This window comes from Cricetulus griseus, chromosome 3 (assembly GCF_003668045.3).
Source record: "Cricetulus griseus strain 17A/GY chromosome 3, alternate assembly CriGri-PICRH-1.0, whole genome shotgun sequence".
NCBI lineage: Eukaryota > Metazoa > Chordata > Mammalia > Rodentia > Cricetidae > Cricetulus > Cricetulus griseus.
In genome coordinates, this window is record NC_048596.1 from 158,010,903 (window position 1) to 158,155,081 (window position 144,179).

General features: G+C 38.9%; 1 protein-coding gene and 2 pseudogenes across 14 annotated transcripts; 1 reads left to right on the plus strand and 2 right to left on the minus strand.

The window, feature by feature from the left end:
• Positions 1-32,464: 32,464 nt before the first annotated feature.
• On the minus strand, positions 32,465-33,915 carry LOC100771882 (annotated as a pseudogene).
• A 10,884-nt stretch (positions 33,916-44,799) lies between these two features.
• Positions 44,800-110,329, minus strand: Il15 (interleukin 15). Of its 14 annotated transcripts, none has more exons than XM_027406139.2 (8): positions 109,703-109,963; positions 59,530-59,684; positions 58,048-58,143; positions 56,837-56,934; positions 55,845-55,929; positions 50,265-50,309; positions 47,874-48,011; positions 44,800-45,172 (listed from the first exon to the last, which is right to left on the minus strand). In XM_027406139.2, exons 3-8 carry the CDS (start codon positions 58,057-58,059, stop codon positions 45,062-45,064), a joined length of 489 nt encoding a protein of 162 aa, XP_027261940.1. In that variant the 5' UTR covers positions 58,060-58,143; positions 59,530-59,684; positions 109,703-109,963; the 3' UTR covers positions 44,800-45,061. The 14 variants fall into 14 exon arrangements, with proteins under 14 accessions (XP_027261940.1, XP_027261938.1, XP_027261942.1 ...); XM_027406137.2 differs by having other exon boundaries at positions 109,693-109,963; XM_027406141.2 differs by lacking the exon at positions 109,703-109,963 and adding an exon at positions 88,762-88,884.
• Positions 99,052-101,266, plus strand: LOC118238633 (annotated as a pseudogene).
• Positions 110,330-144,179: the final 33,850 nt, after the last annotated feature.

Below are 144,179 nucleotides of genomic sequence, written 5' to 3' on the forward strand. Positions count from 1 at the left end.
AACTCCTATTTGCTCACATGTAATAAGAATGCACTCTGCATCAAACACATGGGTCTGTTAGCAGAGCAAGGAAGCTTCTAAAAGCTGAAGAGTGGAGAGTTTATTTGAATAGGCTTACAGAAGAAACCTGAAGCTTTGAAAAATGGAATAAATGCTGAAAAGACTCAAGACAGAAATGAAATGTTGGATACAGAATGCAAATAGGAAGGTGGGATGATTGAAAGTAAATGAGAAGCAGATAAAGAGAAAGAATTCATATAAATAATGTCAGTTTAAAAAGGAGATGGGAACTCTTCTTTGTGTAGGAACTTCTGTTTATATTTTTTTTTCTAAAACACTGACAGCTTAAATTTGTCATGTGGGACTGTATATGGACAGAACTTCTCAATTCTGTTTTCCAAGCTTGCTAGCCAAGGCAGATCTCTTAAATCTCCAACCTAGCGATTTTGCAGTGAAGCGAGCCCTCTGCTACCTCCTTGGCTCAAAGCCCTCTTTCCTACTTCTTACTGGCATGAGATCACAGAGGACACACTCATCCAGCTTTACTTGTTCTCTTCCTTTCACTTCTAGTCTTTTCCACACAGTATTCTCCCCAGTGTTTAGTACAAAATTCTGCAATGTCTCTTTAGTTTCAAAGGATAATATTTAATTTATGCATGATTTTAGTCTGACCTAAAGCTTGAAACCTGTATACTTTCATTAAATGTTTATTTTTAGAAGTTCTAATTGTGTGTGATTCTCAAATAAAGCTGGTAATGCCTGTTAAAATGTTACATTTTTATCACATTTTGTTGATGGGGAGTCTGAGAAAGACACAGGAAAAATTGAACAAGTACTCATGGGGGCAAAGAGACACATACCAAGATTTGGTTTTCATGTTTCCAGTTTTCCCATTAAAACTTGCCCTCTTGTTATCTCCTAGTCCACTAAAACAAATCCGGTATGTTGTCATCATAATGGAGACATGGTGTGCCATTAAAGACATCTGGGATTTCCCTACTGAATCTGTGGAGGAAGACAGAATTCTTTGCAGAAAAATTCTATTGAACATCTAGACCATTCAGGAATGGTATGTACATGATTGAATTCCAAGATATTCCCATCAAAACAGAGAATATAGTTGATGACATGATGAGAATGTGTGACAGTCAATGTTACTTGTCAACTTCACAAAATCTAGAATCACCTGGTGGGTGGGATTTTGGGTATGCCTATGAGGAATTATCTTGTTCGTGCTCATTTATGTGGGAAGAGCCACATTAATCATGGGTGGGATCACTTCCTGAGCAGGGGATCCTATGCTGTATAAGAGGGAGAAGCCAAGTTCAGCACTAGCACACATATGCTTAACACTTTCTGTTCCATGATTGTGTATATGATCTGTCAAGATGATTCAAACTTCTGCTGTCTTGACTTCCTTGCCACAACGGGCTGCACCTTGAACTCTGATCTAAAATGAACCTTTTCTTCCATAAGTTGCTTTCCTCAGTCTTTCCCCACAGCAATAAGAAACCAAGATAGGATTTTAATAGATGAAAAAATAAATGTAAACACAAATATCTATGTAGAACCAGGCTGGGCAATAATAGAGTTTAGGCTCTCTACATTTTAAATATAGGATTGGATTATCATGGCTCTTGCAACTGATGATGGCCATTGCATTTTTATATATGGATACTTTGGCATGCTAAAATAGCATATGCTAATGATGTTATTAGGGGCAGAGACCTTGGCTTCTATACTGTATAGGTTTGACTTCTAGAGGAGATGGGGACTGGGTCTCTATGGTTGGCAGCAAATGCACCCAACTTTGGATTCCAAGGCTCAGTGGACCATATGCTACCATCATAGGTCATACCTGGGATAACTAAGTGCCAGATGGACAAACCAACAGACAGAGCACACCCAGAAATGCATTCCTTGTCTCTTCCAGACCCAGCCTTATACTCCTAGCTTTGTTAACTTCAGTCATAACCTTTTGCAGCTGTGACTATAGCCAGAGCCACAGCAGACTTTCTGAGTTACATGAATCAACCTGACAAAGGACTGACAGGGGGTGGCCATAGGGACCCCCAACATAATATTCTCTATGGCATGTTTCATGTTATCTGGCAATCTGAAAGAGTATCTGTGGTGATACATTATTTATGATTCAATAAATCTTGACTGTGGATAAGAATACAAAGATAGGTATAGCCGTAGAAGGTGGAAACATACCTTTAATCCTAGGACTCAGGAGACAGAGGCAGATGGATCTCTGTGAGGTCAAGTTCACCCAAGCTACTTGGGAATGAATCAGTCTGAAAGAGAAACAGAGCTTACACCTTTAATCCCATAACTAGAGAGTATATAAAGAGTTCAGTGCAATCACCGAGAGCAGTCTAGCATTCTGAGATTGGGTGGAGACAGTGCAGTCTGGAGATGCAATCTGAGGTTCAGTGGATCACCCCGTTGGCCTGACCATTGTTGAAGGTGAAAACTCTCTAGAGACTGGCTGCTTTGCTTCTCTGATCTTCAGCTTGAACCCCAGTATCTGTCTCTGGGTTTTTATAATTAGTGTTACAAGTGTCCATGTTACCCAGCATGTGGTAGGTGTGTGTGTGTGTGTGTGTGTGTGTGTGTGTGTGTGTGTGTGTGTGTGTGTGTGTGTTTGTGTGTGTAATAGCTACAGTAATTGGGGATGGCATTGGCATGTTACAATTTTAACTTGCTCTCCTTTGTGTCTCTTAATACTTTGTGAAGACAAATTATCCTTATATTTAGATAATATATATTTACTAGTAAGTAAAAATTCCCTCAATATTTATTCAAGTAAATCTTAGACAGTTTCTGAATGTCAAGGTTCTCAGAGTTCTTAGCTGTGTTCCCCTTGCTCCTAGTCTCTCATAAGATGCTCTCATCTACATCTATCATATCACATGAATCTTTTGCTAGAATCTCAGACTCTGCCAATGAGATTATTTCCTCCATAGCTAGTGGGTCCCCTCAGTTCTCTGCCAGCTATTGTCTGGAAGCTGTTAAATCCTCACTGTAGGATAACTGAATGACCTCACCTAAATGCAGATGCCCTTTCTCAAAGTTAATAGTGAGAAGTCTAGAGAGGAATAAAAGGGTTAGTCCAGCAAGTCTGTCATCTCTCTGTAGTGCTCCCGTATTCCTTCTATATCCTCTTTCCTTGCTAAGTCTCTAAGATACTATCACCTATATAAGTCACAAATTGTAATTCTTTCCTTAGTTGCTTGGTGATGGGTAATGGTCTTCTGTGTATATGTTTGTCTTATTGGTTGATTGATAAAGCACTGTTGGCTAATAAGGAAGCAAGATAGGTGGGATTAGAAGTCCAGGAGTATTCTGGGAAATGTAGTAAAGAAAAGTCCCCATGTGATCCAGGCAGGAACTGACATAGCAGGTAGAATCAGAATATAAGCAGGGACAAGCAGGAAATAACTCTTTTCTCTGCAGAGACACTGGGCAGATGCGATATAGACCCCAATGGAGTAAGATGCCAGGACCTTTTCTCCGGTAAGATAAGAACACATGGAAATACTTAGATTATTAGAAAATGGGTTAATATTTAAAACAGAGCTATCCAGATAGAAACCATAGCCAAAGGCCAACAGCTTTATAATTAATATAGAGTCCTGTGTATTTCTTTGGGGCAGAGAAGGGCAGTGGGATCAGCTGGGCCAAGAGAATTTCATGTTACAGCTTGGAATTATTTTCTTCTTGATTGCTTGCTTTTCGTATTGTCAAAAACATAACTTGAGAGTTACTACTTCCGTCAGTGATGAATACTTGCCCTATAAGAAAATGAGCCTTGTTCCCAAGTTTCTGTGCCACTTGCTTACACTCAAGGGAGACTTAAGCAGCAGCAGGAAGGACATGTACATTAGTCTGTCAATGGAGAGGGTGACAAACAGGAAAAGCCCTGAGTGAGCTGCCTCACAATGCACACTGGAGTGACTGTAGAATGCTATTGGTTCTCTAGTCAGAATACTAATATTAAATGTGTTAAAATATGAAATTACCAATGTCTGGAAGTCGGTGAAATTTTAGTTTGTTTGAGCTTTACTACATGCATGAATGTCTGGTACATATACTAGTTAATTCCAAGACTCAAATCAGTTCACCTATATCCAAGTCAGTCTTCTTTTACCTTACCCATAATCCGCAAGCCATGTGTTCGTTAACTGTTTTAGGATTTCAGTTGCTGTGAAGAGACACCATAACCACAATAAATCTGATAAAAGAAAAACATTTAGTTGGGGTGGCTTACATTTTCATTTTCATCATAGTGGAACATGGTATACATGCAGAGATGGTGCTGGCTACATCTTAAATTGAAGGCAACAGAAAATGGTCTGAGACACTGAGCAGTATTTTGAGAATATATGAGACAGCAGAGCATGCTGCCATAATAACATACTTCCTCTAAAAAGACTACACCTACACCAACGATTCCCAGTGCCACCCTTTGTGGGGCATTTTCTTTCAAACCCCCACATTCCACTCCCTGGCCTAAAAAGCTTATAAATTCAGTCCAGCTTCAAAAGTCCCATACTCTATAACAACCTCAAACTTGTTTAAAAGTCTAAATTTCAGAGTCTCTTCTGAGATTCATGCAATCTTTTAACTGTACTACCCTATAAAATCAAAACCAAAAATATGATTACATACTTTCAACATATAATGGACACTAGAGTTACCATTAATAATTACAGTATATACTAGGCGCTTTTGAGATTACCTCTGCCAACAGAATTAATCCAAAGCAGTTCACTTTAGCCTCAAGAAGTCTCTTCAGACAAGGGCAAAATCCGGCCACATTTTTCAGCAAAATACTACAAGAATAATTTCTAGACAACATTATAACTTTCTTCTCCTATGAATCCTCCTGAGCCCTCCACACTACAGTTTAAATCATTCTCAGCATCATTGTCTTCCATGTTCCCACTAGTATGGTTTTCACTAAGCAGCACTTAAAGCATTAAACTGCTTTTCTAATGAACAGTTCCAAGGTCCATATTCCTTCAAACAAAAGCATGGTCTAGCCTTTCACAGCAATACCTAACTCCTGGTACCAACATCTATCTTAGTTAGGGTTTCTATTGCTGTGGAGGGACACTATGACCACAGTAACTCTTATAAAAAATTTAATTTGGGCGGCTTACATTTCCAGAGGTCTAGTCCTTTGTCACCATAAGGGCACATGGTGGGATACAGGCAGACACAGTGCATGCTACATTTTGACTTGCAGGCAACAGGACAATTGAAAGTATCTTGAGCATAAATGAAACCTTTAAGCCTGCCTCCACAGTGACACACTTCCTCCACCAAGGTCACACCTCCCAATCTTACCACTCCATTTGGGGGCCATTTTCATTGGAACCACTGCATGAACTTTAACAGAATTTTCCAAAAGCAACAGAGAAATCCTACTACAATTTTCAGCTTTAAGACAATAATGAAAGCAGTACACACACTTGATAGGAACCCCACTTTGAAGTTTGAATTTGGACCTGTTTTGGTGCTTGCAGTATGTATTTTAACACTCTGGTCATGCTGAACATCAGCAGCTAACCATAGCAATAACAAGAAGGGGGAAGTATAATCCACATAGCACTAGGTTGCAAAGCTATGTGGGAGTGGGTGGAGGACATTAAATCCTTTTTTTTGGTGATACTTTGAACTCACTATGGATCCACTAGAATGTAACCCATCGTTTGAGAAGCATCTTTACTAAACCTATTGACCAAAAAAGAATTAGTCATCAAAACCGCTTATATCTGCATGATATAGGCTTCCTCAGACAGGCTGATAAGTCTTATTTAGCAAAAGGGGTAAATAAAAATTTATCCTTGCAAAGTGAGGACCTACACATGCAATGTGCACCTGCAGATGTGATGGTGTGAGCAAGTGTGAGTGGATGTGGTGGTGTGAGCAAGTGTGAATGGATGTGGCGGTGTCAGCAAGTGTGAGTGGATGTGGTGGTGTGAGCAAGTGTGAGTGGATGTGGCGGTGTGAGCAAGTGTGAGTGGATGTGGCGGTGTCAGCAAGTGTGAATGGATGTGGTGGTGTCAGCAAGTGTGAGTGGATGTGGCGGTGTGAGCAAGTGTGGGTGGATGTGGCGGTGTGAGCAAGTGTGAGTGGATGTGGCGGTGTCAGCAAGTGTGAGTGGATGTGGTGGTGTGAGCAAGTGTGAGTGGATGTGATGGTGTGAGCAAGTATGAGTGGATGTGGTGGTGTGAGCAAGTGTGAGTGGATGTGGTGGTGTGAGCAAGTGTGAGTGTTCTCTAACTAGGGATCAGATGGTTTCTGAGACTATCAGATTCCAGTTGGATGTCAGATGAACACAAATGCCACGTGTGAAGACACCAACCCGATGGTCACAGTGTTTTGGAGACTTTTCTTTCATTCTATGAGTGGTCGTTTGCTGATCACTGCTAAACATTTTAGACATGCAGGTTTTAAGCTGTCTATTTTCTGCAGTGACTGCTTAAAAGCTAAGTGGATTAAAAAGTCGTTTATTAGTTTTACAATTCTTTTAACTATTTTGTTAACTATTTGTGTGTGTGTGTGTGTGTGTGTGTGTGTGTGTGTGTGTGTGTGTGTGTGTGTGTGTGTAGTCATACCTACCATGCAGAGGTCAGAGGACAACTTATGGGACTCAGTTTTGTCCCTTGACCATGTGAATCCCAGGGACTGAATTCAGGTTATCAGGCTTGGCAACAAGCATTTACCCACTAAGCAATCTCTCTGGCTCTATCTTACAAATCTTGAGGTCAGAGGTCTGATACAGATGTCAGGAGGGTAAAATCAAGGTGTCAACAGGACTATGTGTTCTGCTAGGAAGTCCTGGGGAGGATTGACACTCTTACCCTCCCAGTTAGTGAGATCCCTGGTATTCCTTGGCTTACTGTGTCCTTTCTCTGTTCTCACAGCCGGCCCTGTTGCATCCATCTGTGCCTTCTCTGCAGTCATTTACACTTCTCACCTTCCCCCTGCTGCCACCCTGCATTTTTAAGGAGCCTTGGATTATACTGGTCATGCACACATAATTCAGGACCTATTTTAAGGTTGGCTGATTTGCAAGCTTCTTTCCATCCTAAACCTTAATTAGCTTTTCTGTGTAAGCCAATCTATTCGAAGGTTCAGGAACTAAAATAGGGGCATATTTGGAGGAAGATTATTCTGCCTAATTACTTTTCATCTTAAGATAGTTTGATAATTTTATTTATAAAATGGCTATTAGTTTTTCAAATTTCTCTCAGAGTGGTAAATATTTTAAATTCACTTATCTCACAAAGTGTAGTAGTACTTACCACCACTTTGATGAAAGCCAGATATCAAAATGGAGTCCAAATGGTTTGGGGTAGGAAGCATGATCTCTCTGAATGAAACTGTCTACTCCAATGTATAGTGATCATACATTGCCTTCCCATGTCAGAGTTGCCCTGTACAGGTAATGAGATGCAATATTTATATTCCAATATATAGATATATGGCCTTTGCTATAGAACTGTAACACAATGTTTTTGTTGGTGATAATTTTGACTACTATGAAAAATGGCACACCTAAACTGCCGCCTGCATACATCAAAGATTCACGACGTCAGCTGTTAAAGTCTCTGAGGAAGCTGCTTTCTGCATTTTTGAATACTGTATTATAACACAAAACAGCATTTCCTGCATTAAAAGAAAAAACACTTTCTGAAGCTCTAAAAGTCTTGGAATCCCTAGGATACCTTGTCTTCAGGGCAGCTGGTTCTCAAATAGATGATCTGGATTACAGATGTCAGCTTGTGACAGGCATGATTGGCTCCATCTCTGGCTTTGGGCAGGTGAATCTTGTTTTCTCACCCTGCCTTCTATTGTAGCCAAGATGGAAACTGTTGCTTGTTTAAGTAAAAGGATGCATACAGTTGGGCCAGGGCTCCTGGTCCTCAATTTAAGGGCACACTTTCATTTTCAATGCAATTAGCTGTTTAATTGAGCATCCAAATTTAGCAGTGCATTTGCATGTGCAATTAATTATGATTTAAAAGCCCTCTGCGTTAATGGTTTCTTTTCCATTATCTACAAATGTAATTACTGAAGGATGGTTTGAATTTAGAAATCATGTGGGAATTTTTTTATCCCTGGAGCCCAAAGCTGTAAGTGTCAACAGTGCAATTAGAATTATAAGGCTGAAAGGCAGAAGGTTTGGAAGGAAGGGCTGTGGAGTGGGTCAGAATTGGTCATTTGAATAGATGGTAACATTTTCCTTGCTTACTAGAATTAATTCAAATTGCAGTCACCAAATTTCATTCAGGTAGAACAGAGATAAACCCTGCATGTACAAAATGCATTTTAAAGAAGAAAACTCACATTGGAATTTTTTGAAAATGAGGCAATGATCTTAGTAGTTTTTCATAAATCACAAAATTAATGTGTAGTTCAGCTTAGAAGCACTCACAATGTTTTCTTAATTAAAGAAAGTAAAACGATGACCTTAGGGTGTGATGTGACTCAAAGCAAGAGCCAGTTACAATCAACCAAGAACAGATCAAAGGCTTTGACATTGACAAGTTTGAAAAAAAATTCTGATCAAAAGTGGAGTCAGTTTCCTTTCATTTTCCGAGGAAAACGCAGAAAGCATTTTGCTAGGCTGGAATATTTGTAAGTTCAGTGGACACAGGTTTGCTTTGAAAGGAGGAAATTCAAGTGCTGTCCCAGGCCCTGGACTCTCTAACCCATGAGCACAAGGAACACAAAGACTGAGTTGCAGAGGGTTGCTTGCTTGAACAGCAAACCTGTTAAGGAGTGCTGGAGGAAGTGGTCAGTGAAACACTGAGGGCTGCTTCCAAACAGAAGTGAAACAAAGTTGTAAGTTGTAAATGCAGAGGGAAAGAAATAGCTTCCTTTTTGGCAAGTGTTGATTAGAGTTGTAATTGCTTAGGTTGTTATGTGGGTTCAGTCAGTAACATCCTTGTCACACAAGTATGAAAATCAGAGTTCAATTCTACTACCCATGTAAAATTCCAGGTGCTCATAATGCTAGCACTGGGATGGTGGATTCTAGGGCTCTCTGGTCAGCCAGCCTAGCCTAATCTGCAAGCCCTGGTCCCAGGGACAGAGCCTGACACCAGAGAAATGACAAATTGATCATGACCTCCACATGTTCAGATGCAAACACACAAAACCAAACACACACACACACACACACACACACACACACACACACACACACACAGAGACACCTGCACAGATAGGAACGCACACCTGTATATACACATACCCGTAATATATCCATAAATTGTTTTAAATAAACTACATTAATTAAAGATTTTGAAGTATATATTACATTATTATGATGATTATGCATTAAAAATTAAACAATAGCTGAGTGAGGTGGTATATGCCTGTTATCACAGCAGCTGGAGACTGAGGCTGAAGGATCATGAGTTTAAGGCTAGCCTGAACCTTTTGGTGATAACATGCCTCAAGAAAAACCAAAACCAAAACCAAACAAAAAATGAAATGAAAACAATTTGCTTAATAAATACTGTTTTACATCCCTCTTCTTCTCCCCTTCTCATTCTCCTAGCTCCCTCCCCCTCTTCCCTTGCTCCCAATTTGCTCAGCAGATCTTGAACCTCAACTCTTCTCCAGGGGACCATGTATGATTCTCTTAGGGTCCTCTTTGTTTATTAGCTTCTTTGGCAGTATGGATTGTAGACTGATAATACTTACTCTATGTCTAAAATCCGCATATGAGTACATACCATGTTTGTCTTTTTGCAACTGGGTTACCTCGCTCAGAATGGTTTCTTCTAGATCCATCCATTTTCCTGCAAATTTCAAGATTCCATTGCTTTTTTCCACTGAGTAGTACATGAGGAAGCAGAAAGTTTGAGTCAGGGGAAGAATAGATGATAAAGAGAATGGAGATATCATAATAGAGGGAGACATTTTTGGTTTACAGAGAAATCAGGCACTAGGGAAATGTCTGGAGATCTACAAAGATGACACCAGCTAACAATCTAAGCAATGGAGGAGAGGCTACCTTAAATGCCCTCCCCTGATTATGAGATTGATGACTGACTTATAAGCCATCCTATAGCCTTTATCCAGCAGCTTGTGGAAGTAGAAGCAGAGACCCACAACTAATCACCGAACTGAACTGGAACCCAGGTGCAGAGAAGGACAAGTGAAAAGCACAGAGGTCCAGACCAGGCTGGTGAAACCCACAGAAACAGCTGACCTGAACATCTGGGAACTCTTACTCCCCAGTCTGATAGCTGGGATACCAGCATGGGACTGATCCAGACCCCAGGAACATGGATTTCTGGGAGGAAACCTCAGAAATCTATGGGACCTCCTGTAGTAGAACAGTACTTATCCCTAGCATAGATGTGGCCTTTGGGAGCCCATTCCACATAGAGGAATACTCCCTGGGCCAAGACACATGGGTGTGGACCTAGGCCCTATTCCAAAGGATACGATGCACTCTGATGATACCCTATGGAAGGCCTCACCCTCCAGGGGGAGCAGAAAGGATATGTGATAGATAGGGTTTTAGTGGTGGTGGGGGGCAGTAGGGAAGGATGGGAGGGAGAAGGGAACTGGGATTGTCATGTAAAACAATCTTGTTTATAAATCAAATTAAAAAAAGTTGAAAAGAGTATATATATATACTGTTTTAATTCTTTAAAATAAAATGTTTTCCTAATAATTGAAAAGGTCAATCAGAAACAGTTCTCTCCCAGTCAGACTCCCATATATATATATATATATATATATATATATATATATATATATATATATATATATATATATTACACGTTTTGTATTCTAAGACATCCAGTCTCTGTCTCTCCTTCCTTCTGATTTACCCTTAAAAGTAGCTAAGATGGTTTAAATTGAGATGAATCTCCTCTTCTTAAACCCCAGATAATTTCTACAAATTAGTTTTTAAGTAAAATGAGCAGCACAGTTTCAGATTCCAGTTTCATATTTGCTGAATTTAAACTATTAAAAATTTAAAGCAGTTGAAGTAGTTTAAGTGGAAACTATTCACTTAAACACTAAAGCAGTTTAAGCTGTCTTGACTCAGGACACTAGAATGTGTCTCATGTCACACTCACAAAACAATTGCTATATATTTGACTATTCTCTTATGGTTAAAAGTCCAAATTGTTCTGTTTCCTTTTTAAACAAAATAATGTAATAACCATCTACATAATTACATGAGTGTACTTCGGTAGGTATATAAAGAAAGGAATTTTAGAAATGAAACTGCCGTCATGTGACTCATGCATACGTGGATTTTGAATTTTAGAAAGTATTAGCAATGACCACCAAAATATTAACAGTTGTCACCACCACTAAGGGGGACTGAGGAGTCTAACTTCCCAAATATCTTTAGTGATGTATTAAGATTTCACTTGTGTATGTACATGTATGTGTGTGTGCTCTTGTGTGTATATATGTATGCTTGTGTGTGCATTTATGTGTATGCATGTGTGTGTGTCCATGTTCTGATTATGTGTATATATGTATGCGTGTTATGTGTGTATGTATGTGTGTATGTCATGTGTGTGTGTGTTTTTGTGTGTATGTGCATGTGTTATGTATGTGTGTGTGTGTTCACAAAATTTATGTACGTGCCCACAGAGGCCAGAGCAGGGTGGTAGATGCCCTAGAATTTGAAACACCTCACATAGGTACTGGGACCTGAACTCAGGTACTCCAGAAGATTAGAAATCACTGTTCACTGCTGAGCAATCCATTCAGCCCCTATCGCCAGTATTTTACACACTTTTCTTAAACCAATAATAAAAATATTTTATTTCAATATCATTTTCAGTCTTTTCTACTCTCTTACTTATTTGGGGGGCTTGTATTCCAGCCCAGGCTGGAATTGCTTGGCCTCCTGGACCTGCCTCCTAGGAATGAGGTCATAGGCATGTATGTGTGTGCCCAGAAGCCTTTTCCTTGCTCTGGAAGCTGATCGTCTTTCGTAAGAAGACAAAGAACAGTAGCTTCTTTGTCACACAAGAGTTATTTATATTCTTGTTTTATTTTCTTATTAAACATTCCTTCTTGATCTTCTGTAAGTTCTGAGTTTGTGCACCTGCTCTGGCCCCCGTGCCTGATACTCCTGTTTTCCATTCTGTGCTGATCCCTCAGCTCCTGCTGGTGCCCTGCACTCTGTGTACTGACATTCTGTGACACTGTGATACTCACTGTGCCACAACACTAAACTTAAGATCTGAGGACAGGGGTTGTGTCTAGAGATGATCTGCCTGTGTGCTACAAGGTGTTTGATGACACTTAGAAGGGCAATCACTCAGCAAGTATAAGGATGAGTCTCCTCTCTCAGGTGGCCTTTGGCTCACTGTGGAATTCTGTTTGCTTTTACTTCCTAGCAATTTACCAGGAGACACACACACACAGTGCAGATTGCACCTTGAGGCTTGTGTGAGTCTGGGATTCAGGGTTTCTAACTTCTCCTGGTTTTGTTTATTTATTTTGTTTTGTGTATTTAATTTTTTTCACAAATCTGGAAATTAGATCCAACACCTCCAGGGCTGACAGATGTTTCTAGTGCAGAAGGTATCTGGGCTCTGTTCAATATTTTAGAATCTCTGCTTTTGTTTCATTTCCACTTTGCCTATGTAACTTCTTGCTTAGTTGTTTATTATCTGATATATACTAAGACAGTTCTTAAATATTGTATTCAGTAATTCTGACTGCAGGCAGTGTACATTTTCTTCTGATTGACTGGGTCTTCTATCATTTCATTGGAAGCACTCTATTTTTCTCTTTCCTAGCCCTGCTCTTTTTTCTAGTTAGGAAAAGGCAGTAATTTTCTTGTATTATCTTATAGAAAACTCCAAATTTTGTTGAGATTAAGATAAAGTTCATTTGTCATAGTTTTGTTTTGTTTTCCTCTAATTAATAAGACATTTTTTCTTTTATTTTACTGCACTAGCTACAGTAATGTTTTTGGTACATAGTTAATTATATGTTGAAACTAACTGCAGTAATTTATTATTTATTTAAGATATTTAGAGGGAATTTCTTAACATGTCATTGATGACATATTTTTAATTTTGTGTTAATAATTATGAGTAATATGGTTTGATATAGGAAGCATATTTTATTTTGTTCTGACACTTTAATGAGTTTCATACATATTACTTAAAAGGACTGTTCATGTTCAAAGTTTCCTCCCTCTGAAATGAACTGAAGATGGTGTTTGTCCACATTAATATAACATCCTAGTGAAATGGTCAACAAGCAAATAAGTAAAATTTAAGCAACACTGTCCATGAAGAAATTCAATAGCAAAAAGAGATGGTGAAAAAGATGCTAGTCAGAGTGGCCAGAGCAAGCTCACCTCAAGCCCAACACTGAGAACAGAACTGAGAATGATGGAAAGAAAAAAACCTGTAGAGCTCGCAGGGAAGGGTATCCCAGAAAGAAGAAACAGCGAGTTACTGCATAGAATTTCCAATAATTTATGTCATCACTTTTTGCTTATCATTATTATATGTTTATATTCCTATCAAGTTTTCAGGAAGGTATTTTAAAGGGTTTATTGTGGTCAATATTTATATTTGTTATATACATTTAAAAAAGTAAGACTTCAAAATTATAGATGTGAATGTACATATCTCATCAGAGTTTGGCAATATCAACTCAGAGAAAAAATGACATCTACTGCTAATGTGGTTCAGTCTGAATATTTTTAAATTATAGACAATCCTTCAAGTATTTAACATGAAATGCCAACTAGATGATAAGACTGGGTGTCCAAAGCAAGATGCATAAAGACCCTGAGAGCCACAAGAATATATGAGGATATACAAAGAAATGAATGGCCTTCACATAGTACATACATGTGAGAGAAGTGTTCTTACTACCATCAGACAATCTGTGAGGGTATTTCAAGACCACACAAGAGTTAAAAATGCAGCAGGAAAAGCTCAGATGTTAGTAGGACAAAAAGAAAATACTAGCTCAACACAAAGGCAACTTTAAAGACATTCAAGATAATTTAAATCCACAGTATATGAGAAATAATCTGGCAGAACCAACAGGACCAAAGAGTAAGCACTGTAAAAAGGAAAGCAAACCAAAGAGTAAATAAATTTGTTTAATAAAAACACATCGGAAAATTTTCTTAGATATACTCATTTGAATTACATTTTCTTAATGTTATTTTGTTTGAGGTTATAATAAAGTTACATCATTGTTCCCTTTCCTTTCTCTAATCCCTCCCATGTAACCCTCCTAACTCTCTTTAAAATCAATGGCCATAAATACATAAATAAAACATGCCCAGTTTATATAATGTTACTACTTGTACCTACATGGTTTCAGGTCTGACCATTTGACATTGGACAACTATTTCGTTTGTTCTTCTCTGAGGAAGACAGTATTTCACTAACTTAGCATTCTTTAGTTGATTGTATGAACTATATCTATAAATCTTTACAGGCTGAAATTTTTGAAATTAATTCTTCACCATAGTTGACTCTTGAGTCTATAGTCTATAGACCATACTACTGTATCTGTATTAACCTTTTTTTTACTATCTACCCATCCATTCATCTGTCTCTCTCTGTTATAAGAACCAATCAAAGTTTTCAAGCACAAGAGGAGTTTGATTAACATTGCTTTTTAGAAAACGATTTCCTATCAGCAATGTGGATTATGGGCTGGTAAGAAAAATAGTTGAGTGTTTTAGAATTTTACACTTACTAAATGTGATCATATATCTTCTTTCTACCACATTTATTTGAGATGTACTTATTATTTACATTTGACAGCTCCCATTCAAAGAAGGGATTAGCTGGCACATGACATATCCAAGAGTAGGATTCATTTGCCTGTTTTCTAAATTCATTTATCTTCTTTGCTGATATCCCATGTATATACTGCAGCACTTCGGCAACAACATTGATTCTGTAACTCATGAGAAACTTTTATAACTCTACAGGTAGCTGGGGGCAGCTTGTTTGCAAACCAACAAATCCATGATCTGTTTACTTTATTTTTAGCTTAGCATTTTTCAGATGTCCAACAGTTAATGTTGCTATGGACTAATTTTAGTCAATGGAGTTGGACAGAAAGCTGTATTCCCCTCTTCTAATCCTGGTGCTAAATTCTTTCACTTTCCTTCCCCCTCTGCCATCTTAGGCAGGTCTAAAGAGGTAGGGCAGAAGCTGGCTGTACAAGGTGGAGGAGCCCTTCCAGTCCAAAGGAACCTGACTGGTCCATTACTAGGAGAAAAGCCTGTGAAAACCAGAGCTCTTTCTGGATGTAATACACAGCATCACTCTCCACCACATACAGAAAAAAATATCACAAGGAACATGATAACTAGTTGATTTACAAGTCAGGAATCCTTATGCAAACCTATTTAAACTTTTCATTGCCAAGGAAAGCCCTTGGGTTAGCAAGATGTCTCAGCAAGTAAGGATGTTTGCCTTGCAAGACACAACACACGGAAGTTGGAAGGAGAGAACCAACTCCAAAAAGTTCTCATTTTGACCTTCACTAAAAGACCACATCACATATGTTCCCCAGCCCTGCCACACTTGATAATAGTAATAAATAAAAAATAAACTGTAAAGTCCTGAGGTTAAAAGGGTTAGCTTACAAGGCTTATTTTTACATCTTTCTTGTTTTCTATGGCATTTTTCCTTTTCTGAGCATTGTGTCTTCAGGAATATAATGTTGACAGCAGACATTGCTTCAAGCTCTGACATCAGAGCATAAAACTGAGAGTACAAAACTGGTCCTCAGTAAACGTTCTCTCCCTCCGGTGGCTCCGCACAGTACTGTTAAGCTACTAAGGCCCAGAGTATAAGAAAAAGACACAAAACTAATTCTTCATGCATAATTTCCCAGTGTGCTTTCTGTGTAATAATGCCATCAACAGTTTCCAAACCCATCATAAATAACAAATACCTCTCAGTTAGTTCACCTTAGCTCACCAATTGTTTTAAATTAGATTGAAACTTTAATTTTCTAAAACAAATGAAGTATACATCTACAAATTGAAAAAGATCCATACCTTAATAAAATATATTTTGTCTGTATGTTCTTGCATTTCCTCTTTATTCTCCCAGGACCTCTTAGGACACAGCTAGATGAGACTTCTTAATTGTAAGTAGGTATTTGGAATTGCTTAATCAATGCTGACTTTCAACTCAGCTCATAGACAAACTTTATTGTCACAGCTATTTTCTAGATGGATTCTTAAATATATATGGCTCAGTGTGTCATGCAATTTTCTTTCTTATTTCTCTAGATAATGCCAATTAAGTCAATTAGAAAAAGATTTAAGTGACTCACCTGTACAGATACATTTTCTTATGAGGAGTGGGAAATTTCTTCCTAGCCAATTATCTACCCTGGATGTGCCCAGGGGCCTCAGTCTCCCCAGTGCTTCACACAGCCCTAAAAATGGGGACTTGGAGATTACAAATGTGCAGTGCTAACAGCTAGGGTGCTAGATAATTGTGTGTCATGGATGGAAACTAACAGGCATTTCCAATGAAAGCATCTCATGTTCCCTGTGGTTTGTTAAGGGTCCCTTCTCCTTGCTGTGTGGCGCTGTTTCTGTCCAGAGTTATGGGTTAGGTGATCAGTGGTGCTGTCCTTCCTGGGTTACTTTTCCCTGTGCATGTTTACCTGAGTAAAAAATGAACCATAGGCCTCATCCACTCACCCATGTTTTCCTTTCTAAACATCTAACCTTACACAGCCACTAAGTAGACTGTTTCAGTTATGTCAAGTGTGAATGTTAACATGTGCAATAATGAGCAAGAAGTTTATTTCTTATTTATTTTTACTAGACTTCAGAAAAGCACATTCCTCAAGTCTTTGAGTTAATAAATTTTGTTTATCTGAGTTTTTATTTTATTTATTTATTTATTTATTTATTTATCGGGTTGGGGATAAACATATAGGTCAAAGGACAACTTGTGGGAGTCAGTTCTTTCTTTATATCATGTGGATTCTGGAGAGTGAATTCAGGTGGTCAGTTGGCAAAATATATTAGCAGACAGAATTTATAATTTCTATAAATTATATGCCTTAGGGGTAGAAAGGGTCAGCTGCTGAGGGGCTGTGTTCCTCTTACAGAGGACCCAAGTTAGGTTCCCTGCACCTTCATCAGTGGTTCCAGCCATCTGTCACTGCAGCTCCAGGGCACCCATTGCTTTCTCTTCTGGACTCCATGGGCATCAGCATTCACACAAGTACACACACACACACACACACACACACACACACACACACACACACACATGAATGCACACATAATTGAAAATAAAATCATCTTTGGATGTGTCTGTATACCTCTCATACTCTGATGCTTCAGAGCAATGGCAAAAATCACATTTCTTTTAGCTCCCTTGTGTGTTTTCATTGTACTTAACTACCAATGACTCAAATAACTATTCTACAGTTAAGAGGAAAAAGGATTGCATGGGGCTCACACTAGATCATTTGAATATGGATAACAAATCTCCTCTTCAAAGATTCATTTATAGGAAGTTTGGTTCAAAAGGCTCCAGGGAATTGGGTAGTGTGGGCCTTTTACAAGGATAAGGGGCTATCATTAGGTCATTGAAGGCTTGCCTTAAGAAGAAGGTGGGCTCCCATCCCTCAGCCTCATTCTTGACTGCGGATGGGGTTGCTTATTGGCTGTCCTTCTACCCCTGTGATCCTATGCCCTCATGGAACATTAGCGAAATGGCCAGCTGAATCTTGAATTTAAACCTCCATACTGTCAGCTTAATAAATATGTCTTTCTTGAAATGTCTCAGACATTTTGTTGTATTTTTGAAAATCTAGCTAAAGAAGAAGTTTTGAGGTTTTTGTGCAACACAAGTGGTTTACAGAGCAAAGCAGGTGAAGGGCTTAGATAATAAGGAGACTGTGTCAGTTTTCACCTTCGAGTGCTATGAAACTTCAGCTGGGATTTCTCTGGATCATGCTAGTGTCATTCTCTCCCATAGCTAAAATGGTGGTAATATTCAGGCGTGTTTTTTGTAAGCTTGTGGTTTGTAGGTCAAACAAAGTGTGAAGAGAGATGTGTAGAAGAAGAGAGAGAAAAGGGGGAAGAGAAGGGATGCGGTGGGGAGGGGAGGGAGGGAAAAGAGGACATCTGGAGACTTTCTGGCATATGTGTTTTGGTCCTTTTAGACAGTCTGGATTAGAATATTCCTCCTACCCCATATATTTTCTTTCCTTTCTTTCTTTCCCTCCCCCTTCCCCTCCCCCTCCCTTCCCTTTCCTTATCCTCCTTTCTCCCCTCCCTCCCTCCCTTCCTAACACTGGAACATGAAAAGGTTCCTTCCCATGAAACAGGTCTACACTTTTACATAGACAGCCTTTGGTTAACAGCACAGCTCCCTATTCTGTCCTTCTTGTAACCCTCTTTTAGTTCATTCCTGAGGTCTTTTCCTCTGTCTGCTTAAAGATGTTGGTCCAGTTTGTATGCAGTATGTTTCCATATACTCAGTTCTTTCCTTAACATTACTAGAACTTTCAAAATCTCCTCTGTGGCCATAATCAACAATACTTGACCAAGAGCTTTGCAGTTATAAATCCTTGATAACATTAAAACATGAATATACATATACATTAAAACAAAAATACTTTTAAACAAAAATATTGAATTTTCTATTCATAGTAATGACTATAATATCTATACTATAAGGTATTATAAGCATTAATATAAAGTTTAAATTCCTCGGTGTATATATGTATGTATGTATGTATGTATGAGAGAGAGTGCATTCACTCATCCCTTTGTTGTGTGGATGGCCAGAGGCTGACATTGGGAAGTCCTCCATCTTAATTTTTTGAGATATAAGTCTCTCACTAAACATAGAATTTTCAATGCTGCCGCTTTTGGCTACACTGGCTGCCCAGAGATCTGCTCAAGATCAAGCTGCCTCTGCCCCTCAGCACTGGAATTACTGAAGTACTCCACTATGTATGTATGGGTGCTGGGGATCCAAACACACATGCCCACCAAGCCATCTCCCAAGCACATGATATCACTCTTTCAAAGCCTTCAACAAATGATTGAACTATCTGCATTTGGAAGGTAAATTATTTTATAACTTATTATTATACAAATAAATAGCACTAACTTGAATGAGTTAAACTATATGGACACTGCCTTGGAACTATGTTTAACTTATTGGTCCCTTATCATTGTCCTCCCTGGAGAAAAATAAGTTTCCATACAAAAAGTAAAAATCAGTAGTTATATTATTATCCTTGAGATACATTTTTTATTGGACTTGCCACTTTTCTCAAAAGCAAAATTCTCTGAGAGTAGGTGCTTTGACATCTTTTCAGTTTCTTACAGAAACTGACACCCATGTTTACATAAAGAGTTCATTTGTAGAGGCTGAAGAGATGGCTCACCAGTTAAGAGTATGTACTACTTACTCTTCCAGAGGAGCAGAGTTCAGTTCCAAGCACCCACACAGTGACTCACAACCTCTGTAAATCTACTCACTGCTGATCTGATTCCTCTTCTGGCTTCAGTGCAAACAAGGCATGCATGTGGTGCACATACACACAGGCTAAGAATCTATAACATAAAATAGAATGTTAAAATTTAACTTAAAAGGGTTCATTTGTGTCTAATTAACAATGAAAAATATAAAGTTGGTTTATCATAATATTAATTTGCTATGTTCTACACTCCAGCATAGTTGGGTCAGACCATTAAGAAGTAAGCCTAGCACTTTGATGAGATCAAGTAATCGCAAAACAACTTGCCCTTCTTATTAACTAGACCTCCCCTCAAAAGCTGTAAAATATTCACTTTACTCTCTCCAATCTACTCATAAGAGAATAACCGTTAATCAATTGTCTGCTTCTAAAGGAGGCCTTGAAATTTGTCCACCTGAAAGAAAGAAAGGGTCTCTTTCTAGGCCACCGAGCATTAAGTCCTACAAGAATAAAAGGAAGCCATTGGTTAGATCAGGAATATGCCGTAGACCCAGGTCTTGGAGACCAGATCCAAATTATCTTGCCTGATATTTGTCCTCCACAATTGACTTTCATTGCTTGCCCCTTGTTTTAACTAACATCCTTGTAACTACTAGGTATATTAACTTACTAGGTCACTAACTTCCATCTTCCACAAACCCAAGAATGTCATCAGCTATAGTCTGAAAATAGAGTTCACTCCTGTGCTTATCACACCTCTGATGTTTCCACCAACAGACGAAAAATAAGCTTTCTGGTGCCATTAGGACCATAAATATAATAGACTTATGAAGTAATTTCCATATTAGAATGTGTTGTTTGGGGCATCATGAACCTTATTCTCAAGCCCTTGTCTCATATCTGTATCAAGAATAAACTGTTACACCTCTTGGGGTAAGGGTTGCATTTTGTATACTTTGGCACTTGAAAATGGGGCTTCAAGGCTGATACACTGTTACCAGGTAAGTAACTTTAATGGCCAATAGGTCTTAGAGGACTTTGTACCCAATCATTCATGTGTATCTCCCTTTGGTTTCATTTTGAGCTGATTATTCACTGCTCTCTTGTTTTGACTGACAGCATTCAATCTGGGGCATTTTCATGGCCATTTAACTAGCACATTTGTTTATTTCCCCATTTTCTACTGCCATCCTTCTAGTATCTAATGTTGTAGTTCTGTCTGTTCTTTCTTGCTTATAAACCTTTCCCCTTGAAATGTCCAGAGATCTACAAGTCTGACCACAACTAACAATCTAAGCAATAGAGGCTACCTTAAATGCCCTTCTCTGATGAGATTGATGACTACCTTATATGCCATGCTAGAGCCTTCATCCAGTAGCAGATGGAAGCAGAATCAGATACCCATAGCTAAACACTGAGCTGAACTCTGGAATCCAGTTACAGAGAGGGAGGAGTGGTGAGCAAAGGGGTCAGGACCAGGCTGGTGAAACCCACAGAAACAGCTGACCTGAACAAGGGGGAGCTCATGGACCCCAGACTGATAGCTGGGAAACCAGCATGGGACTGATCCAGACCTCCTGAACAAGGTCAGAGCAATTTATGGGGCCACTGGTAGTGGATCAGTATTTACCCCTAGAACACAAATGGACTTTGGCAGCCCACTTCACATAGAGGGATACTCTCTTGCAGCCTAGACACACTGGGGATGGTCTAGGTCTTGCTCCAAATGATATGGCAAACTTTGAAGATCCCCATGAAAGGCCTCACCCTCCTGGGGGAGCAGAAAGGGGTTGGAATAGGGTTCAGTAGGGGGCAGGGGAGGAGGAGAGGGAGAGGGAACTGGGATTGACATGTAAAAGAAGCTTGTTTCTAATTAAAATAAAAAATAAACCTTTAGGTTAGAAAATCTATAAACACCTGATCACAAAGATGCTGAAGGGAAATGGCCCTTGTCACCTGAGCCAAGCAGGGTCAGGGGACTTGGAGTAAGAGTGGGGACTCCAAAAAACACATTACAGCCTCATACAGAGACCTAAGCAATGTACTCCAATACTATGTTCTAAAGAGCCTTATTGAACTGTATGTAACCCATGATCTTGATCATATTCATGTTCCTATAAATGTCCAGGACAAACCTCAGACAATGGAAGGAACTAACTTCTGGATGGCATCCAAGAGGGCTACTCATGTAAGCAACACGCAAGTTTAATACAAAGCACAAGTCCCTCCAACTAACAGATGGTTGTAAAGGAAAAGGCACTAACATGGGAAACAGAAAGTTAAGGAAAGAGAAAGTTTTTGGAGAAAACAACCATGTGGTGTTTAGATAGTTAATGCTTGATAAATATGGCAATTCAATTGGTATGTGAAAAGGAAAGAGGGAGTGTTTGATATATCCTGAATATTTTTCTTGTACAATAATCAAGAGTTAAGAGATAGAGCTCAATTGGCAGCCTACTTTAATTAGAATTTTAAAACATCTAAGAAAATGGCAGGGAGTTGGGTTAATAGGTAAAGGTGCTCTCTGTCATGGCTTACAATATTAATTCCCCTGACCCACAGAGAAAGAGAGAACTCTAACCCCTCCTCCACCCCACCCTCACCCCCTGGCAACTTGTCCTCTGACATTCATATGGGTGATGTGGCACACACCCATATACATTCTCTCTCTCACACACACACGTAAGTAAATAAATAAATGTATTCTTTTAATCTAAGAAAAGAAATTATGAAATTCATTATTTTTTTCAGCTAGCCATATTGTTATGACTACTTCAACTTTATTATAATACATCCATTATATGTAATGTATAAATTTTATGTCAGATAAGGAAAGGCAAGTAAACAATAAAAGAAATTATATCCATCTCATAATGACTAATAGATTTATATGACCCAGGGATATCTTCCTCATGTTTTTTGTCATGTACTTCATTTGCCCTAATTCCAAAAGAAGACCAGTTCACTGCAAGGGTCCACATGATCTCACCCATGTTCATCAGCTGGAGCCTAGGATGAGGTGCTGAGATTAGGCATAGTCTGTATCAGAGTAAACCAAAGTGGTGTGTAGATGACTAAACTGTCTGTCAGACAACGAAAATGAAATATTCTCTCTAAGGACTCATCAGAGTTTGGAGGCCAGTGAAAAACCGAGTCTGTTGGAAATACTTGTGGACATATCTTCTCCTTCAAGATGCCTCTATATTTGAAAGTTAACAATCTAAAACTGTTGCACATTTCAAGCTGTTTTCTGAATGATGAAGCTCTGTGGTGCATATTAATCCCATGGTGACTGTCTCCACCCCATTGTTTTCTTTATTAGGAAGGAAAGATCCCCATATGTTTCCTTGTAAGACAGAATGACTCAGCCATTCTATATTTAATGCACCCTTGGATAGCTGCTTTAAAGTTTCTATGCTGGGACAAGAGCACAGAACACGACTGTGACACCTTCTGTTGATGACATAAAGATGATGGCCCTGGAGATAGAGTTTTATGTTCTGCTTGAAATATGCAGAAAATCAGAATCTGTTCAATGCTATTATTTGCCCACATTCTCAAATGAACAGTTGGCACCTGCATTAAATTTAATGAAATAATGTTTTAAGTGTTAAGATTGTTTTGGATCAATGTATAAGTCAGGTAGGAGATTCTATGCCATAATATCCATCAGCAACCAGTGACATATTTATAAGAGTTCATGGTGGGCACTGAGAAGGAGAATTATGTGAGGGGACTTCATTTATTTTTCCTGAAGATCCAGGGTGTCAAGATTATCTATTGTATATTATTTTTTGCTGACTTCCCCTTCAATGCCTGTAGGGATTGTATGAGGTATGTAGTATACAAGGATCATATATCAACTAGAAAACTAGCAAGAGAAAAATGTGCTTATCTTCATTTTGGATACTTTAATGTTTTACTGTTATAAAGAGCTATGAAAGGCCATTTTATTGAGCTATATAATATAATATGGGCATAATTTTTCTCCATTCCCTTGTATTTTGCCCATCCTCTCCCCTCCATTAACCCCCTTTGGTCCCCACACAGTTTCACTTCTACTTCCATGTTGTGAAGCAAAGTTCCTGACAGGAAAGCCACACCCAGTAAGGATGATTGACTGATTAGACGTGAAATAATGTCAGAATTTTGCAGATCCAGAAACACTAAATCTTGAGTTTCTTTAACTCTAATAGTCATTGTTATTTGCTGATTTTTGTAGTGGATTAAGTTTTCTCTTTGACAATCTCATACATGTATTTAGTTCATTGTTTACTCTCTCCACTTACCTTCTTCCATCTCCCTCCCACCAATCACCCTCCCCATTCTCTACACAAGCCCAGTTCCACATTTGTACCTTTCTGCTTTGTTTGTAACCTAAAGATTTTAGTTAACACTGTGTGCCCATGTGTTCCAGGAAGGCTTTCTATTCGGTACAAAGTTCAAGAAAAGGTTTTTCTCTCTTCCAGAATCTACCAGTTTCCAATAGTACATTGGGAAAAATTGGGTCCCATAAGCCCCTCCTTGATCCTTGATGACTGGTTGTTGACAAGACCAGTCTTATTCAGGCCCTTTCCTAGCAACCCAAGCTGCTGTGAGTTCATATTTGCAATGTATAGCATGCCCTAAATATAGCAGTTCCCATCCCTTATCCCTCTCTGCTGGTTCCTGCATGCATTTTTCTTCCTCTTCTGCAATATTTCCTGAGCTCTAGCTGGAATGCATAAATGTCTTATTTAGGGATAAGCACTCAACTGCCATTTATTCTAAGCATCTTGAGCAGCTGTAAGTTTGTGTAGGCATCACCATTCATTGCAAAGAGAACCTTCTTCAATTAAGCATCGGAGTAGCTCTTTTCTATGGGTACAAGCATTAATATTCAGCATTAATATTTGGTATAATGTTAATTTAGATAAACATCTGTAATGGGATTCCATTCTAGAATCTATGACTTTCTCCACCATGGGTTTTCAACTAGGTTACAGCACCAAGCACGTATTCCATCTATAGAGTGAGCCTAAAATATTATCTGAAAGGAGTTGGTTAACCCCATAATAGTTGTATCACCACTGCACTAGTGGACACTTCTTCCCTAGCAGATTGTCCCTGTAGTTTTCAGTGTTCACCGCTGAGTAACACCACTAATGCTTTATGTCCTACAGCAGCTTACATAGCACCTTCTAGCATTATGAAATCTCTCTAAAGGCTACTTTCAGTCCTCCTCTCCTTGTGACATAGCATCCTGTGACTCTTAAGTAAATCCTCTGGACTGTAAGAACAGACCTTTAGTTGCTACCAAAAGCTAAGGATGCTATCAGATAGCACCCAAGGCAGAAGTTTCACAGGTACAGATTTAACTTTTGCTAAAATCATAGAATCATTCTCTATTCTTATTAATAAAAATTAATGCTCGCTGAGTTGTGTACACTGCACCCTCTAAATGTTGTTTGCTCCTATCTTTCCCTATTTTAATTTCTTAATATACTAAAGTCTCCTCCTCTACCAGTTCTGCTATGCTAGAAAGTAAGCCTTTACCACGAGGATCTTTGGGCAACAGTCATGCCCAAATTATATCAGGGGGAAAATGTCCTAAAATACAGCCAAGCAAATTATGTCATCTTGTTACTATTAGCAGAGGGACTCTGTAAACTGCAAAGATTCCTTTTCAAAATAGAATAAAATAAAAATTTCTAATTTTTCCCATAAGAGTTTTTACTTTCTGATTCCATGACCACTTTGGAATGACACCTTAACTTCAGACAAGTTTGAGAATTTTCAAGCTTCTAAATTCAGCCCATGTTTTCATGGTTCTGCACCTCCATGACAACACACCTGGCACTGTGTTGATCAGAGGGAGTCTCTAGCCCTTCCTAACCTGCCAGACTCATATTCTTTCTTTATTGTCAAATCTATGTAGCATATTCCAGATGAAAATATTTACTGTTTCATTGACCACATTGTATCTTTCTTATTTATGTTTAATATTAACCTCTCAAAATATGTTTGTGCTGAGTATGCTTGGGTTTCTAAGTTTGGATAGAAACCTGTATGTCTTTCATATCAATTACTTTGAGAACATACTTTTATATTTTCCAACTAAGCGAAAGATTAAGAAAGCATTTAAAAGTGTCAGAAGGGAAGTTATAAAATCCAAGGAAACCATTAGAGTTGTGACTGCATAATCTAGGCCACTCTGTTCGAACAGCGAGTTTCTGCAGAATTAGACTTTGCAACCCCTTAAGACAGTCATAGCTCTAATACAGCTTGTCTTTTCACTGCTCCCACTTTGCTGCAGTGTACAGTGTAACACAGCAGCAGCCATACAAGCCATTATTCTTGACATTAGTGCAGCAACAGAGCTCTACCCTGTCACATGCTTTTTTCAATGAATAAATCTTGACACTTAGTTACCATGTCACAGAATGTATTCTATGTAACTAACATACAAGGTTCTTGGGTACACAATGCTTGGGTGGTCATTCTCATTGTGGCCACTATGAACTTTGTTGAGACATTCATCAGACATCGTTTCCTCAAGGTTGACAAGATACACTTAAAAAAAAAAAAAGCAGGATCCTATTAATGAAGCTTTTAAGTATTCTTAATGAGAATAAATTGCCATCCTTAGGAGGAAGATTTCAGAAATAATAATCAAGTGTAATTTGCAACTATTTTTGAATAAAGGAAATGATTAAGGCAATTTCTCAAAAATTATAAGAAGTATTTTGTCTTGTGATTTTCAAAATTAGCTCTTAAATTTTTAAACAACAAGAATGAGCTTTAAGTGAAGTCTTACTTCCAAGTACTTTCAAAGATAATAGTGAGTCAGACAAATGAGATTAATATGCTTTTTAACAAATAGTTAATTATTTATTGGTGTCCAGGGAGCACTCTGGTGCATCTCTGTCTTCTGTGAGGATATAATACATATATGTACATAAAATATTTTGGAATATTACAGTTTCTTAAAACATCATGACAAACAGGTGTTAAGTCTCACGGCTTAACCAGCTGGACACATGTTCAGCATGCTTAGACTGCTCTGTCTGACAGTGACTCGGTCCTGCAATGTCCACACACTTCCCAGCTAAACAACTGTTTTATTCTTCCTAGTACATGGACCTCATTCACTGTGTGTTAGTCCAATTCAAAGTCAGGCTCAAACCTGAAGATATAACCTATTTAAATGAACAAAGACTCTAACAGACAAAAGATATTCTTAATGATTTCTTTCAGAATTGACTAAAATCTGATTTTATAATGATAACTCCACAAAGAAGGGAAAAGTATTGGGTCATGTATATTTGATAAGAAACAAATTAAATTAAAAATTCAGAAATATATGTTTTGTTAAATGAAGTGTATATGCTGTGTCAGCCGAAACGTCACAAGGACATTTTGAAGGTCTTAGTAAACACAGAATTCAGTATAAGTGACAGTTCTGTTTGGTACAGAACATATCATCTCTATAGGAATTTCCAGCTCATGGGTAAACCCTGATCTGGAGAAAACATCCAAGATTTGTTTTCCATATTCATGATTCCTATGTAAATGGAATTCTATAGCAGGCATGTTGAGTTTCTTTGTTCACTCAACATGATGATATTGGTAATTTCCAGTTCATATCAAAACTTACCTGTGGTTGCATGATTTTTTACTGTGAGTATTTAATTCCAACTTTTTAAACTACATCTTTTTCCAGTCTGGGCTATAAGGAAAATTCCAACTATAAGCTAAAAAAAAAAAAAAAAAAAGAAATGAAAAAAGAAAAAGAAAAACCACTGTGGCTCTGAGTGCAGCTGCTGGATGGTGTAAGTATACCTGAACTGGCTGGGAGGTGGTGGTGCACGCCTTTAATCCCAGCACTCCAGAGGCAGAGGCATGCTGATATCTGTGATTTTGAAACCAGCTAGGTACAAGAGGTAGTTCTAGGGAATGCTCCAAAACTACATAGAGAAACCCTGTCTAAAAGATCCTTGAACTGGGTCACCATTTGTGTGACTTCTGTGGGGAAGTAGCTCTCTTATGCACACTGGCTTATTTGTCTTTTTAATTGAATTGTAAAACTTATGTTCTGGAGAAAACAACATTTGTCAAGTATTTGTGTTAAGACTATTTTTTTCAGAAGCTTGTCTACATCTTTTTTGTTCATTTGCTTTGTTTTGGTTTTTGGTTTTATGCTTGTTTGTTATTGTTTTGTTTTGTTTGTCTTGTTTTGTTTTGCTTTGAGATGGGTTCTCTGTACAAAGCTGTGACTATCCTGGAACTCACTCTCTATATAGCCAAGCTGGCCTTAAATTCACAGAGATCCCCCTGCCTCTGCATCCCCTGTGCTGGGATTAAAGGTGTAACTCATGACACCCAGCTTCTATTTATTTTTGTATTGGTGAACTTTCATAAGCACACATTTTAGTTTTGTTGAATTTTAGTTTCAAATTTTTTATTGTGCAATCAACACTTTTCTGCATTGCCACAGAAAGTTGTTCTCAAAAAAGGTAGTGGATATTTTACTATAAAATCTTTGGAAGTTTTTTAATTTTAGCTTTAGTTCCAAGATTATAACCTATGTCAATGTGCCTTTTATTTATAATATAAGATGCTCTTTTCTTTATAAATCATATTTTGAACACTATTAATGAAAAGATGTTGGTTTCTCCATTGGTTTGCCTTGGTATTCTAGGTCAAAGGCACTTGCTTCAGCAATTCAAGTCTGTTTCCATGTTCTTCAGAAAGTTTAAAGCTACTACCTCATCTCCAGTACAAGTATGGTTTCCTGAATTTTTCTTTTCTGTGACTCCTTTGGCTCTGATGACTGGTGGATGGCTGTCATCACTTCCTGTTTACCCTTCTTGTGAAGTGTCTTAGTTCTTCCTGATACCATTATATCTCAACAGGTTACATAGGTACATGCCACAGAAAAGCTTTGTTGGCTGCTCTGTCCTGTAGCAAATCCAGCCTACTGCTATCTCACCTTCGATGTCAAGCCTGGATTATGGGAGAGCACTTCTCAGCATTTTGGGGCTTATATCAGACTGCTTTAGGAAGGAGTCTCTTTGGAGAGTTCTCACAGTTCCTTGACTTGCCATTAGGCTTTCTGAGTAGAGCCAGTGAGGTCCTCTATTAACATGGTTAATAGCGTAGTTTCTCCCAATAGACAAAATGTTTGGGGATTCTAAATAATTTTCCCACCAGTTTACTTAAAAACAAACAAACAAAAACCAAAGAAACAAACAAACAAAAAAACTAGAAAGTCCAATTGCTTTCTGGTCATGTGTGGCAACTTTCTGCCCCTGCCATGGAAGATGAAAGTATGTGCTGGTTCCATCTGACAAACACACAAAAAGAATTATGTGCTATAAAAACAAATAGTCCAGAGTACCAGTATGACTGATGAGCTGTTTTAGCATCACTCTCTTATCTATATGACTAAAGATCATAGACACTAAAATGTAACAAGCGTAAGATCCTGCTCAAATGGCACTATGGAGTCTCCCATAACCCATATCCACAACAATCACATGTGGTATACTCCTTTAAACAGCAATGTAGTATAGATGCATTGATATGGCACAGTATATGGTGGCATCAAATAAAGGTGCAAAATTCTCGTCCATTGCTAAAAATCATCAATAAAGGAAGCCTAGAATTAAGAAATCAATAAAGCCAGGTGCATCAGGCATAGGTCAAGATATTGCATTTGTTATTTGGCTCATGAAAAGAAAATCATGCAAATGGAGAAATTTGGTTAAAATCAGAACACATATTTAACAGAGCAGCATAGTTGGATGTGTATGTGTGTGTGTGTGTGTGTGTGTGTGTGTGTGTGTGTGTGTCCCATCTGAGTCATTGCACAGTTATCCTTCTTCCTGGATGCATTTTGTACCAAAACATAATTTCTCAATTTTGAATAATGGTGAGATGTTAGCACTTTCATTTGAAGTAAGGGAGGGAGAGCCATCTGCAGGGAGAAAACAACCTTGTGAATAGGCTGAAATGTACTTCTTTTTGTAATACCAGCTCACAAGTTTAGATAATCACAAGCAACAGATTGTTCCAAATAAATGCGCTTTCTCTCTAATACACGGTGCAGGTAAAAATACAGCATGAGAGTAACATTTCAGAGAAAAATAAGCCATAATGTTAGAGAAAAATAAGCCATAATGTTAGAGAAAAATAAGCCATAATGTTAGAGGAAAGGCACACGGTGGGTGGGGCTGGGGGAGAGGCAGCACGGCCCTATGTGGTTTACTGGAAATGGGTACTAAATGGGCTATGACAAAAGAAAAACTAAGGAGAAGGGAGGTTAGTGTGTTATATAGACTTACTTGGGGTCCTCTGGTCTCTGGTATGGTCAAGCTTATATAAAGCATCATCTCTCCCTTAGCTCAAAGTAGAAGAACAGATTGTTATAGTCTTTCCTCCCCTTCTTCCATTGGGTTCCCCAATTTCTGAGAGCAGTGACCTGATGGAGACCTCCAGCTTAGTCTCTCTCTCTCTCTCTCTCTCTCTCTCTTTCTCTCTCTCTCTCTGCATAATGTCAAGCTGAGGGTCTCTGCAGCCACCACACCCATCTGCTGCTAGAGGAAGCTTTTCTGATGACGAGTAGACAAGGCACTGCTCTGTGAAACATCATTAGGAATCATTTCTTTTACCCCTTCCCCCAGTCATGTTTGGTTATTTCCTAGGTCTCTGGGTTATCCAACCTCTTGTTCCTGGCCATCCAAGCAGTGCATGGGCTTCCCCTCATGGAGTGGCCCACAAGTTAAACCAAACATCATTTTTACAAGTTCTGTGCCACCATTGCCCCAGCACATCTTGCCCACAGGACAGAATGCATATGGAGGGTTTTGTGGCTGGGTTGGTGTTCAGGTTTCTCCTTCAGTAACCTGTAGAGTACATGCCCACACCAAACAGACTACAATTTAGGGATGAAGGTTCCATGTGGGCACCAGCTCAACTCCTCTACCTTCAGAACTGTGTGGAAGTTGCCATCCTAAATGGGGCCTTGCTGTCAGTTTTCAGAGAGCAATCTCTGTCCTAGCATCAGCTTGGAGGACACCAGAAGAAAATGGAATCAACTAAGCAGGGCTCACATGGGCTCACAGAGACTAAAGTGGCAATCATGAGCATGTGTGGGTCTGCACCGGTCCTCTGAATACATTTTATGACTGTTAGCTTGATATTGAGGAGCTCCTATCAGAGGGAGCTGATATACCTCAGATTATCTTGCCTGCTCTTGAGATTTCCTATTGAGTTGTCTTGTCTAGCTAAATATGACAAATTTTCCTTTCATTATTGCATCTTGTTTTGTCATTTTTGGCTGTCATAACTTGGAGACCTGCCTGTTTCTGTTGAGGAAAAGGAAGAGGAGTGGATCTGGAGAGGGAACATGGGGGTGGAGCTAAGAATAGAGGGAGGGGGAAACCACGGTTGTGATGTATTGTATAAGAGAACCCATTTTCAACAAAAAAAGAACAAAAGATTGACACATTCTGTTCTCTTCATTTGTATGTGTGTGAGCATGTGTGTGTGTGTGCACAGGCATGTGCATATGCAGTATACAAGTGGAGACTAGGTGACAATCTCCAGTGTAGGAGGTCCTAATGTTGCACCTTATTTAAGACAAGGGCTCTTGCTTATTGCTATAACAAGTGACCTGCTCCACAAGTTTCTGGGAGTCTCCAGGCTGTGCCACCCATCTTGCCATAGGGGTGCTGGGATTAGAGGTGTGAATTGTCATGTCTAGATATCCTGGGCTTGGGAACCATGCTTTCAGAGTATGTGCATGCTTTACACACTGAACCATGTCATCAGCCCCACGTTATGTTTTACAACTTTAAAAAATAATCTCTCCATTTGCTGGACCACACACAAAAGTGCTTTAGAAAAAGCAAGTACTTTTAGCTGTCCTCTGAACTACATCCCTTCAGGCATAAATGGAATAGATCAGCCATTTAATTCCATTAGATCCTTCTCACCTCTTCATATTTAAGAGGAAATGGAGTAAGAAGTTAGACACCCTTATTTATTTTTTCAGGATTTTCCCACATACCGGTTGATACCTTTTCTTTCTACTCAGTATATAACTTTGCTTCCACACAGAGACCACTTGGGGCTGATACACAAGTCATGGGCGGAAGAACGGGAGTGTGAGCAAATATCTTTCTAAGGGGAGTTGGTACACTTTCCACTCAAATATGCTTTCTTGGAGGGTGACTTATATGCAAACACCATTCTTAATTTTTACTTAGAGTCATATGCCATTATTAAATGAGGTCCAAGGAACTGTGTCCTTGTTCCATTTAGAATATTAAAAAGTGAAAATAAACCCTAAACTTTGAATATAGCGAATGCGTTTGTAGGTATGTGGAGTATCTGGTGCTCTTGAGACAGAGTCTGAATATTGTCTACTGAATATCTTCTACTACATCTAAATATTGTTAACTCTGCTCAGAGGACAAGTGTGGGTCATCGTGTGGATGCTGAGAACCAAACCCAGGTCCTTAGTAAGAGCAGCAACAAGTGTTCCTATCCACTGAACCATCTCTCCAGCTAAGACCTCAGTTAACATCTGACTCAGTCACACTCAAAGCAAAGCCTACAGAGCATTCCTAGATGAGAAAAGGCTGGAAGGATGGAAAGCTTCAGACACAAACAGAGGGCATTGTAAGTGGAGCCGAAGAACACATGACCCACTTTAAGCAGACGCTGAGTACAAACATCTTTTTGTTTTTGTTTTTTTGTTTGTTTTTCAAATGATTTAGATTTAATCATTGGAAGAAAACTAAATAGAAAGCTTACAACAGAGAAGAGATATATGTCAGTGCTTTTTGCAAACTGAAATGGGACAGACTGGGGACTACCCCTCAACTTGATCCTTTGCAAACAAAGATGTCCATAATGTTCCTGGAACTCTGCCTCAGGAAATGGGGAGCAGTTCTGGCTCAGAACTGTTGGTTCTGCTTGTTGAAGTCACCTTGCTCACCACTCACTCCTGGCCAGCATCTGAAGCACTGCTTTGCTGGCTCATCACCCTTCTTCTTGTGGCCAGAGACAATGTCATCAATCCGCAGAAGCAGAACTTCAGTATTCACTGCTGTTTTGTCTTCACAACCAATGGCTCCCATATACCCAGCTCTTTTATGTCCACCAAGGTACCAGTTTCACCATTCATACCCCAGGTCTCACAGTTATCCTGTGTGTGCTTGGCCTGAAGGGAGGTAAGTAGATGAAAGGTACTGGCCTCACAGTTCTGGATCAAAGTACGAGAGATGAACTCTAAAGCTTGGGCCACAGCTCTATATAGCCATTGTCCCACAACAGTCATGGCCTTACATTTTTCTGTCAAGGCATTGGCCACAGCCATCTCCAAGGCTTCACCACCAGGCACCAATTGACGGTCCAGGAGAACATTTTGGCACACTTGCATGGCATCTTGGAGGTTGTGTTCTACTTCCTACAGAATCTCCTTGCTGGTTCCTCTAAGAAGAATGGTGCAGGCCTTTTGGTCTTTGCACTCAGTGATGAAAGTGAAGTACTCATCTCCAATCCTCTTGATTTCCAATAGGCCTGCACCTGTACCAACATCTTCTCTCAGCTCCTTTGGTTAGCTGACTATCCATACCCCACAGGCTCTAGCAATGCGATTATTGTCTGTCTTCCTGGACTTTGCGAATAGCTCTGACATTGGCCTGCATGAGGTAGTGGTGTGATGATCACGTCGGGCTTCAGCTGGATAATGTCCTCACACAACTGCTGGATGTATTCTTCCATTTGCAGGATTCGGGTAAATCCTCCTCTCATGTAATCTCAATGTCAGTCTGGCTTTCTCCTTTCTTGTACTCCAGAGAAGAATCCAGTAGCACAATTAGAGGGTTCTTGATAATAGCGGCACGTTTGTGGATGGGTCATACCCTTGTTAATCACGACTCCACTTTAAACACACAAGTCTTCATGGATGCCCCCATGAATCTTTTCCACACTTGCATACTTCTTGAAGTCAATTTCCTTTCAGCCAGGCTCTTCAAACTGTACCATCTTGATAGCATTCAGGGCAATATTGCAAGTCAAAGAGAACCACTGATTAATGACGTTTATAGTAATAGAGCTATCGATGATGTTCAGCATCATATCACAGTTATTGACATTAACAGGGGTACTGAATTTCTTCAGAGTGCTCATCATATCATCCAGTGCCATGTGGTAAAGCACTGATCACCACTGTTGGGTGGTGCATCTGCTGCTCTAGAAAATGCTCAGCCACAGACAGCATTTCTTTTGCAAGAATAATTACTGATGTGGTCTCATCTCCAAAATCTTCATCCTGGATCCTGCTAGTTTCAATCATGGACTTGGCTACTGGATGTTGGACTTGAATAATGGCAATGCCATCATTGATCCTACAATGTCTTCCATTGGATCCAAAAGCATCTTCATCATAGAGTTCCAGATTAAACTTTTCTTCCAGATTCATGCTTTGTATTCTGACTGAGCACGAGCATATCATGGCAGCACGATGAGAGCCCGGTACCCAGAGCTAGGGGAACTGGCAGCACCGTTTTAGTGCAAGATCTTAACCATTATCAGACAGAAGTGTGGATTGGGCTAGCCACTCTAGTGGAGAGTTGGGGCTGTCTAACTCTAGTGGCAAGCAAGGCAATCATCTGACATTTTCCAAATATAAAGCCAGGGGAATTACAGACCTTCAGAAGTATAAGAAGAAAGTTCCCTCTCAATACTCATGTGTCCGTAAGCACATACTTTTTCTTTTCTGGAAAGCCATGTATCTTTAGGAAGGGCTTATCTCAGGGTACTCACTCAGGCATACACTTCATAACTACAAGTGTAAAATAGGGTACAATGATATTAAAAACATTTTATTAATGAAGTATATTTTATTGATATGGTAAACCATAGTAGTTCTGTGGCTACTAAAATGAGGCTGACAGTAAAAGTTAAAATATCATGAAATATTTCATATTTGAAATTTAATGTACAAAATAGTGAAAACATATGCTAAAAGCTGATTATTGTTTATCTGTAGGAGATGACTCTATGAGTATAGTCCTGAAGTTTTCATTCATTATACATGGAATAATCTAATTTTTCATCACAAACATGTAAGGATCTTATTAGTTAAGAACAATTTTTAAAAAAGAAAATGGTTATGTCAGTGATGATGATGGGCCTAGCTGTGTCCAAAATCAGAGAACAAGGAAAATGCGGACTTTGTAGACTGCACTTCCCAGCACCCAAGTCTGAGATTTTGGGGAGTCTGAAGTACATTTCTTTTAAAGTAAATGTTTCCCACTTTAACTTTTCTCATTTTGACCCTGTGCTATTCATCACAGCCTTCAAATAAGTTAAGATTGAAGATTTATGGATTTGTTATCTACTCTTTAGTTACAAGAGCAACAGGATGCCAAAAAGGAAGATTTTTCCTTGGCCAAGTTCCTAACAACTCAATGTGTTTGGGGAAAACAAATTGTACCTGCTTTAAGTGACCTGATCATCCCCATGGTTTACATGGTAATATGGCACCAAGAGTCTAAATCATCCCCACAGTTTACATAATAATGTAGGACTAGGAGTCCTCATCATCACCTCTGTTTGCATAATAATACCGCACCAGGAGTCTCCATCATCACCACTGTGTATGTGGTAATGTGGCACCAAGGAGGTTTGAGCCATTGACTAGGGAGAATGGGTGACCAGTTCTTACTAGAGTAGAAGATTCTTGGAGAATATCAGAGCAGATATATGTCTTTTAGTTACTTTTCTTGAGTAAACAATATTTGATGTTGTAAAGGGGAAAGAATGGTTCAGCTAATGAGATTAGGAATGAGGAGAAACCTTAGAGAAATGGAGAAATGAGGTTAGCAAGCTAAAGTAGGACACCAACAGTTTTAGATCCAGACTCACTATATTGTCATTCTATTTCAAAGTCAGCTGTGAATTTTTAAATTCATTTCAATAATTTAAGTCCTTACAATTCTTCCCCATTTTTTCCTATAATGCCGTCCATTGTTTGCTACCTAGTGGAGCTTAAAGCTGATGCTGTTTTACCATTCTAGGTAATATAAGTCACCTTCTGGAACCACTAATTAAAATTGTGTGAACTATGATCATACTTCTTTTCCTAGATATACAGTAACATTCCAGAAACCCCAAGGTAAAATATGCCTTCATTCAAGGATATTGTATTAGACCTTTGTGCTAAAAGCTGGATAGATTTGTGTGATAAGCATCAAAATGGCGATCTGAGTGTATGTGTATGTGTATGAGTGAGTGTGTGTGTGTGTGATTGTGAGTGCGTGTGTATGTGTATAAGTGAGTGTGTGTGTGTTTGTGTGTGTGTGTGTGTGTGTGTGTGTGTGTGTGTGTGTGTGTGTGTGTACTCTGTTTTCTTTCCAGATCCTCCTCTTTTCTTTGGACTGGCAATATAAGCATCATGTAGACAGGCAGAGGATGCATGCACCTTTAGATATATTCTTTTCATACTCTGTGGCTTAATTAAATACTCTGCCATGTCTTTTATCTTAAGGAGGGTCCTCACTCCATTGGCTTTGGCACTGACTATGACTCAGAAAATAAGTTGAACTAAAACATTCAAGTCAAGAAGGACCAGAGAGCACAGCTCACTAGGACTCACCACAGCTCACAAAGTTTCACCCTGAGTCCCAGGGGAACCAGGTGTATCCTAGATTTGCTTATATGGTGTCACTGTCTGCTCTATTCCTTGGACACACAACTTTTTCAGAAATCTCTTTGGATGAGAGGACACTGACTGGAATTTCTGTGGTAAATCCAGACTTTCTGACAGGACCCTTTAAGAAAAATGTAGGTAACACAGACATTCAGTAGTTGTACAAGGAAATGGCTGCAAGAACTAGAGTGATACACAATTCTGTGGGTAATAAGACTTGTGATTATAGAGATTCTTTCACATTGACTTAAAAAGAAACTGGGTAATTTATAAAAGACCAATGTGGCCTCAAAATGTCATTTGAATCTTTCAGAAATGTGTGTGCAATGTCATAAAGAATCTAAGCTACACCTAGAGACTACCTGAAATGCCCATAGCAATGCCCCCTTGATGATTCCTCTCAGAACACAACAGCCTTCACTTTGAGTGAACTGAAAGAATTTCCCAGAAGATTGCTGGGGACCAATCCATATGGACACTGCCCTCCTTTTTAGACACCAGCTGTCACTTCTGATAGCTCTTCAGGATGTGACTTCTGGAGCCCTAAAGGAAAATCACCTGAAGTAACAATTTTGTTATTAAGTTACTTGGGGAAACACTACACAGAAAATGTCAAGTTAGTAATGTCAAGGAAAGTGGTGATGAGAAAAATAATACGTAAATTTGTCTGTTCTCTAGGAGAAAGCAGTATATGAGGTACTTGAGGTCACAGATTAAGATTTTTCTCTGCAGAGTAAAACTAACATGAGAACACAAGCACTGAGCAGGATCTAACATTATTCTTTCCTCTACAAGTATGGGTTGTGAGACCATCACAGTACAAAGACATGGTGCCCAGGAAGGCAAAACCAAGGCAGGGTGCAAGTGCTAAAAAGAAAATTCCAGAACTCAGCATAAAATACATTGAATAATGCTCGACACCCAATGTATTTATGCCACCTCCTTCAGGAGCCATGCCCTGTCTTCCATTGGCTCCTTACTGCCTCTCTAACATGTCCGTGAACATAGATCTACCAGTGTGATGTTTTCTACAGGTCTATAAAGCTAGATGTTAGTTTGCACTCCTCTTCTCTGTCATGTGACATGACACTGTCAAGAACAGTTACTACTGTCATGGAGTATAGATGTTCTGCTTCAGAAAGAAGGTCAGTATAAAATAGGGAAGGCCCTGTGATAAGAGCCCCAGAGAAAAATGGTCCAAATAAGTTTATGATAAACCAAGGGATCCATAGAGGGTAGTTAGAGATACGAACAATAGTCTGTCCCCTTCAGAGTCTCTGAAGCGCATATCTGAAGCTGGAGGACAGCCATTCAACTTTTTGCTGAATCTAGTTTTGAGCCACCACAATAAACAAAGTGACCTTATAAAGGAGAAAGCTGGAGTGTGGTATGAAGATGCATAAAGAAAATGAAAAGCATGGAGTAGAGCCTACTTATATGCTGTCTCCTATGACACCCTTCAGTCCTATTAGGCTCACCCTTCACATATGACTCTGCTGCTTCACTCCCACCCTGTCCTTGAGCTCTGGCATATTCATTGTGCATTGTGTGTCATATTCACAGGGGGGGGTGTTCTTCTAAATTTGCAAAGCATCACCCATGGTGAGTTACCACTAAGATGGTAAATTTATTGTCTGAATTTGTTGCAAATGCAATAAATTGTTAGTCACTTTAGCAATGGTTTCTATAGAGTTCAGTTATTTTGGAATCAAAGTTTACTCTGCTGCTCAAATATGTAGCTGATGAGCAATCGCTGACTTCATCATTGCCGTCTAATGGCACAGTCAATGCTTGTATCCTTGCGCCATTAATGACATATTTATTATAACAAAAAGAATGGTTGCTTGATATAGGAAGTGTTCTTCTGGATGTGTGTTCTTCAGATGGTTTGTAATCTGTTGCACTTTACTTTCAATGACCATCCACAAGTATTTGAAGGAAGTTGCATGTTTTGGGTGGTACCCATCAAGACATAGATGTGAATTCCAGGGAGAACTCAAGGCTGCATGAATCACTTCTTGATGCTCTTGCAAGCTCAGGAGTGTTCGGGGAAGAGTAGCCATTTTGTAACTAAATATAAATTACAATGCCAGTATGTGTAGCTCTGTGATTTGAAATGACATTCTATTAAAGGAGCTCCTGACATAAACAGAATTGAATAGTAATGGGAGAATTAAACAAGAATTATGCTTGGCTGGTAACCTTGAGCCTAACCATCTTGAAGAAAAGCACAGCTATCTCTTTCTTTCCATTTATTTTTACATCATGATCTATTCACTGTAGTAACAACTTTGGGAATTGCAATTTTATAAATCAGCACCACTTTTTGCTATCTAGTTTGTTTACTATCGTCAGCTAAGACTTTGTCAATGATGACCCCTTCAATCCTAGGCAGGGTCAATCTAGCCATGTGTTGCCTCCATGCTAACATGCTTCCTGAGAAATGATGAAGGTTACAGAGAACTCAAAACCAGCATGGAAAATATATTACATGTAAGCCCTTTTATAAATGGCAATCTGAGCACTTGATTAAAATTTAGGCAAATCATGTATGTGGGGATGGGGTAGGGAGGAAATCTTAGCACCAGGGTTGTTTCCACAAAATGATTGTTGGTATATAGCTACCAGAAAGATAGATGGACTCTTAGTCAATTTTATAACTGTTTCTAACCTCTTGACACCATACCTCCCTGAATCCTACACCTGAAGTTTATGTCACTGGTCCTTGTGGCCAATGCTTGCAAATATTAATTCAACAGAGTACATCCTATGTTCCTTTAGGAAGTAGAGTCAACATGACTAGGACACGAAGTGAATACACAGGGATCAGAGATACCTCTGGAATAGCAATTTCCTTCTAATGAGGAAGTCAAGATGCTGATCAGATGCCTTGGATGGCTAGGATGTCACAATCAGGAGAAATGAGCCTTTCCTGGATCCTCAGTTAGCAGTCTTTGCTAACAAGAAGTGTTCTGTTTGGCAAATACACTCTCTGACCAAAGCAAAGAATCTATGAGAAGTCAGTGAACTGAAGCATAGGTAAACAGTGCCATTGTAGCCATTTATGCAGAAGCCAGTGGCTGCTAGCACATTATGGGGGAGAGTTGTGTTCCTGGCTTGCTCTTCCAGGTAAAGCAATGAATAACCAGAGCAAGTGACTGACAAAGAGAATGACAGTCAAGCACATGCCTTGTGCTTGCTTTTCAGAACTGAGTGCTTCATAGAAGTTGTACTACTCCCTGGCTTTCATACCTTCACAACCCCAGGGACACCAACGGCTGGTGTTCTTGTGAAATATGAAGTGGAAATCTTTTCAGATGAAATGTTTGAAGCCGTGCTATTACTAATGCTGTGTCTAGCAGCTGCCTTTATTTATTCATAAATATAGTTCAAACACTTTCCTTGTCAAAGGAGAGAATTTTCTTTTACTATAAAAAGGTAATTAGTTCAAGCTGGATAAACTTAATGGTGCATTTTGCCATGTGGGAAGAGCAACAAAAACACTGGAATAGAATTCTATAAAGAAATAATATCAAAATATGAAGCAAAATATGTACTTAAATGTTATTTTGATCTCTTGAATAAGACACAATTTTCCACCCCCAAGTATTAAACTTGTTTATTTAAAAAGAAATACAAGTGGTAGTAGGGCATAAACACATGCACAGCCAGGTAGTTTTTTGCTGGATTATTTTTTTTACATATCACTGAAAAAAGTCAAATATTTCCAAGGCTGTTTCTCTTTAAAGCAGTGCCTAAGAGAGGCAAACACACTCACCAAATAAAATAATGTAGATGAAAGTGCTCTGTGAACTTTAAAGAGTCGTACATATATGAAAAGCTATTATTGGCATCTGCCTGGTGCATCCCGAGAGGAGGGCTTAGATACACATTGGGAGCTTGACTGTATTAATTCATCTCAGGAAATGAACTTGGCTGAAGACCAATGATCTTTGAGTCCTTTGAAAAGGATGGTGCCTGCCGTATAGAACCATCATGGCTCTGAAAACCTCATTTCTCCTGTAGGCTCTTTACTGTCACATACTGAGAGATTACTTTTATTCTTCCTTGGCCTCCCTTTAAGCTCATCACATTCTATTTACGCTAAGCCTTGCTGTAGCTGTCCTCAATGTTATGCACTGCTAATTCCACTTCAGACATTCGCTCTCTACCAGGCACACCTCACCTCTTCCTGCTTCTCATTTCAACAGTTCCTAGGTGCCACTCCATTGGACTTCCTCTGCTTGATTTATCTTGATGAGAATAATTAGCTTCCCTTATCCCAAACAATTTTCGGTGAAATGTAATTTAGAAAATCTTCCTTTCACAAAGCCTTCTTTGTCCCAAGATTTTTCCACAGACATTTTCTGACTCTGTAGAGACCAGTGCTCCACTTGTACAGATAGATGTCCCTGTGGCTTGGAAGACCCACATGCTGGGTATAGGACTGTCACATTATTGTTGTCCATTCAGTGTTTCAAGGAATCATCAAATGATAGAGATGTCACTCTCAGACCGCTATGAATTTTATGGATCTGATATTTATCATAAGGAGGCAGTGACTTTAATTTCATTTTTCAAAATAAGAATAGTACACCTAATTGTTTTATGTTAATATATGACTCTTCTTTCTCTAGGACAGAAGTCACTAGTGCAGCCTACAGAGCCAGTTAACTCTTCCATTGCCACACTTTCCTTTCCATCCTTCCCCATCCTGGACATTCTGGATTTTCTTTTGCCCTAAGAACATCCCTGTCCTCTGGCTGAAGTGTTGTCTGTCACTTTTTCAACTACTGTAACCCAATCCCTATTCACTGACAGCTCAGTTCACCTGTCCCTTTTCTCCAACAGGTTCTCTTTGAACAAACACCTTGAATGAAGCTGATCTTCCTTGATGTCTTTCATAGACTTGATGGAGGCTAAATAAGACCTCGGATGATGGGTTTGATAATGAGATGCTTCTGCCGGTTACAAACCTCCTGAAGGCTAACACTGTGTCTTTCTTACAGCTTCTGTCACAACGCTCACATGGAGTAGAGCTCCAATATCTAAGGTTCCCATATGACTGACATGGTGAATTCTTAATGAAAAGACGTGATCACGACGATGAAGGTAAATGATTTGGGAAGGGATCTGCATTCCATGATAGTAAAAAAAAAAAATAGTAAAAAAAAAAAAAAAAAACTGACATTATTCTCCAAAGGCTAAATGTAGCAGTTTTCAAATCTTTTTCTACGATATAACCATCTCCTCAGTTCCTTTAATTCCTGTTTCAAAACTCAGGGTTGAAGAAGTAAATTATAGGGCAAAAACATGTCTCTCTTTCATTCTATTTTCTTCTGTTTTGTCAGGTAGAGCACACAATTAGGACCAAGGGACTCTTCATACAGCTAAACACCTTAAATAACACATTCCTTAGGGAGAACACAATTCAGTCACTAGACACATTCAGATTCAACCAAATCTCCTTGGAAACATAATTTCCTCTGGGCAAAATATTTATCCATTGCAGGCATATGTTGAGCGTGATTTGCCTATGAGCTCAAATGGCTTCAGTCATGGTAGGAAGTCACAGAAGAAAAGGAAGAGGAATACACTCTCCAGGATTTCTTTTTGTTTAGGGACAGAAAGGAGGGAACAATTACATTACTTGATTTTCATTTTACGTATGTTGGTTTGATTTTACAAGTTATTGAATTTGATGGCCATAAACTACAACATCACAACATGTAATTCCCTCTTTACAACTACAGCAACAACAGTAGAAGCAGGTAATTCTATTGATTCACGCATCCCAGATAAAGAATGAGATTATAAAAAACTAGACTTGTAATTGGGTTATAAAATTCTCTTGGCTCACAAATTACTTATTAGTTCTGCTTGTGTTTCCATGTCCCCACCTCATAGTTCTTTTACTTTATTTCCAGAGAGAATGTGCAGATAATATTATCTCATACATCTTTTGTTTACTTGAAATAATAATAAAAAGCAAGAACATATCTGTCAATAGGATGTTGGTCTATCAATCTCATTTTTATTTGGCTTACCTTGTTTATTTGCTATTAAGTATATGATTTTGTACTTCTTTCACTATAGGTAATATATGGCAAATATTTTCAGCAATTAGGGCAGTAGGTGAGATGTAAACACATTATCCTACAGGAAAAGTAACGATGGCTGACCAATGGAAGAGTGTGGGAAGTGTGGACGGTGAGACAGAGGTAAAGGATGGCTTCAAGAGCAGGAACATGAGAAACTAAGTATAGATGGTGGTGCATGGTTAACTAGATAATGGATGTTGATGAGCATGTCATCTCTTGTGGCATCTTAAAGGACTGTAAGAAGTATAGACTTGAGTTTTCTAAAACCAGCTGTGTCCTGTGATGTTTCAGAGGCAGTGACTCTACCGAATGTTAAAGCCCATCTGTATTTTTTATACAGGGCAAGTGGGTTGCTAGTCTCTATAAAATACCATCAGTCATATGACTGGCGTTTTGATCTCCCTTTCCTCAGACAAATAAATACTGGAGAAGTACCAACTTCTCTTTACAATTAGACGGGAAAATTAAAGCTTAAAATGATACATTTTCCTACTTGTTAGCAATAGAAATTCTAGAAAGCTTAATAATTTTTAGACAGTATACTGAAAATACAGGTAACAATGATAGAGATTTATTATGAGTTATTTTTAAGTTGCATGTGAGTGTTGAATGCATGTTGGTGTACATGTGTGTGGACATTGAATGCATGGACATTCTTCTCTACCACCCCCTCCACATTCTCTCTTTATTTTCATTTTTTTAAATTTTCTTTTTATTTATTCTTTGTGTATTTCACATCATGAATCTTGATTCCAAGTATTTCCTGTCCTGTTATATACTCCTTCTGCCATTGTAACACCCCCAAAATAAAATAAAATTTAAGAGAAAAAAAGAAAAAACAAGAAAATAGGAAAAAGCTAGTCATGGAAGCCATACTGTGACACAGTACATTGCACAGTACACTCTTTTGTCCACATATAATTGGGTGCAAGTGTTCATTGCAAAGAGTCATTGGTCTGGTCAAGGCCTCTGGTTTCTGCTACACTAGTGATGCTGGACCCTCACTGGGACTCCTCTTGGCTATCCTATTGCCCTGTGTTGTGGAGATCCTGCAACTTTTGGGTCTACAGGACCAGCCCCTTCACATACTTCAGCAGGTCATAGATGGGGTGGATGTTGGGATGGACCAACCCATAGCCCTGGTCCTGGGACTGGGTAGTTGCAGGGCTGGTCAGCCTGCCAGCTTTCCACTTTTCTCATCACCAGAGTGGGCTCTCCAGCAATGCCCCAGCAAGTTAACCACTTGCTGCAATGAGCAAGGGGGTAGGCCAGTTCTGTTTTCATACCCTTAGAGTTTGCTCTCCTACAGCTGGACCATCAGGGCTCTATTGTGTTGCCCAGGCAAGGTACAGGGGTCACTCTCCCAAGTGCTGCATCTGGTGAGGGGCAGGGGCAGCTCTCTGTAACACTCTTAATACCTCAGAGCCAGCTATCCCACCCATCACAGGCAGAAAGGGTAGGGTGTAGGGCATTTCTCCCTGTCCATACTGCCATATGGCAGATGAGGGGCGGAGCCAGATTTCCAACATGCACATTCTCAGGGTCAGTTCATCCATACACCTGTCAATAGGGTCATCTCTACTATCCTTCCCAAGCCAGGCGCAGGGTCCACTTTCCCAAGTGCTACAGCTGGTAAGGGGAGGGTCAGCTCCCTCACCCACTGCCCACCCCAGTTGGTAGAGGCAAGGGGGCTCTAGATTCTCTTAAGAGTCTACTACACTGAGCCTGGAGCTCAGCTGGTGTTCAGCAAGCCCCAGTAATCCTGATCCTCCACACAGTGCAGGGTAGGCATGGTCAGAGCCAACTTCCCAAGGATGCCAGGGATGCAAACTTCTGTCCCCTTGCATGCTCAGGAAATATTCTTACCCCAAGCCATCTCCCCAGAACTCATGAACAGTTGCATTTTTGTCAAACCAAATGGAGTCCAAAAACCAGCCCTTTAAAAAATTCAACAAGTTTAGCTTTAAAATTTGCAAGAATAAAATAGCACTATTTGTGGAAAAGTGAAATACTAATGTAAACATCAGTTTTCCGTGTACCTTTGTGCTTTCCTTGACGGACAATCACCCTCAAACAAACAAATACCCTTGATTTTCTATCACAGATCAATTAAAGAGTGGGGAGATGCCTTAGTTGGGAAAGTGTTTGTCACATAAGCATGATAATTTGGGTTCACATCATCAGCACCTATGTAAAATGTTGGGGATAAGGCAAGTGCCTGTAACCCCACTTCTGTGGGGGTAAAGACAGGAGACCTCTGGGTTCACTGACCAGTTAGTCTGACTGAACTACTGAGTTCCTGGGCAAGGAAGAGACAAAGCCTTAAACACAAAACAAACATGGTAGAAAATAATGAGTAAGGCACCCACCCAAGGTCAACGTCTAGCCATCACACATCACATTCTTGCACATGCATGTACTGCCTTACACACACAGGCAAACACGTATACACACAAATGTCACATACAGCCAAACACAAACTAATAAAATAGAGATAAAGTAAGAGTTAAAGCTCAATTCGATAAAACATATAAACAACTTTATTCCACATCTTCTGTTATATTACAAATATGTACAAGTGCAGTAATAAATTAAAAACCAATCTGAGAAGAGCTCCTTTTATCCCGTCATCTCTGAGAGTTCATCTGATCCAAGAGGCTCATGGGCTTCCACTTAGGCAGCTTTGTTTTCCCAGCAGATCTCAAACACACAGAACTGTGCTGCCTCCGCACAGCAGAGGTGTGCGAATAACAGAAACCCAGAAGAGGATCAACCGCAGTCAAGAAGTGTTGATGAACATTTGTACAATCCGTATAAAACTCTGCAAAAATTCCTTGATGTCTTTCTCCTCCAGTTCCTCACACTCCTTGCAGCCATATTCTGTTATATTCTGCAATCAAGAAGGAAGAATGCATTTCTTTGTTGGAGTTATTATATTATTTGAAACACATGGTGGGGTCTTCAGACACGACAACATTGGCAAACCAATATCATGTTAAAAACAACTGTGAGAAAGAATCAAAGACTTGATAAGGATTGGTTTTACCTACATTGTGTTAAGATCTTTGCAAATGCACGGGTCATGCATGTTAGACTGTGTTCTTCCAGCTTAATGCCCATCAATGGATTCTTTATTTCTCTCTTGAAGCCCCTACTTCTCTAATGTTCCATGGCCTCTGTGACATGTCTTTACCTATTTCATCTTTCCATGGCCTGGAATGCCATATCCTTAAGACACCAAGAGAGTACTTGCCATATACGTATACATATACATATACATATACATACATATGCATATCATAGACTTTTAACATTTTTACACTATTGTTGTCTAACCATTCCTGGGAAGCATAACCATATACTTTTGTTTCCCAGCATTAAGCACAAGGCCTGGCACACATTAGCTACCTGAATGTTATTGGTTAATTTGAACCACTTAGGCAAATTTCATAAATATAGGTTCAGGGACAACTAGACTATTGTAAGTGCAGCAGTCATGAATAAACATTTTCTTTTCGAGATCTTCTGAACTATGAAGACTGTGCCAGCAAAAATTAAAATTAGGTTTCACATCCATTAGGTGTTTGGAATTCAGATTCTCCAGTATATATCAGATATACACTGTTTGCCAGACATTGTCATAATGCTTACACTGCTCTCTACTTGGTCCTGAAAACAATGTCAGAGAGGAAAGCAAAGCTCCTAAATGACCCATCCCCACTGACACAGTAAACTGAAATTCTACATGGATCTCCCAACCATGCAGTCCTGTTAATTTTTCTAGTACTTATGCCAAACTGTCACATTGGAGTGGCACCAGCAGGCAGCCTAAAGCTCTGCATTGACACTGTCATGAGTTATTTGTTGACCTTCTTACCATTAATAAATGGCAATAACATGTCACAGAAGTAATTTAACCATGAATAGATTCGCTTGCCAAGTATCCCGAATGATTACCTGTAAGAACTGTATGTTCTGGGAATCGTGATAAAACATTCAAAAAACCCTAGGGTGAATATGCTCTGAAGCTCACTTTCTAATGGTGACAAATAGACAATGATTGCTACTGAATCTAGGACATGATTTTCAGAGTGTGAGACATGTAGAGAAAAGAATGGGGAGAGATGATGTGGGGAAAGCAAGGCGAATGTAAATAGCCGACATCAATAAGAAGGTGGCATCTGAGCAGGCACAAAAGGCAGCCCAGCATGTGGGAGAAGCCAAAGCATCTCAAGGTCATTGGTCTCCCTGTTGTGTCCACCTAAAGACACTCCCTGAGTGTCACAGACACGCATTCCCTGACCTTTGTGTAAACATCCCAGTTTAATGGCTAACTGCTCCTTCCCTGGTTCCCCCATACACACATGCCCCCTCTGGTGCTACTGGGATTAATGACTAACTGGCTGGTTCACTCATTCACTGACTGGCTAATTCACTTCCCTCCTTCCTTTATAATAGGGACTACAGAGGCTTTAACACAGTATGCTGAAGTACTTATTACATGAAATTTTTACTGTGCCTCCTCTGGTGACATAATTCCTTTGTTTCTACATTGTTTTTCACCCCATGGTTGTGCTTTGAGGCAAACTTAATATGAGGCACAATTAATTCCATGCACTTCAGGGCATTTGCGAAGCTCATCCCTCGGTCGACCACAGGAGTCACTAGTATGTGCTTTCTTGTAACCCTCTCCTGCTCATGCTGTCTGTGATGTTCCAAACAATACTTGACTCTTTGACAGTTCTGGATATTATAATTTTCATTACTTACATTTTGGAAGGTGATAAGACAGAAGCTGGGGTAGAACCACTAGCTACCCAAGTTGGGAGGTGTGATTAGCACATCAGCATTCAAACAGAAACAAGGACAGCTAGTGGATCAGCATTATCCCTGGTGTAAGAAAGGACTTTGGGAACCCATTCCACATCCACTGAGAGAGAGATGCTCTCTCAGCCTGAACACATAGGGGTGGGGCTAGGCCCTGCCCAGGATGATATGACAGACTTTGGGGATCCCCCATGGAGGACCTTAGCCTCCCTGGGGAGCAGAGGGGGGATGGGATGGGAGGTTGGTGGGGGTAGGGGAAGAGGGGAGAGGGAGGGAGAAGGAATTGACATGTGAAGCAGGCTTGTTTCTAATTTGAACTAATAAAAATATAATTTCTTGGAGGAATAAAAAAGAAAAGAGATTCGTCTTGGTTTTTGAGGACTCAGTTCCTTATCAATCTAAAGCATAAAGAGCAGTGTGTGACAGCCACTAAGGACTAACCCAATAAATGCGAGCTATCATCTCTGATGTTCAACACTTGATTACATTAATGTCTATCCAGAGCACCTATGCACTTGCTTGCCTTTCCAATATGCTTCTCGTGCTGAAGCACACTGGCTATTCAGAAATGCCTGTTTGCCAAGGGAATCAGTGAGCTTAGGATGCTGTGCATACAAGCTCTGGTACCACTTTTGAATGTCACTCCAATGGAATGGAATTCTTTCTTGTGGTCCCCATAGGAGAACCTGCTAATGTATGAATGCCTAACCCCAAGCAAGCACAAGCCGTCAGATGCAGCTCACTACAGCTATTGGATCACTCACCTTGTTAGAAGACAGACTGCTGTTTGCTAGGAAGATCACGTTTCTTACTGTTTCACTTAGACGCTCATTACTGTACTCGTGTAAAATAACTCGTAATTCCAGCAGAAAGCAATTCATTGCAGTAACTTTGCAACTGGGCTAAAAATAGGAGTTGCAAGGAGCCCATTTAAAACAAACAAACAAAACTTCTCATTCTTCATTTTCACATTGATGAGACTTTGATTTAAAAAAATCAGTCTCATCTAGTTATCTTACAAAGAAATGTAATATCCATCCTACTTAGTTTTAACTGTCAACTTGACACAACTTAGAAGATAGTCTTAATGAGGAATTTTCTCTCAGGTTAACCTGTAGGCATGTCCCTAAAGGCTTGTCTTTATTGTTAATTCATGGAGGAAGACCCAAACGACTGTGGGTGGCGCCATTCCCTAGGCAGCAAGGTCCGGAGGGGTATAACAGTGAAGAGAGCTAGCTTATAGGAAGCAAGCAAAAGAATTCCTGCAATTCTCCCGTCTCTGTTCTCGTATGGTAATTGGATGCTTTATGTTTCCTGACCTGACTTCCCATAGTTATGGACTCTAACTTGGAGTTGTAAGCCATATAAAGACTTGCTTCCCCAAATAGTTTTCTGTCTGTGTACTCCTAAGGGATTTTATTTATAAAGGAAGTGACTTTTTTCCCATTTGGTTTTGAAATCAAAACTAAAACCAATAACAATGAAGAAAGGTGGCACTATTGTACAGAAGGAAATGTGTGTTAAAGGCCACCATTCGTCACTGAGCATGCCTCTTCCATTCTGTGGGTGATACAGCAGTCTGGAAGTGACAGGGCATTTGTAAAAACAATTAGGGTCAGACTGTATGTTCACATTTGAAGGAGTGATAACTGCCAGTCATACTATCCCTACAATTCCAAGCAGAAAGAATTCCAAGAAACTCATGGTAAAAATCAAAGCAAAATAGTGCCTGCTTATGGGGTGGCCAAACCGGAAAGGGATGGTGAACAGCAGGAAAACATACTTCTTATAACAGTTACTAAACATCAAAAATACATAAATAAATAAAAAGAACAAAAGAAAGGAAAACATTTAATTAGATTCAACAGTGATTCAAATTAGGACCTGCCTCAATCTAATCTATATTCAAAATAGTGGAGTGTTTTCTGATTAGGAAAAAAAAAATAAAACAGAAAATACATTAAGATCAGGAGGGTGGTCTCTAGAGCTCACCCATGTGTTTGGTGAACATCTAGTTGTCTGAGTTTCAGACTCCAACATCTACTTAAGACTCTAAAAGTGGGGCACACAAACCTTCCATCTCAGAGAAGTTGCACTTGACAGTTTAGAGCCCACAGCAGGCAGTTTGGTTTTGGTTCTAGTTTCGTTTCTGTCATTGTCACTGTGATAAAATTCTCTGACAAAGAGCAACTTCAGGGAGAAAGGATGTCTTTTTTTGCTCACAATTCCAGGTTCCAGTCCATCATAGCATCAAAGGTAAGGCATGAGGGACTTTTAAGACAGCTGCTCAGATCCACAGTTCCGAGCAGCAGAGACACTGCAGAATGCCCAGCTAGCCTTCTCTTCTCACAGTCCAGGCTTCAGCTTGTGAAGTGGTGCTGCCTCCATTTGGAGTGTATCTTCCCACCACAGTCACCCAGATTAAGAAAAATACCCTGCAGACACAGCCTCAGGCAAAAACTCATTGACATGCTTACCAGTCTATTTTAAACTGTGACACTATTAACAATTTAAACTGAATTAATGTTCACATTTTCCAAGCAGTGGCATTGGAGATCTATCCTTCAACTTTAGCAACAATCTAGAGTGAAAGAAGTAACCACATGGCCAAATGCCTACAACCACCATTATAATTAAGCTAGTTTTTCATTCAGAAATTCAAGTACATTGTTTGGATTATGTTTTTATCACAGAGACTAGTAAAAGGACTTCTTACAAGTGTAGAGATTCATGCAAAATACAAAACATGCATGCCCTCACAAAAGTTGCAGAAGTCATTATTGAAGATGGTTTCACACTACAGCGCTAAGAATGATGGGTATGGTGGAGATGTTTAGATTGAATCATTTAATGTTACTCTAGTTTCTAATTCTATGATGATCTAACTGCATCACAGAAACAGATGAGGGATTTTGTTTGACATTGATGGAAACATATTTGATTTCTATTTTGATTTGGCACCATTACAAAAGTAGCATTTATGTATCACTTTTTCCTAAGTCCCACAAATCCAATGATCCCTTAGAAATGTCAGGGGTCAAACACTGTGAGAAGCCAAGGTAAATTAGATTTTAAAACTGTAACTATTTCAGTGAAGTTTTGGGAATATGGCTGAAAAACTGGAAAACAGCAATTAAAAAATTAACTATACTCACATGAAAGTCACTGTCAGTGTATAAAGTAGCATCAATATGAATAGACTGAAAAGAGAAAACAAGGTAATATGGAAAATTTAGGTATAATAACAACTTCCTGTAAACAATAAATTTAGGCCCTTGAATTAATTTTGAATTTTGCAAATGATTTTAAGTTCCAGCAGTTGTAAGAGCACATATAGTGATCTGCTCTGCTACCTTTTCTGTGTTACCTGGCTGGTCCTTGCTTAGCCACAACAAAATTTTCTAACAGGGAATTCATGTTGATGTAACTTTCTCCCTTCTCCAGATTTTACCAATTTCATCCCCTTTTCCAATCCTACACTTTGATTATTTCTAGAATGCATAAGAAATAGAACCATATAGAATGCAACCTTTTAAGATTGGCCTTTTGAAAAATAACATTTTGAGTGGTTGTGTTATAGGAAAAAAGAAACCCCAGCAGATAGTGAGTTCACTATCTCTCCTTTATCTGATTCCAGTTCTCTCCATTGTTAATGTACTGCATACATTATGTACATTTGTTATATCCAATGATCGGACATTTTTACATAGCTACAGTTTGGTTGTTTAACACCCCCGAACTCTTGGTTCCAGGGTGGAAATGGTAAAAGCTCTTGCATAGGGGTCTAGGAGAGGGCCACAGGTCACTGGGATGTGACTTTGAAGGGAACTCTAGAACTGTCACGCCTTCATTTATATATGAATATTCATTTATATGAATATCTATGTATTCATACGAGTGTGTGTGTGTGTGTGTGTGTGTGTGTGTGTGTGTGTGTGTGTGTAGAGTGGGCTTTGAACATGCAATGGCAAGTATCCACCATTCTAAAACCATACACTGTAGTTGTGTTATAGAGCACTAGTACTCTGCCTGTTCATCCTTCCCTCCCACCTAATCCCTGCCAACCAGCCATCTTTGTATTTGCCCTCTAATTTTGTCTTCCCCACAAAGACAGACCATTGAAATCACACAGCATGAAGCCTTTTCAGATGCAGTTCCTTTACTGCATGGTATGCTTTCAAGGTGTTTGTTTCCTGGGCGTGGCCACCTATTTCTTTTTGTCACTGAATAACACTCTATTGTATGGATGCACCAGAATGAAGACCAGGGTGAATAAAAGTGGTGAGAGTTTTGTTTTCAGTCCCAAGGACAAGCGGTTTTCCACTCACTAGCAAGAGGGGTAGTTTAAGGTGTTCTAGTAGACATTTTATATTTATTTGGACACTTTGCCCTCCGTGCCTCCTCTGCTGAGAATTTTTGACTTGAACTAGTTCTACAGCAGTTCACTGAAGCTGCTACAATTTCATATGAGCTTAAATAAAGACATATACTTCAAATTCTGAAGGCAATCAGTCTCGGAAGGATGTACCAGTAATAGTCTCCTAAGACTTCTCCCTTTGCCTCATCAATGCCCCTCTTGTCTTCTCTCAGTCTCCACAAAGTATCTTCCTCCTGTGGGTACTTGTAGCATGGTGTTCTGTCTTTCTAAGGGCATTGGCCATATTGGATTCAAATCATCCAATTGACCCTATTTTAACTTAAATGGGCCCTTTAAAGATCCTGTATCAAAGCTCAATCATATTAAGAGGTATGGACAGTGATTAAGAAAGGAAGATCCATCCTGTATAAGAGGTGCTCTATTTATCATGTCTTCTCTAATCAATTGATATGATTTTCTCCTTAGGCTCCTGATATGTCAGAGTGGGCTGATTGATTGATTGATTGATTGACTGATCTTCAAATAATGAAAATATTTGCATATTTAGAATAAACTCTATATGTTGATGTGTAATTCTGTTTATATAGTACACTGATAGATCTGATCCCTAATGTTGTAACTGATCATTTTTATACTAAGTACATGAGAGTCACTTGTCTTTGGTTTCATATTTCACATCAGGGTAAGATGAGTCTCCCAATCTGAGTGGAAGGAGCTTCCTTCCTCCCATACCCTGGAAGAGGCTACGTACATCCTTTGCAATTTTTGCAATAGATTTCAGGATGCTGGAACAAATCCAGCTGTTACTGATGGTTCTTCTAGGAGGTTCTGTATAGTGAATTATATGATGTATAATGGTTATAGTGGTACTTGAACCTTTGATTTCATGTTTTGGGGAGTTTGTGGTATTTGAAGAATTTGCCTTTTTCCTATAAGTTATTGGTGCAGAATCTGAAGTTACAAGATACTAAGGGAAATGATGGTGAATTTGATCCCCACAAATTCTGTGCTGATAGCCTCCAGTCACCCATGGTACTGATGCTGTATATCCACTATCTTATTATTAGATGTTTATTAATTTGTTTATGTTTCACCGACTTGCCTACCTCTTTCCAGATTTCAGCTTCATTCATTTCTGCACTGAAATCTATTCTTTTCCTCACTCTGCTTGTGCTGAATTTATTTTGTGATTCTTCTAATTTGGGGAGACATAATTTAGTTTGCTGGCTTGTCTTAGCACATTTCCTCTTTTCTAATACATTTATTTGATTTTTTAAAATTTCCTCATCTTAACAGTTCACATCTTAATGGATGAGATTTCATTTTATTTGGTTCTATGTGTTGTTTTTTTGTATATTTGAGAATCAGTCTTTAACCCATGAATTATTTAGAAATACATTTTTTAACTTGTAAATTTGGGGGACTTTGCTGGTTTTTTCTTTTTTCATCTCCAGTTTGATTCTATTGTGTTCTAAACATACTTTCTGCACAATCAAAATTTTCGTTAGTTTCATGAACCTCACTTTGTGTCTCAGGGTATATATTTAGTCTTGGAACTATTCTATGACAATTTTAAAAGTTTGTTCTGATGTTGTTGAGCAGAATACTTCATGCATAAAGTAAATCACATTAGTTGGTTTTGTCATGGTTTCTATCTTTCTGGAATTTATACTTAATAGTTTATTTTAGTTTAGTTATTGGACTGGAGACAGTAAAATCCACAACTGTAATCATAAATTTGGTCTGTTTCTCCTTTGGACTGTTAAATTTGTGTATCATGAATTTTGAGACTCTGTTGCTTAGTGCACATATATTAAGAATCAATGTTTTTTCTTCAGGAATTTTCTTTGTTCATTAATGTTGCTCTTGGAGTTAGCAGCTATATTTCCTATCTATTGACTTTACCTGATACTAATATAAGACTAATAATGGTCTTGATTGTGACTTCCCTTTTCTTGGTATGATTCATGATTTTTCCTTGTATCTGGGTATGATAGCTATTATGTTAGGAGAATCTAGTCCTACTTAAGTATTCTGTTTTAATATGCAGTAAATCACCTGTTGAGATGTTTTGCCTACAGTCTGACTTGTATTTTGTGTTGTGATTCTAATAGCATCTCATTTCAAGGACCTCTGTGGGCCTTCCATTGTAATCCTCACTCACTTTGTTAACAGTCACCTATTTAGACCAGGTTCTCTGTCCTCTTTGGTAGATGATGGAAGACACTGGCCCATAGGGACAAAACATACTTCTAGAACTGTCATTTGGAATGCATTCCTGGGCTTTCTTGACTATCTTCAATAGAACCTGCTCCTAGGACATCTGGTACCTCTAGGCAAGATGATGATCTACGATGCCCAGAAAAGATATTTCATTCTAGTGCTAATGTCACATTGGGTCCCCTTCATGGAATCTGTTTCCAGCTAAGGAAAATGAGTTTCTGATTTGTGAGGAATGGAGTTCCTTAGGCTACATTACTTGGATACTGCATTTATTTTTTTAATTCTTCAGTAGTTACTTGAAAATTTTGTAGACTTTTTTTGATATTTATTCTTCTTATAACTCACCATGTCCACACACCTTCCCTTCCCATCCATCTTTGTGTCATCTTCTTTTCATTTTAAGTCATAAAGTGCGGCCCATGTACCCTTCCTAGATGTATGGCCTCCACCTGAGCTAGATGATCTCACAGGGGCAACACCCCTAAAGAAAACTTGTTCTCCCTGTCTCAGCAATGATTAACTGCTAATATGTCCTCAGATAGGAGTGAACTTCATGTCAACTTCTGCAGTTCATAATGGCATTTTATTTGGCCCGAGCTTGTGCGCATCTTGAGTATGCTGTCATAACTGCTATCAGTTCATATGTACAACTGGCCTGTTGTGTTGAAAAAAAAAAAAAACAAAACAAAACACTGTTTCCTTGTAGTCATCTACTGACTCAGGATCTTACAGTTTTTCCAATACCTCTTCTACAAAGATCACCACATCTTTGGAAGAGGGTTGTGATATGGATTTCCCATTTAGGGCTGATCCCATTTAAGACTGAGCATTGTACAGTCTATCATTCTCTGCACATTGACCAGTTGTGAGTCTCCGTGTTATCACCATCTACTGCAAAAAGAAGCTTCTCTGACGAGGGCTGGGAGATGCACTAACATATGGGTATAATGATAAGCCATTAGAAGTTGATTTCAGGCTATACAGTTAGCAGAATAATAGTAATAAGTTCTCCACTAGAGCCTAGGACCTGTCTAGCCACAGGTAACTCTGATAAAGGTGCAAGTTTTAACAATAATTAAAACTTGAAAGCAATGCCTGATGAGGCTTTGCAAACTTCATATCTTTCTTCACAAACATCATTATTTCAAAAGGTATTTCATGAGAGCTTGTAGAAAGACACACAAGATGCATACTTCATAGTCATCATATGATCTTCTGGGAAAAAATGACATCAATTATCTTACCTAGCACTGGCTCCTACACAGCACAATAACGAGCCAGCCATGCAAGATGTGGCTAGTGGCATGACTGATTTGGATAACTGATTTTAAGAAACTTCATGCCTGGAACTATAATCTTCATCAAAAGCCCCTGGCTGGGAGGTCGTACACCCTAGGGTAGAACCTGCTACTACTATTTTCTTAATGACAGTTCTGTCAAATTACTTTCTACATATTTATTGTTGTGTCCACAGATCTGGTATCCTATTAGCCTTAGTCACAGAAACTTCTTTTGTCAGTGGGAAGCAATCAGTGTTGACCCATAATTAGTCAAAGTGCTGCCAAGAATCCATCAGCTGCTCTGTACTAAATGAGATATCAACCCACCCTCATCCCACCAAGGCTCAGGAAATGCCCATGAAAAGGAAGCAGAAAAATTTAAAAGCCAGAGGGTGAGGAGGACTGCAGTGAAATGCTGTCTTCTGGATGTGATGTGGCTACCATGTGCATGAACGCACAGTATTTTGTTACCTGAACAGGATTGAGTCTACCAAAATGGCAGTAGAGCAGAGATGTACTCTCCTGGCTCTGTCCCCATAAGGCTGGAGTCCTGGGGCAGGGAAAATTATTCTTTTTTGATGGTGTCCCCATTCTTACTTTCCCGTGTTCCTGTTGGAGGGCTACACATCCATGTACATACTGGCAACACTAATTGGACTTGGTGGGCTTCAAAAAAGCAAGAAAAAAGATACAAATTTGGGTGTGGACACAATGAGGAGATAGAAGGGGGGACTTAGGAGTGAAAAGGGAAGTATATATGATCATATGTTCATTATATTCATGTATGAAATTGAAATATATATATATATAAAATTTAACCAAAAAGAAAAGAGAAATGGAAGCCGAGTACTCACTTGGATAAGAGACTCAATGTATTTTAGATCACTTATCACATCTTTCCAGTTGGCTTCTGTTTTAGGGAGACCCACACTGACACAGCTGAAAGAAAACACAAAGACAAGCACTTTGAAAGAGGGTGCCTTGTCTGGCTGAGTACATAAACAGAAAAACAGCCAAGTTCATTATATTCTCAATAAGGGAAAAGCCCAGGCCTTTTCTGTCTCTGTGCAACCAACAGCCCAGTGGGTGAATAGAACCATCAAATATATGGTACAACTTTGATACTCTGAGCTAATTCGAGGATGGCAGTCCACTCTTGAGGATTAGAGAAAAGCTGACTAGATAATTTGTAGGTAATCACATGTAGTTTATCACAATGAAACTGGAATAGCATCTGATGTGTGGCATGCTCAATACATGTTCCTGAAATATTTGTTTCCTTGAAGTACAGTTTCCATGAGACTTTTAGGGCTAGTCTTTATCAGGTGACAACTGTGAGAGTAAATATCCCTTTCAGTATGTCAAATGCCTCTTCCATGATCCTCACATAGTCATGGAAGATTTAGCTAAATACAAGATGGATGGTCAGAAACTTATTCACTTTGCTTAAAACTGAAATGTAGCATCTAGAATTAAAGACACATCGATCAAGTGGCACTGGAGTGATTCTTAAAACCTCAGGAAAAACAGATATTCTCAGAAGGGTCATGGGCAAAACATGCCAGCCAATGGCAATCCGCCTAATGAGAACAGTGTGCATTCATGGTGTCAGTAAACGGGATACTTCTAGCAAGAAGCTCAGTTGCTGTGGGGGACAGAATACACATATGGAATACTGCCAAGGTGTAGAAATCTTCAGTTTGTCAAGTCCCTGAGCATCTCCACAGTCTCCTGCTTGTCATACACACAAGTAAATTGAACATAGTACAGTCTCAACAGGAAGAAATTCAAGAACAAATGATCATGGCCATTATCATATAACAGTTAAAATAAAAGATGAAATTACCCCAAAATGAAGACATGAATGCCAGCCTCAGTTAAAAAATGACTGTTCAGAAGAAAACACAAGTAGCACGAGATGGATTTATTCCTCATATATGGTTTCTGGAAAACATAATCATAAACAATATGGTAAAATATCTCTAGTTAAAAACATGTATGAGTGCATTTTGTTGTATTTTAGGTGTAAAATTTAAAGCTGTCATTTCACAATCAACATTCTTTATCAGAAACAGTGAAGTTTCAGTGAATCTTGTGTTTTGTTTTATTCTGATCTCCAACTGTGTCGATGAATAAAACTCACCAATAGACATTTTGGAGGACAATGATACACTGACATTCTTAGCAATTGACACACATACCCTTTGGACCAGTCAGCTCTTTTTGTCACCATTGACTTCCCTTCACCCTCCCTCCTTTGTAATAGACCACATATCACATACAGCACAGATTATTAATGTTAAACAATAGCAAGAGACCAATTGTATGTTAATTTCATGTGAGTATATGGAAATTAAAATACATTACTATCACATGAATAAAAACTGGATAAAAATGAAACTAGTAAAGGTATTTGTGCCAGATAGTGCATGCCATCAATCCTGGCACTAGAAAGGCAGAGGCAAGTGAAATTCTCTGAGGTTGAGCCTGCTATATGGTGAATTCCAGGCTACCCAGGAATAAGTAGTGACAAGACCCTGTCTCAAGAGATGCATCCTTTCCCATTCTTATCAGCTACGACATACAGCTTTTCCTGGTTATTTAGAACCTTATTTGTCTGAGACAGATCCAAATTTGATTCTTTAACCTGACTCTTTAGTGTTTTTAAAAACTTTTGTAATAACAGAGAACAATGTCAGACAATTCCTCAACCACTAGAAGTCGGTGTTCTATTTTGTCTCTGCAGAAAAGATGCATAACAGCAGACCTTGCCCTCAGAGGCATAATTTTTGTGGTACATAGACGTTTAGCGAACAAGGGAGACTGAACTAAGTAAATAATGCATTACCAATGGCACAGATAGAACGGGCAGACTATTAGTGTTGTTTACAAAAACCCACATCACTTATCTATAAAATAAAGACAAACCTTGGGAAAACAGATGTCGGTCACAGCCAGAGATATTTAGAGAATAATCATGCATCTTATAAAATATAGCTGAGATTAAGGTGACCTTATAAGAAAGCAATATGCTATTTTTATCTGCTTTTTCCTTACCAAAATTTTCATTACTTAATGCCCAGGTAAATGCTTAAGTGTTGAAGAGCTGGCTATGGCGATGGGCTTCCAGCAGCTATCCATACAGAACACCTCCTGGAACATAACCAGGGTAAAGGATGACAATCAAAAACACAAGTGGGCAAGTCAGGGGCAGACAGAGAAGGACCTGTGTTTATGGATCATCTTCTTCCCAAAGAGTGCCCTACGTGTTCCCTAAAACATGCATCCCATCAAACATTCCTGAGAGCATTTGGGAAACCAATCTGGCCTCATGACTGCCAACTGGAGACCATATTTGCTGAATGCAAAGAACAGAGCCTTTCTTTCTCACTATGTCCTAGATCTAACAGAGTCCAGCACCATATTAATTAGAGTTAGAGGCATCCAAATACATAGACTCAAATAACCACAAACTGATGATGTAATTTACAGTGAGAGTTACATCTACAGGCTTCAAATAGACATCTTAGGTCTGCTCTTCAAAATAATTCATGTGAACCCCATTTGTCAATTCCCTAAATAGCAAAATTATATTTTTTCAAACTCAAAGTAGAGGAACATGTGATGGTTACACACTCCCATTCAACTCCATTTCATTAAAATATTCAAACTCAAAATATGTAAAAATATGCAGTCTTCCTAGACTTAAAAATGATACATATTAGTTGCCCTTACCAACAAAAATATCAATTATCTTTTGCTTCACTAATATAATTTATCACAATTATCTTAATTTTTATACTTTTAAAATGCTTCCTAATGTGCAAATATTTGCTGTAAATTATGTGCAGAATATTACCCTTATTTCTATGGTGTGTGTGCTTGTGTGTGTGTCTGTGCATCTGTGTTTGTGTCTATGTGTGATTGTGTCTGTGTGTGTGACTATGTATATGACTGTGTGTATGTGTGCCTGTGTGTGTGCATGTGTGTGTGTGTGCACGTGTGCGCGTGTTTGTGTGAGTGTTCGTGTATGTGCTATGCACATGCCATTGTGCATGTGTGGAAGTCAGAGAAAAATTGTGGGGGTTCCCTTTCTCCTTCCAACACGTGCATTTCTGGGATCAAACTTTAAGTCATCAGGCTTGTCAGCAAGTACCACCACCTACTGAGTCATCTTGTCATTTTGTATAAGTATAATTAAAAGAGGGAAATAACCTAACATTTATCGGGGGTATAAAACAAGATACTCGAGTTGTGTGGGCAATGCTGAGCTTCTGCACAGTCTTGACCCTTTGTTCCATGTGGCTCTGGCATTAGACTTCCCCTTCCAGCAGGAGTTCATATATTAAGCTTACTTGTGCAAGGACCAGAAAGGCTGAGCCTTGTTTATGCCTATGGCTGATGTTTGCCCCCAAAGCCTAAGTCACTTGAACTCACGATGAATGGAAAGCATAAGCAGCAAAGATTCTAGAGGCAGCTAGGTCTTCCAATTCAGCCTCCATTGACCTTTGTGTGATTAGTCTTTATTTTCTGACTTACACCTCAGTAATACTTGATTATCTTTTCCTTGGGTCGCCTGTTGTTCTTTATCTGGGACAGTGTTCTGACTGTAGTCTTTTTTCCAAGGAGCATGACTTTCCAGTTCACCAGTAATAGGAGCTTGTTATGTCTGTGTATGCTCTAGGCATGGTAACCTGCAAGTGACAGACAACACACAACAGGCAGAGAACTGGATTTAAAACTGTGCATGACAAGTAAGTGGGTGTTGTAAGAAGGGACCAGAGAGGGAACTTGAACGTGGTAAGGGCTGTGGAATAATATGCATAGGGTGTTTTCTTTCTCTATTGCAAGTCTTCAAAGCAAAGTGTTATTCTGATCATATCTTAAAAAATGGGCAGATGTTAGCTATGAGTGAGGCCTGAAACAGTGTGACATTATGGAAAACATCTGAGCAAGGACATGCGCACCGAGCAGTGTGATTACAGAGTGGTGAGTCATGTTCTTAACAGCATGAAAGAGGGAGACACAGTAGGCATGCTGCCACTACTATACAAATCAGAGTCATTTTCTACTAAGGGCTATGTAACAAGTAGTTCCTACTTTCAAAGTCTTGTAGTATTGGTCATAATTACATTGATATCCACTGCAGCTTGAAAGTAGTTCCAGATAATTAATGGGGATTGGCTGCAACCCAACTCAGCTTCATTAACAAAATAGGTGTCTGGTGCCTCTGACTCCCCAACCATCTCTTGATAAACAAATAATTTGTTTTGCTGACAATGCCTGGCCCCTGTGGATCCCTTACTCCAGCCTCATTTAAACACAGCTTAGAAAGCCATAGCTTTTGATGTCTTATACCTTTTACTGGCAGTTTTTCAGTAATTGCTGTCAAGTTGCCTTTGCAAGGGGTTAGTGAGATTCTTTAGGAATCCCACCTAGTTTCCATTAGATTAAGTTGTTACGAAAAAGCCAGCCTGCCTTATCATTTCACCATGTGCTTTATCCTTCTTGTGTATACTTTCACCATGGTGAAGCCACATACAACCCAAGGGACGCTGTCACCAAGGCCAAACTGATGAGGCCACTTGGTTTTATACTTTCAGCACCAGACAGTGAGTTAAATACACCTCCTTTCTTTAGAGGTGGCCAGCCTCAGGGATGTTGTAAAAGCAACAGGAAATAGAATGGCACATGTTTCTAAACCTTACAGTCTACCATAAAACAAAATAAATAAATAAATAAATAAATAAATGACCAGTTAAGATATTTCTTGCTTTTAAAATATCACCTCACGTAAAGATATATAGGCATATACATTTGTATTAATGAAATAACTTAAAGTTCTTGGGAATGATGAAAATGAGATCAGTTGCTCGGTAAATGAAATTGTTCCTAGAATAAACATTACCTGTCTAATTATGACTGAATGGCTGGTTAGCAAGCATAAGGTCCAGGCTAACTAAGTTATAAGCCCTATCCAAGAAACATTAGACAAAATTAACTTAAAATTGATATAAAATAAATACAAAACATTTGTCATTATATGCTAGGTGGACTTTTCTAGGTTTTTTTTATATGTAGTAAAAATGTTTTCAAAAACTGTTTTCATAAGTGTTCTTGAAAAATTCCACCTAACCAACTCTGTGGGGCAGACATCCTGCATGGCTTCTTTGGAAAAACAACAACAAAACTTAGCCCACTGTTCAGTCATTAGGACATCTCATTCCAGAGATATCTTAAAAACACTTTGTTCAAACACTAATGAAGGGAGAAGAAATTCTGCCAAGGCATTCTGCATGGGATGAAAGCTGGAAATTATGGCAGAGAGCTAAAAATTACAATGTACCACCTAAAAGGAGTTCTAGAAGGAAACAAAAAAGAATGGAAAAGATTAGGTAACCAAAAAAAGAAAAGAAAGGACGTATTCTAAACATATATAACTGGTATAGTGGTTCTATCACAGAAATCAGAATTCAGGTGGCAGAGTAGAAAATAAAACCCATGAGAAGACAGAGCAAGTATGATGTGTACACAGGTAACAGAATAGCCCCAATTATATACTGAAAAAAAATAGGGGAAAAATACATTAGGAAAGTGGTCATGTCCTCCAAAAATTTAAATATAAAGGCCAGTAGAACAAGTGCTGTCATGTCAGTAAAATTTGGCAATTTCCATTCTACCACCACTTCATCCTACTGATTTCAAGTTACTAATGGTTTAACAACTAGATTATATGCTTTCTGACTGAGTGGCCATTGGCTCCCTCATTTCAGCGCCTAGGGTAAAGTTTCAAATACAACTTCTTTGTTCTGTTTGTGTGTGTGTGTGTGTGTGTGTGTGTGTGTGTGTGTGTGTGTGTGTGTATGTGGGAGAGAGAGAAACAGACAGAGACAGAGACACAGAGAGACAGGAGAGATAGGGAGATGGTGACTTCTGTTTTACAGAGATAACAAATTTCAAAGCATAGTAAACATAAATAACATTCATAAAGCTGGTATACGGCTCAGACCTAGAAGTCTTTATTCTTTATTTTAGGCACAAACTACAGTCTCAATTAGAAAAACTTCAAATTGAATCTGAGAAGCTATGATTGTAAGTCAATACAATTGAGTGAATTTGAATAGTATTAATTACACTGTTTTCAGCAATATCAGATTACAAAGCAATACTATATCAATAGCAAATAAAAAAGACATAAATACTGTTATAATTACCAAGTGATCATTTAATTATCTTGGTGTGAAAATAAGTTATTATAGACATTTTATTTAATGGAAATACCTGTAAAATATGGTGAAAGCATAATTATGAAAATTATTACATACTTTCATAGGATATACAGTAAATATATTTATTTTATTATATATTAATTACAAGGAGTTAAAATCCAAGGAACACATGAAAAATATGATAAAGTATTTATAAGACACCAGCAAGTCACTGACATAGGAAAAGGTGATTAATAAGACAAATGATTCTTTGAAAGCAAGATTGTTGAAAGCTAAAATGAAAACTCAAGTATATGCATATTTAGAATATGCATTAGAATAAAATGGCCAATATGAATATGGCTTGAATAAATTATACATTCTGAAAATCAATCTGAACACTGATATTCTAAGAAAATACAAAGCAGCATCCCTAGAGAGTGAAGTAAATCAAATTAGATTAACATCGTCAAAATACACTAAAATCTAGATAAAATTCATGAAATAGGAAATCTCTGAATCCTTGACACAACTTTTTCCAAAAAGTCAAGTAATCCATGTATTGTTGTAATATAAGATTACCCTAATTTGGGGCATTAAAATCTGATATCAAAATTATGATTTATCTCCCCCCCAAATTATTATGTATTATATGGAAATAGATCTGAATCCCCAAAATAAAGTATAATAAATTTCATCCAGGAATATGTCAAGAGAATAATGTAAATAGGATTTTATCCTTGAGGTAAAGATGACCGGTACCTGAGAACATCTCATGCCATCGGCATTATTTCACAGACTAAAGGAGAAAAGCCATTTATTTGGTTTTGTAGGTAAAGAAAATACTTAATAAGTTAGCATAAATTCCTAAAAACAACAGTCAAAATACGCTCTTGAAGAAGGCCACTAGGATACAAAAGAAAGCTTCTGGCAGACATGAATATTTATCGGAAGCTTAAGGGATGTCCTAAAACCATGAGTTCAAAAAAGACGAAGCCAGGAGACATGGAGAGGGGAAATGACAGAGAGCATGGGAAAGAACAACACCTGCCCCTTCTTACATGTGGGCTTCCATGAAGGGGTTCTGACTGATTTGGCTTGCTGGTCACAGCTGACTTCGACCATACAGTAGACAATTACATTTCCTGTGCATGCTGAAAACCTGCTCTCCTGAATGCAAACAGCATTTTGTAGTTTGGTTTGTATATTTCTGAAACAGGGTCACATATTCTAAATGACCTACATCTTCATTCCTAGGAAAGCTATTATTAAAAAGCCTTGTTTGTTCTTTTTACAAAAATGGATTGCATTTCAGGTCTCCAGAGCATATTTTTGCACATGCAGTACAATGGGGCTTGCCTTCAAGGTAAACGGGAGGGGGGAGGGGGGAGGTGCCTCAGGGAATACAGGACCTATAACTGCAGGACCTTTGTGGCGCTCTGAAGCTGAGACACTCTTGGTTCTTCCACTTTAGGAGACAAGACAGGGAACAAAAATTCTGCAAGTGTCCCTCACTACCCCTCAAGGTGCACTGGAAGAAAGTGAGCCCTGGGAAATGTGTATCTTCTTAGGGATTACCAAGTCTTAGGTCTAACAATTGGAATAAAATGTTCTTTATTCCTGGGGAAAAGCAGTCACACAGCTACATTCATGAATGGGGAAAATGGGCATTCTTACCTCAATACAATCTGAGCCTAGTGTAGTTATGAAGCATTCAATATGAACTTTCTTGGGTAAGACATTTTAAAACTCCCCTTTTGCAAAAGTTAGGGAAGAGGATTGAAGTAAAGTAGACACAGAATTACTCCTGGGTCAAAGTCCATGTGCTAAAAGAAGACATTTATAGTCTGTCAATGAAAGAGTAAAGGGAAAAGTATGCTTCAGACAGAGGCAGATTCACCACAGCATCCTTGAGTGTGCTATGCACTTCAGACAGAGGCAGATTCGCCACAGCATCCCGGAGTGCACAGTGCACTTCAGACAGAGGCAGATTCGCCACAGCATCCCGGAGTGCACAGTGCACTTCAGACAGAGGCAGATTTGGCACAGCATCCCGGAGTGTAGCTGCCCCTCTTTTCCTGAGAAAGCCCCATGCAGACCTGCTGCGGAGGTGTGCAGGTTGCCCAGAGTGGTGCTCTTATTTTGCCTAAAAAGCAAATAACCAACATTTCCTTTTATCTGTCCACTTCCCAGTGACAGCCTGACCCTACTATCATCTCAGGGACGATGCAGACTGGCTAATAACACTAAGGATGTAAACACGGGGATTCCAGGACCTGACTTCCGGGCCCTTTTTATTTCACACCCTCTCACCGTGTCTCGAAGTAAGACTGTTGAACAGGAGAGACAGAGGAGTATATGAGAGCAGGCTGCTATGGCTTCCTTAAGCCCTACCTCCACCAGAATGCCTGGGCTGGAAGAGAAACGTGGCATTTGTAATAACAGCTACTTACTAAAACCATCAGCTATTAGAAGAAAAATACCAATGAACTTTTCTGAAAAATATAACTTTTTCACACAGTAAAAAGGAGAAAAATCATTAACATACGAATTATGAAAACTGAGTGTATTTAAATTGATACAGAGGGCTAGAGAGATGGCTCAGCAATTGAAAGTATTTTCTGCTTTTGTAAAGGATCCAAGTTTGCTTGCTGGCACCTAGGCTGACAGCCATTTATGCCGCCAGCTCCAAAGGACCTGATGGCCTCTTCTGTCCACATAACCCAAGCAGACATATATTACATATTAACTCAGAAAACAATAGTAAGTATTTAAAGGAAAGGATGTATTATAAAGACCAATTAGGATGTTGGGTGTAATATAGTTCTGTGTTAATTGGTATTTTTCAGATTTTTACTATTTGGCATTTGTGATTATTTTTCCATTTCTAAAGAAGTGTATTAAAGTGTTCTAATTTCACTCGTAACTTGGGATTCACTTTCTTATATCATCTGTACAGTTTAATCTTGGTTGTCAACTTGCTGAGCCTACAGTTGGTTAAGAGAAATGTCTGTGGAAGAGTCTAGAATCCTTTAAGGCATGGTGGGGAGGATAGACCCTCCCCATGGTGGTCTGAGGTAAAGTTTCTTTTTGGCTGTTTGCCTTCTCTCTTTGCTGGTTAATACATCATCTGATGCTGCCATCAGATGTCATCCTTCAGTGACATTGGACCCAGCATCTTTGGTTTTCAGACAGGAACTTAAAAGGACCTTTCATGTTTTCATCCTCAGATTGGCACTTCTAATGAATGTAGACTGAGCAGTCATCTCTCCAATGTGCAGTCCATTAAGCTCCCTAGCCCTACTTGCATAAGCCAAGCTGATAACTACACCCCATAATAGTGAGTCAATCTATCAGTTATGTTCTGTAGAGAAAACAGATGAATACAGAGCCCAAACACTGCAGAAGTTTAGATCTGTGAATCAAATCCCCTGGACTAATACCTAGATGTGCTTTCAAGCAGCTCAGGCAATGAGCTGTCTCCCAACTCGCCAACTGATTTAGACTTACACTGTTTCCAGTTTCTTTTCAGGGGAAAGGAGATGATATAATCATTACCACGGTGGGTTCAATTTATTGTGAAGATAATAATAAAATGCACTATGTGTATAAATTAACTATGAATGCACATGCAATAAAATTTCATGATGGAAAGGAGAAACATATGTATTATGGGCACATAAGTAATAAGTAATATCAAATACATGTTTCCCCAAATAGAAATAGGCTTTGGAATCAAGTGGCAGAGGAGGTAGACGTCAAAAGTGGATAGACTTTGAACAGGAAGGTTAGTATATGAAACCACTGTATCAGCAGACTCCTGCACTATCTGAAGAGGCAGTGAGAGAAATTGAGGGATATATATGTGGACAGGGAACACGTTGACAGGCTGCCTGTGACCTGCACAATCAAACTGAAGAGTCAGACTGAATACTGTAGATGATGGCAAGCACTAAACTGAAGAATCTGAATATTCTTGATGATGGGAACACTAAACAGAAGAGTCAGACTGAACAGTCAAGATTATGGGAAGCACTAAATTGAGGAATCCGGATGGATATTCTAGATGATGGGAACCACTAAACTGAAGAAACTTATTGCATATTCTAGACAATGGGAACCACTCTGGTTCCTTAGACAGTGATGTTGAGCAAGAGTTTCATTTGATAGGAATTCAATGTGGTATTTTGAAAATTCAGCTACAATAATAACTCAGCCTAGGCATTTACTTCTCAGATAAACTGTGGCTCTAACATAATAAACAGTCCTTCTGCTTGAATGAGTTGTCTCTCAACTCCTGGTGATCTGTGCTCACTCTTTACAGGGAAGGACACGTTCTCAGTGCTGAAAATATGAGAACTGAGCTGACTGCATGTGGAGGGTACATGTTAACAGCTAACTCTGTAAGTACAGGGTTGGTTACTACCAATTAAGACCATCACATGAACTCTCTCCGATTTTCCGACACATAAGCTCAATAGAAGCTCCTAGCAGGATGGCTTGGGGTTGTTGCCCCATATCAGAATTTCAAATATCTGCCGCATCATGTTTTTCATCTCTCCACAAATCCATCCTCAGAATTTCTGGCTCATATCACCTTTAGAAATCTCAGTAGAGATAAAAGCAGAAAAGATTTGTCTGAAATGTCCTTTAAACCATTTCTTCGATCTACATTTACCTTCTCATGTTTATACAAGTGTTATTCTAAGAACCAAACAAGAAAAACCTGAAATGGGATCCTCTACTTTCCTTTTCTCAAGACTGATTTCAAGACCCCTCACTCTTGATGCCAAACTCTACTGATATTCAAGTTTCTTGTGTAAGATGGTAGAGCACTTGCTCATGTTTTAAAGCATCTCTACACTAATACTGAATGCAGAGTTGGTGCTATGCACATGAATATCCTAAAGTGCTCAAGAATACTGGCAAGGAGAAAAATCTGCACAGGGTCAGATGTTTTCCCCAAACCTATTCGATCTGTGGTTATTGGATTCTGGTTTTGAGCCTAGGAAAGGGTCAGCTTTCCATGGCAAGAGAGAAGTGAGCCAGGAGTTGTTAAAGTATTCACGCTAATTGAATAACTTGTTCCAGCTTCCTACCGTGACGAACAACCAAGAGGAAAGGCCATCTGCATTTCACTCTAACAACAATTTATCACAGCACATTGTCTACCACCCCCTAATGTCTTAGAACTTTCAGAGACTGGCTGTCTGCTCCATATGGGCTACTGTGCAGAAGAAAGGAACCACACTACTTAGCTTTCAGAGCCTATATAAGAAACTACACATCTTGCATCACTGACCCACTGATTCGAACAAAGTACTTCTGAAAAATATATCTAGTCAGAACTTTATGATAAAATATTTTGATCAAATGTTTGATGGAGAAAATGTGTAATTTTATCAAGAATTTTATATGGAGAATGCAATTAACAATATTTCTCACAGTTGTACTGCCTAATAAAACTAGAAAAAACTGTCAATATTAAATATTTCTGAGATTTTAAATTTTCTCTTAAAAGTCATATTATAATTTAAATTTTTTACTTTAGTGTTAACTATGCACATCTGTACATGAGCAATGTAGGTGGAGACACCAGAAGATGGCATCAGATCCCCTAAAATTTAAGTCACAGGCTGTTGCAAGGCACCTGACCTGGGTGTTGGGAACCAAACTTGGATGTTCTCCAAGAGTAGCAAGCACTCTTGGCTGCTAAACCATCTCTCTTCCCCTCTCCACCATAAAAAAATGTATCATAACTTCAGAAGCACATAAGGAGGCAGCAAATGTGAATGTTGGTTTATTAGTAACTTGTGCGTGATGGTAATAGTTAAGCTTACTGTTGTTGGTATCTAAACAAATGTTCAGAAAAAATCAGTTCAGCAAGATAGTTTTGAAGGGGGGAAAGCACACACAGGAGAGAAGTCCCACATTACTAATCTCTTCTACACAGATGAGCAGTTCAGTTGTTCCAATGTTCACTATTTAGAATTAGAAAAATTATCTACAAAACTCTTATCTCAGCTGATATTCATTCAACAAATTTGTATACTAAATTGTCTGTGGACAGCAGACAACCAGCAGAAAGCAATGGCACTTGGCCTCAGCATCCACAAAATGGATCATTGTCTACACAGCCTATGGAGAAAGCCCCCTGCAGGAACAGGCTCCTAGGCAAGACAACAAATGACTTGGCTGGGGCACCCACAGAAATATTGTACACTTCTCGCTGAAAAAGAGTCCCCTGGCACTTAGGAAACCAGTCAAGTGCTTCTCTTGGGGAGAAGGATTTTCTCAGATCCCAGTAGCAACAGAGGACACATCACTTATAAAGCAGTGGGAGCTGTGCTAAGAATCTGGTTGCCTCAGACAGCCACTCAGGACTAAGCGAGAATGAAATCTTTATCAAGCATGAGAAGAAAAGAAAATTTATTTCCTGATCACAGATAGCATTTTGGCCTCAGTTACTGCTCACAAATCACAAATAAACAGCTAGTTGGGATCACTAATTACTCTTTTATTTATTTTAAGCAAAAATGTAACGAGATGCCTTTGTTGTTCAGTTTCCTTTTGAACACTAAGTGTCCTGCTTAGTTTTATATCAACTTGATGCAAGCTAGAATAATCAGAGAGGAAGGAAGCTCAACTGAGAAAATGCCTCCATAAATTGGGAGGTAGGCAAACCTTTAGGGCATTTTCTTAATTAGTGATTGATGGGAAAGGACCCAGTCCATTGCGGGGGCAGGGAATGCTATCCCTGAATCAGCTCTTGCTTCCTCCAGCTTCCGGCCTGCTTTTGAGCTTCTCATTGACTTTCCTCAATGGACTGTGGTTATGTGGATATGTGAGCCAAATAAACTTTTACCTTTCCAAGTTGCCTTTGGTCATCATGTCACATCCCAGAATTAGTAACCATTACTAAGAAGCCAAGAAATCTTCTTCTAGACCAAATGAAAGATTACTAAGACTTTTGGTGCTATTTAAATAATTTCTGCTCCTTTCTGTGGATGTTAATCACACATGCCAACTACTGAGAAAAACTGAAATGAATAGAGTTTTCATGACTCATCTCACAGAATAATTCAAAGCAACATCCAAGAGTGTTTGATGGAAGGGAGAAAGGAAAGAGAGAAGGAAGGGAGGACAGAAAAGAGGGAGGAGGTAAGAAGGACATCATGTTATAATGGGATATAGTCATTTATACATCATTCAATTAAGACAGAACAGAACTACTATGTCACAGAACTAAGGGACACATTGGGTGTGAACCAGCTCCATCATATATCACAAATGTCAGCACATAAGAGCACAAAGCCATGACCATAAGATGTTAAGGGAGGACCTGTGAGATGAATCAGTGGGTAAGGGCATTTACAGCCAAGTCTGAGGACCCGAGTTTAATCCTCTGGACCCACATAGTGAAAGGAAAGGTAATGTATTTCTTTAAGAGAAAGAAAGGGTTGAAACAAAAATTTGTAACAAGGCAGAACTGAAATGAAAGTATATTTGCTTCAGTGAAACAACCTCTGAGCTGTTCCATAGATATTGAGTACTGTATCGTTTGATGTATGTCTCAGCAGCTATGTCTGGGGTACGAAAGGGGGAACTGTTAAATGATATTTGGCTCTCATTGTTTCAAACCAGCCTACAATCCACACTGCCAGAGAAGCTAGTAAACAAGGAAAACCCTAAGAGAGACATACATGGTCCCCTGGAGAAGCAGAAAGGGACAAGATCTCCTGAGCAAATTGGGAGCACAGGGTGGGGGGGGAGGTGAAAGGGAACTAGGAGAAGGGGAGAAGAGAAGGGGTGAGGAAGACATGATGGGGCAGGGAGATTGAGTTGAGGGAAGAACAAAAGAGAGCAAGTTAAGAGATAATATAATAGAGGGAGACATTATAGGTTTAAAGATAAATCAGGCACTTGGGAAATGTCTGGAAAGCTACAAAGATGACACCAACTAACAGTCTAAGCGAGGCTACCTTAAATGCCCTCTCCTGATAATGAGATTGATGACTAATTCATATGGCATTGTATAGCCTTCATCCAACAGTTGGTGGAAGACACCCACAGCTAAACTTTGAACTGAACTAGAATCCAGTTGCAGAGAAGGAGGACACCCACAGCTAAACCTTGAACTGAACTAGAATCTAGTTGCAGAGAAGGAGAACTGATGAGCAAAGGGATCCACACCAGGCTGGTGAAACCCACAGAAACAGCTGACCTGAAAAAGAGGGAGCTCCTGGTCCCAGACTGATACCTGGGAAACCAGCATGGGACTGATCCAGACCCTCTGAATGTGGGTGTCAGTGAGGACACCTTGGAAATCTATGGGACCTCTTGTAGTGGATCAGTACTTATCCCTAGCATAGGAATGGACAATATCCCACATGGAGGGATACTCCCTGAGCCTAGACACAAGGGGGTTGGCCTAGGCCCTATCCCAAAGAATAAGACAGATTTTGTAGACCCCTATGGAAGGGCTCATCTTCCCTTGGGAGCAGAAAAGGTATGGGATAGGTAGGGTGTTAGTTGGGGGGGGGGCAGGGAGGAGGGGAGGGAGGGGGACCTGGGATTGACATGTAGAATAATTTTCTTTCTAATTAAAAGAAAAAGAAAGATACCCCAAATGCTGGGCTTCCATGCATAGGGAGGTGAGTTGGGCAGACTGTGTAGCACTTCCCTACAGGACACTGGTGGGAAAGCTCTTCTGAAGTAGACAAGTCACCACTGAGATGAAGGTTATGTCCAAACACCCAAGACAGACAAACCCCAGAGTAAAACTAACACTTGGTGCTGCACTGTTAATAGCAAACAGGATGACAACACATAAAGACAGCTTCCGATCAAATTTTATGGAAGTTTACTTTATAGCCGAGACATCAAACCCTCTCCAGGAAGCAGCTTTACAACAATGCTTTCCATCAATGTCTGACAGAAGCCACCATCTGACAAGTCTCAGATATTTGAACAAAAGAAATGAAAACAGTGACATAACATCTACCCCATAGAAGGAAGCACATAGACTGAGAAGAGCTTGCTCCTGGACACAATGTTGGTGGCATATTCCTCCCTGTCTCTCACACACATAGTCATAATTCTCCCTCCAGCTACAATAAAAAAACACACTATCAAGCTATACAATCAGCACACTAGTTTCCAAAGCACATGGCCTCCGTAGTCTCCCCAACAGAAGCCTACAGCTTTATGAAGCCATGTGCTGACAGAATGGCAATGGCAATGGAAAACAAAACGAAATGAAAACAGATAAACAGCTGCTTCTCTTGCTCTATGGCAGCATTACAAATATATAGCCGTATAGGTACTTGCATGGTGAAGGCGTCTCTTGCTCTTTTTATGCCAAATGGCAATGCAAATAGATTCATTCTGTGTTGGTTGTTTTTGTCCTAATTTTATTACCAGGAAAAATCTTTCCCTATGTGCATGTTATCTATAATATCCTCCCTTTCAGGGGAGAAGTTATAGCTTAAGTCCCATTTATAATTTTACTGTTCATTTAATTTCCTTTAACACTTTAAAATGTCATGTGAAGGCTTTGACTTGTCAAAACTGAGCCATCCATTTCAGGCAGAACCCATCAAAATGACAGCATCAATGTTTCTCATAATATATTACAGAGAAAAAGGCAAACCCAACTCTTTAGAAGACAATGTGTGTCCACACTAATTGTATTCTGCAGCGTTATGTTTGCCATTCATTTAGTATTTTAGTAATCTATCATAGGCAGCAGTAATATCTATGTCTCATTTAAAATGCAATCAAGTATAGAGTTAAAAGAAAAATAGCATTCAAGAGAAATATATTTTCAGCCCCAAAGAATAAAGAGCCACGTGAGAATACAAGGTTCTTTCAAGAAACGCCTTCAAAAGAAAGAAACCAGCCCTGGATTCCCACAGCAAATCCCACACAACCTCCACTAGGCTTTGCTTGAACATGGACACTAGTAAACACACCTGGGATTTTCCTATCTTTACAAAGTCGAGGAAAATATTTCTCATTAGATAATCCCAGATTGCTTCCAACAACTGGGATATTGGCTCAATACATCATAAATTATATTTGTATCATTTATAGTAATTTTGGAATTGTAAGTGTGAACACTGTGGCCCAGATATGTCCAATGACTTCTCCCTAAAGGCTTAGCAAGGTTTAAGTCATTTAACCCATAATCCACACTATTCAAAATGCACTGGAGGAATTTATAGTCTGTGAGTTGACTGTGAGTTTAGCTCTGTGCTGGGGAATGCCAAGAGAAATGGTAATTTTCAGTTTTTTCAGCATGGAGACAAGCTGTCAAAAAAAGAGCAATGGTTATATCAAAAGTGTTATATCCTACTTCCCAGGGAATGCATGCCATGTTTACTGTGTTTAAGGTCAATGGAACAATCCTTGTATCAGTTTCTCCTCTCATGGTAGCACTAGGTCATTTTTGTTCATGTGAATTTTTGTGATTGCTGGTTAATTATCTGTGTATATTTTATTATCATGGATATGATTTTCCTATTCTATTTTTTCTTTATTTTTCTTTAAACTTTTGTGTGTGTGTGAGAGAGAGAGGGAGGAGAGGGTGAGGGAGAGAGAGAGAGAGAGAGAGAGAGAGAGAGAGAGAGAGAGAGAGAGAGAGAGAGAGAGTCTTGTTCTGTAACCAGGCTGCCCTATAATGCATCAGGAAGCTTAAACTCATGGCAATCCTCCTGCCTCAGACATCCAAGTCCTGGAATTACAGTCAAAGCCACTATGCCTGATTGCCTTTGTCTCAATTGATTTTGCATCTTTTGCAGTTCCCTTAGTTCCTTATTATGAGACTTACAGCCATTCAACTCAATTAACTGAGAAAAATGCAAGGAAGTGGAAAAACTGTACTTTCCATGGGTATTTGAACTTGACACTGGTTATTCAAATTTCTTCAGTGTGTTCACCAGACAGTGGGTAGAAGGCAGCATCAAGGCAAGTGATAAAAGAGGGCAAATTAAGCTAACAAACACAAGCTAACAAACAAATCAAAAAATATGTAGAGCATAACGAAGCATCATTTATGTGATGTTTGACCATCTGGACCTGCTGTTTTATGGTGTGAGGCAGTGTGAAGCTTGCACTGGAGCCCTCAGAGGTGGTACTTTTTACAGCAGTATTCAGGTCCCGCACAGACTAGCTGTACAATGATGTGGCTGCTTTCCATAAGGCCTATCAATAAAAATCAAGTCCTGCGGAGAATGCTCTGTAAGGACAAAGCCCTGGAGTTCAGCCTGCTGAAGGCTTGCTGCCATTAACTCTGCCAATTTCTTGTGCTTCACAGATTTATGCTTCCCTCAGAAAATGGGAGAAGGACCAAAAGTGGACATGCGAGTACATGGTGGGTCATATGACTATGCCATGTCATACTAAACAGTTTCCTGGAGATATTGCTGAGTAGCAACATAATTAAATTAGCCATGGAGAACATGAAGCAAGCAAGCAAGGAAGGAAGGAAGGAAGGAAGGAAGGAAGGAAGGAAGGAAGGAAGGAAGGAAGGAAAGATGTTTTCTAGTTAGTGTGAAAGGAGGGAAGCCAGAGAGACAGAAATTTTTAGAAAAATTAGACATAAAATTATGTACAATATATAATATTGATGACTTGAGATGGTGAAGTGTCATTAAATACAATACCAAATCTTCAAGCTTGGTAGCAGCTTTTGTTGATTGCAAGTGAGGGAAATATCAATCCCACCCCTAACATGTATGGACTGAATTCTGCCAACAAACTGTAATGAGCTGGGTAAGGGATTGCTTCCAGCATCTACAGATAAGCACTTGTCCAGCAAACACCTTGCTTTCTACCTCAAGGGACTCTGGAGAGAATATCCAGTTGAACTTTACACCCATGTAACTGTAATACTACTTACACAGCAATAGAAAGGTAATTCATATAGTGATGTATATCACCGCAAATGTTGCAGAAAATAGATATATAATAACTCTTATAGTTGTACATATAAATATATGTGTATATATCATGTATAACATATATAATAAATATGTATTTACATATATTTATTATAGATAAATCTTAAATGATTTAATAAGAGTAATGAGACTATATATACAATGCATCTAGAGTATGTTTTGAGTAATATTTTTTATTTATAAGTTATTTTCTCTTTTATTTTTGAGATTATATTACAATTATGTCATTTCTCCTTTCCCTGTTCTCCTTCAACCCTTCCACATACTTCGACTTGCTCTCCTTAAATTCCTGACCTCTTTTTTCATTCATTGCCATCGCAGAAATATATAGCCTAAATATAGCCTACTCAGTCTGTATAATGTTATGTGTATGTATATTTTCAGGGCTGACAATCTGGCATTGGGCAACCATTGGTGTGCATGTCCCTGGAGACTGAAGAAGACTATTGCTCCCACTATCAGCATTCCTTAGTTGTCTGTAGTTCTTTGAGACAGATGACTCATGGCTTTCCCCTTCTACACTGGCATGGCTATTGCTGTTGTCCTTATTCAGTGCATGTTAGGGCAGTCATGTGAGTGACATTTTATGTGTAGTTTTTGAGGTTATGAGAAGACACAATCTCACAGGAAACATTTTCTGACCCCTCTTCCACAATGTTCCCTGAGTCTTAGGTGTGTGAATGTTTTGTAGATATATCCAAATTCATGGTAAGGATGTAAGATGTGACTAGAGTAACTTCAAATATTCTACAAAATTCAGAGTTACTGACTTATTTTGTAATTCAGCATTTGTGAGGAAAATATGACTGCATTTCATATGTCTCAGAACTCCATATTTTAGACATGCTATAGTTTCTGTGACAAAAATTAAAGCTTCCCATGAGATCCACAATAATATAACCAAGTAATCCCACAAAACCCATCAAAGTAAGTCATCTGAATTTGCACCCTACCTGCAATACACTTCAGTTAGGCATAAGGAATAGATTTCAACAAGCAAAACAAAACTAAGATCTCAAGAAAACACCCTTTAGGTATATGGAGATAATGATAATGAAACAGCAGCCACAAGTATTCTGGATATTAAGATGAGCATCAGCTTCAGAGTTATCTGAAATCCACAAACCTATAATGAATTATCTAAAATGTCAACATTCCAAAACCAGCCACGAAGTCCAAATTCTTCCTGATCCCTCAGTTTGCTTCTCTGTCTGGCTGGGCATAATTAATAGCTACAAAAGTCTGAAATCAGGTCTGGAGAAGAAAGTGGATCGTTAATCACACGGCACTATTAAGAGCCTAATAAGGACTCAGACTCTTCCTGTTAGGTGGGGATAAACTACAAGTGAACTCAGAGTGTGAAATCTCCAGGGCTCTCAGGATGGGCAGGATGGGCTCAACAAGTAGGGAAGCAGAAGGAAGTGATACTGAACTACAGGCTGTGAGCTGATGTAAAAGGCAAATGACCTTGTTGTTGTTCATGTGTGTTGCAAGAGGCAAATATAGTCAGAGAACAGGTATTTGATGCAGGAAAGCACTGAAATCACACTGATGGGTGAAAGAGGCCTCAGAAAGGCGGTAAGAAGCAGACAGTTGTGATCAAATTAGGGAGTATGGTGATGAGGTAATATAGCAGACATGAGGGAAGTATCTAATTTGGGTGACTGTAGTTACCTGATATTCTAGGGAAATGTAAAATAATACATAAAACCATGAAAAACTGTGCCCTTGGTTTTACAGCTATGACCTGAGAAGTCACCTTGTGAATATTTTCTCCCTAAGGTAGTGTTATGTATGTTATATATTATAAGAAAACTTTATCAATTGCAAACACACACACACACACACACACACACACACACACACACACACACACGTGCACTACTCATCACACACTTCTTATTTTCAATGCCCAAACTCACTGGTAATGATCCACAAGGAAGGGCTCTACTGTAAAAGGAAGAGGGTAATTTTACTACAATTGCCCACTGCCATGCTCTAATAACTATGGGAGGGGTACAGCCATGGACAAAGACTATGTCACATTTGTCTTCACTAAGCTTCCACTCCTCTAGAGAAGACAGATGAGTGCCCAGAAACCGCTGTTATATAGCAGTATGTATTAGAGAACAGTAATGTACACGTGTGAGAAAAGAGAGGGTTAGGAAGGTCTTCTGCAAGAAGCAATGTGAGTGGTGCTGAGACTTTCAGGGCAATAAGACACTCATTGAGCTGGGTTCAAGCTGAGCTGGAAGCAATCCAAAGGTCAAAAGATATGAAATTATATTTGATATACTTACAACTGACATACAGAATAGTCTATACACTAGAATGTTTTCTTCTTTGTTACACTTTTATGCAAATGTTTGAAACTCTGTTTTTAATCTCATGGACAACTTTATGTTTTCTATTTTGTCACACATATCTCAAGAGCTATGTAAGTTATGAAGCCAGTAAAACTGCAAACAGTAAAGATACAGAAGCGTAACCAAGCAGCCTCAGTCATGAAGGCTTAAAAGGTGATATTGTCTAGTTATGAAATATGTTAAAATGCTTGTTTCAAAGGGAAAAAAGAACTACAAGCAACTCTTAGTGGTCAGGGCACTTGCCTAGCACGTTCAAGGTCCCAGGTTTTATGGCCAGCACTGCTAAAAATAAAAACCAGAGGCCAGAGCAGAGGCCACCCTTCCCTCTGCTCCCTAACCCTTGTTTACACCTGGAAATGAGCAAACCTGAACTGCCATGTTGATCTTGTCATAGAGGTATGAAAGTGGCAGCAATTGAGAAACAAAATTTACTATCCTACTAATACTGGAAACAGCACAATGGTCAGGACTTTGAAACCCTCATATTGCCAGACTTTCTCACAGACTAAATCCTTTCCTTATGACACATCAGACAGCAGGGAATCAAAACATGAGTCAATGGGAACTTCATCCATATTGATCTGAAACTGAAATAGTGGCCTGTTTTTATTATTATTTGCTACTTGTAGTTATGAAATATGTAAAATACAATTGTTGGTCATCATAAATAGAAAATAAATTTACATTTTACTATGTGAGAATTAAAACCAATTCCATATTTAGGTCTGCTAGGGTGATAATAACAATTCTACTTATTTGTTACATCTTTTCCAAAGTCCCCTTATCAAGGAGGGATTTCTATTTCTTTCTTCAAATCATCATAAGTCCCATCCCTACATGACTAGCTATAACCAAAAATATGCGTGACTTCTGAGGCTAGGACATAATTGTTCTGACTTCTCTGTCCCTGTGTGCATGCTTCTATCAGCATGCAGGAAAATTCAGATGGAACAATGATGATTGAGGCAGCACAGATTTTCAGACTATTGCCACCTCAGAGATCCCAGATGAAAATGAAACAATTCTGTAATAATCCTAAGAATAAATTATGCAATAAACCAACAAAATTATGAGAAATAACATGTATATAGAAAAGTACTCTCTATGACCTAAAGTGAGCATCTATGCATACAAAAAAATGTGCTGTAGATTTTAGAAACTTATCTGAAATAAAACATTATCTCAAAAGAAATAAGATCATTTCCAGGTTGTGTTTGAGAAACTTTTATCTCTATAGAAATCTCTTGCAAAAGTAACATATCTTGGCTAACCTTGCAATCAATAAAATCACGTTAATAAAGTATACTTAATCTCTAATATCTGTATATTAAGGGAATACATAGATAGATTCATTATTCATTTAAGAAACTTCTTGCCTAGAGTACACAGGATTCCAAAACTTAAACTGTTTTTAATTAAATATTATGTAATATTTAAATAAATGCATTTGCTTTGGTCAATATTTAAAAGAAGGCAACACCATCCTTTCTACAGTCAAAGCAGAAACAACCTGACCTGTCAGTGCCAGTCTCTGCTTCCTGAAGCCTGGTCAGTTCTACCTCATACTGTAATACTCCAGTAAGCCAAGGGAATTTCTCTTTTTTCCTGCCACACCCAGGAAATCAAACTTTCTTCTGCATTAATCCTACAGGCCTATAAAATTAGGAATTTTCTGATATTATTCTGTTCAAATAAAATCAACATTTAAAAACTCTGGGTTAATCTTTTATTAAAGATTGGGTTGACCTACTTTTATATCTAATTGATAGACACCATTAGAAGATGCTTCATGGTGCTGGCAAGAAGTGGGGGATGATTTAGAGTCTCTGGACAGCCTTAGGGAGACAGGCCACCAGTGACTGTTGAATGCTATCCCTCAAGGGGATACCTATATTACTCTCAACAAGGCCCAGCTACCAGTGACTGTTAAATGTTATCGCTAAATGGGACACCTATATTACCACTACCAAGTCCCAGGTGGGTGACAGTGCTCAAGGGAGGGATTTTGGGATATTTCTACTTGTATAACCCACAACTATCTTTAATGTAATAAATCTAAAATAAAAATATCTCCTCAGCTACAGCACCCTGTTCTTACAACCCTCCATTTCTCCTGGAGTCAACAGAATACAGTCATCCATCACCTAGGAGTGTTCTTGGCTGGAGACCTCCTTGATCTCAGATAGCCTTCTCTACTGCCCCTCATCCCTATGGCGATGAAGACACACAGCATGAGATGAGCACATCTTGTGGTTGGATCCCTGCACCTGTCTTTGCTCATACCTTGATTATGCTGTGTGCTCCTGATGGTGGGTTTTAACAGCACACTTAGGTAAGTAATGACTGGAATACACCAAGTCCTCCTGTTAATTGTTGCAATCAAATGCACTTTCAAAGTCCTGCTCAATTATGCATCTATATTTTTGACTTTGTTTCGAATTTTCTTGCCAACAGGAAGACATATGTGCCCTTTTACTTTGAATATGAGGATGGCCTTGCCATATTCTACTTTTATTCTGTATCTTGAAACATAAAATAGAGCATTTCATTATCAGTGATGACATAAACAATAGCTGAGGATGACCAAGTTCTTACTACTGACTGATCAATATTCTCATCTATTTATTTCTTACTAATTTCCAGGTTACAACAACTTTGAAAGGAGGGCATATCATAATTTTAAATATAATAAAGCTGAGGTACAAAGAAGTTGTGTTATCTTATACTATTACTTCGATGAAACCTTCGAGGAAAGGGTTTCTTTGGCTGATACTTCCACATCACAGTTCATCACTGAAGAAAGTCAGGATGGGAACTCAAACCGGGCAGGAGTCTGGAGGCGGAGCTGATGCAGAGGCCATGGAGGGTGCTGCTTACCGGCTTGCTGTCCACAGCTTGATCAACCTACTTATTTTTTTATAGAGCCCAGTACCACCAGCCTAGGTGTGGCTCCACCTACAATCAGTTGGGCCTTCCTCTATCAATTGATAATTAAACAAAATACCCTACATGCTTGCCTACAGCCTGATCTTCCTGAGGCATTTTCTCAACCAAGGTTCCCTCCTCTCAGATAACTCTAGCTTGTGTCAAGTTGACATAAAACCAGCCATGCAAGATTGCCCAGATCATAACAACACCAGAAGAGGAAGTCAGGCAGCGTCATGTGAAAAGTAAGCCAGCTTCATCTCTGATGTACATAGTCCCCACTATGGAGGCTTCTCAGGATTCAGCCTTGAACATGTAATTTGGTCTAGATCTGGTTTCTCCATGTAAAGAGAAGAAATACTGTCAGTAAAGGCTCAGCATGAGGATGTCTCACAATAGAGAAGGATGTGACACACTGTAGTATCAGACACCAGCCTGTACAGACTAACTCCTCATGCCAGAGCTAACACCCACGGGGCATGGACTGAGGATCACTGGTGGTGAAATGACTACTATGCACCCACAAATAGCAATGGGAAAGCCCCAAGTCCAGAAGCAACCAAAGGCAACAGCGTAACAAGGACTAGAGTTACTCAAGCAGAAAGAAGGTCAGAGTTAACACACTGAAGCCTCCTCTCTGGAAAAAACAGGGAAGCTTCTGCCAAAACTCACATGGCGCTTGAAAGGTAGATGAGGAGAATTTGTACGGGAGCAGCAGGGGCAAAATGGCCCTATGTGGCTACCTGAGAGAATGTAGCCACACAGCCTGGGAGACAGGCTGGCTTAGGAGAGTACCAGTGCTTTCTCTCAAAAAGCCTCCAATCTGAAGAAAACAAGGCAGGCATGTATTCCAAATACATGTGGCATTAATGCAGAAGCAATCATTTAACACATTAATAAAATTACAAAATGGTGTGAACACAACTCTATAGTGTGAAGTAATAAGAGAAATAGTTCACTCCACAATCCTTTAGTGCTCAAATTATATTCCTGGTAAAGTGAGCTTTACTAACTGTGACAGAAGACAAAGCTTAATGTCCCATAATAAAAATGTTAACAATGCCAGATTATTAAAATAACCTATTGTACCAGATAATTAAGATGAGAAGATTAAATAAATAAGCTCACTAAGGGTTGATGATAATGATGAAGATCACATTCACACATGCATGCAGAGCTGAGTAACCCCCAGGGTGTTCTAACAAAGTATTCTGTGCATTAAGAGAGAAGTAAACATACTCTCACTATCAAACACGCTTAGAGAATTTAACAAAAAGGCCAACGTTTTTTTAAAAACTTTGTGTTTGATTCAACTCCACCCTTCCTTCCTCTAACAGAATAAACAGAGACCTCAAAAGCAGAAGGTGCTCTTGCTTCTTCATCCTGCTGACTGAACAAAATGCATCCTTTAAAAAAAAAGTAAGCAGAGTGTTAGAATGAAAAACGAATTAGTGAAACCACAGGTGGACAGACATCACCTCCTTATAGCGAGTCACTGCAAAGATTCCAGACAGACTTGCTCACGCTCTCCATCCATTTTATGTTGTCCCATATAAGCATACCATCATCTCAACTGATGATAACACATACACCATGGCTTTTTAAGCATCAGGCTACAAGTCAAGTGCCATGCAGCTGTGTTAAGGACTATGGACCCATCACTTGCCTAGGACAACCATAAGGCATATATGAAAGCCTCCATTTTACCAGTGAAGATAAAAGTACCAGAGGCTTGTGGGAGGTTGTAATACAAAAGTAAGTGGCAGATCTGGGATCAATTGGGCCAGGACTAAACCCATCAAGGTTTATGGAAATACAGTCTCTATTTAAAAGAAGGAAACCCAATAGCCATGACTTCTAAGATGATGCAATTAACACAGCTAAGCAAACACTTGGGATGCCACAAAGATTAAGTTGTTAACATCCATGATATGTCTGTGGAAAGGCCAGTGATAAATAAAAACTAAGTAACCAATAACTTTCTGACATATCATTCCATATCCCAGCTCTACAAAGGAAAAATATCTAACTCCCAGTAGCCACTAGATTATGCAATACTGAGGAATGGTTATGACAATGACCAGATTGGTATTACCCAAAAAGAAAACAGGAGCATATTGGAAAACAGACAGACAGTTAAATTATTTCAAGTACAGATTTACTCCTTGAATAGAAATACAACACATTACAAAAATATCACATTTTCCCAAATTGTTTTTGAAGAAATGAAATTGAAAGCAAAGTTACACACAAGAGCTAATAAAGGAAGCGGAACTGGCACCACACTGTGCTCTTAAGTTCATCTAGAAAAGAACCCATTGGGAAGAACACTTTTTAAAAGGCAAAAGAATAGAGGAAGACTTAGTGGAACTTAAAATTAACTAATTGGTGAAAAGAATGCTGCTCATCAGCACTGAAATGTTCTATCTGGGAGACTTTGAAACCTGCATATTGTAGCGGCAGGTTAGAGGAATCACTTAGCCAAGTCTTCGAAATAATTCATCAGCGTTTTTGGAGAAAGCATATAGTTTCACCTCGTATTGTGACAAACTTCAGATTTTATAAAACAAAGCTATCCAGAGAAGATGCATCTGATTTCTGACTAATGATATAAAGTTGATATTTAAAAACAAAGGGTAGCAGATTTGATGCCATAGAAGTAATTAAGTGCTATGAATTAATCCATAGTAAAAATTATAAGATTAATGAACTTTATAAAGTAAAATGGGAAAATTAAAATATAGTGCCTTAATATACGAAGGAGCTATTATAAAAAATACAAAAATTTCTAACCATAAAGAAATTAAGCAGATAGTTTCAAAGTATGAAAAAAACACAGACTAAATGAAAACACTAAGAACTCAGTCTCTACAGTATTCAAGAATGATGTAATCTTTACACTTTACAAAGTTGTCAAAAACTAGAGCTTTGTGAGGCAATGGAGTGGCTCAGAACGTAAAGGCACTTGGCCCCCAGCCAAGACCAATGGCTGGAGTCCATGCCTGGAACTCACACAGTGAAAAGGAAGAAACAATTTGAAAGCCATGCTCTGTTCCCCTGACTCCAACAAATAATAAATAACTGTAAATTCTTAAAATACAAACTTTCATTCTACTTCAGTTTTCTCTGAAGGCAATATATGGATGTTACTGAAGAAGGAAGTAAAGTGTGATGAATCTGACCTCTAAACTGTGCACATGAGAGGTAGAGGCAGGAAGATCAGGGGTCCATAGCCAGCCTCTCTAAATATGGAACACATCTGAGACCACTCTGCACTGCACAGACAAATTGTGAGAAAATAAAAAAAGAGAGAGAGAGAGAGAGAGAGAGAGAGAGAGAGAGAGAGAGAGAGAGAGAGGAAGGAAGGAAGGAAGGAAGGAAGAAAGGAAGGAAGGAAGGAAGGAAGAAACAAAGAAAGAAAGAAAGAAAACAAAGGAAGACTCTATGAAATGATACCCATAAATATTGCCCTCCAAATCCTGCCTGTCAGCTATATTCCATTCTACCCTGGGCCTTCAGAAAGCCCTTGCCAGTAGTTCCTGTACATCCTAAAAATCTCCCTGTAGAATACAGACTAGTTTAGAACATAGACTTTTAATTCCTGATTTCTTCAATAAATACTAGATAGCAAGTAACATTTCATGTGGGTTTGAATACCTTTTAATGAGCTGGAATGCTTTATATATTTATTTTTATGAAGATGTCTATTCATATTCCTTATGAACACTCAGTGGCATTGTACCAATCCACCCCTATTTATATTTCCACAATTTCTATTAGAGAAAAAAATTCCTACCAATCCCCTCCACCCCCAACTCATAACTTTCAATTTCAATTTCTCCAAATTATTCTTTTTCCAAACCAAGGGAATTTTTCAATGAGTCAGACTTGCAGTTTGATTGATGCCTGTTTTAGAAGTTGGAAGTGAGTAATAGCTGAAAATTTTGAGTGAGATACTTTTAGTATTTCTAAGGAACAAGTCATCAAAATTTACTTCAGCCTGTTTGACTGTGAGTCCAAACTCTTCCTCTTGTCTGCTTTGTTAGTTAGGCTGGTCCAGCATCACCCGGCCACTCCAGGCTTGAGCAGAGCCACCTCATTTGTACCTTTAACAGAACGGCCTCTAGTATTTTGTCATTAGTTCTGACATTCTCTTTGGGCTAATCTGTATATATATATATGCATACATATTCCATGTTCAAAAAAATGTTTATTTCTGACTTTGTTGAGTCATCATTATTGTGTGTACATGTATATCATGTACATGTGTATGTATCTGTGTGGTGTCTGTACATGTGTTATATGGGTGTATATTTGGGTATGTAGCCGAACATGCAAGTGTGCGAGTATACATGTAGCAGTCAAGAATGAACATACAGTGATTTATCTGACGGTTCTCCACCGTATTTCTTTGAGACAGGATCTCTCAGCAACTGGAGCTCACTGATTCAGCAAGTCTGAGTAGTTGAAGAGCTACAGGGATTCTCCTGGCTTTGTCTGCACCCCAGTGCTGGGTTTACCAATGTGAGCCACCAAAACCAGCCTTAAATGGGTGCTAGATATCCAAATATGGATCTCCATTTAGTGAGTCAGGAACTTTACCATGCTGAGCCATCTTACCAGCCTTGAAGTCTCATTATGTTTTTAAATATCTGCAAGAATGGTTAAATACTTTTCAACTGAATTTTTCCATCTGTGGACATTTGCATATGGTTTTCCTTTAATTCCAAGGATAAGGTAAATTAGTTTTAGACTTACTAAGTTTTGATTTCTAGGAACAAACTTACTTGGCCATAATACGTTATTCTTTCAATTAACAACTAGGTTTTTTAAAATTTACAAAACTGTTTTGAATTTATATTCATAAATGAATAAGCTAAGATATCTACCATTATATTAATATAAACTAACATTAACTCTAGTAATCTTATTTCATTGGCTTGAGAATGTCCATATGTCAGGGAAGAAAACACAATACAAAGTATATGTCCTAAAAATCACAGTTTTAATGTAGACAGGAGAAACAGACAAATGTGCCATCACTCTGGACACTTTCTAAGCATTTCTTTTTAAAACCAATGCAGCAAACAATAAAAGGAAATTTCAACACATGTGGGGTGGATCTGAGAACAATTCCTAATGTTGGGGTGCATTGCACTCTACAATGGCACAACTTATCAGCATTGGCACAGTTACATCATTACCAAGTCCTCCTGGAACATTACCCAAATTAAGCATATGCTGGGCCATCATGAAAGTCCTTATACTATTAAACTGACAGAAATTCTAGCTGTGAAAAAAGCAAATAAAAAATGATACAAGAAATTTTCAACTGCTTGAAACTGAAGCAACATGGACTTGAATGATATGTGACCCAGCATATATGTCTCAAGAGACATCAGAGGAGCAATAAAGAACAAAATGATGTCATTTTTAAACATGGGAGTTTTTACATAAAAATGAATTTCCAGGAAAGCCAGAGATTGTGAACTGGGAAAATAAGAGGAAACAGGGAAGTTGGTTCTGGGTGGAGCTGCAGAGCTGACAGGCCATTTCCCAGTGCAGACAGCAAAGCAACTTGAACTGTAAGGAGTCACTTACAGGCAAAGAAAAGGGAATAAAGGGCTGATAACTTCTGCCTTGTGGGTCAGCACTAAGTGACAGCATTTAAGGTTTCCATAGGAACATGGGAACAATGCAGACAATGCCTGAATCTGCCTGCTTGCATGGGTGTGGTGAAGTTCACAGGCACTTGGATACAAGTTCTGATAACTCCAGCTTCATCATGAGAAGATGCTACCAAGAGACATGTCATTTCATTCCCATGACTTTTTCTTTTTGTTCAAAGATGAGCTCTCAGAAATCTATTGCCCAGAACACAAGCATCCTTCATCGTTTCTTCCAGCAAGAGTTTCCACTTGGGTTTACCTCTCCCTCAGCAGGGCATGTTGCTTCATAGAATCTTCCTCTGAGGTGGTTCACTGGTATCAGTGTGCTTTCTCCAGACTCCCATCTTTCCCTGCTACCTCAGGAGAGGGTTCCACACAAAGCTTGCTATCCTCAGTTGTTTGGCCTACAAATGACACAGTTTGGATTTCACTGTATCTTTTATGTTCCTTAGGTTTTGCTACAGAATTATTTGTGGTTGTCCCCCAATCCCTGCCATCAGGTTCATCCTCCTTGTCCTCTATATGATTTCCACAAAGATGTCTAACATTTGGCATTGACTATTGCCACCTTACCTGTGGAAACAGAAGAATTCATGGAATGCCAGTATTGGTGAAGTGGCGACATCAGGAACTCACAGAGATGATGAATGTCAATTTTCACATATTTTCTAGAATACTTAGTGAGTGTCTATAATACATTCAGACATCTGTGATGGTTAATTTGGTTGTCAGCTTGGCTGAATTGAGAAGATGGCTAGAAAACTGGTAATCCACACTTCTAGGCGTATCTGTGAAGGAGATTTGAGAAGATGGCTTCCTGGGTGAAGGAGCTGGGCAGAGATCCCAGTGTGGGAGTGTCCCTGGGTGAAATGGAACACAAAAGCAGAAGTAGGAAGCTACCCTTTGCTCATGCTCCCCTTCACAGGCAAGTTCACTTGTCTGTTACTATTGCGTAAGGAACTAAGACTCCAGGTTCTTTAATTATTGAGCACGGCTTGCACCAGTGGGTCTTTAAGGACAGCCAGGCCTCTGGTCTTAGACTGGAGCTGCCCTTGGCCTTTCTCCCATTCTGAAGTTTCCATCTTTTTCAGTCCGGACAGGTTTAGCTCTCCTGCAAGCATTCACTGCAGACTTTTCAGTCTTTGGGATCCTCTGAGTTAGGCAGTAAGTCCTTTTTTGTAACAATATATTCCTGTGGGTCTGTTTCTCTGAAGAAGCCAGAGTCACACACCCAACCCCCAAGAAATATTTCTAATAAAGCTTTTAGAAATCTGCACAGAGTCACACACCAAAGAAATGCATTCTATTGAGTATTTTCAATACCTACCCAAATTAAGGAAGTTAACTATGGACTTTAATATATTTTAAATTGCATTATTATGTGCATTAAGATAATATTTACTTCTGTAATGCCACAGGAATGTCCTAATTTGGTGTTAAGCACACAAAGCCACAAAGCAAATTTTTATATAGACCATTTAGACAACTAATCCTAGAACGAATCATGTAATAAATTACCTCCTAGTCATTGCATAGCTGGTAATATATCTTCCACATTACACTTCTCTGTAGGCGTCACCTTTACTATAGTGAACACACAGTAGTTTGATAACCACGAAGATAATAAGAAATATAATTGAAAGCTTTCACCAAATAGAGATTAACATAGGTTTTAGGGCCACCTGTAGACTGTGGTCCTAGCTGAAATGCAAAAGAAGGCGTAGAGTGAAAGCAAACAGGAAATTCCTGGATTAACATACCATAGACAGAAAAATTCTTCTTTATACAAACATTTATTTTTCAAAGCCAAAGAGTATGAGAAATACTACAGGTGAGACTAGGCAGACAGGACTGTCACTGAAGCCCAGCGTTCTTTACTGCAGAGAATATGATGCTTTCTATTGAGTGTCCAAAATAAATGCTTCTTTGGTGGCAAAATCTTGTTCAAGTTGTGCGTTTTGGGGTCCTTATTACAGTTAAGAATAGGGTCACTAAAAAACAAATTTTACTTAATTGTCTGCATTTTAGATGCAAACTGACAGAGATTCCTTAGGTCCCTAATTACACCCAGCCTCCATTTTCAGCATTCCCTCTCTCTCTCTCTCTCTCTCTCTCTCTCTCTCTCTCTCTCTCACACACACACACACACACACACACACACACACACACACACACATCCATTCTAATGGCCTGTTTTTAAGCATTCAAATAAAGGAAGCCAACTTTTTGGGGAATCTGGGGAAATTGAAAAAAATTTCTGGAACCAGGTGACACTTTCCTTATGTTTTCAGGAGAAGTATTTGTTATTGGATTGTTATGGGGCATATCCTGTTCAACTTCAAATTCCTTACATCCTCCAGGTGCAGTTTGATCTGAAGAAAACCCCTCCACTATAGTTTATTTGCCATATGGTTTATCACAACAGAATTTTTGAAAACTAAGAAGATTATTTATTTCTATTCATATCTCACAGAGACAAGGTAATTCAGAGCTACAGTGTTTTTGCTAAAAATGTACCAAGTTCTATAACTTGGACATCCAGGATGCCAACCTACCTCTTCCTTGAGCCCCTCTCTGCAGCATTCCCTGAAATGTGTGTGTCTAAAACACTAAGCATAAGTTGATTTTTGAGTTCAGGGAATTCTAATAAGATTTCTAGGAAATAGCACTTTCAAGGAAGCCTGGGAAGCTACTGAAGTCAATTTCTGTTTATAGTTAATCTGCGCCCAGAGCATATTCTTCACACTTTTAATTTCCATTTTATTACCTTCATAATTTTCCAGCCACAAAAATGCTGAAGCAAGACAAGAATCACCTGTCCTTTCTACAGATTCTTATAAAGATCTTCATGTCTATAACCACCCCCACATCCTGGACTGTCCATTTGATCTGATCACATGCTACAGAATCTTGTTTGAAGGTGACACATAAATTAAAACTGATAATAAAAATGAAATATATGTATTTGCCAATAAGAATCCAGACCTTGGATTTCTATTTCTTTGGCTCTTATGTTTTTATTTAGCTCTACAAACTAAACTTAGCCAGGTACTGTTCTCAAATGGTTTCCAAAAGTTGCAATTATTCATCAAACAATCAGACATATGCTATTTTCTAATCTGCTTGCATTGGGGTACTCCCTGAAGAGATGGATAGCAGAACTACTTTTGTGTGTAACCTGAAGCGTATCATTCCTTCAGAATGACCTAATAACAGAGCAGAAAGTGAGGTGCAGAATTTATTCAACACAGACACCAGAATTGGCACAGCACTCTTCAGAGGTAAAGTCTCATTTGACCCTTGCTTTTATAAATGAAGCTATGTTGGAGCCAGTTGTGTCCATTAATGACCAATGCTTCTCCTCGAACCACATGATGGAGGTGACTGGTCTGGACAAAGATCTTTTAGATTAAAAAGCCTCAAATATTTCCAATCCGACTCCCAGCAAAAGGAAGCAACCACCTCCATTGTATGGCATATTCCCTGTCTTCTCCAACATTTCTAACCCCTGGCATGTTTTTCCACCAACATTCTCAGTTTCTTAACCTTGAGTGTAAACAACGGTACCTTGTTTTCCATGCCCTATTTATTGTTTGTTGCATCACTATATGGCATGATACAACCTTAGAATTTTGCTTACTTGACCTCCTGTAGGCTGGTCATCTGCTGACATGAGCTGTGTGCTCTAAAGGGCCTCACCAGCATGCACCATGAAGAGACACTGCTTCAGAGAGCCAGAAGGCCATGGGTTGGAATGGATTCTGCAGGAGCAAAAGGCAGGGCTTAAAGAGATAAAATTACATACTGACTGAGCCTCATTTCCTCAAATTATGTTTAACCACAGAGCTGATCACTCTGTTAAAGACAAGACTTGTGTGGAGAAAAGTCAAACATAGATCTGAATTTTTTTTATGAATATTGCCTAAAGTCTTCGAATTTTTTCCATAATAAAATTGACACCCATGTTGACTGTAACTCTAACAATAACTCAAAGCAAATACAATGTCAGAACACTAGTGGACTTTATATTCAATTACTACATATAAGCAAGATAATGGTAATGGTATGCACCTGTTCTAAGATTCTCCACTCAGCTAATTTATATATATATATATATATATATATATATATATATATATATATATATAGTCATTTATAAAGTATATCTGCTTTGTGGATTGATTACATGATTAGAGACTCTTAAACTGGTCGCTATCTTATTTTGCTATTTGAATGTACACCATTTTATGCTTTTTAAAATAGTAAAATAACAATTTCTATCTTTTAAAATAATGTAAAAACACCTTAGGCACGTTACAGAGGGACTATTCATATGAAGGATATCATATTTAGAGCTTCACTGTTATCATAGATAAACTCTTCTAGTCATTATTGAGGTAGTAAAAGTTCTAAATAAAAAAAAGAAAGAAGAAACACTCTTTTGCCAAAAATTCTCAAGTGAGTTCTGAGAGGGTTTAGACATTGTTCCTGTGACTATCTAATAGATACGAAACCTCTCCCACTTAGCACTTAACACCAGCAGCCCACTCCAAGACCTCATCTCTGGACCACATATGGAAGACTAAATACCAGAAAGGAGAGGGAAAGGCAGACTGAAGTCACCATTCAAGGACACCATCCCTAATAGAGGAATAGTGGTCTGACAAATGCTAGCTACTTCCACCCCCACCCCTATCCCTTTCTCCCTCCTTCCTTCCCCTACCATGCAAGGACATGGTAAGATGAATTTTGTTATAATCTCCACAGCTGACTTATACAAATTATACCACATGGTCATCAGTCAGGATGATCGATTTGCCACTATATCTGCCTATATAAAGGAGTAAATGGGGGAAGAAATGAAGGCTTTGCCTCCAGAGCTTCTCAACAAAACCCGGCATATTTCCCTGTGGTTCCTATTGCTCAGATAAAGACCATGACCAAAAGCAACTTGGAGTGGAAATGGTTTATTTCAGCCCTCCATCCATACTACACCATGAAGAGAAGTCAGGGCAGGAACCTAAGGCAAGAACAGAACAGAGGCCATGGAAAAAACTGCTTACTGGTATCTTCTCCATGGCTTGCTCAGCTGGCTCTGTTGTTGTTGTTGTTATTGTTTTGTTTTCTTTTTTCAGATTTTTTAATTTGAATTAGAAACTAGATTGTTTTACATGACAATCCCAGTTCCCTTCTCCCTCCTGTCCTCCCCTATCACCCCCACCCAACTAAAACCCTACCTATCACATATCCTTTCTGCTCCCCCTGGATGGTGAGGCCTCCCATAGAGTCTATCGTATCCTTTGGAATAGGGCCTAGGACCACCCCCATGTGTTTTGGGTCAGGGAGTATTCCTCTATGTGGAATGGGCTCCCAAAGTCCACACCAATGCTAGGGATACGTACTGAACTACTATAGGAGGTTCTGTAGATTTCCGAGATTTCCTCACTGAAACCCATGTTCCTGGGGTCTGAATCAGTCCCATGATGGTTTCCCAGCTATCAGTCTGGGGAGCAAGAGTTCCCCGATGTTCAGGTCAGTTGTTTCTGTGGGTTTCACCAGCTTGGTCTGGACCCCTTTGCTCTTCACTCATCCTTTTCTGCATCTGGATTACAGTTCAGTTCACTGATTAGTTGTGGGTGTCTGCTTCTACTACCACCAGCTGCTGGATGAGGGCTATCGGGTGGCATATAAGTCAGTCATCAGTCTCATTATCAGGGGGGTGGCATTTAAGGTAGCCTCTCCTCTGTTGCTTGGATTATTAGCTTGTGTCATCTTTGTAGATCTCCAGACAATTCCCTAGTGCCTGATTTCTCTGTAAACCTAAAACACCTCCCTCTATTATGGTATCTCCATTCTTGTTTTCTTCTATTCTTCCCCTGACTCAACCTTTCTGCTCCCTCATGTCCTCTGCATCCCTCCTCTTCACCCCTTCTCATTCTCCTAGCCCCCCTTCCTGTGCTCTGAATTTGCTCAGGGGATCTTGACCCTTTCCCCTTCTCCAGGGGACCATGTAGGTCTCTCTTAGGGTCCTCCTTGTTTACTATCTTCTCTGGCAGTGCAGATTGTAGACTGGTAATCCTTTACTCTATGTCTAAAATCCACATATGAGTGAGTACATATCATGTTTGCTTTTTTATACCACCCAAAGGAACACCCAAACTGTGCCCACCCCAGAAAAAATGACCCCATCTGGGTGGTCAGGCAATGACTAATTTTGGTAAATAACATCTTCTAGTCAGAACTGTCCTTGAGGACAACTGTTAGTAATAATTTTGAAATGCCCCTAGCCCCCACATCAATGAATCCAAAGGTCATCTACTCTTATCCAATCCTGAACAGCCAAGGCATGTACCACTCTTCTTGAAGTTTTTTTTTCTTTTAAAACCCCTTGCAATTGAGGATAGGCAGCCATTTCCTACAGCTGCTGTGCCCGTTTGCTGGACAGGGTCCCTGCCGAGCCTTGTAACTTAACCATAAACCTTATTTGTTTGCATCAGTGAGTTGGCTCCTTGGTGGTCTTTTTTGGAGGTAGCACAAACTTGGCATAACAAGAGTACATACAATGTTTTTCTTTCTGTGTCTGGATTATGTCACTCAGGATGGTTTCTTCTAGTTCCATCCATTTGCCTGCAAATTTCAAAATTTCATTGTTTTTTTTCCCACTGAGTAGTACCCCATTGTGTAAATGTAACATGTTTTCTTTATCCATTCTTCAGTTGAGGGGCATCTAGGTTGCTTCCAGGTTCTGGCTATTACAAATAATGCTGCTATGAATGTAGTTGAATAGATGTCCTTGTGGTATGAATATGCATCCTTTGGCTATATGCCTCAAAGTGGAATTGCTAGATCTTCAGGTAGACTGATTCCGATTTTCCTGAGAAACCACCATACTAATTTTATAAAGTGGCTATACAAGTTTGCATTCCCACAAGCAATGGAGGAGTGTTCCCCCTTCTCCACATCCTCTCCAGCATAAACTGTCATTGGTGTTTTTGATTTTAGCCTTCTGACAGGTGCAAGATGGTATCTCAGAGTTGTTTTGATTTGTGTTTCCCTGGTGGCTAAGGATGTTGAGTTATTTGAGATTCCTCTATTGAGAATTCTCTATTTAGTTCTGTACTCCACTTTTTAATTAGATTATTTGGTGTTTTGGTGACTAGCTTCTTGAGTTCTTTGTACATTTTGGAGATCACCGCTCTGCCAAATGTGGTATTGGTGAAGATCTTTTCCCATTCTGTGGACTGACTTTTTGTCTTGTTGACTGTGTCTTTTGCCTTGCAGAAACTTCTCAGTTTCAGGGGGTCCCATTTATTAATTGTCTGTGCTACTAGTGTTACGTTCAGGAAGCAGTCTCCTGTGCCAATTCATTCAAGGGTACTTCCCACTTTCTCTTCTAAGAGGTTCAGTGTGGATGAATTTATGCTGAGGTCTTTGATCCATTTGGACTTAATTTTTGTGCAAGGGGATAGATATGGATCTATCTGCAATATTCTACATGTCAGCATCCAGTTATGTCAGTACCTTTTGTAGAAGATGCTTTCTTTTGTATAATTTCCATTGCATAATTTTAGCTTCTTTGTCAAAAATCAGGTGATCATAGGTGTGCGGGTTAATATCAGGGTCTTCATTTGATTCCATTGGTCAACCTGTCTGCTTTTGTGCCAATACCAAGCTGTTTTCAGACTATCGCTCTATAATAGAGCTTGAAGTCAGGGATGGTGATGCCTCCAGAAGTGCCTTTATTGTATAGTGTTATTTTGGCTATTCTGGGTGTTTTGTTTTTACATATAAAGTTGAGTATTGTTCTTTCAAGGTCTGTGAAGAATTGTGCTGGGATTTTTATAGGGATTGCACTGAATCAGTAGATTGCTTTTCGTAAGATTGCCATTTTTGCTGTGTTGATCTTACCTATCCAAGAGTATGGGAGGTCTTTCTGTTTTCTGATATCTTCTTTAATTTCTTTCCTTAAAGACTTAAAGTTCTTGTCATGCAGGTCTTTTACTTGTTTGGTTAGAGTTACACCAAGATATTTTTTGTTGTTTGTGGCTATTATAAAAGATGACATTTCTTGATTTCTTTCTCAGCCCATTTATCGTCTGTATATAGGAGGGCTATTGATTTTTCTTTTAGTCAATCTTGTGTCCTGCCACATTACTGAATATGTTTATTTATTTTTATATTTTTCCTTTAATGTTAATGGTGACTGGTTGACTCTGATATACACTATGAATCAGATCTAAGAATAGGAACAAGTTGATTTGTACCTGAGATGACAATGGTCTACTGAGATGACGTAGTTAGATAGGATTAAAACTTCTCAAAAAGGCTTTCAAATGTCATCAGGAGATGGGCAAAACCTCAAAGCTAAACAGAAGAGGCAGTGATGGTGATGTTTTCAAAGGTGGAGAGTCTAAGATAAGTTTCAAGTAATGTAAGGACTGTAGCGTTGAAAGAATAAGACTAGAGGGGAAGCAGGGTGGTGGTGGTGGTGGTGGGACATACCTATAACCCAAGCACTAGGGAGGCAGAGGTACGCAGATCTCTGAGAGTTCAAGACTAGCCTGGTATACAGAGTTAGTTCCAGGACAGCCAGAGCTGTTACACAGGGAATCTCTGTTTCAAAAAAAAAAAAAAAAAAGACTCAAGAAGAATGATAGAGGAAAGATGCCATGTCGGTGGAAAGAGATGGGCAGATTGTCTTCACTCCTCAAGAATATATAATGTCTTCTCACCCCACAGGCCAAGCCATGTCTTGTTTATTTGTAGATTACAGAACCAAAATAATCTAACCAGGCTTGACTTTAATAGTGATCACTTCTGAGCTTCTTTGTTCCTTCACATATTATCTTTATATTATAAAATCGTTATACATGAATGCCACTTTAAATTATAGAAATAGATATGGAAGGCTGTTTGCTGAATTTTGGGGATTTGCTGTTAAAGATAAACAGTTCACAAAAATGAAATAATTATAAAAGGTTCCCAGGTATGTGTTAAAATACAGGCTTCTCTTTGATTTCTTCTGGTACTTATATAGAAATATCCATATAAAATTTACTCTTCATTATAAAAAATCAGCACATCATCACTGAACAATTTTTCCAGTACTGCCACCAGAGATAATTGTTTAACTATTAAAGTGCATGCTATGATTTATAGCAGCCACACTGATACCAATCTCAGCGTGATCACTCATCACTGCCACAGAGGACACACCTCATCTGTTTGTCTCAGGAAAAATCACATGACAACTGTAATGACGCTTACTTGTTGTTACCTGCTGATAATATCCAGTCAAATGAAAGGACAGCTTAATGACACAGCACAGTACCTTCTGTCACATAACCAAATGCAAATGTTCTATTGCCTCTTGCAGAAGCATAGCAGCAGGACTACCACAGTTCTCAGAAATAACAGAATCAACTAAAGCAATCTAGGACAAAGTTGTTCTTTATTAAACACTGATGTACTTTTGACCACAAAATCCCTTGGCGCCTATTCAGTTTATAGACAGTCTCACCAGGATTGACTGCCATTCTTCTATACTTTATTTGGTTGATGAGACCTCAGAAAATATGCATTATGAATACTTGGCCTTTTGTGGAATATACAAAGTGGATTGCATTGTATATCTAAATCAACAGAGTAACCACAAATTCCCAGAGTGGTCCCAGGCATCTTATGTCTAAGGCACTGCTTGCTAGGACCCTTCTGGTCAAGAGAACTAAGGGTCTAATAGCAAGCTAGCAGCTTGCTGAACTGCTAAGAGCCAGCCTGTTTCCATTAACAAAATTTGCCAATTGGCATAGTAGACTGCTGAGCTCCTATGTGGTGAATGCCACTGCTGGTTTTCCACTGCCTGACCTGGGCAGCAGATAGTGTCCATGCTGTCAATTGTCACTGCTTCATCCCCTATAGGGGTTGTGTGTAGTTATCTGGGGGAGAGCCAGTAAAGCACTGGCCCCCATGACAGGGACTTAATTTATAATATCTTCTCTCCATTGGTCTCATTAACTACTCTTGTTCTGTATCAGCAGCCCAACTATTACTCTAGTAAGGTAGCATTCATTAAACCACTGCTAAGAATGGTCATTTTTACCTTCTTATTTTTGATTTTCCCCCTGTTTTCTATCATTTCTCTCATTCTCTTCAGATCCAGTGTAAAGAAAATGCATTTTCTAGCCATCATAAAATACTGCCTCATTCCTTGTGAAAACAAGTTTGCTACACTTTAGGGTTTGGTCCCTTCCAGTGTTGATCATAGGATTCTATAGGTGGCTATAATCTCTACACACCTGTGCATGTTAAAGTCTTCTTTTCAGGAGTTCAGTCCTGATGCAAGAAGCAAGTTATCCACCTGTAACTCCCTCAACAGAGCAAGTCAAAACAAAACCAAAAGCATAAATTTTGAAATAAACCTGACATCTTAAAAAAACACACATATGTTAGGAACAAAGATGCCTGAAAAGGCTGTTTCATAACTTAGGACTTAAAATATCCTAAAAGGCTCACATGATCCACGTGTGGTTCCTTGAGCAAATGGTGTTTTCAGGTGGAGTTTGGGGGAATTATTTGGATCTTGGAGACCCTGGACAATAATAATTATTATTATCCAATAATAATAACTGCATTACTCTATTGATATCAATATTTGAATAGGTTGTGTTAAGGTGGTAGAGTTCTGGAAGTTGGTCCTAGCTGGGGGAAGTGGGTGGCTGAGGGATTGTTTTGGAAAGATTATGTGGACCTTTCTATTATATGATGCTCTCTGCCTCCTCACTGCCATGATATGAACGCACAGCCCTGCTCTCCCATTCACTTCTGTCATGTACTGCCTCACCACGGACTGAGAAACATTGCAGCCACTCAAACATGGACTTTAACCTAAACTGTGAGTCAAAATAAACTCTTTCATTTTTCCCCTTCCACTGCTTGTCATAGTAACAACAACAAAAACTACAGCATGGTCGTATAGAGTACATATCCCATTTAAAACCGGAACATATGAAATCATCTACATGTAGGCACATACCATGGCTTTCTTAGTGAGTAGCATTCAGCATCTCCCTAGCAATTTCTGGCATGACAAGAATTCATTTCTAGGAGGCAGAATCTCTCTGTCTTTGGCTGTGTCATGTGGACAATGGAGGAGGGTTTACCGTCTTCTAATATATTCTAATGCACACTACCACATTCCCATGGAATTACTAAAACAATAGTAGTTCATATCACACTGAAAGTGAAGAATTATTGATGAAATCTTGATCCCCCTTACTTAAACAGAATTATTAACTACTTGGGAAGCCAGCAAATCTTGGTTCTGTCTTTGAATAGCTTCCTGACCTTAGACAATTAATTTTAAAATAAGGAAATTATACTGGAGGTGATTCTAATTCAGTGTCTAAGTACCATATATGGGGTCACAGTTGACTATCATCACAGCACATACTGAATCTAGCTATGAATTTTGTTTCTTCAGAATATCATATTTAACAGCCCAGGGAGTTGGTCTTACCACCTTAATTTTCCTGAAGAGAAAATAACCAGATTTTAAACACACTGTCCTTTTGGGTTTAAAATGTTCTGTTTTGTTTTTGGAACTTCCCTCTATACACACACACAATTAGCTTCTACTAGGAGTTTACTTGGCTACCGTGAATATGTGGGCATTATGCCAGTTTGCCCACACTAACTTCAGTTCCAAGATGACTGCAGAGTGGTCTAATTACCCAGAATATTGATAATTGGGTTTGCAACTCCACATGGAATGGCTACATTTAAAAGGGTGGTTATTAGTAGATTTTTGAATTTTTTTGTTTTACATATTAGAATTTACTGTCCTACACCACCACGCTGCTGTGAATAAAATCTATTATTTGAAAATAGCTCCCTTGACGATCAGAACCAGGCACTGGTACAGCATGATCATCCTTCTCCTAGCTTACTATAGCTCAGTTATCATCCTTCCTCCTTGACACTTTAGCTAAAGCCACTAGTCTCATTTTTGTACTATTTAGCATACCATGAATATTCCATCTAAAAGTTCTGTTATCATTGCCTTCAGCACTCGTTTTAAGGATAAACTAAGAACTCCTGAGCAAATTGGGAACATGTGGGTAGAGAGGGGAGAGGCAGGAAAAAGAGAGGGTAAGAAGAGAAGGGGGCGAACAAGAGGGATCAAGAAGACTGAGATAGGAGAGCAAGAAAAGAGATACCTTAATAGAGGGAGCCAGTACAGGTTTAAAGAGAAATCTGGCACTAGGGAAATGATCAGAGATTCACAAAGATGACCCCAACTAAGAATCTAGGCAGTAGTGGAGAGGCTGCCTTTGATGCCCTTCCCCTATAATGAGATTGATGACTACCTTAATTGCCATCCTAGAGCCTCCATCTAGTAGTTGATCAAATCAGAAGCAGACATCCACAGCTAAGCACTGAGCCATACTCCTGGAATCCAGTTGTAGAAAGGGAGGAGGGATGAGCAAAGGATTCAAGACTGTGCTGGAGAAACCTACAGAACTACCTGACGTGACCTAGTGAGAGCACAAGGATCCCAGTCGTAAAGTTGGGGAACCAGCATTGGATTGAACCAAGCCCTCTGAATGAGGGTGCCAGCTAGGAGGCCAGGGCAGTCTATGGGACCTCTTAAAGCGGAGCCAGTGTTTGTTCCTAGGGCACAAATGGACTTTGGGAGCCCATTCACTATGAAGGGATACTATTGCAGCCCAGATACATGGAGAAGGGCCTAGGCCTTCCCCCAAATGATGTGACAGACTTTGATGATCCCTATGGAAGGCCTCACTCTTCTTGGGGAGTTGGGGGAGTTGGCTTGGGGGGGTTGGTAGGGGGCATAGGAGGATGGGAGGGAGACGGAATGGGGGATTGATATATAAAATGATGGTGTCTAAATAAAAAAAGAAAAATAATACACAAAATAAACTAATGTCCTATTTCTCATCATGTCCCAGGAATATTTTTTCATATTTCTGTATTAAATCTAATATTTGCCATATTTTTTCTATGCATCAGCTCTCCAATTTAGAAGGTCCACGTTCATTCTTCCCTTGGAGCTTGACTTTAGCTTTTTTTGCACTACTAAGAATGCACTGATAGGATTTCTTACTCTGAATCATCTACTCAAGCCTCAAATCAACCAGAATTTATTGTGGAGTATATGTCCCAGCTGTGGAAATTTGTATGATTTGTTTTACTAATATATTATTCTAGCTAATGATAATTTACTATTGGAAAATGTCCTATTTTTACACCTCTCTGGTAAACTTGCTGAACTCTCTAATAAATTTTAGTAGTCTGTTGTTTTTACATGGCTTTCATCTATAAATTATGAAATTTATATTCTCTTCTTCTTTAGAGTTTTATATTTGTTACTAATGGTTACCAGTGGGAACTACTAGCAAATAATAGTCTTCATATTAAGAATGTAGAATCTAAAGTTCAAACCCCATTTCTACCTCTTTCTCCCTGGGAACACTCAGCAGGTCATAAGAGCAGTGGTCTTCACTGCATAAATATGAAATTAGCCCTCATGAGTTGGAAGAGTTGATTAAGATCTTTGGCACTATGGAGGAGAAAGCAATGTATAGAAATATTTACTGAATGGGTTAAGAATGAAAGATTCACAGGCCAGTCTTGGAGGTTTATGGAAATGTTCCCCTAGGAAGCCTAAAGACCACTGGATCGGGTTTGTGTTAGGAGAAAGAAGCAGACATAGGCCAGGAGAAGGAGATTTTGGATGAAATGATCCAGCGAGGGGTGCATGCCCAGTGAAGGGTGAATGTGTGTAAAGTCATTCATTCTACATAAAGGATAATCAACTCTAGATAGACAACTATTAACTTTTCCATTATATAATTCATCTCTGGAGAGTTTCACAATCATTTTTGTCTCTCACATACCCTGGCAGGGAACCATGAACAAAGAATGTGATCTGTACACAGGCACTGTTGTACAGCAGAACTTCTGCCCTGCTGTCAGTCTTCCTGAATTAAAATCCTTGGCTTGTAGATCTATGTGGTAAATAACAGTTGCTGGGGTTAAGAAAGGCCAAGGTTAATAAGTTAAGTACATTCATGCCAAGTCAAACAAAACATCAGCAAAACCATGTCTCAAGTTTCTTCACAAGCAACCACTAAGACATCGCTTTACTAGTGTAGCATCTAAAACTATAAAACACAGATTTGTAAATCTGATCATTATACTCACACTTAGAAGTGATATAATAATATTAAGACTATATTTGATCTTTTGTATTCTTGAGAGGAGGCACTAGATAAATTATATGCTAACAGTGTATCTATTTTTTTAAACTTCTCTTATCCTCTTATGCTAAATTGTTTCTAAAATACTTGGCAACTAGAATTAAGAAAAAAAAGGCTCCTGTTTGAATTAATTTAGAGATTAGAGTGTGCCATATTTCAGTTTCCTTTCATTTATGAAATTGTTTTCTTTGAAATTGCAAAAATTGCCCACTCTAAAACTTTTAAAAAAAAGGCATAAAATATTAAACAGCTCTAGGTTGGTTCTGATAGGTTTCCTCGGTTCTAAAACATTCACATTTCTAATAATGAATCCAAGTATTCTACATGTATTCTGTGTCAAATTAGCCTCCCGGGAAACTTCATTTCACTACTTGACCCTGAAAATGAGGAGTACACTGGGAAGAATTCTCAACAGCCATGTGATCTGATCAAGGGTAATTCATACTGAGTCAAATCTAGCTGGACATGTCTTCTCAGACATTTAGCTCTCTTAACACTCGGCAATGTGTGGCTTAGAGGCAACAAAAATGGCATCTGTAAAGCCCTACCATCATGTATGCAAATTGATAGGTATATAGGTAGATTCACAGTCTTCCCAGTGTCAGCCCTTGCTACCCCATCACCACAACTCTAATCATCCTGCATACCTGAGAGGAGGAGCTACATGAACATATTTCTATTAAATTAAGTATTATCTGAAACTTTTTCCATGCATACAGTTCTGAAAAAAATCAAGTCAACAAATAAATATGTATTAATAAATCAAATATCCTTGAAATAGCTATTCTTTCTCTTTCCAGTTGCTTTTATATTTGTGATGTGTGTGTCTGTGTTTTTTTTTTTTTTCTTGTTTGGTTGGTTGTCTGTCTGACTGACTTTTGAAGACAGGGTCTTACCAATGTAGCTCAGGATGCTCTTGAACTCAGCATTCCTTAGTAGCAATATATCCATCATTCATTCATTCAAGTTTCTATCAGAAACTACCATATTAGAAACTGCCAGAAAAAGCAAATGACAAGGCTAAACCAATGAAGAACTGGTATCGAAGGAGAGGAAAAAAACATCACCACTGTCCCTTGTCCAAATCTTTAACCCCAAGAGAGCATTATTTTTTAAAATTTTATGACACTAAGTTTTTTTTTATTTTTATGCTCTGAAAATAGTAAAGGTGTTTACTGTTTGCAGATGATGATGACAAAATAATCAGTGGCCTCTGAGACAACTCTATCAAGATCTGGGATAAAACCAGCCTGGAATGTTTGAAAGTGCTAATGGGACACAAGGGCTCTCTCTGTCCTCTGCCTCCAGTATGATGAGCGAATCATTATAACTGGTTCTTCAGATTCGACAGTGAGAGTCTGGGATGTGAACATGGGTGAAGTTCTCAGCACACTCATCCATCACAATGAAGCTGTACTGCACATACACTTCAGCAGTGACTTGTTCCAAGGACCTTTCTATCGCTGTGTTGGACATGGCTTCTACCTCTGATATCACTTTACCTAGTATCCTGGTTGGCCACCATGCTGCTGTCAATGTAGTAGACTTTGACGATAAATGCATCGTGTCTGCCTCTGGAGACAGGACCATTAAAATGTGGAGCAAAAGCACTGAGTTCGTTTGCACTCTGAATGGGCATAAGCAGGGCATTGCCTGTCTGTGGTACAGAGACCAGCTAGTTGTTAGTGGATCATCAGATAACATCATCCAGCTATGGGATATTGAATGTGGTGCCCATCTAAGAGGCCTAGAAGGGCATGAAGAATTGGTCTGATGCATCCATGTTTTAACAACAAGGGGATTGTCAGCGGTGCCTATGATGGGAAGATTAAAGTCTGGGAAGGGGCACATAACAATGGACACTAAGTTTATGCTAGCAATTGACAGCAATTAATATACTAAAATTGATAGATCAGGTAGACAGCTAAGATAAGGTAAAGACACTGTTAGTAAAGACTGGTTAGGTGGTGATATCTTCCTTCTGGAGTCTAAAGAAAGGACAACTCATGCTACATTATGTTACAGAATATTATTGGAAGCATTGTGGCCTGCAATAATATTGAAGGAACAAAATTGACTTCAGAAAGTGACAATTAGCTGAATTTAGATGCTTAGACTAAATATAGGACCAGAAGAACAGGAAAAGTTCAAGCTGGCTATGATGGGCCATCACTGTAATCACAACACTCATGGTTTTGGTTGATAAAACAGGTTGATAAAGACCAGTAGAGCTGCATGGCAAGTTCCAGGGCAGCATGATGTTCTATATCAAAACAATGTACTTGCTTAGTTAGAAATGAAACTGATTTTCCTCCTTGCTTGTCTAGACATCAAAAAATTCTCAAAGTAACACATGGTCTTGGGGCTAAGATCAAATCTGAGGTTCACTAGAACAACGTAACCTCATGTTAAAGTTCAAATCACTTGTGTACCTGAATCTGTCCTTAAGGCCAGAGAAAGTTTTAAGGTTGTGTCTTTCGATCTTGCTAGCTGGTCTAAAGGCTCCAAAACAACCTTATGGGCTCTCTCTTTAGTATTCTGATTCATAGACAAAGTAAAGAGATGCCAGTCATGGGAGTTGTACTTAGTACTTTTTTTTCTCAATGGAATGGACCTTAATAAAACTTAAAGGAAGCCCCAAAGTTTTAAAGATATTTAACCTTAAAAGCAAAAGCAGAATACCAGCAACTACATAAACAGTGTAAGGTAGTCTAAGCCTAAAAGAAGGAAGTACACAATTTAATCAAAAATGTGAGCTATTTCTTAGGGAAAGAAGAGAAAAGGTCCAAGGATCCAAATAAAAACCAAAAGAACTATTCTCTGGTATTTACCACTCTATTTGGTGGCTTGAACCTGGGAGAGCAAGGCCTAAATATAAAGCAGACTAAAGTCTCATGCAATGCCCAACTTTATTCAGAGCATGAGACAGTTTCTACTCTGAGGGTTTAAAAGAGACACCTGAGTAAAATATACAAATACAAGGACGAGCTGCACCTGGCAAAAACATGCTTTTCTATAGAGGTATATGAATAACAACAGCTGAAGAGAACTCACGCCTGTCTGCTAAACCTTGGAGAAGTACAAAAATACATTCCAAGAATAATTCTGTGTTCCGAAGAAACTGAGATTACAAGTCTTATTTCCATGGAGTTTTCTCATAGTCACTCAGAATTGCCTTTATAAGACTCCACTCTTGGATTGTGTTCTGACACTCTAGGAACAAATATGAGCTTTTATTAGACACACTTTCTGCTTTGAGAGTTGAGAGAAATAAGGAAATAGGCCTGGCCCGATTTAGAATTGCAGTGGACTACTGGCTATCACAACCTTTCTTTTTCTCATTTTTAAATGGCACTGTCTATTGTAATTGTCCTGTTTATATCATATCACTGTGCGTTGGAGGCAGGAGAAAGTGGCTGTCTTTTTAGGTCAGAGATCTCAGCTCTCAGGAAACAAACAGCAGCAAAAAAAATGTATCCATAATTTAAAAATCTAATTTAAAATCTTCAAGCCTGGGCTACAGACAATGATATAGTAAGCCATAAGCAGGAGATGGCAAAGAGTGTCAAAGTCCATCATTACTATCATTTAGATATTGGATGCCATTCAAAGGCATAGCTAAGTAATCTGGTTGCAAGCCAGAGAGGGCATGAGAAAAACAGAAACTAAATATAACTCATACTGACTTACTCATTGATTATTTGCAGAACTTAAAGAATGGAGTTGTCACCAAATCACATAGGAAGGACTCTGGGACAGGTAGATTATGGAATAAAGTTGAGGATCTAATGTGTTAAACATCTAATCAGGGATGATGGACAGACTTTGAATATGAGTCTGGAGTTCATGCAGTAGGTCATGACTAAAGGCATAAATTTATGAATCATCAGCCCATGAAAGCATTAAAATCCATGAGTCAGGATGAGATCACCAGGAGAGGAAGCCCAAGCAGAGACCAGGTTTAAGGACCCAACTCTCAGGCTTTCTTGTGTCTACATATTGAGAAGTAAACAACTAGCTAAAGAGTGAAATAGTCGATGGTGAGAAAATAGAAAGGTAAAGATGCTGTGAGGGTAAAGAAGGACACCTTCGAGGAACACCAAGAACTAGCCTGTGCAGGTAACTAAACCTAGATTCTTTGAATCTTCAACAAGTGAAGCACATTTTCAGAGAAGTGGGCATGTGGTATGTAGCAGTTTCCTCCCAGATTCAAACCTTCTATCTTCCAGGGGCCCTCCTTAAAGACAAAAAGTAAACAACTCAAAAGCTTCAGGAAGCCCCTGAAACTCACCAGATTCATTAGGCCCTTCCCAGAATACACAATTAAGACTAGAAGCAGAAACTGTATGTACTGGCTGGAAGAGGCTCAGATCAACTGAGTCACCTGGGAAGGGCACTCTTCAACCCTTTGACCTGTGAGCAGGCTGTCACCTTTTGTTGATATTTTGTAAGCTGTTACCCATGCTGAAGTGAGCTTCAGTAATATAGCTAGCTGTCTTTGAGTCAATTTTGCTCCTATAAGGAACCCCTTACCCATATTTCTGTAAGTAATCCCAATTTTAAAAGGTGGGATTTTAGCAGTATATATAATTTGGTCAGTTATGAGCCTCATATGTGGCGTAAGGAGGTGTGTGTGTGTGTGTGTGTGTGTGGCATCTCAACAGGATAAGTCTTCTCACACAATAGCATAAAATTCCAGGTTGTTCAAAAGAGTCTAAGAATAGGGGAACGTCAGGTAAGTTTATAAGTTTTCTATATGGTGGGATAAATATCAGACATGGTGGAAAAAATATAACAAAAAATTAGGCTAATTTTTTCTTAATAGGAGAAATTAGGACATAGGTAATAGGAAAGGTCCATTAGGAAGAAAGAGGGTAGGGAAAGATGGAGAGAAGGGGTTACTAGAGTAGAGCTATGTCCTTGAGTGAAAACAGGCAAAAGACTGCATATTTGAATTAGCTACTTAAAATTGCAGATGATTTCTTTGGCTCTAATTTGTCTTTTCCATCAATAATTATAAATCCCAGAATATTTTCCTAAAATACTGATCTTATTACCTTATATGACTTTTGTCCCCTACTTCCTTTACAGCCTTGTTCAGTTGTTAAACTCTTGGGTGATGCGGCTAGCTCTTACTGAAGTTAATACAAATCAACCCTATGGCCAGCTCTTGGCTAGGCATAAAGAATGCATTATATCATCAGTGTGTGTGTGTGTGTGTGTGTGTGTGTGTGTGTGTGTGTTGTGTGCATGTATACAAGCCTGACTGTGAACATGTATGTAGAAATCAGAGATGAATATTAGATATCTTCTTCAATCATTTTCCACCTTGTTTTTTGAAACAGCATCTCTCACTGAACACAGCACTCACAGATTCACCTAGGCATGACACCTGAAGTATGATGGAATGACAAATACATAGAAGAGCAGAGGCAACATGGTGGGAGCTAGGTCAATAGGATATGATGAGGAAGCATTGAGTATTCAAGCCATACAGACACTCAGTTCTATTAATCACCAGGGGACCCTCCACAGCAGTCAAACTGGGTTCTTTCCTGCCCCCACTCTGCCTGGTGATCTGGAAGCTTCCTCCCCCAGCAGGGTATATATGAAGATAAGGCTGAACTAGATCACAGCTCTCCTGAGTATCCTATGACTTGATAAAGAGGAAGAAGGCACACGGTTCTAAAGTAACTAAAAGAAGCCACAGCCACTGTGCAAAGGAGCCTGAGTTCTACATTCCCTTTACCCTTTTTCATGACTACCCTTCTCCTGTTTTGCAAAGAAAGACACACCCTTCTCCCTCTCAAAGTCTCACCAAGTACCTTGATGTTCTAGAGTGCCAGATACAGGGGAAAAGCTCATATAGGAAATGGTTCTAATCAAAGCTTTGACATTAGTGTCTTGCCCACTGCTTGTCCATATTCCCAATATGATCTTAGTTTAATGCCTAGTTCTTACTTATTAAAAGTTTGCAGATTATTTGAATTATGCATTAAGAATATTTAAAATAACCCCAAAAGAGTAGTTTTGAATAATACCATGTATTAATGATAATATTTAATTTTCATTTTATGTACTTATTTTTGTTGTATGGTGGTAAGAACAAAAGTTTGAAACAATAGGGCTAGAGAAAGGATTGTTCTGTTATTGCGTGTTTGCCTTATAAGCCTGAAAACCCGAGTTTGACCCCAGAACATACTTCTCAAAAAAGTGATGCATGTTAACCTGTGATTGCAATCTTACCAATGCTGGGAAGGCAGAAGCAGGCAGTTCTCTAGAGCTTACTAATCAACTAGCCCATCCCTACTAATGACTTTTAGGCCTATGAGAAATGCCGTCTCAACAGAAAATAAATGATAAATAAATATCCAACATAAACACAAAACAAAGTTGGAAAAACATACATTTAACTATAAAGGTTTCCAGTGAAGGGAACGTTCCTTGAGCACCTCTGAGCTTAGTCATGAGTTCTCAAGGGCTGTTTCATTTTGTACATTTCAGGTGGAAATTATAAGAGATAACTGTCTATCAAGAACTATGACTCAGTGTTACTGAACACCAAGGACTTCTCAGGGCCTCTTTCTGTGTCACAACAATGAATACAGGTCCCTTCCCCCACCAATCCTGTGTTCATCCCTTCCCCCAGCACCACCCTTGATCATTTTCAGTTTCTATTTCTTCATTTGGCAAAATCATCTTTATCATTCTGCAACCCAGACGTAGAAGAAATTCACATTTAGAGAAAGTACACATATTTACACTCAGATACATAGGTCACCATCACACTGATTCTCTGTAGTGCTCTACACAAGCACACTGGCTCCAGGAGAATGTGTATAGACAATGACAATAGAAATTACAAAAAAAAACAAAAACAAAAACAAAAACAAAACAAAAAAAAAACCCCTCACTTTACTAATCTGACCCTAGCACTGGATACCTTACTTTCAATTAACTTTTATTATCATTGTGTATGTATTCACAGTAGGGGTGGAAGGCACATGTGTGAGGTCAGAGGACAACTTGCATGGATTGGGTTCTCTTTCCACATTTACATGGGTTCCATGGTTTGAATTCAAGTTTTCAAGCTTATGTGGCCAGCTCCTTTTCTCAAAAAGCCACATTGCTGGCCTGAAATAACACTTTAGAAAGACAGCATTGTCTAATACAAAGCAAAATGATCACTCAAATGATGGCTAATGCCAGCTTCCTGGCATAGACTTGTGTTTTTATTTCTCACTGCACTGCACATAAAGCACATGAAACCCACAAAAACCCAGCATTGATAGAGTCAGTCTTAACCTCAGAGGTGTCTGACTAGCTGTATTCTAAGTAGACCAATGTCTCCCTAGCTGGATCGTACTTCACATGGAAGGGCATGGCAGCACCACTTGTTTCCTTTTTTATAAGAAGGAATAAACATGGAATACATTAGAGTTCAATGAGGCTGTGCCTATGACATGCCAACATGGTGCCTGAGGCACCAAAGCCTTCTGGTTAGTAACTTTCATGTTCACATTTGATTCCTTCTGAACATGTTGCTAACAAATTTTACTTCAGTATCTCAAGTCAGGATTTCTAGGCTAACCTTGCTTTTCCATTCAATAAAATCTGAATACAATTTAAAATAGCCCTTCTATCTCCAGACAGCTGCTAACACACACACACACACACACACACACACACACACACACACACTCAAACATATAAGATACGTAAATAAATGCATATACACATGCATATGTAATTTTGATATTAGTTAGCTGAAACACAATACAAAATAATTATTAATTAATTGTATTCTAGTTCTTCCAAAACCCACTAATTTTCTCTCAACACATCTATATAATTTTTCTTCCTACCAATGCAAAACTAGCACAAGACACATGCAATGTTGAGTTGCAGCCATCTCTTGCTGTTGCCAGAACCACTGAATAGAGGCATGTTAGAGCTAACATTGAGACAAAGAGAAAGAAAATGGCTCCTTGCCAAGCCTACCACATTAGGCCTTCTAAGGAAGCCATCACAAAGCGTAGCCATTGCATCCCCGGTCATGATGCAATGGGAGAAACTTCTTCTCCCATCTCTAAGTCCTACCTTCCTACTTGGTGGCTGGAATGACAAGTAGAGGGATTCAGATCCAGAAATCAATCCAGATTTGCTCATTATGAATTATTATCAAAAAACTGATATACATTAGGCAGATATTTTCATTCAGGAACTATAAATTTCTCTAAGGGAATCAAATATATACAGATATTATGTGACTATAATCTTTAAATATACAATTAATAATGTCAGCTACAGAAGTAATTTGAAACCAAAAGTCTAGAACCATAACATTGGCCCAAATGAAATAGCAATTGTCATTGTCAAACTGTGGAAAATAGTCCAATGGGAATAATTCACTCTTTAATCAACATTGCAACCTTAAGTCTGTTTGGATTGGAAGAAGTCAACCCTCCCAAGCCCTGTTTCCTTGCATAAGTTATTGAGTTAGTTTACATACTAATTACCATATGCACTATTATTTATATTTACTGAGTACTACATATGTACAGTATGGACAATATTTGGAGCTTAGAATTTAAGTTGTTGGCCATTACTTGTGTTACTTCGGGAAATTCAGACTATGAACTGAAGACAATGTTTCCTGTGTTGTCATCAACCAGTATTCAGAAGAATAGTTACAGAAAAAAAAAAAAAGCAGAGAAATCCAGAAGACACCAGACAGAGGTCTAAAGTCTACAATGTTTCAAAGGGCTTGAATTGGACACTCATTTATAGAGCTGATTAGCGGCAAACATTTCCCTCAGGAAAATCTACAAATTTTTGTAGAGTTCTTTTTTCAGCTCTCCTGAAATTGCTGAGGAGCAGTACACCTTGGCTGGAGTGCTTGCCAAGGTCAAAATTTTTTAGTCTCTAAATTCTGTTTCAATAACTATAAGTCATTTTTTATCTTTAAAATTAGTTTATAAAAATTTTTGTCACTGACAAATTTTATAGCAGGCAATACAGTTACTGACATTCCCTATAATTGAAACAAAATTTAAATAAGAAAGCACCATTGTATTTTTCCTTTAACCCACAGCAATCTACAGGAAAATTCCAGCCAGAACTAGCTTCCCATCATACTGTAAAGCTGCCCCCAGCAGTAATATCCAACCTGTGCAAAGCCTGCGTGAGCTAGGGAAAAGCTAACCCCTATCATGTTGCAAAACAGATCACAAAGCAAAGGAACCCATGGGAGTCGGACTGCAAACTCCCAGAAGAGAAAAGAGAGAGAGAAGCATAATGTCAGGACATGCAGACACACTTATAACATGCCTGAAGCACTTTCTGATGCTTCAACGTTTTAAGTAAAACTCCTCATTTTATCTTTTTCCCATAAAAGCCTCAAATGACTAATGCTGGGTCTCTTGTCCTTTACTTCTGTTAACATTCCTTCTAGAGTGGCTTCCTCTCTTGCGAAGCCCCCTCAGCTTTCCTAGGGAAATCCTCTAAATTATTCAATATTCATGAGGATCTAACTTGCAGCCTCCACACAGAAAGATGGCTAATCTTACTAATCTGATGATTTACTAAATCAACTTGGAGAACCCAGCCAGTTCAATCTGATCTCCCTTGTTAAAAAAAAAGGGGGGGGGTGAAGGTGATTGATATGTCACTGGAAGAGACCTGCCACTAACGAGAGTATCAGAAATAAGTTTAAAATCGTCATTGGAAAATAGCCTCAGACAGTCACTTTGTTTCCATTTCCACTCTGACTCTGTTACGAGTCTGGGACCTGCATCCTTTGCAGTGTCTACATGTTTCCCTCTCCTTGGAAGTTAGCATAAACTTAAATGCAGGAGCTATAAAAATTCTTTGCGCTTTGCATTCTTGCAGCGTTGCAGTCTTAACACCACTAGAAAAGATTAGCCGGGTTTTCATCTAATGCCCCCGTGAACACAGATTTGATTTCAGGACAATTTTCCAGCATCGCTTCCCTTCGATCTGGCATTACAGACAACTAAGCTTTAGGTGATTCGAGTTAAGTTGTCGCTAACACAGACCAAGACCTATGACTATCTCTGCACATTTCTTTCCCTAGAAGACGCACCTTCATCAAGGAAGAGGTGATATTTGCAAAGGGAGAGAGAGAGAGAGAGAGAGAGAGAGAGAGAGAGAGAGAGAGAGAGAGAGAGAGAGAGAGAGAGAGAGAGAGAGAGAGTCCAGAGCATGCATCCATTCACGAGGGCCAGCAGAAGTTTGGAAAGGGAATGTGGTAAGGAGAGAAGCTCTGGTACCTTTCCTGACCTCTCTGAGCTCAGTTAGATGGACAACTCAGCCTTCCAAGCGGCAGGATCCAGTCTTCGTCCAACTCTCCAGCTGGCGGGGGCAGACGGACGCGTTGCTCCCCCTGGGCCTGCCCTGGCCAGGTCCCTGCAGCGTGGAGCGAGGTACACCTAAAACAGCGGGGCACAGCGAGCTGGAGAGGCTCGCAAGAGGACCGGGGAGGATGTAGAGGAGAACCCCGGAGAAGAATGGCTGGACAGAAGGAAAACACTCTGCATATAGTGCCACTGAGTACTGAAGTCTGGGTCAAGAGGGCGGGGCGGCTTGGCCCACAGCTGGTGGGGAGAAGGGTGCCTGAGCAGAGCCAGAGCTGGGAGGGGCCCCGGGCGTAGGCTTTCGGGAAAAATTCCATTGTTGATCCACCACCACCAGCACCACCACCTCCCATTCTGTACCTCCATCGAATTCTGGCTGTAGGGTGCAAAGTGGCAGCCAGTGTGAGCAATCGAGGTAAGAGGGGCGAATCAGCTGGGGTTTCCCCAGTTTCCCAGTGCCCTTTCCAGCCCGGGAGTCCCAACCCCAGCTAAAAGAAAAGTGAAAGAAAAAGTTTCCAAGCTGAGGCGGAGATCAACATCCTGGAGGAGGCTGCGGGAGGGGCACCAGCTCCTAGGCCACTGCACCAGGTGCCCACATGATTCTGCTACTGCCAGGCCCCCAGGGCTCAGAACCTGAAGGGCAACTGAGAGTAGAGAGCAATCCCCGCCCCCCCTGGGCAGTTGGCCACAACCTGTGTGTGTCCTGGAACGCCTTAGCCTTCTGTGAAGTTTCAAGGAGCTGGCCTGAGTTCACAGTTTATAGCAACTGGCCTTGCAGGGAGGCTGAAAGGCTATCCCCAGAAAATCCCAGAGACCCGGACTCAGCCTGCACCAGGAGGATTGGGTCTGGAATGGGCGGTCCACCCGAACAACCCTTGACTAGCTGGATGCAGAGTCTGGAAAAGGGAAGTTTCTGAACTCTTCCTACTAGACCATATCTGGGAAAATTTTGGGTAGGACAGTAAACGTCCACTAAATGGACCCCTGTTGGATTCCTTTTCCAGCCTGATGTGTGTAGTCCAGTGAAAAGATTGCACCTGTCTTTAACAAGGCGTGGTTACAGCAACATCTTTAAATTACAAGTTGGGAATGACCTTGTTAATGAGGAGTCAACTGCATGTCCATCTCAGGCAGCAGGGGAGCCCCAGTTCTCAGCTTTGCAGTGTGAATCATTGAAAAGCCCCAGTGGCTTGTGTTAACCAAAGCTTTTAAGAAAGCCAGGAGAGATTGATGAGGCCCCCTGGCGATGAGTTGAAAATGCAACTATGTTCTCTTTGTATCGTTAAAAAAAATGGTGAAACTTACACTTCCTGAAATTAAAATAAAAAGGTGAAACTAAAATATTCAAATGATTAATTGCACGGCATCCCACATAAAATCATTTTTACGAGAAGTTTGTTTTCACAAACTTACCTTGCATCACATCAAGTTTTATATTTGAAACAATAACTAATAGACACTTTGGTAACAATCACTCCAAACTTTAGTATAAACATCAAAAGTGAAAATACATGCTTTTACAACAATTTAAAATTTTACTACCATTATAAATTATATGTAAAGACATGTAAGAATCTGATGGGAAAAATGACTCAGCGGCTCAGAGTGCTTGTTGATCTTGCAGAGAACTTCCATTCCCAGAACCCTCCTGAGATAGTCCCCAAACAACTGTAACTCCTGCTACAGAGAATCTCAGTGTTCTGGCCTCCTGAGGAACCTGCTCTCTCTCTCTCTCTCTCTCTCTCTCTCTCTCTCTCTCTCTCTCTCTCTCTGTCTCTCTCTCTCTCCCTCTCTCTCTCTCTCTCTCTCTCTCTCTCTCTCTCTCTCTCTCTCTCTCTCACACACACACACACACAAATGCATTTATTTAAAAAAATCAAAATGGAGGAAATCATTTTTGCATATAACAAGATAATGAATTTTCTTGAATAATGCCAATGACTTTCAATCCCAGTCACTTTTCCATCATGACAAGCTGAAGCCCCCGCTTTGCCAAATGAGCATACACTAAGAACGGGCCTGAGGCTGGATTGGATTCCATCACAGGGATGTAACAACAATGAACATCCCAGCATTTAAGATACATAGAGGTGAACAAGTAAGTCCATACTTCTAGCCTCAATTTGGACTACAAGAGTTTTCTATACTCTTGTAGTAGTTGAACCTCTCATACCTCCCTTGATCTCCTTATAGCTTTTGTGTGCTCTGCAGTTGGTAGAGGAATCACATGGCCAACACTAATACACTTCATGGACCCCACCCAGTACCTCCTAGCAGGACCAGATGTTGCTGCCACCAGAAGACACAATGTATCCCAAATTGCCCTCTTCTGTTCATGCACTATACTGAGGCAGCTGCTTTCAATAGAACTTTACCAGCCCTGGGATCCAGGCCATGCTGGCTCTCCCCATGACTCATCAGACACCCCTACCTGACAATACACTTTTACACCTCCGAAGCCACCACCATGTGTTAAATGTTCTGAGCCAATGAAGAATTTCTGTAATACATTATGAAACCAGTGAGCCCTTCTTCATGAGTTGAACTTCAAAGAGTGATCTGAGTCCATCAAAACAATAAGACTGGACTGTTAAGTACTTCCTCCATATATCTATAGATATATGCTCTGTAGGTATATGCAGTAGGCTCTGGACTAAGACGCTGAATGATATGTGAGGCATTTATGCTGATTTGTGGTAAAAATAACACCAATAGCAATAAAGTCAAATGGAGCATTGTAGCCACAGGACTCATTGTGTTCTAGGGCCTCTCAAATATGTAGGGCAAATTTGTTTTCTTAATTACAGATAAAAAAGGAAGTTTTTAATTAGTCATGAGTGCCTGCAATCCAATGACATTCACTTTGCTGCATAATTTGTTTTTGTTTTATTCCTCTCAAACAGAAAATTCTAATATATGCAACTTGTATTTTCACTTGCTACAGGCTGTTTGGCAAGATATTGAAAATTACTCACACCAATGAGCAAGTAAATTCCACCACATAAATTAAAAGAAAAGAACAAGATTGATGGAATAATCTTAAAATTGCCTTAAGAGAACTTTGATAATTACAACATGAAAAGGACTGAAAACCAACTAACTGAAATGCACAGGAGGGGTCATAAAAGAGATTTTCAGATGATGAACAAGGAAATCAGAGTCTGGTAAGTTAAATAAAATAGCTGATTGTTTCCCAAAGATTAACTTTGCTGCCTTTAAAATAAATTACTAGATAGGTGTGGTGGTTCTTACCCACCTGCCAGTACTTAGGATTCTGAGACCATGAGTTCAGTGCTTCCCTGGGCTACACAATAAGACAGACTCTGACCACAACCCCCCAAATGAAATGAAATGAAATGATTAACTCGTATTTCAACAGATTTTTTGAGTAAAAGAGGAAGAAGTTAAATGTTGGCTCATATGATTCAATGAATCAGCCCATAGCAGTGGCCTCCTTTACAGTCCCCCTAAGGGTAAGTTACAGAGCACAAATGTGTTGGCCTTTGGAAAGTAGCTTATCCCATCTCAGGTTTCCTTGACAGTAAGCTGAAAATGTGCAAACCTGAAAGGTACAATGGTCCTCCCTCTCCTTCCCTCCTTCCCTGTCTCCCTCCCTCCTTCCCAGTCTCTCTCCCTCCTTCCCTGTCTCCCTCCCTCCTTCCCTGTCTCCCTCCCTCCTTCCCAGTCTCTCTCCCTCCTTCCCAGTCTCTCTCCCTACTTCCCACTCTCTCTCCTTCCTTCCCAGTCTCTCTCTCTTCCTCCCCCTTCCTCCCTCCCTTCTTTCCTCCCCCACAATAAGGAAAATGTCTTGCATGTCAAGATGGGCTGTTTTTAAACATTTTGGGGACTGGGAGAAGTGAGCTGGGCTAGGTATTGCTTCTGTACATCTTACGAAGTATTTCTGGTCCCGTGTTATTTTTAAATTATTTTTAGTTTGATTTCACACACTAATGGGGTGCATACACTATAAAATTCTATGGCTACATACAAATAAGCACAGGTGTTAGTACACATGTATTTGCAGCAACATTTTATAAATCGGGGCAGAGGGAGATTATTCTGTATTTGTTTCTCTCTTACTGTTTTGTTCATTTTTTGTTTTTATTTTTCAATGTTGGGAGAAATAGATCTTTTCCCCATTCAGGCCATGTTGCATGGCATTTGACTGATGCATAAAATCTTGAACTTAAGCAGTCTGGATTGTGAACCTACCTCTATGCCCTGTTTCTTCTGGACTGATAACTACACGCCACTGCTTCTGAAACACAGGCTGGAGAGGAAATAACCCAGTGCCTCTCATGGATTTTAGCCACTAGGAGGGAGGATGCTCATCAATTACTTTGAATTTCTGCCTGCTGAGCTCTTTGTGCTTCTATAATGAAAGTGCCCTGAAAGATTACAGCCGTGCTACAAACATAGGTCATTTGAATAAAGTGATTGACAGCAGGCTACCAGAGAGCTGGTGAAGTTAAAACCACAAAGTCTATGGCAGACAGGTTACTGCTAGTTCTTAATCAGATGGGCAACTGTGTTGAACTGTGGTATCTGGGTGTATCCATGGCAAAGTAAGAGATGACACCTGGTTCAAGGTGGAGATTAGACAAGAATGTATTTCATATATCTCAAAATACATGTAAACTTAAAAGAATTGCTACATGGTAGGAGGGGAAAGTGGTTTAAATAGAAACAGGAAGCAAAGTCATTTGGTAACACACTATTCTGAACAGGCTTCTAAAGTTGACCTTCTCAATCAGAATCTAGTACAAAACACATAAATTGCCCAGTTTAGATTTCTCACTTGAGCTTATGAAGAGACATTATTTTAACACTCTGCATCACATATACCTGTTGACAATGACAAACACACATGGAATTATTGTCTGACTTATTTTGTTACATGTATTTATTAGTTGAGGGTGGAGGAGTGGACACATGCCAGGCACACGTGTGGAACTCGGTAAAAGAACAATACATCACATTGCCCGAGTTGATGGTTGGTCTGTCACCATCATTCTCAGCAGACAGCTTACAGGAATGACTTGGTGGGGTTACACCTAGGTTAAACTAAGCAAGCCCCTCTTTCTTTCCCTCCCTCATCCTTATATAAAAATTCACTTGAAATACATAAAAGGCATGAATATAAATTTTAAAACTATGAAACTAAATGCATATTAGTCAAGATTCTCTAGATTGGTTCTCAGTCTTCCTAATGCTGAGACCCTTAATACAGTTCTTCATGCTGTGGTGACCCCCAATCATAAAGTTATTTTTGTTGGTACTTCATAACCATTATTTTGTTACTGTTACACATCATACTGTAATTATTTTTTGGAGCTAGAGGCTTGCCAAAGGTTGACATCCACTCCACAGGTTGAGAACTGCTGCTCTAGAGGGACAGAGGATAGAACATATATGTAAGGACGCTTTATTAGATTGGCTTACACAGACATGAATCCAACCACGTCTGTCTTCACACCAAAGAAGCTGAGATGGTAGTAGTTGCTCAGTGTACTAGGCTGAATGTCTGTCTCAGCTGGCCCGGTCTAACTCTTAAGATCTGAAAGTTCCTGGAGTGCCACTTGTCTTTAGTCAGTGTTGAAAGGCCAAAGAAGCTAAGAGCTTAAGTCAGTAAGGAATTGCAGCAGCTGCTACAGCAATTAAGATAAACGAAGTTGTCAGAACAATGGGAAAGCAGCATAAAGGCAGTCAGATGAAAAGCAAGGTGTTTCCCTCATACTAAAGACACCACATTTAGGTGGCTTCTCCCACTTCAAATAACCTGACTGTGTTAGTCAGGGAAGTCTAGAGTATAGATTCTATTTCTCTGGACACATGGGATTTAAGAAAGTGGCTTATAGGTTGTGGTCTGACTGTTCCAACAATGGCTGTTTCCCAATGGAAAGTCCAAGAATCCAATAGTCATTCAGTCTAGGAGTCTGGATGTCTCAGTTGGTTTTCAATATATGTCAGAATTCCAACCAAGTAGGTACAATGCCAGTGAAAGAATAGACTTGCTAGTGAGAGTGAGGGCAAGCAGGCAAAGAGCAAGCGCTTCCTTCCTTCATGTCCTTTGTATGACTGCCACCAGAAGGTGTGGGATCTTTCCACCTCAGATGATCCAATCCAAAAAAAAAAAAAAAAAAAAAATCCCTCACAGATGTGCCCAGCCGCTTGGAATTTAGTTCATTGCAGATGTGGTCAAGTTGACAATCAAAAATTGCTACCACACTGATCAAGAAAATCCCTTAGAGGAGCCCAGAGGCTTTCCTCTTTGTCAACTACAGATCAAACTGATAACTATGATGAACCATCACAGTGATTATTTTTTAATCATAAAAGGAACTCTTCAAGGCAGAGCTATTTTTAGAACAAATCTCTAGAGCACAGAAGACAGAAATAAAAAATATATAAATGGATTCTATTAAACTCACAAACTTCTGGATAGGAAAATCAATCAATATAGTAAAGAAATAACCCACAGATTTGGAGAAAATACTTGCAAAATAGCCATCTTATAAGGGGTCAATAACCAAAATGTCCAACTCAATATAAATAGATCAGAAGTCCAAGTTCCTAGTTTTGAATAAATGTGTATCAGAATCGACTTTTTTTTCAAAGAAGATGTATAATCAGCCAAGAAGTATGACAAAACAAAAGGTTCTATATCTCTGAAAGTCAGGTAAACACAAATTTGACCATAATGAGATATCACCTGATGTCAGTAGGAATGAGTATTGATAAAAAGACAAAATATAATAATTGTAAGTGAGGGTGCAGATGAGTGGAGAACTTTGCATACTATTGGTGTAAAAGTGAATCATCATAGCCATTGTGGAATAAATACAAAATTCCCTAAAAACACAAAATAACTATTATGTGATCAGCACCCTGCTCAGGGATGTCTACAAAGACACTGAATCAATCTGAGAAAGAGGTATCTCCACTCTTCTTTGATTTCTCACCTCACTGTTGGCATTACTAAGAAATGGAAGTAAACCGCTGATGCATTTGTAAAGAAAATGTGGTGTACACACCATGGAAAAATATTCACCCTCTATACAAGTATGAGACCTTGTCATTTGTCACAAAATGAATAGAAGCAGAATCCATTTCATTCTGTAAAATGAGCTAGGCAAAGGAGGACAAATATGTCTGATGCCATTCATATGAGGAGTCCAATAACCTCATCTAGAAATAGAAACTAAAATGATGGTTACTAGATATTGGGGGATGAAACAAGGACAGAGAAAAAGAAATCATAGATACTGAGTTACAGTCTAAGGCAAGAAAGACTTTCTGATAGTCATTATCACAGTGATAACTATAGCTGATGATGACATCATTTATGTGTACTTAAAAACTGTAATAGATGACTTTGAATGCTTTGCCATGAAGAAGTGATAGTGGTTTAAGGGAGAAGATTGATGTATTTAATTTAATATAAATATTATGTAATATATATGTAATATAATGTATATATATATGTAATATGTAATATAATATTATGTTACATCATGTGACACACTGGTGATGGTTTAGATGAGAAATATCCCATAGGTTTGCACATTTGAGCACTCGCCTCCTAGTTGGTGGCAAGGATTTGGAAGGCTGTGGAATTTTTAGGAGGTGGAGTCTTACTGGAGAGCATATCTCACTGGGTGAGTTATGAGGCATTTATAGTTTGCTCCCACACCTGCTTCCCATGGACAGGTGGAATGTGATCAGCCATCTTCTTGCTCCTACAGCCATGCCATGCTTCCCCGACCATGATGGATCCTACCCTTCAGAAACCAAAAGCTAACTGGAACCCATCCTCCCTCAGTTGCTTCTGGTCATGGTATTTTGTCACAGAAACAGAAGAGTAATTAATATAATGCATCATTGGCATGTATAGTTTGCATGTATCAATTTAAAATAAAGAGTAAGCATTATGGCACATGCTTGTGATTTGGGCATTTACTAGTTTAAGTCTGAGAGCTTTGAGTTGCCAGCCAGTGTGTGCTGCATAGTGAGACCCTGTCACTAGAAGCCACCACTAGAGGTAATAAGAACAGATTCCTTAATTTAGTTTAATAAAAATATATGTGGAAATAAAGGCTGGTGGTAAACAGCATTGCTTTGTTGTAAAATTTGGTAGTGAATTAAAACGTTAAAAAGAGCTATTCTGAAGCAGCCGAAAGAGCATGTTCAATTGGAAGAGGTGATGTAGTGTTTGAGTTCTTAGCCAAACAATTCAGAAAATGTGGTACTTTCTAAGAAGACATTAAAATCTTTACTGTTGGTGCATAAGGGAGAGACTCACACAAACACTGAGCTGTCATTTCCCTGAAAAGTGGCTTTCAAAGGAAAGGCCTAACACTTTTATCCTGTTTGCAGCATGAATTAGAAATGAGATTATGGAGCATAAAATCAAAATCTTATGTTTGCAAAGTTGGCTTTTGTGTTCAAGCATAGTAAAAACATAAAAATGTGCCATAAGAATCCATGCTTTGTATTTGAAGATACCTCTATCCATACATAAATATTCCAAGTTGGGTAAAAAATTGGTAACAGCAGTTTTCACATCTCTCCACACATCTGTCTCCACGTGTCCTTTTAAAATCTCCCCTCATTTGTATTTATAGCTAAGCATATTTGAGAAGATCTGTAGAATAGAAATAGGTTCTTGAAAGACCTCAACTAAATTATCATAGCATTTTTCTACCTTTTCTGATTGCTACCTTTGTATATTCAGGGTCTAGCCAAGACTACAGAGAGATGTGTAAGCATAACCCTTTCTTTCCAAAGACAATGCTCCATTGACTTTTTTTATTTATTTTAAATTTCTCTACAACAGTATCATATAAATAGATAATTACAGTCTGTTATCTTTGTTGAATTCTTAGATAAATTCAATGCAGATTGTGTGTGAAAAATAGCAAAAGAACTATTTCCTAAATTATGCTAATGTTTCACTACAGTGCACAGATTTTAAACACTCTTTTGGAGGCAATACTAGTTAACAATCATAAAAAGCACCCAATTAGAATAATTTTGTGATATTACTTCAAACGTAATTGTGAATCATTTCTCTTCCAGATGCCCAGAGTTCATTCAGCTCATAACTATATTACTGGATCATTTATGAACTCAAACTACAATTTTTAATGTAAAGCCAAAAGTCATGCCCAGATGAACTTTGAAAGAATTTCCCATAAAATTTGATACCCATCCCATTATCTTTGAATATATTTTTTTTTGCATCTACAATTTCCCTTAGCTTTGTTGTCAAGTACAGTGTGGACAGTGATGTTTCTTTTCAGTAAAACATTTTCCATATGTTCTTTTAAATTAACCACTTCTTAGTCTGTGAGAATTTCACACATGCTGATGGTGAAATCAACCTACATATGCCTTTCCCCATTCTCCCACCCCTGACTCTCTCTGAGCCCCCTCCCTCAACACCTCCCCTTCTCAACTTCATGTCTCTTTTTCTTTTCCTTCCTTCCTTCCTCTCTCTCTCCCTCCCTCCCTCCTTTCTTTCTTTCTGTTTTGGTAACTCACTAAGTCCAATTACTCCTGCCCATAAGTGCATGGTTGCAAGGGCCATCTACTGTATCTGTAAAGCTACCAGTGACTACACTAAAGAAGAAGAATTTTTCTTCTCACAGTAGCTATCAACTGCAAATAGCTCCACCCAGTAAGAGAAGTAAATCCCCATCTATGTGGGATTTTGGCTGCTTGGATCTGGAGAGTGCAGCCCTTGTGCAGCTAGTACAGCTAGTGGGAGTTCATGAGTGCAATTGCCATGTCATGTCCAGAAGACAAGATGGTATTTCACAGATAACCTCTTGGGCAGCTGTTTCAGACGCTCTCAATAACTAATCTACTAGATTTTATTTTTTCTGCCTTACATAATTGTGATTAATTATCCTAATGAGCTCATTGTCTTGCTGTCTGCCTCCTGGAACTTCAGACAAAGAACAGACTCTTCATTAATACAGAGCTCCTTTTCGTATTCCATGCTGACGTATTAAACCAAACCCTCCTGTCTCGTATTGAGAAAGAGACTTCCCATGCTAGCTTCAGTCACTTGTCATCTTTATTCCCAATGAGTCCTTGCTTGGACATACTTGGTTTTTCTCAGGCTATTTCAGATATGTGTATTTCTCCATTTTATGGTAAGCCAAGTTAAGAGAGACTGTCTCCTTCCTGGCTCCTCCATCTTTCTTCCCAACTTTTTCTACCCTCCTCCTTGTTGGAATTAATACACAAAGACAGAGAAGTAGGCTGTAACCTCAGCACTGAAAGGTAATGAACCTTAAGAGAAGAATTAAATTTTTTCCTTGTGATGAACACACTCTAAAAATTCTTTTAGATTTTTATGCTCTCAGAGTAAAATAATGTATGTCCTTCTCACTAAGCATTAACATTCCATTCCCATATCAGCCAATATTTTTCAAAATCTATGTTTGATGATTATGTAGTGCAATGTATTAATAAACACTATTATTTTGTGGGATTTCGAAAACTACATTTTGCAATATTTTGTACTTGACATCATAGCAACCATCTTTTAGGTATGTATTTTGACATGTACCTGATTAATTTTAGGTTAATCATTATTGTTAATAAAGTATTACTTAAAATTTTTACCTATAGGGGTTGTGAGATGAGCCAGTGGTTAAAAACACTGCTCTTTTTCCAGAGGACCCAGGTACAATTGCCAGCACCTACATAGCAGCAGCTCACAGCTGTCTATAACTCCAGTTCCAGGTAATCTGACACCCTTTTCAGGTTGTGAGCACTGCACACATGTTATATATATTCTGGCAAATACATGAAATAAATGTAATCTCAAAAAATTAAAAATTATTACCTACTTACTATTATGAGAGTCCCATGACCCTGTACCATGACAATGATCAGAAGTGTAAGACAGTTTAAGTATGTAAACTAAAATGTTCTTAGTCAATAGGTATAATACCATCTGCATATGTTATGTTTGTTAACATTTTCCTAGTAACTATTGAATTTAATAAAGTTATTCCAGAATAATTTGATATGTGCTGGTTCCTTGTATCTTATTTATATTGAAAATGATTCTGTTGTTTTAACCTTTTGTGCTCTTCCAGAGTGAATTAGAAAAATAATATTCTTTATAAGAAAGAAATAAGCATTTTTCAATAAGATAGTCAACTGCAGAGGAATTTAGTTATTAACTGTCTTTATCATCCAACCAAGATTATCTTAGAAGTAAATGGGTTTTTTTTGGCTCATGTAGCAATAATACAATATTTTATGATAAAATAATTCATTAGATGAGTTTGATCTGCTTTCAAAATTGTGAGACATTTGACACACATGAATGTATGTAGCATATATATCATTATTAAATAACTATATAGTACTATAACATTGCCCAGACCATGGAAGCTCCACGGTGCCCTCTTCAGTTAATGTCCTATGTGCTTCATTTCTTTCTACACCTCACCCTCCTTTATAAATTATATTCTCCTAAGGCATATACTTCTTAACAAATATTGTAGATGTCTTTTCATGCCTTCCATCTTTCTGTAGTATGTGGTTAGCAGACTATTTGTAGGGTGTGTCTGATCTGTCTGTCCCTGTTGCCTGTTCCTAACAAAGGGCTTTACGCTGTGTTTAGTGGATAGCACATGAGACATGACATAGCAAAGGGATGAAGGATAGATGTTACAGAGATTTTTAGCAGAGTTTTATGAGGGCAGAAGTGACTTTACTGATGTCAACAGACATAGAATACCATTCCAAACCACATACAGATGTTATCAAACTATATTCACATGTTGTTTACATTTATAAGATATTTATTTTGTTTAAGGTTGCTTTCAGCAAATGATTGCCATAATACACACACACACACACACACACACACACACACACACACACAATTCTGGGTCAGGACCATGAACATATGATCAAAGCTATGCATTACCTTAGGCTGTAAAGTTGATGACATGGACAATTCAAGGCACAGTAAGTTTGGTTACATTGTTCTCTTAAAAGCAGGTTAAAGTTAAACAGACCAAGCACACAGCAGGATAGAGGGCTGGGTACATAGTCTCAAATGATCTCAAGGCATATTATTGACTTGGCTGCAAGGCCCATCAAAAGTCCAGTCTTTTTGGGGTCAGGAGATATTTTCAGGAAATTTATCACCAATAAAATCCCACCACTATCTGAGGAGCCATGAGGATTTGTTGGCTGTTGGGACAAAATAAAAGGTCAGTTTGTCTGTTTTTATTTTAAAATCATGTGAACTCTGGTAGGCTGGGTAGATATGCCAGAGCAGACACCAATACAATATAAACAGGGCTTGATGGGGAATGAAGAGATCTTTTTAAAAAGTAATCTACAATTTTGGTGAGAAGGGAAGAGGGGGATGATAGCAGTGGTAAAGAGAGGAGTTGAGGAAAGTGAATATGTTCAAACTATACTGCATATGAAATTCTCATACAATTGATAAGCTTTATAATAAAAAGAAATATGCTGTATAGGACATGAGTAACGAGAGAGAGCGAGAGAAAGAGACAGAGAGACAGAGAGACACAGAGAGAGACAGAGAGACACAGAGAGACACAGAGAGACAGAGAGACAGAGAGAGAGACAGACACAGACAGAGAGACAGAGAGAGGGGGATTCTAAATTACCAAAGATATATAACCTGAGTCAGTGGGCAATTATTGCACCATTCATATGTAGACTTGGGTTCCTTTCTTCTTCTTCTTCTTCTTCTTCTTCTTCTTCTTCTTCTTCTTCTTCTTCTTCTTCTTCTTCTTCTTCTTTTTAATGAGACAGAGTTTCTCTGTGTAGCTTTGTAGACCAAGCTGGTCTTGAACTCACAGAGTTCCACCTGCATCTGCCTCCTGAGTGCTAGGATTAGAGGTGTGCACCACCACTGCCCAGATTGGGTTCCTTTCTTGACTTAAGAGAATTTCTATTAACTTCTTCAGAGTCCATTAATTTACAATATTGTTAATTCTGTCTTATACATCCAAAATACTGGTATTCCTTATGGGATATTTTGGAATTTTGTAGCACTTTGAGAACTGCTTAGAAACAGTGACTTTGAATGGCAATTTAACTTTATCATTGTGTTCACTGTTTCTGTCCTCAGAGAAACACCCATGGTACTTACTTCTATCTTGGTAAGGCAGAGTTCCCTGTCCTGTTTTCATCCTATCTGGATACTTTTTCACTTGGATGGGCATATGAAGCCCAGGACTATGCAATGGGACTCAGCCAAGACAATGGATCACCAGGGAAAGTCTCTCTTAATAGACTGATTCTGTGATTGAATCTCACCCCCACCCTTACCCTAGGCTAGTTTCTTCCTTAGACATCTATCCTCTCCTTACCTCAGCCCCAACCAAATTTAATTTCAATAAAAGGGGGTTTCTTTGTAAGAAAACATGATAATCGTTCTATGGTAACTGCTCTCTGATAAGTGGCTTTTGCTTCTGTATGGGCCCACTGTGGAGGTAGGGAGATTGATAGATATAGATCATGATCCTCTGATTCTCCTTGGGAGGGTGTCAGCTCACCCACAGGTGTCTAGTCCCTTGCTGTTTTCTTTGGAGCATCGTGTACTGATACTGTTAACCTTTCAGCCTTCCAAGCTTCATTTTACTCAGTTTCAGAGAGTGTTTTCTACCTGCTCAGCAGCAGTGATTCTGCAATCCATGTCACACCATACAGCTGGAGTACTGTCCTATCACACAGCTACTCTGTCTTCCATTTGCTGAAGTCAAAGACCTCAGGAACACACTAATGGAGCAACATTGTTTGTGGTGAGTTCCCAATGTTCAGCCACAGAGGCAGCAAACTTGGCACTGATCTTTCTCCTTCAGTCAGATCTGAAGTTCACATAGCTGTGACTGTCTGACTAAGAGGTTTTGAGGTTAATGTTTAAATCACTTACTGAACAAGGCACGATTACAGGTGCTGTGCCCACTGATATGAATGAGGCATGCTAGAAGCACAAGTTGGCTCTTAGACTTCTAGATCTGTGTCTGTAGCATTTCAGTCTTGGTGCCCTGCTCATCTCTTCCTTCTCTCCCAGGGGATGGTATACTTTTGGCAAGAACGAGAGGGACACCACAGTTTTAGAGAGCTATTCCACTCAGAGATAAAAGAAAAATTGATGGACACAAGGAAGAAAGCATCAGAAACTGAAAGAAGTAGGGAAAACATGGAAGATTCAAAAAAGATTTTATCCTTTATTCTTTATATAGTCAGTAAAATGTCACATTAAATATTTTATCAAATATAATCTGATATGTAAACAATTGAGCTAGTTTGATTAGACAGATTTTGAACACTGTTAAAGCCGGGTGTGGTGACTTACATCTGTAAATGCCAGAACTTGGGTAGTAGAAACAAGAGGACTCTTCCAGGCATGTCCAGGCTGCATAGGAGACTCTGTCTCAAACAATAAAGGTGAATTTTAAAAACTAGTTAGGAAGAAGTTAATATGTTACCATTGTGGCTCATAATTTCCTGGGACCATACTCTTCTGAAAATGCTTAGATTTTAAAAAATCTGTTTGGGGATTATAACTGTGTACAATAAACAAAGGTTAATGTCTAATTGTGTTAAAAAAGATGGAAAACATTAAAAATGAGTGCAAGCTCTTTGAGTTAGTTCTAGAACATTTAAGTCTAATTTAAGTCCTAATTTAACACGGTGGTACGTTTGGTATTACAAGCCTTTTGGTTTGTTTGTAATACATACGTGTGTGTGTGTGTGTGTGTGTGTGTGTGTGTGTGTGTGTGTACCAATGCCTTATCACTTAAAAACTTTTCTTTAGACTCAACTCATGGCAAAATTACATCATTTTAATAGAAAACATTTTTAAGCATTTGTAATATGCTAGGTAACTGTTTAGAATCTTTTTACACACTCTCCTCCTGTGTCTCAGCAGTGAGACACAGGTAACACTTGCTGAATTTCAGACTTGATAGAATGAGGTTCAGGGAATTCACATGTCTTGCTGATCCCTAAGACTTCACAGTAGATTTGTTTGTGGGCCAGACTCTTCTCTATGTTGTTTTTCAATATTTGGAGAACATTTTTTAGTGTTTGGGAATGTCATATAACTATACAATGTGTTTATTTTATCAGTGCCGTCTCTTATTCCCTCCCCTTCTACTCTTTCTATACCCTATACCACTTCTCCCTCCCAACCAAAGGTAAACACTTTGTAATCCACCGAGTTGAATTTATGTCACCAGTATATGTGTGGGTGTAGAGCCATCCACTGGCACACAGGCAATCAACCTACCAGGACTGCCTCCCTTAGGAAAATGTATTCCCCCCTCCCCAGTAACCATCAATTGACTTTAACTCCTCAGCTGTTGGTGGGACTTCATGGGCCCTGCCCTTACTCATGCTGGAATTTTGGATGGCCTGGGTCTTTCATCACAGAGAACTAAGAACTTAAGGGTGTAATGATTCTTTAAATCTACTTATTACAGGGGATAATTTCTTATGCAAGAATCCTCCCTCTAGACAGAAGAGTTGCCTATCAGAGTGAACAAACACATACAGCCCTGCTGCTCCCACACTGTGAGCTAATGTGCCTGGTCTGTTGCTACAAACTCACAAAGGCATGGTGGGAGGACTATTTAAAAAATTCCAAGAAGCATGCTCATATCTGGCATCTGTCAGACTGTTTCAAATACTAGCTCAGGGCATTTTCTGTTCCACATAATGTTAAAACCCATTAGAGGACACCATTAGCTTTGTAAAGCTAGTTGAGCTTCCAAGGTTGAGATGACAGGAAGGTACTGCAGATAAACAATGGAACAGGAAAAGAAGGGGACAGGAGGCAGGGTCCTATCTGATACAGAGGTTTGTGAAGTTCTACAGTGACCAGTTAGTACAACCATACCACTGATATCTCTTTGTGATACTTCAGCAATGAAACTTCAAGATTTCTGTTTTAAATGGCCTGTATTCTTTTCTTCAAATGGATACTGATCTTTGAAGACACAGCTAATTATGAAAAGTCTGTGAACACAACTCCATTAAAAATGAGCTGCCAATGATGGAAAGATGACTCATCAGTTAAGAACACTACCTGTAATTTTTGTAAAATATAAAGTTGGGAAAAGAAAATATATTCAACAAATGGTGCTGGTATAACTGGCTGTCAACATGTAGAAGAATGCAAATAGATCCATATCTATCATCATGCACAGAACTCAAGTGGATCAAAGACCTCAATATAAATCCATCCACACTGAACCTCATAGAAGAGAAAGTGGGAAATACATTTGAACACATAGGAACAGGAGACTACTTCCTAAGTAGAACACCAGGTGCACAGACTCTGAGAGCAACAATTAATAAACGGGACCTCCTGAAACTGAGAAGCTTCTGTAAAGCAAAGAACATGGTCAAGAAGACAAAATGGCTCACTACAGAATGGAAAAAGATATTCACCAACCCCACATCTGACAGAGGGCTGATCTCCAAAATATACAAAGAACTCAAGAAACTAGACATCATACTACCAAGTAATCCAATTTAAAAAATGGGGTACAGATCTAAATAGAGAATTCTCAACAGAGCAATCTCAAATGGCAGAAAGACACTTAAGGAAATGATCAACATCCTTAGTCATCAGGGAAATACAAATCAAAATCACTCTGAGATTCCATCTTACATGGATCAGAATGGGTAAGATCAAAAACACCAATGACAGCTTATGCTGGAGATGAAGTGGAGAAAGGGAAACACTCCTTTATTGCTGGTGGGAGTGCAAACTTGTACAGCCACTGTGGAAATCAGTATGGCAATTTCTCAGAAAATTAGGGACCAACCTACCTCAAGACTCTACAATACCACTGTTGGGCATATACCCAAAGGAGACACATTAATGCCACAAAGATATTTAATCAACTATATTCAAAGCAACATTATTTGTAATAGTCAGATCCTGGAAACAGCCTAGATACCCCTCAACTGAAGAATGGATAAAGAAAATATGATATATTTACACAATGGAGTTCTGTTCAGCAGTAAGAAACAATGACATCCTAAAATTCGCAGGCAAATAGACAGAATCAGAACAAAACATCCTACGTGAGGTAACCCAAAACCAGAGAGACAAATATAGTATGCACGCACTCATAAACAGATAACAGACATAAAGCAAAAGATGCCCAGCCTACAATTCATAACCCCAGAGAAGCTTGAACCCTCTTCCAGAAACATATGGAAGTAGATGCAGAAATTCACAACTAACCGATGAGCCAAGCTCCTAGAGTACAATCTAAGTGAGGGAGGAATGAAAATATGAACAAAGGAGTCAAGACCATGATGGGGAAACCCACAGAATCAGCTGACCCAAGCTAGTGGGAGATCACTGACTCATGTCTGACAAATGGGGAACCTGCATAAGACTGAACTAGAGTCCCTTAATATAGGTGACAATGGTGTGACTGGGGCCATATATGTGACCACTTGCAGTAGGTCCAAGATCTAACACTAATGCACAAACTGACTTAGTAGAGCACATTCTATATGGAGAGATACCTTGCCCAGCCTAAACACAGGGGTGAGGGGTAGAGAGGTGCCTTAGTCCTGCCTCAACTGGATGATGGGACTGACTGAGTAGAGTTCATAGGGAGTTCTTACCCTCTTTGAGAAGCAGATGGGAGGGGGGAGTGGAGGGAGTGGGATGGAAGGAGGGAGGGGGAACTAGGATTGTAATGTAAAAAATAAATTAATTTTTTTAAATATAAAAAAACATTAGCTGCTCTTGCATTATACTCGAAACTCAAATCTACTTTTAAAAATAAATTTGAAGTGAAATTCAAAATTTACAGTTTTATTTTTTCCCTTATTAGCCTGCAGATCACCATGTCTTAAAAATTATAAAGTTGATGATTTTTACATCAAAATACATTTTTAACCATTTGATACATTACTGTATGTATTGGAATAAGCCACAAACTAATCAAGAATAGAAAGTGTACAAGTACACTCAGAGCCTCTTTTCCTCAGAAGCCACACCTGTCTACTGTGTGGTCTGTTAGTCTCAGTGTTTGCACATCTCCAGACTAGGGTCATTTTGTCCCTGAGATTCTGCTGTCACAAGCAAATGGTTGCTGCTCACTCCTCAGTCATGCATATTTTTGTGTGTGGCTGTTTTTCTGTTTGTTTTGTTTTTCATCTTTCCTCCCCAGACAGATTCTCATTGTGGAACCAAAGCTGGCCTTGAACTTATAAGCCTCTTGCCTCAGCCTCTCAAGCACTGGAAGTACAGATGTTCACCACTATGTCTGTCCCTCAGTCACAGGTTAGCAAGCCTGTGCTCCACCCATAATCCTTCTCTGTGGTGATATATTGTTTATGGATTATTAAAACCATTGGAGATCAAAATAGCAAAGCAGCCATACTGGTTAGCCATAGAAGCCAGGCTCACACCTTTAATTCCAGGACTCAGGATTAAAAGGAAAACGGATCTCTGAGTCTAAGATTACCTTGGGCTACCAGAGAGTGAATCAGAGCTTATGCCTTCAATCCCAGGATTTGAGAGGTATAGAAGGTAGAGGCATTCAGTCTGAGATTAGTCTTTGGCCTTGTTGAGGAGAGCATGGCAGTCTGAGTGAATCTGAGGAGCAGTGTAGTCAGGAGCAGTTTGAAGATCACCCCTTTGGTCTGAGCTGAGGTAGAGGTAAGAGTTAGTGGCTGCTTTGCTGTTCAGATCTTCAGCTTGAAGCTTGAACGCTAATGTCAGTCTCTGGGTCTTTTATATTTCATGTTACACTTATCATTTTCTTAGCTTTGCACATAATAATATGTTCACTCCATGACTTTCGTTCAGTTTGAGGGGCCAGAATCTCACTCTCTACCCTAGAATGGCCTGAGACTCTATGTAGACTAGCTTAACCTTTAGACATCAGTCTCTCTAGTGTTGGTATGACAAGTATGACCCAATAAATTAATGCATTTTAATAAAGTATTTCAAAAATCTTATTGCATTGATACTCCATGTAATACCTTCTTATATCCATTCATGAGCTCATGTACGTGTGTGTGTGTGTGTGTGTGTGTGTGTGTGTAAGTTTGCCATATACTTTACCAGAAGCAAAGTACGTTGGAAAAATATGCAAACCAAATCTTGCTAGAATCAGCCAAACTGTCTTATAAAGTAGTTATTATCATTTATTTAATCAACAGTATAAAATCTCAATAGCTTTGCTATACATTTTCATGGAAATAATCGCAATTTTATTTGTGATCTATTATGAGTGAAATTTTCAGCTTTTCAATTAACATCAGAAGACCTTTTCTAAATTGTGCAATGTTAATAGAAAAATCCAGAAACGTTGTTTCTTTATTCTTTGTGTTAAATCATCCAAATACAATTGTACCTTCTATTTTGGGTGTTTCTTATGTTCCTGTCTTTTTTTTTCACTTTAAAGCAATGGTTTCAGGTATATATAAAATTCATGGACTATACCACGGTGGTGTATTGTTTCTTATAATAAAATGCAAAACTGTCACATTGCAGTTATTTTATCTGACTGGAAATGCTTGTTTTCTGAAATTACCAGGAAGCATTTCTTTTAGTAAGATATTTGCCTGCTACATTGTCTTAAATCTTTAGCTTTGATCTTTTTGCTTCATAGTATTTCACAAATGTCTCTTGCATAGCATTAATGGCTGGGATTTTAATATTTGCATTTATGTTGCTATTTACACAATTTGAAAGTGTCTGTTGTAGTTGTATAATTAGTATTTTATTGGTATGTTGGGACTCTTAAAGCCTCTGCTTTGTGCTTGTTTATATATATTATTTTTGGGGTATTCCTTTATTTTATATAGTCGACTTGAGCTAGATTTTCTTTTCAGGTTGGAAAGTCTATAACGAATTTTTATTCCTCTAGTAGTTACAGTTTTTCTTTATGTGTGAAGGTCTAATTTCTGTAATAGGTAATTATAGACCCCTTGCACATACAGTTTAATCTCTAATCTGTTATGAAAATATACTCACCAATGCTGCATTTCTATCCAAATCCTGATCGTACTGTAGCTATTTCTGTAACCTTAAACTAATTATGAGGTCTCCACAGTTTCACATAACTAAAAATTCACAGGATCTGCTCTTCATTACCTCTACTACTTTAGTTTGACTAATTTGGATGATTTTCCCCATGTGTCATTGCGTGTATCCATAATTCACTCCCTTACACATCTGAGTATTAGTCCATTCCAAAACATCTTGGAATTGTTTGGGTATTATGTTTCCAAATAGCTGTTATTATGAATGTAAATATAATAAAACAATCATTCTGATTTAAGTCTTTCTTGGTGAGTGTGTGTGTGGGGGAGTGTGCATGTGTGTGTGTGGTGTGTATGTGTCTCTCTATGTGTAGTGTGTGTCTGTGTGTGGTGTGTGTGCATAGTGTGTGTAGTGGGTGTCTGTGTGTGTTTTGTGTGTCTGTGTGTGTGTGTCCTTGTTTGTGTCTGTGTGATGTGTAGTGTTTGTGATGTGTAGTGTTTGTGATGTGTAGTCTGTGTGATGTGTAGCGTGTGTGTGTGTGTGTGTGTGTGTGTGTGTGTGGTGTGTGCATGTGTGCAGTGTGTCTGTGTGTGGTGTGTGCTTTGTGTGGTGTGTCCGTGTGTCTAGGGTGTGTCTGTGTATGGAGTGTGTGTGTGTGTGTGTGTCTGTGTGCGTGGTGCATGTGTGTGGTGTGTTTATGTGTGTATGTAGGTGTGTTTTAGGATAGGGAAAATCTAGGGAATTTTACTATTTAATAGTCAGGAAGCTCTTTGCCCTGCTCAGGGATAGCTGAGACCAGGGGACTGCTCACAGAAGCAGATCCCAATCCGTAGGAGCCAGCAAATCCAGAGACTGCCAAAGCACTGTAGCAGTCCCACCTCAATCCACAGGAGTAGGAAGAGGAGAGACATCTGTGTGCACGTACCAGAAGAGAAGCTTGATCCCATACCCACCAGGAGAGGAAGAGATTCCTTCTACGCCCACCGGAAGAAGCAAGGGGAAGAAGACAATATAAAAACACATTCAACAACAGAAAAACGAGTATGACACCACCAGATTCTAGGGACCCTACACCAGCAAGACCTGAACATTACAACACAAATGAAGCAGAAGAGAATGTCATTAAAACATCTTCATGAAAATGATAGAGGGCTTCAAAGAGGATAAGAAAAAATCCCTTAAAGAAATGGAAGAAAAAATAAAAAATTACTAGAAATCAACAAATCTCTTAAGGAAAGCCAAGAAAATACAATCAAACAGCTGAAGGAAACAATTTAGACAGTACTAGAACTGAAAACTAAAATAGAGACTAAAGAAAACACAAACTGAGGGATGCTGGAAACAGAAAAGCTGAGTAAATGATCAGGAACTACAGATGCAAGCATAAACAACAGAATACAAGAGATAGAAGAGAGAATCTCAGGAGTTGAAGACACACTAGGAGAAATAGATTCATTGACCTCACCACCAAAGAAAACCTTAAATCCAACAAATCCCTAACACAAAAGATCCAGTAAATATGGGACACTATGAAAACACCAAACCTAAGAATAATAGGTATAGAAGAAGGTGAACAAACCCAACTCAAAGGTGCAGAAAACATATTCAGCAAATCATAGAAGAAAACTTTCCCAACCTAAAGAAAGACATGCCAATGAAAGTACAAGAAGACTATGAACACAAATAGAGTGGACCACAAAAAAGTTCTCCTTGCCACATAACAATCAAAACCCCAAACATACAGAATAAGAAAGAATATTAAAAGCAGCAAAGGAAAAAGGTCAAGTAACATATCAAGGCAAACCTATCAGAATTACACCTGACTTTTCCATGGAAACATTGAAGCCAGAAGGTCCAGGATAGATATTCTACCTACACTAAGAGACTACAGATGCCAGTCCAGACTACTATACCCAGCAAAGCTTTCAATCAATATAGATGGAGAAAACAAGATATTCCATGACAAAACCAGATTTAAACAATACATATCCACCATTCCAGTCCTACAGAAAGTGCTGGAAGGAAAACTACAACCCAAGGAAATTAACTACAACCAGAAAAACATAGGCAATAGATAATCCCACCTTACCAACAGCCAAAAGAAAAATGGGGTGTCAATCCACACACAATTCCACCACCACTGCCAAATCCAAAACAAACAAGAATGAACAATCAATGTCCATTAATATCCCTGGATATTAATGGTCTTAACTCACCTATAAAAAGACACAGGCTAGTGGAAAGGATAAGAAGACAGAATCCATCCTTCTGCGGCATACAAATAACACAACTCAACTTTAAAGACAGATGGTACCTCAGAGTAAAGGGTTGGGAAAAGATTTTCCAATTAAATGGACCCAATAAACAAGTGGGGGTAGCTAACATAATATCTAACAAAATAGACTTTAAACTGAAATCAACCAAATGAGATGAAGTAGGTCACTTCCCACTCATCAAAGGAGAAATACATCAAGATGAAGTCTCATTTCTGAACATCTATTCCCCAAATACAAAGGCATCCACGTTTGTAAAAGAATCACTACTAAAACTCAAATTACACATAAAACATCACACACTTATAGTGGGAGACTTCAACACCCCGCTCTCACCACTAGACAGAAACACCAGACAGAAACTTAACAAAGAAACAAAGGAACAAACAGACACTATGGCCCAATTGGGTTTAACATACATCTATGGAAAATTCCATCCAAACACAAAAGAATATACCTTCTTTTCAGAACCACATGGAACCTTCTCTAAAATCGAGCATATATTGGCAACATAGCAAACCTCAAGAGGTACAAAAAAATTAAAATAACCCCCTGTATCTTATAAGACCAAGATGCTTTAAAGTTTGAATTTAAGAACAACACAAATTGCAGAAAACCTACAAACTCATGAAAATTGAATAATGCCCAATTGCAACACTCCAGGGTCATGGAGGAAATAAAAAAGAAATTAAAGATTTCCTAGAATTCAATGAGAATTGTGACATAACATACCCAAACTTATGGGACACTTTGAAAGCAGTGCTAAGAGGAAAGTTCATAACAATAAGTGCCCACATGAAGAAACTGGAGAATAGTCACACCAGAGAATTGACAGAATAAGTGAAAGCTGTAGAACACAAAGAAGCCAACGCACCCTGGAGGAGTAGGTGCCAGGAAATAATCAAATTGTGGGCTGAAATCAATCAAGTAGAAACTAGGAACACAATACAAAGAAGTAATATAACAAAGAGTTGGTTCTTCAAGAAAATCAACAAGATAGACAAACGTTTATCCAAACTAACCAAAGGGCAGAGAGTGAACATACAAATTAATAATATCAGAAAAGAAAAGGGGGACATAACAACAGACACTGGGGAAATCAAGGGAATCATCGGGTCTTAATTTGAAAACCTGTATTCCTCAAAATTTAAAAATCTAAAGGAAATGGACAATTTTCTGGATATATTTCACTTACCAAAATTAAATAAAGATCAGATAAGCAACTTAAAAGGACCTATAAACCCTAATGTAGTAGTCATTAAAAGTCTCGCAACCAAAAAAAAAAGCCCTGAGCCACATGGCTTTAGTGCAGAATTCTAGCAGAAATTCAAAGAACAGCTAAGATCAATTCTCCTCAAAGTATTTCACATGTTAGAAGCAGAAGGGTCATTGCCGAACTTTTTACGAGGCTTCAATAACCTTTGTACCCAAGCCACACAAAGACACAACTAAGAAACAGAACTACAGACAAATATCCCTCATGAACATTGATGCAAAAATACTCAATAAAATACTGGCAAATGGAATCCATGAATACATCAGAGAAATCATCCACCATGATCAAGTAGGCTCCATCCCAGAGATGCAAGGATGGTTCAACATATGAAAATACATCAATGTAATCTACCATATAAATAGACTGAGAAAGAAAAAACACATGATCGTCTTACTAGATGCTGAAAAAGCCTTTGACAAAATCCACCACCTCTTCATGATATAAGTCTTGGAGAGATCAGGGATAACATGAACATATCTGAATATAATAAAGACAATATACAGTAAACCCACAGGCAACATCAAAATAAATGGAGAGAAACTCAAAGTGATTCTCATAAAATCTGGAACAAGACATGGCTGTCCACTCTCTCCATACCTCTTCAATATTGCCCTTGAAGTTCTAGCTAGAGCAATAAGACAATAAAAGGAGATCAATGGGATACAAATTGGAAAGGAAGAAGTCAAAATTTCACTATTTGCAGGTGATATGATAGTCTACATAAATGACCCAAAAAATTCTACCAGGGAATTCTTACAGCTGATAAACACCTTCAGCAAAGTGGCAGGATACAAGATTAACTCAAAAAATCAGTAGCCCTAATATATGCAGATGATAAATGGGCTGAGAAAGAAATCAGAATAACACCACTCATTTACAATCGCTACAAACAACATAAAATACCTTGTGAAAATGCTAACCAAAAAGGTGAAAGACCTGTACAGCAAGAACTTTGAGTCTTTAAATAAAGAAATTAAAGAAGATACCAGAAAATGGAAGGATCTCCCATGTTCTTAGATAGGTGGGAGCAAAATAGTAAGAAAATGGCAATCTTGCCAAAAGCAATCTACAGATTCAATGCAATCCCCATCAAAATCCCAACACAATTCTTCACAGACATTGAAAGAATATTTCTCACCTTTATATGGCAAAACAAAAGACCCAGGATTGCCAAAACAACACTGTACAATAATGGAATTTTGGGGGGCATCAGGATCCCTGACTGCAAGCTTCATGATAGAGCTATAGTCCTGAAAACAGCTTGGTATTGGCACAAAAATAGACAGAACAATTGAATCAGGTTGAAAACCCTGATATTAACCCACACACCTATGAACACCTGATTTTTGACAAAGAAGCTAAAGTTATACAATAGAATATAGAAAGTATCTTCAACAAATGGTGCTGGCTTAACTGGATGCTGGCATGTAGAAGACTGCAGATAGATCCATACCTATCGCCGTGCACAAAACTTAAGTCCAAATGGATCAAAGACCTCAACATAAATCCAGACACACTGAACCTATTAGAAGAGAAAGTGGGAAATACCCTTGAAAGAATTGGCACAGGAGACTGCTTCCTGAACATTACACCAGTAGCACAAACACTGAGATTGACAATTAGTAAATGGGATCTCCTGAAACTGAGAAGCTTCTGTAAGGCAACAGTCAGCAAGACAAAATGGCAGCCCAGAGAATGTGAAAAGATCTTCACCAGTCCCACATCTGACAGAGGGCAGATCTCCAAAATTTACAAAGAACTCAAGAAGCTAGTCTCCAAAATACCAAATAATCCAATTAAAAAGTGGGGTGCAGAACTAGGTAGATAATTCTCAATAGATGAATCTAAAATGGCTGAAAGACACATACGAAAGTGTTCAATATCTTTAGTCATCAGTGAAATGCAATTCAAAACAACTCGTAGATAGCATCTTACTCCTGTCAGAATGGCTAAAATCAAAAACACCAATGAGGGTTTGTTTGTGCTGGAGAGGATGTGGAGAAAGGGGAACACTTCTCCACTGTTGGTGGGAGTGCAAACTCAAACAGTGACTTTGGAAATCAGTATGGCGATTCCCCCACGAAAATGGGAATCAGTCTACCACAAGATCCAGCAACTCCACTTTTAGGAATATACTCAAAAGAAGCACATTCATACAACAAGGATATCTGTTCGACTATGTTCATAGCAGCATTATTTGTAATAGCCAGAACCTGGAAGTAACCTAGATGCCTCTCAACTGAAGAATGGATAGAGAAAATGTGGTACATTTCCACAATGTAGTAATAATCAGTGGGGGTAAAAAACAATGGAATCTTGAAATTCGCAGGCAAATGGATGGAAATAGAAGAAACCATTCTGAGTGAGGTAACCCAGCCACAAAAAGACAAAAATGGTATGTACTCACTCATATATGGATTTTAGATCTAGAGCAAAGAAATAGCAGCCTTCAATCCACCCACACCAGAGAAGCTAGGCAACAAGGAGGACTCTAAGAGACACATCCATGGTCTCCCAGACAAGAGGAAAGGGACAAGATCTCCTATGCAAAATGGGAGCAGAGGGAGAAGGGAGAGGGAGTTAAGGGAATGAGAAGGGCAGAAGAGGGGGGTGAGGAGGACATAAGGGAGCAGGAAGGTTGAGTTGGGGGAAGAATAGAGGAGAGAAAGATAAGAGACATCATAATACAGGGAGCCATTGTGGTTTGAAGAGAAATCAGATGCCAGGCAAATGTCTGTAGATCTACAATGATGACATCAACTAACAATCTAAGCAACAGAAGAGAGGCTACCTTAAATGCCCTCCCCCAATAATGAGATTGGTGACTGACTTATATGCCATCCTATAGCCTTCATCCAGCAGCAGGTGGCAGTGGAAGAAGACCCCCACAGCTAAGCACTGAACTGAAGTCAAATCCAATTGCAGAGAAGGAGGAGTGATGAGCAAATGGGTCCAGACCAGGCTGGTGAAATCCACAGAAAACCTGAACAAGTGGGAACTCTTGTTCTCCAGACTGAAACCAGCAGGGGACTGATCCAGACTCTGTGAATGTGGATGTCAGTGAGGAGACCTCAGAAATCTATGGGGCCTTTTGTAGTAGAGGTACTTATCCCTAGCATAGGAATAGACTTTGGGAGCCCATTCCATACAGAGGGATACTCCCTCATCCTAGATTCAAGGGGGTGGTCCTAGACCCTATCCCAAATGATATGACAGACTCTGGAGACCCCCTATGGAAGGCTTCACCCTCCCTGGGGAGTAGAAAGGGTAAGGGATATGTAGGGTGTTAGTTGGGGGAGGGCAGGGGAGGGAGGGAGGCAGAGGAGACTGGGATTGACATGTAAAATAATCTTGTTTCTAATTTAAATAAAAATGGAGAGGGAAAAAAGTTCAAGAAAATACAAATGAGTAAATATAAAGCAATAATTCAGAATGTGAAAATTGAATTCAATAAAGAGAGAAATACTTGTCAAAAAAATAGTCAAAGAAGCTTGCCTGGAATAGTATCCTGGGTTCTGGAAGATTTTAGACCCCCTGAGTCAGAAGCAAAGCATGTTATTTTTTTTCTTTTAGATTTATATTTTTTATATGTGTGAGTGATTTTGCCTGCATATATGTATGTACACCATACATGTGCCCGGTGCCAATAGAGGTTAAATGAAAGTGTTGGATACCCTGGAACTGGAGTTGCAGATTTTTATGAGCTACCTTGCCACCAACTGGAAGCAGAGCCCTATGGATTCTTTGTAAAAGCAGCCAGTGTTCTTAACTGCTAAGCCAGCTCTCTAGGACAAACCCATTATTCTTCATAGTACCACAAATACCCTTAATATAAGGATATTTCAATTAGTTTTCTGGCCTCCGGTCTTATGAGGAATGGTAGTGGAGCCTTGGTAAACACCAAGCATGAGATGGTGGTAGTGTAGCTCAGACTTAGGCAGCCTGTATCTTCTGTGTACAGATGGAAGGAAACCCTTTTAGTTAATTGAAAGTACTGATATTGGCATGAAACATCCCAAGACCAAGTTCTCAACACAAAGGACATATATTTGCCCCAGAGGAACAAAGGGAAGGGAATGAGACACAAAAGACAGGAGATGCAGGATGAAGGAGAAGGGGAAGAGAACAAGAGAGAGGGGGGAAGGAAATTTTTCCTAGAGGGACAGAGGACTACCTCTCGATGAACAAGATTGTACTGATATATTATTTATGAGTTATTAAAGCTTTCCTGAGGATTCAGAAAGCAAAGCCAGCCACAAGTCATAGAAGCCAGGCACACACCTTTTATCCTTGCAGCCAGAAGCTAGGAGGTAGTGGTACATACTTTTAATCCTAGAACTCAGGATTAAGAGGTAGACAGATCTCAGTGAGTCCAAGGCCACCCAGATCTACACAAGAGTATACCAGTCTAAAACAGAATAATAGCTCACACCTTTAATCCCATGAATCATTTGAGGTATATAAGACAGGAACAAGGTCTCAGGATAGGGCATCATTCTCTAGCCACGTTGAGAATATGAATGTCTCAGCCCATTTAGAGTTAATAGCTCTCTGGTAGTTTGGCTGCTTTGCCTCCCTGATCTTCAGCTTGAACCTGAATATCTGTTTCTTGATCTTTTATTTTTTGTGTTACATAAGAGGACACGGAATCACACTTTACCGGGAACAGAAATAGGAAACAAGAGACATCTCATAGCAATTGATGAATTGTTGGGTATTAATTATGGATGAAGTTAACAGATTAAAAAGAGCTGAAATCCAGCCTCTGTAGGGTTGGATTTCAAAATGTAGGGGTGACCTCACATTTTCAAAAGTTTTAGCCACAGAAACTTAACAGTTTCTCAGGGCAGAGAACACAGGCAAATCTCATTTCAGGTAAGGGAAGTAAAATGATGTTTGGAAATATAGCCAGAGTATGTTGTGTTCCTTAATGAACCTCTTCTAAGAAAAGACACGTTACTACAGCCTCACAAGTGAAAGGCCTTGCCAGGATCTAACCAAGCTAGAGAGGGCAAAATTCATAACCTGGGCCTTCATTACTTCCTATCCAAATAAAAGGTATTAGGGAAGTAGGAAGCATTGCATAGTTTTCAGCCAGAACCCATGTCTACTGAAAACATGAGTCTAATCACGGGACTGTGCATTCATTGCCTGTTTTTCCCACACCTATCGTAAATCAGTTTTCTCAGAACTGAAAGACTCCTGCCACGAAGAAGGAGGAAAACATGTGATGACACTCAGGAAGTAAATAAATGTCATGTCTGGGAAACCTGAAACTTATAAGATTATGGGGACCTAAGGTCACAAAAACAGTAAACTTCTGTCTGGGAAGGAGGCTGACCAGGGGAGCTGCCTCTCTGAGATTCTTTGACTTGGCCTGTTGAATAGCTTGCCAATCCTGAATATTTTCTTCACATATCATGTTTTCATCATTGTTCCACCACTTTAGGATACTTGGTTCTCCTCTGTAAGCTGTTTTCTTCTGTTCCTTTGAACTTGAGAAAGTTTCACTAACACATCTTCAAACTCACTGAGGTTTTCTTTGTGGCAAGCCTACTGATAAGCCATCTGTGAAACTCTTCACTTCTGGGGTTTTGATTTCTGGCATTTCCTTCTGGTTTCTTCTTAAAATTTGTTTCTCTCTACTTGTAGCATCCATTGTTATTATGATTTTGTCTACTTTTCTCATTAAAATCTACTATGATTTACACTATTTAAGATATTGTAATTGCCAGTGTGGTCATGGTAAAGAGAAGAGACCTTTTAGAGAGAAATGCTGGTTTCTCTGAATGAGTTCTGGAGTGCTGTTTGTGAAACATGCCTATAGCATGATAGCTAAGCTTGAGGAATACCCACAGAGGGACAATGCTGATCTTGAAGAATTAATCTCTCACCAAAATGAGCTGCTATGAAGAGAACTCAATTCTCTGGGTTTCTGTCTCGCCATAATATCTCTTCGCCTATGAGCTTACCATGTTGATGTTTTCATCACAACACCCTCACCAGAAGACAATTCAGTGTGTCCACCTCTATCTTTAATTTTTAGCCAGTTAAACTGTGAGGTATAGTTACCACTTTGTATGCATTACACAGACTTGCACAGTCTGTCATAACTAGGGAAGAGAAGAGAGACCAAGACAGTTCCTACCACATCAATCATAGTTATTTTAATTCCCAACCTGGGAACTCCATGGAACCCTCTTTGGGTAACACAAAGCATGGATTTTTTTTTTTTACTTTTTCTTTTCTGTATTATAAACATAAAACATTTCTTGAAGGACTGCTTCTATTAACTTCGAACCCAAACTGAGATCTGGATGTCTTTGTGGCTTTTTTGACCTGTGGATTACTTTTGTTGTTTTAAAAGATCTTATAGTATTCCATTTATTTTATTGTCCTTAATTTAGAATTTAATAAATCACATCAGTGAAGATAGTGTGTATCTTTTTTAATGTTTTTATATTCACCAAACATGATTTCTGGCTCATATGATTTGTTCTACTTCTCTGCAAATAAGTTCCCCCCCCCAAATTTCTTCTTTTTATTACACATTTTTACATACAGTGTTTTAATTTTCAAAGACAATGAAAATTTGTCTTTCCTAATCCACCTCTCTAATGAAATTCTCTATCTATAGTAAGAGCAATGGCCTCCCAGTGACATCTCACCTTACTTCTGTGTATGCTATACCAGAATGTGTCACTTCTGACTGGGTCCTGTGACTTTCCTCTTACATCTTTGCATACCTCAGATTTTAAATTTTTATGATGGACATTGAATAAACCAACAAAAGAGATGGAGTTGACAACATTTAAGGCTAGAAAAAGACACTTTCCCCAGGGTTCAATCTGAAGATCAGAAAAGCAAAGCAACCAAGCTACTAGAGAGTCCTTATCTCTACCAACGCTACGTCCTCAGAGTCACTGTAGATTACAATGCTCTTCACCAAACCTTAGGCTGCACTGAGTTCCTGCTCTATATTGCTCTCATGCTGGGATTAAAGGAGTGGCCACCACTGCCTGCCCTCTGTGGCTAACTAGTGTCTTAGTTTTGTGGCTACCTAGTGGCTTAATGTATATGTGATTAACTAGTAGTTTAGCCCTTAACTAGGTGTGTGGCAAACTAGTGGCTTAGCTCTGTACTCTGATCTTCAGGAAAGCTCTATTTGTTAGATTACAAACAAAATATCATCACATAATACTGTTTTCCTACCATGTATTCAGTCAATCTATTTAAAGTGCTTTTAATATAACAATGTAATAACCAATAACTAACCTTACTTGCCTTGGATTTCCCATGTAATCAACTTTTACAAACTAAGCTAATGCATAGATGTAATCATAAATTATGTACTCTTCCAAGCCCCTGAGGAAAGGGTAATGGATATATGTTTGTATTTGTTAAGATAATCCTTTGGGTGAAAACAGCAACTATATGCTGAATGCAATGTTATAAAAATGAAAACCCACCATAAATGTTGAATGATGTATGTATATTTCTTGAGAAATAATGACATTTGTAATACTGTTTGTTATCTGGGTCAACTGAGGTCAATTGGAGGCAGTGACTTAATCCCTTGCAAACTTCTATGTGTAAAGTAAACCATTCCTTCCCTCAAGTGAAGCTTTATATACCATTCAATAAATACAGAGCAAGCCCTTTTGGTAGGGATAGGCACACATACAGGGTTACAAGACAGCATTCAGACAAACACAGATTTAGACTCATATAATAGACAGACAAGAAAGAAGACAAATAGAGAGCCAAAGAGAGAATCAAATCTTGTCTCACTGATGCATTAATGGTGATCCAGATTATTATTAATGCATCACAAGTAACCACAATCCCTAACACCATTAAACAAAATGATAGTCTTTCAGTAAACGTTTATTGAAGCCTTCCTATCCAGCTGTGGTTCTAGGATGAAGAGAACATGAACTCCCTCAACTTGTTTGGAAGTAACAGTTATTTTATAGTGTAGTCTTAGAAGTATTAAGAGAAATAAATTCAGGGCAGATCACTTATAAACAGAAGCTATGGCAAAAAACAGACTGGCCAGAACCTTAGAAGAAGCCTTTTTAGTAGAGCAAAGATAAACTATGCTCATTAAAAACAAAAAATAGAGATAAAGGAATTTGTCCTCAGAAGTGGGAGCTGTAGATTCGCAGAAGCTAAACAGAGGATGACAAGTCATGGAGACTACAATGATTGTTTTCTATGTGGTATACAGCATGCACTATAAAACAACATATGTATACACATATTTGACACATATATAGCATATAGATATTTGTGTGAAAATTTTAAGAGGTATGTTCTTATAAGAAATTATTTTGAAATTTGTAAAATAAATCAACGAGATTAGGACATATTTGTGAGCCCACTGAGCAATGGTCATAAATTTTGCAAGTCATGATCTTGATAAACATTGTGAAATTATCTGAACCCTGTGGGCTGTTTGTGTGACTATAGACAGATGACTAAACTAGTCTCACAGTAGCATCATATAGAATTATTTCTAGTTCTAAGGTTAATATTGTAAAATATTGAATCTCTAACCTGAAGTTACATTCTAACCTGAATCTCTAACCTGAATCTCTAACCTGAATCTCTAACCTGAATCTCTAACCTGAAGGCTACAAGCAGCAAGAAAACAGTGCGTGTGAAGACCAAAGCTCAAATCACAACAGTCCTCAATTCTCATGACATTGTAATGGCTATCATCCTATTTAAAGTGCCTCAGTTTCTCACACAAAGACACTTCCACAAGTCTAGAAGCTGTGTTCGTTTAATTACACACTCATTTTATCAGCATCACATACCATATTTTTCCACTAATACAGTCCTATTCAATGGACACTTCTAAAAGAATTTGTTACTGTCAGAGAAAGCATGACCATTTCATAGGCACATTTAGTTGAGCTCAGTTAAAGATGGATGGAAATGTCCTCACATTCACGCCAAAGTGTGTGTCTACCAGGTGGTCCTAAGTTCAGCCAAGTTGACAATGTATTTTTACCATCACACCCATGCAAACTACACTAAAATTTAAAAAGCCTTACTATAGTTTATATATCTACCCCCCAAACAAGAAACCCTGATGTAAATGAGAATAATAATTGAAATTGTATTAATTACCAGTCATAGGCTTCATGAAACTTTTCAATATTTCCAAATTTCTTATATTAGTAACTCCATTCATATCACAGATAATTGCATTAAGATATCAGTGACCCTTTCTTTCTCAAATGACCCACCTACCTGCAAATGACAGAAAAATCAGCTAGAAACAGAAGGGTCTTCATGGATGACCTATGCCTTCTGATCTGAAGTGTGTTTGAGGTAGCTGTGTACCAATGCCCTTTTACTGCCTACTTTTGGTCGCTATAATAAAGGACTTAGTGTTTCCACTTTAAACTGAGATATTTGATCCATTTCTATCTATTATTAGTATAGAGTGATAGATATGAGGCTAATTTAATTCTTCTGCATTTAAAATCAATTTTCTCAGCACCATTGTTGAAGCCATCTTTTCTCCAATGTATGTCTTTTTTGGCCACTTGAAATATCACATGGCTGTGTTATGAGTTTTCATGTTTGAGTCTTCTAATATAACCCATTGGTCTTTCTGGGTCTGGGTTACTCACTCAACATAATCTTGTCTATGTCTATGTCCTAGTAATAAATACAAATTTAATTATAATTCTTCTAGTTACTTCCCAGAGTCCTCACCACCAAATACCATTACAACACATGGATTTCAAGGGACAGAAATGTTCATTCCCCCCACAGTCCACTTGGCATCCTTGGATTCATCATGGTTACTGAGTGCATCTGCTGCTCAAGGCCTCATATCTCTACAGCATCTAAAACCAGAAAAAGACAGCTTGTAAGAACCTTGAGTCTTCTTTTTATTGCTAAGAAGGAAAACATCCTAAAACTTACATCCATCATCTGTTGGCCAAAACTGAGTAATAGTCCCATGAACCTATTGAAGTCAGCTAGACAACCACTCTCTAATTTTGTAGACTGTACTGTTTTCTTGGGAGGCAAAATCTTCTAGCCAAGCAGCTGAGAACTAAAAATGAAGTAAGTTAGAGGTCACTGGTCATTTCCAATAGGTTTGAATGGTTTCTTAGCCTCATTTTAGAGATGGGAACCAAGACTCAGCAATTCTTATACTAAAATACCACTACTGTTAAAAAATAGGATACTTTGCAAACATTGAGCACAACATCCTAGACAACAGATTAGATGGCAAACCAAATGACTGGGAATGATTCAGCTTTGGAGCCATGTGAGTTAAAACCAGTTAACTAAATCTCCCCCCTTTAGAGATAATACTTGGGTGGGAATTAACAATGCTTACTCCTCTTTCTTTTTCTCATTTTATTTCATTTTTTACTCAATTGAGCTTCTGGTACACACTTCCAATTCTTTAAAACAATAAATAATTTTTGATGGAGTTTATGCAAACTGCTAGGAAAATTCAATTTTTCCTGTCTTACATCCTTTTCCTGTGTCTGTGATTCAATATTCTGCAACAAGCAACTTAAAGAAGAACAGACTTATTTGGCTCACACTCCTAGGTGATAGTCCTTTCTGTAGTGGAATCCAAGTGTAAGAACTTGAAACAGTCAATACATTACACCCACAGTCAAGAACAAAGAGTACTGAATCAATGCATGCGTGCTAGTCCCAGCATGTTCTCTCCACTCTTTGTACAGAATCCACTGTCTAAGAAATGGTGCTCCTCACAGTGGCTGAGTTTCCCCACCTCAGTTAATACAACCAGGATAATCCCTCGTTAACATTA

Bases quoted from the DNA above. Each gene is read 5' to 3' on its own strand.
- Il15 (XM_027406134.2), bottom strand. From the start codon at position 88,794: ATGTCAGCAGATGACCAGCCTACAGGAGGTCAA. The intron at 56,935-88,761 runs GTAAGCAAAATT...TATGTTTTCCAG, and splicing joins ACCAGCCTACAGGAGGTCAA to AAACCATATATGAGGAATAA. The intron at 45,173-47,873 runs GTGAGTGATCCA...TCTTGATTGCAG, and splicing joins GCAGTCTGTCTTCTAACAAG to AATATAACAGAATATGGCTG.